This window comes from Pseudophryne corroboree, chromosome 2, assembly GCF_028390025.1.
Source record: "Pseudophryne corroboree isolate aPseCor3 chromosome 2, aPseCor3.hap2, whole genome shotgun sequence".
NCBI lineage: Eukaryota > Metazoa > Chordata > Amphibia > Anura > Myobatrachidae > Pseudophryne > Pseudophryne corroboree.
The window spans coordinates 967,825,073-967,969,251 of NC_086445.1; the positions used below are offsets into that span (position 1 = coordinate 967,825,073).

Below are 144,179 nucleotides of genomic sequence, written 5' to 3' on the forward strand. Positions count from 1 at the left end.
AAAAATCTAAAATAAAATTGTCGGAGGAGAAGCGTAAACTTGCCAATATGCCATTTACCACACGGAGTGGCAAGGAACGGCTGAGGCCCTGGCCTATGTTCATGGCTAGTGGTTCAGCTTCACATGAGGATGGAAGCACTCAGCCTCTCGCTAGAAAAATGAAAAGACTCAAGCTGGCAAAAGCACAGCAAAGAACTGTGCGTTCTTCGAAATCCCAAATCCACAAGGAGAGTCCAATTGTGTCGGTTGCGATGCCTGACCTTCCCAACACTGGACGTGAAGAGCATGCGCCTTCCACCATGTGCACGCCCCCTGCAAGTGCTGGAAGGAGCACCCGCAGTCCAGTTCCTGATAGTCATATTGAAGATGTCAGTGTTGAAGTACACCAGGATGAGGAGGATATGGGTGTTGCTGGCGCTGGGGAGGAAATTGACAAGGAGGATTCTGATGGTGAGGTGGTTTGTTTAAGTCAGGCACCCGGGGAGACACCTGTTGTCCGTGGGAGGAATATGGCCATTGACATGCCTGGTGAAAATACCAAAAAAATCAGCTCTTCGGTGTGGAAGTATTTCAACAGAAATGCGGACAACATTTGTCAAGTCGTGTGTTGCCTTTGTCAAGCTGTAATAAGTAGGGGTAAGGACGTTAACCACCTCGGAACATCCTCCCTTATACGTCACCTGCAGCGCATTCATAATAAGTCAGTGACAAGTTCAAAAACTTTGGGCGACAGCGGAAGCAGTCCACTGACCAGTAAATCCCTTCCTCTTGTAACCAAGCTCACGCAAACCACCCCACCAACTCCCTCAGTGTCAATTTCCTCCTTCCCCAGGAATGCCAATAGTCCTGCAGGCCATGTCACTGTCAATTCTGACGAGTCCTCTCCTGCCTGGGATTCCTCCGATGCATCCTTGCGTGTAACGCCTACTGCTGCTGGCGCTGCTGTTGTTGCTGCTGGGAGTCGATGGTCATCCCAGAGGGGAAGTCGGAAGACCACTTGTACTACTTCCAGTAAGCAATTGACTGTCCAACAGTCCTTTGCGAGGAAGATGAAATATCACAGCAGTCATCCTGTTGCAAAGCGGATAACTGAGGCCTTGACAACTATGTTGGTGTTAGACGTGCGTCCGGTATCCGCCGTTAGTTCACAGGGAACTAGACAATTTCTTGAGGTAGTGTGCCCCCGTTACCAAATACCATCTAGGTTCCACTTCTCTAGGCAGGCGATACCGAGAATGTACACGGACGTCAGAAAAAGACTCACCAGTGTCCTAAAAAATGCAGTTGTACCCAATGTCCACTTAACCACGGACATGTGGACAAGTGGAGCAGGGCAGGGTCAGGACTATATGACTGTGACAGCCCACTGGGTAGATGTATGGACTCCCGCCGCAAGAACAGCAGCGGCGGCACCAGTAGCAGCATCTCGCAAACGCCAACTCTTTCCTAGGCAGGCTACGCTTTGTATCACCGGTTTCCAGAATACGCACACAGCTGAAAACCTCTTACGGCAACTGAGGAAGATCATCGCGGAATGGCTTACCCCAATTGGACTCTCCTGTGGATTTGTGGCATCGGACAACGCCAGCAATATTGTGTGTGCATTAAATATGGGCAAATTCCAGCACGTCCCATGTTTTGCACATACCTTGAATTTGGTGGTGCAGAATTATTTAAAAAACAAGAGGGGCGTGCAAGAGATGCTGTCGGTGGCCAGAAGAATTGCGGGACACTTTCGGCGTACAGGCACCACGTACAGAAGACTGGAGCACCACCAAAAACGCCTGAACCTGCCCTGCCATCATCTGAAGCAAGAAGTGGTAACGAGGTGGAATTCAACCCTATATATGCTTCAGAGGTTGGAGGAGCAGCAAAAGGCCATTCAAGCCTATACAATTGAGCACGATATAGGAGGTGGAATGCACCTGTCTCAAGCGCAGTGGAGAATGATTTCAACGTTGTGCAAGGTTCTGCTGCCCTTTGAACTTGCCACACGTGAAGTCAGTTCAGACACTGCCAGCCTGAGTCAGGTCATTCCCCTCATCAGGCTTTTGCAGAAGAAGCTGGAGACATTGAAGGAGGAGCTAACACGGAGCGATTCCGCTAGGCATGTGGGACTTGTGGATGGAGCCCTTAATTCGTTTAACAAGGATTCACGGGTGGTCAATCTGTTGAAATCAGAGCACTACATTTTGGCCACCGTGCTCGATCCTAGATTTAAAACCTACCTTGGATCTCTCTTTCCGGCACACACAAGTCTGCTGGGGTTCAAAGACCTGCTGGTGAGAAAATTGTCAAGTCAAGCGGAACGCGACCTGTCAACATCTCCTCCTTCACATTCTCCCGCAACTGGGGGTGCGAGGAAAAGGCTCAGAATTCCGAGCCCACCCGCTGGCGGTGATGCAGGGCAGTCTGGAGCGACTGCTGATGCTGACATCTGGTCCGGACTGAAGGACCTGCCAACGATTACGGATACGGACATGTCGTCTACTGGCACTGCATATGATTCTCTCCCCATTGAAAGAATGGTGGAGGATTATATGAGTAACCGCATCCAAGTAGGCACGTCAGACAGTCCGTACTTATACTGGCAGGAAAAAGAGGCAATTTGGAGGCCCTTGCACAAACTGGCTTTATTCTACCTAAGTTGCCCTCCCACAAGTGTGTACTCCGAAAGAGTGTTTAGTGCCGCCGCTCACCTTGTCAGCAATCGGCGTACGAGGTTACTTCCAGAAAATGTGGAGAAGATGATGTTCATTAAAATGAATTATAATCAATTCCTCCGTGGAGACATTGACCAGCAGCAATTGCCTCCACAAAGTACACAGGGAGCTGAGATGGTGGATTCCAGTGGGGACGAATTGATAATCTGTGAGGAGGGGGATGTACACGGTGATATATCGGAGGATGATGATGAGGTGGACATCTTGCCTCTGTAGAGCCAGTTTGTGCAAGGAGAGATTAATTGCTGCTTTTTTGGTGGGGGTCCAAACCAACCCGTCATTTCAGTCACAGTCGTGTGGCAGACCCTGTAACTGAAATGATGGGTTGGTTAAAGTGTGCATGTCCTGTTTATACAACATAAGGGTCGGTGGGAGGGCCCAAGGACAATTCCATCTTGCACCTCTTTTTTCTTTAATTTTTATTTGCGTCATGTGCTGTTTGGGGAGTATTTTTTTGAAGGGCCATCCTGCGTGACACTGCAGTGCCACTCCTAGATGGGCCAGGTGTTTGTGTCGGCCACTATGGTCGCTTATCTTACTCACACAGCTACCTCATTGCGCCTCTTTTTTTCTTTGCGTCATGTGCTGTTTGGGGAGTGTTTTTTGGAAGGGCCATCCTGCGTGACACTGTAGTGCCACTCCTAGATGGACCAGGTGTTTGTGTCGGCCACTAGGGTCGCTTACCTTACTCACACAGCTACCTCATTGCGCCTCTTTTTTTCTTTGCGTCATGTGCTGTTTGGGGAGTGTTTTTTGGAAGGGCCATCCTGCGTGACACTGCAGTGCCACTCCTAGATGGGCCTGGTGTTTGTGTCGGCCACTAGGGTCGCTTACCTTACTCACACAGCTACCTCATTGCGCCTCTTTTTTTCTTTGCGTCATGTGCTGTTTGGGGAGTGTTTTTTGGAAGGGCCATCCTGCGTGACACTGCAGTGCCACTCCTAGATGGGCCAGGTGTTTGTGTCGGCCACTAGGGTCGCTTATCTTACTCACACAGCTACCTCATTGCGCCTCTTTTTTTCTTTGCGTCATGTGCTGTTTGGGGAGTGTTTTTTGGAAGGGCCATCCTGCGTGACACTGCAGTGCCACTCCTAGATGGGCCAGGTGTTTGTGTCGGCCACTAGGATCGCTTAGCTTAGTCATCCAGCGACCTCGGTGCAAATTTTAGGACTAAAAATAATATTGTGAGGTGTGAGGTGTTCAGAATAGACTGAAAATGAGTGGAAATTATGGTTTTTGAGGTTAATAATACTTTGGGATCAAAATGACCCCCAAATTCTATGATTTAAGCTGTTTTTTAGTGTTTTTTGAAAAAAACACCCGAATCCAAAACACACCCGAATCCGACAAAAAAAATTCGGTGAGGTTTTGCCAAAACGCGGTCGAACCCAAAACACGGCCGCGGAACCGAACCCAAAACCAAAACACAAAACCCGAAAAATTTCAAGTGCACATCTCTAGTTAAGACGTGATGGGTCTCTCGTATAAAGGTATCTTTGATATTTCATTCCTTTCTTTCCTCCTACTTCTCCGAATGAGGCACTCGCTTGGTTCTTATCCTCGAGGGTGGAGAAAAGGGACAGGAAAACGACTGATAGTGTAGTAAGTTCGAAATAGCGGGTAACTACTTCTAAAAAGCGTCACCCCTATATCCTTATTCCTTTAGTGAGGGGGTGCGTACCATACTCACATCCGTGCAAAAGAGAGAAAACACATAAAGGTATCTTTTACTTCTACTGGTGATTCATAAGCCTTAATCCTAGAGTCACCCACACATAGGTGAGACAAATGGTAAGGATGATGGGCGTACCCAACTCACACTCAGCAGTGCGAAGACCTGTGCATAAAGGTATCTTTGGAGTGGTCCTAATAATTCTCAGTCTCAGATTCCACTCCTCTCACGGATGATGGTGTGCGTGTAGGAAAAAACCGAGTTTCAAGAAATGAGGGGATGGAGTAGTATCACACAACAAAAATGTATTAATAAACCATATAAAAACAACATAAAAAAGCTGGCAAAGGACCCGTGGTCATGACAATTGAGGGTATATAAAGATGAGTGTGAGATGTTAAAAATCCGGATTTTCCTCACCTTTATTAATACCATCCCAGTCAATCCCTAGTGGTCCTGGCCCTCACACCAAGGCGTTTCGACAAAGAAGTCTTTTTCAAGGTGTGCAGTGAGGGCACTAGTACAGATATTTATACCACACAACAGGAAGTCATGTGATGGGGGTGTGGTTGTAGATTACAAAATCAAATAAGCTGTTAAAATATATAGTGCCTTATATATGGCCGATTTAGGTCAAAACAGGCATAAGCTACAAACTAGGGCCCTCATTCCGAGTTGTTCGCTCGGTAAAAATCTTCGCATCGCAGCGATTTCCCGCTTAGTGCGCATGCGCAATGTCCGCACTGCGACTGCGCCAAGTAAATTTGCTATGAAGTTAGGATTTTTACTCACGGCTTTTTCTTCGCTCAGGCGATCGTAGTGTGATTGACAGGAAATGGGTGTTTCTGGGCGGAAACAGGCCGTTTTATGGGCGTGTTGGAAAAAACGCTACCGTTTCCGGAAAAAACGCAGGAGTGGCCGGAGAAATGGAGGAGTGGCCGGAGAAACGGAGGAGTGTCTGGGCGAACGCTGGGTGTGTTTGTGACGTCAAACCAGGAACGACAAGCACTGAACTGATCGCAGATGCCGAGTAAGTCTGGAGCTACTCAGAAACTGCTACGAGGTGTGTAATCGCAATATTGCGAATACATCGTTCGCAATTTTAAGATGCTAAGATTCACTCCCAGTAGGCGGCGGCTTAGCGTGAGCAACTCTGCTAAAATCGCCTTGCGAGCGAACAACTCGGAATGAGGGCCTATAAGTCATTTAAAAATACATATATAGTTTAAAAAGGCTTAAAAAGCGCTATTTGTATCACTTCCTGTAAGTGGAGCGCACGGGGTCCCGGAAGTGACGCGCGTGCGTTCCACACGGGCAGGAGACGCCGCACGCTCCACTTCTTGTATGGTAGAACGCATGTACCCGGAAGTGACGGGCATGCGTTTCACAGTAAAGGGAGTTAATACATATCCGGTCTATGGAGCGCACAGTCCGGAAATAGCGGCTGTGCGCTCCAATGGTGAACGGTGGCCTGCGTGGTGCAAGGAGGAGTGGAAAAATGACATCCTCTAATATACCACTTGACAGAAAAACTAATAAAGTGAACATTCAAAATAAATAAATAATAAATGATGGTTGGTACATAAGAAGTGGAAATCTGAAATCTATATTGACCCACTGGTTATATTAATGCATTAGGTGTATGCATGCATATATATATATATACACAGATACTACGGCAGTATGTGTGATAAATAGCCAAAAAACATGCACACTATATTGTGTGCATGTAAAATACATATGGGCACAAAAAAGACCAAAAACATGCATATAAGTAACTAGATCCATAAGCAATGAAGTGTAGATGTACAACATCTATCATTTGTCATAAAAAATGCTGAGGTAATGGAACAATGGTAAAGGGGAAAAAGGATACACAGGAGGCAGTGTTTTCAACAAAGGGTGGATTGGAAAGAGGTCATAATAATAATCTAGAACTATCAGAGGAACCATTTAGTTTAAAATTCTAGGTTGAGACCCTTAGGTTTCAAAGTGCCTAAATTAAAGATGCTCCTCATTTCAGTTCGGGCGAGTCTTTCTTTCACGTCACCTTTCCTCCAATTCCCCGACACAACTTGAATGCCGTAAAAGGAAACTAGCTCCGTAGGTTTGCAGTCATGTTTATCTTTAAAATGAGCAGAAATTCCATGTGTCAAGAGTCCCTTCTTAATATTTCTGAGATGTTCACTCATTCTCTCCTTTAGTTTTCTGGTTGTTCTACCAACATATTGTTTGTTACATTTACATTGTACGAGGTAAACTACATTCTTACTGTTGCACGTTATGAATTCTTTGATGTCGTACTTCTTCTGGTTACTGGTAGATGTGTAACTGGTTATGACCGATGTGCTGCTTTTACAATTACGGCACATTTGACACCTGTAAAAGCCCTTGCTCCTGATTGTCATAATTTTCTTAGGGACCTCCAATGCTCTTTTTACTAAGTGGTTCCGTAGATTATCTGCCTTTCGATATATAAACCGTGGCTTGTCTGGTATGTATTGTTTCAGCACAGGATCCTGAAGAAGTAGTCCCCAATTCTTTCTTACAATATATTCAAATCCTTTATACTGGCTGTTGTACTTGGTGATAAAAGTCACCATGTTCTCCTTACCTCCCTTTCTTCCATTCTCGGTGGGTTCTGTGGGTCTTATCATCAATTCTCTATCAGCTTGTTGGTATTTTTTGTAGGGTTCATCCAGTATTTTAGTTCGATATCTCTTCTTCCAGAATTGATCTTTCATTAAAGTACCCTGTTCATGGTAGTCTCGTAATTGGGAACAATTCTTCCGTATTCTGTGAAACTGGCTGCCAGGTACTGAAGACAACCAGTTTGGATGGTGGTTACTACTTGAAGGAATAAATGAGTTACAGTCTGTGGTTTTGGTGTAGATTTTAGTCTGTGTAACATCATCTTCTATAAATATGGATAAATCTAGAAAATTGACAATTTCTGTACTCTTCTGATATGAAAGTTTGATGTGCCGGTCATTCATATTAAGTAGATCACAGAAGGCATCCAATGAGGTTGTATCCCCCTTCCAGATGAAGAGAATGTCATCTATGTAGCGCTTCCATAGCACCAGGTTCACCCTGAAATCATGGTCGCTGTAGACAGATGTTTCCTCCCAATGAGCCATGCATAAATTAGCATAGCTTGTAGCGAACCTGGTGCCCATGGCTGTCCCATGTAGTTGTAAATAGAAGGAATTGTCAAACCAGAAAAAGTTGTTGGTTAGAATGAACTCAATACTTTCCAGGACAAAAGATATTGTGTCTCGTGCGATAAGTCCTTTTTCCAAAAAATAAGAAGTAGCTTCCAAGCAATGTTGATGACTAATGGCTGTGTATAATGATGTGACATCCGCTGTCACAAGGATGTACTCTGGTGACCAACTGATGAGCTGAAGTTCCTGTAGGACTGCTGTAGACTCTTTGAGATAAGATTTAGTCATCTGTGCTAGTGGTTGAAGGATATGGTCGACATACTGCAATAAATTAGATGTAATTGATTCCGCGCCGGCTACTATTGGTCGACCTGGCGGGTGTAAGTTGTCTTTGTGAATTTTCGGATGAGTATAGATGACTGGTATGGACGGGTATGTGATGGTCATATATTCCTGTTCTTTATCTGTGATGTCCTTCTTACGTTCATATTTAACAAGGAGATCCGTCATCCTTTTAGATGTTCCTTCAGATGGATTTCCTCTGAGTTTCTGTTAGGGTCTCCTGCCCTGTGCTGCCACGTCGTCATGGCAACCGGGAGACAAGTGCTAGTGGAGTAACCTGAGCGCAGCTGATACTCCGGTTCGGGTCTTTTGCTGTGCAGTGGTTATAGGCTCTGTGCACGGCAGGGGATCCGGTGCTGGTTTTTGTGCTCACAGTCTGTGAGGTCTGAGTGGGGCGTGGACAGCACCTGCTTTATAAGGCCTCTTTTCAGGGTAAGCAGATGCTGCTGAATCTCTGTTGGTTAGTCAGTTCATGAAAGTTAGCCAGTACTGTGTAGCTTTGTATTTGTTTGTTGCTTACTGCAAATAGGCCTGGGGATTTGGTATTACACTCTGCCAATCCAGACCTAGCAGTAAGACTGGAGTCAGTCGTTTAGCTTGCTGGGGTTCTGTTATTACTCTGTGAATTTAGCAAGTTTGCGGCTGTATTCTAACACTTGCCTGTCTAATCCTGTCTCACTGTGCTAGGTGTCAGGGGTCAGTTTAGTGGCAGTAAGCTTAAACCTGTGCACTGCAAGTGAGAATCAGGATTGTGGAGGCTCTCCTTGTGTCTATCATTCCATCTCTGACCAAGGAGTTTACTGCCACACCCGTTGGTAACCCTTTAGGGTTTTGCTGTTGCCCTTAGCAACAGCATTTCGGGTTCTCTACGTATTAAAACACAACATCTTGCTTTTTACATCTGAGCAGTTCTAATACAAGGGAGATACCCAGTTCCTTAGCCTCTGGGCTTCTCTGTTCACTGTGTGTGTATTTTGTTACCCTATCACCTTCTGTGTACGTTATGTCATATTCCCCAGTTTGTCTGTGAGTCCATTTGTTTTGCATAACAGTTCAAACACCAGTACATTCCTGCAGACACTGGAGTGCATAACAGTTCTGACACTAGTACTTTCCTGCAGGCACTGGTGTGCATAACATATTCAGCAGCCTAATACTCCTGTTGAAATTTTGTGGGAATATGGAGCATACCCCTCAAAATACGTTGCAACAGGTGGTCGATCAGGTGCAGGTCCTGACTCGACAATTTAATGATTTGTCCATTAAAATGCACACCTCCCAGGCTGCTGGCGGAGCTCCCGCAGCAGCAGCACCTGCAGGGGTTAAGGAGCCGAAAGTAAATCTCCCGGATCGTTTTTCTGGAGATCGCTCGCAGTTCTTTTGTTTCAAGGAGAGCTGCAAGCTATACTTCCGGCTTAGGCCTCAGTCTTCTGGGTCGGAGATTCAGCGGGTGGGCATAGTGATTTCCTTGCTACAAGGAGACCCACAGGTCTGGGCATATGGGTTGCAGCCTGACTGTCCGTCGCTTAAAAGTATTGATGCTTTTTTTACGGCACTGGGCATGTTGTATGATGACCCTGACAAGACGGCCTCAGCCGAGGCTCAGATTTCGATCCTTAAGCAAGGGCGAAGGCCAGTTGAGGTTTACTGTACGGAGTTTCGGAGGTTGGCCCATGATACCCAGTGGAATGACCCAGCCCTGAGACACCAGTACCGAAGAGGTCTTTCTAACCAGATAAAGGACCAACTGGTACAATATCCCTTGCCTGATAGCTTGGATCAGCTCATGCAGTTATCCATCCGGGTGGATAGACGGCTGAGAGAGCGTAGGCTTGAAAGGGAGACTGAGATTTCCTTCCTTCCCAAGGGAACCTCAGACTCTGAGGAATTTTCTGAGGAGCCTATGCAGATTGGGGCTACCCGCTTCTCCTCGCGTGAGAAGACGCGGAGGAGACAGCAGGGGTTGTGTTTGTACTGTGGGAATAAAGGTCATGTGGTAGTATCATGCCCAGAAAAGCCGGAAAACTTCAGGGCCTGAGGGTGATGGGAAATATCCTGTCAGGCCAGAAGTCAGAATTTCCCAAGAAGACTTTTATCATTCCGGTGACCTTGAAGATCCTCGGTCAAACTGTCAAGACTGAGGCCTTTGTGGACAGTGGGGCCGACGGGGTTTTTATGGACCGCCAATTCGCCCTAAAACACTCTGTTCCCTTAGTACCCTTGGCATCGGAAATTGAGATTTGTGGGTTAAACGGGGAACCATTATCCCAAGGTAAAATTACCTCTTGCACTAGCCAGATTTCTTTGTTTATTGGAGCCACACACTCTGAAAAATTGTCCTTTTATGTGACTGTCTGTACTTTTGCCCCATTGGTGTTGGGGTTACCCTGGTTAAGGGCCCACAATCCTCAATTTGACTGGGTCTCTGGGGAGATTCTTAGTTGGGGTACTGATTGTTTCAGGAGTTGCTTGAGCCTTCCAGTCAGGCTCTCGCAGCTAAGTTTGCCAGGATTGCCAGGGTGTTATGCAGATTTTGCGGATGTGTTCTCCAAAAAAGTTGCAGAGGTACTACCTCCCCATCGCCCCTATGACTGTGCCATTGATTTGTTGCCAAATGCTAAGCTTCCCAAGAGCAGGTTGTACTCCCTGTCACGTCCTGAGACTCAGGCTATGGCAGAGTACATTCAGGAGAACTTGGCTAAGGGATTTATCAGACCTTCACAGTCTCCAGTTGGGTCGGGGTTCTTCTTCGTGGGTAAAAAGGACGGTTCGTTGCGACCCTGCATCGACTTCAGGGAATTGAACCGTATCACGATTAAAAACTCATACCCACTGCCTCTCATTTCGGTCTTGTTTGACCAGCTTCGTACTGCCACCATTTTTTCTAAGATTGACCTACGCGGTGCGTACAATCTAATCCGAATAAGAGAGGGGGATGAATGGAAGACTGCCTTTAATACCCACTCAGGGCATTATGAATATTTGGTGATGCCTTTTGGGCTCTGTAATGCCCCGGCAGTCTTCCAGGATTTCATGAATGATGTGCTCAGGGAATATTTGGATAGATTCTTAGTTGTATACTTAGATGACATCCTAATCTTCTCCCATTCCCTGGAGGAACATCGGAAGCATGTACGCTTAGTCCTCCAGAAACTCAGAGACCACCGGCTTGGGGCGAAGCTGGAGAAGTGCGAATTTGAAGTTCAGCAAATCGCATTTCTAGGATATATTATCTCCCCAGAAGGTTTCCAAATGGAGGGTTCCAAGGTACAGGCAGTCCTGGATTGGGTGCAGCCCACTAGTTTGAAGGCGCTTCAGCGTTTCCTGGGCTTTGCGAATTTTTATAGACGATTTATCGCTGGATTTTCGTCTATAGTGGCGCCCTTGGTGGCACTCACTAAGAAAGGGGCGGATGTTGCTCACTGGTCTTGTGAGGCTAAAGCGGCTTTTGCCCGTCTCAAAAGGGCATTTGTTTCGGCCAAGGTGCTGCGACACCCAGATCCAGAGCGTCCTTTTGTGGTGGAGGTGGATGCCTCTGAGATGGGTATTGGGGCAGTGCTTTCTCAGATGGGAGTGTCTGATAATCGCCTTCATCCCTGTGCTTACTTTTCCCGTAAATTTTCGCCTGCCGGGATGAATTATGACGTGGGTAACCGGGAATTGTTGGCTATTAAGGATGCACTCGAGGAGTGGAGACACTGGCTTGAGGGGGCTAAGTTTGTGGTCTCAATTCTCACTGACCATAAGAATCTGGCATATTTAGAGTCAGCGAAGCGTCTCAATGCCAGGCAGGCACGATGGGCTTTGTTTTTTGCTCGCTTTAATTTTTTGATAACATATCGCCCTGGGTCAAAAAACATCAAGGCTGATGCGCTCTCGCGGAGTTTTGCTCCAATCCAGGAGACCACCGAGGAGCCGTTGCCCATTGTTTCCCCATCATGTATTAAAGTGGGCATTACCCAGGACCTCTTATCATTAGTCCTTAGAGCACAGGAGCAGGCTCCTCCAGACCTTCCGGTAGGTCTTTTGTTTGTGCCTCCTAGGTTAAGACAGCGAGTGTTCCTGGAATTCCATGCCAAGAAGTCGGCAGGTCACCCGGGTATTGCCAGAACTCGGGAGTTGCTATCTAGGGCGGTGTGGTGGCCCTCGGTGGCTAAGGATGTGGATCAGTGGGTTCGGGCATGTGACATCTGTGCCCGAAATAAGACTCCTAGAGGGGTTCCTGTTGGCCCATTACATCCACTCTCTGTCCCATCTAAGCCATGGACCCACATTTCAATGGATTTTGTGGTGGACTTGCCCAAATCCTCGGGGATGACAGCCATCTGGGTTGTCGTTGACAGGTTTTCGAAGATGGCGCACTTCGTTCCACTGGTTGGGCTGCCATCAGCCAGACGCCTGTCTGAATTATTTATGCTGCATGTTGTGCGTCTCCACGGGTTGCCACTTGATGTGGTCTCTGACCGCGGATCCCAGTTTGTGGCCAAATTCTGGAGGGCATTTTGTTCCGATCTCCAGATTTCTGTCAGCTTGTCGTCAGGCTACCATCCGCAGTCTAATGGGCAGACTGAAAGGGTGAACCAGTCCTTGGAGCAGTTCCTCAGGTGTTATGTCTCCAAGTGTCAGACTGACTGGGTTGCTCATCTGTCCATGGCGGAGTTTGCCTATAACAACGCGGCTCACTCTGCTACAGGGATCTCTCCTTTCCTTTGTGTGTATGGGCATCATCCTAAGGCCAATTCTTTTGACCCCCTGGACTCCACGCCTGGTGGTTCCTCTGTGGTTTCGATCCTTAGAGGTATTTGGCGGAAAGTGAAGAAAGCCCTTGTGTCTGTGTCATTAGTGACCAAAAGGGTTTTTGATAAGCGGAAAAGACCCTGCAGCTTCAAATTAGGAGACTTCGTCTGGTTGTCTACCAAGAATTTGAAGTTGAGACAGCCATCTCATAAGTTAGGGCCCCGGTTCATCGGCCCTTATAAGATCACCAGGGTTATCAATCCGGTGGCATTTCAGTTAGATCTGCCCCGTTCTTTGGGTATCAATAAAACATTTCATTGTTCCCTTTTAAAACGGGCGATTAGTAATCCTTCTTCCAGTGGAAGACCTTCCCCTCTTCTGATACGTGGCCAGAGGGAGTTTGTTGTTGAAAGGATTCTTGACTCCAAGGTGGTTCGGGGTCGGCTGTCATTTTTGGTGCACTGGAAGGGGTATGGCCCGGAGGAGCGGTCGTGGGTGCGCAGTTGTGATCTTCATGCCCCCAGACTGATACGCTCTTTCTTCTCGCAGTTCCCCGATAAACCCGGTGGTAGGGGTTCTTTGACCCCTCGTCAGAGGGGGGGTACTGTTAGGGTCTCCTGCCCTGTGCTGCCACGTCGTCATGGCAACCGGGAGACAAGTGCTAGTGGAGTAACCTGAGCGCAGCTGATACTCCGGTTCGGGTCTTTTGCTGTGCAGTGGTTATAGGCTCTGTGCACGACAGGGGATCCGGTGCTGGTTTTTGTGCTCACAGTCTGTGAGGTCTGAGTTGGGCGTGGACAGCACCTGCTTTATAAGGCCTCTTTTCAGGGTAAGCAGATGCTGCTGAATCTCTGTTGGTTAGTCAGTTCATGAAAGTTAGCCAGTACTGTGTAGCTTTGTATTTGTTTGTTGCTTACTGCAAATAGGCCTGGGGATTTGGTATTACACTCTGCCAATCCAGACCTAGCAGTAAGACTGGAGTCAGTCGTTTAGCTTGCTGGGGTTCTGTTATTACTCTGTGAACTTAGCAAGTTTGCGGCTGTATTCTAACACTTGCCTGTCTAATCCTGTCTCACTGTGCTAGGTGTCAGGGGTCAGTTTAGTGGCAGTAAGCTTAAACCTGTGCACTGCAAGTGAGAATCAGGATTGTGGAGGCTCTCCTTGTGTCTATCATTCCATCTCTGACCAAGGAGTTTACTGCCACACCCGTTGGTAACCCTTTAGGGTTTTGCTGTTGCCCTTAGCAACAGCATTTCGGGTTCTCTACGTATTAAAACACAACATCTTGCTTTTTACATCTGAGCAGTTCTAATACAAGGGAGATACCCAGTTCCTTAGCCTCTGGGCTTCTCTGTTCACTGTGTGTGTATTTTGTTACCCTATCACCTTCTGTGTACGTTATGTCATATTCCCCAGTTTGTCTGTGAGTCCATTTGTTTTGCATAACAGTTCAAACACCAGTACATTCCTGCAGACACTGGAGTGCATAACAGTTCTGACACTAGTACTTTCCTGCAGGCACTGGTGTGCATAACAGTTTCTTATATGTCTTCTCATCATTGAGTTATCTCTCGATTTCTATCTTGTAATCTTCTACGTTCTGGACAACCACTGCACCCCCTTTGTCCGCCGGCTTAATGAAAATGGTGGTGTTATCTTGGAGACCCTTTAGGGCTTCTCTCTCTGCCTTGGTCATATTAGGTTTAATTCCATTTTTAAAGGTGATGTTCTCGAGTTCGTCTTTAACGATTCTCTCAAAACTCTAGATGAAACATCCTTTCTTAAAAGTAGGAAAGAAAGTCGACTTGGGTTTAAAGGTGGAGGAGGTCCCTTCATTCGGAGTCGTATTGGTGTTCTGGTCATGGAAACCATTTTTTAGAGTCAGTTTCCTTATAAATCTTTGTAAATCGTTTTAGGCCTCAAACTTATCGAGTTTACTAGAAGGTGCATATTTTAATCCCTTTTTAAGGACATTTTCTTCATCCTTAGTAAGAACGTGGTTACTGAGATTGTAGATCCTAGTGAATGTGATCTCATCATTAGGGTTCTCTACCCCCCCAATGTTGGTTGGACTACCAGAGATGGCTGGTATTTTGGTTTTTTTTTCCTGTTAAGGCGATACGATAATTGATGTTTTTTGGATGAAGCCAAAAAAAACTTCGTCCTAAAAAAACTTCATCAGTGTCCTCATGTCCCCTAAGTGGGTGAAATCTTTCGGATGTTCTCAGTGTGAAATCAGGAGTAATACGTCCTCAGGTATATCCTGAATCTCTTCTATTCTCTCTTTTTTCTCTATCCTCAAAGGTCCGTTTATAGGGCCATCTGGAATTATATCCATCCCTTGTATAGGATTCTTCTCGTACATTTCTAGATTGTGTCATTCTTTGGCTGACTGGAGTTCTTCTATACTGGGTATTCCTCCAGTTTTGTCTCCACTCCGGAGTTTCCCATTCTTTATTTCTAACAAATCTTACTCTATTGTCCCTATAACGAGCTTTCTTATTTTTACAGAAGTTTTTTTCTTTCTTAGTTTGCTGGTGTTGCACCCCTTCCTTGAAATCATTCATATCTCGGATGTATTTCTTCTTCTTTTTTTCCATCAATTCCTTCTCATTTTCAGCAATTTTCTCAACGATTTCCTGTTCCATGTCCTTGAAATCTTGCAAGCCGACCAATGGTTCTACGGTAACCCTAAGTGTTTCAATTTCCGTTTCCAGTTCCTTCAATTCTTTACTCCTTTCTCGAACTATAAGTCTCATTAAAGACATGGAACATGAGTCGATGATACGTATCCACTCTTCTTCGAAAGCTGGTGATTTATTGGTGAAGGTTGGCAGTTTATCAATTCTGAGTCCTCTGGGTATAATTTCCTCAGCCAAATACCTCTCCAGGGCTATAACCTCCCACCAAATCTTTCCTTCCTTTATCAGGGCCCGTTCCAATTTGGACATGATACTTTCCACATCTTCATCGGCTAATTCTACAGAATCATGTTTATCGCTAAATATGTTATCAAACTTGTCCTTCCTCACATTTCTATGGGAGAACTTTATCAAGGAATGAGGCAGCAGTGGTCCTACTAAATGAGTGAAAGACTGAATCTGAAATAATACTAATAGAGGGCTGCTGCGCCTCGGAGAGCTGCAGTAGAGATGTCTACAGGAGGTCACTCAACCCCCTAGGGCATGAAACACAAAAGAAATGAGAAATCACTTCTGCGCTCGTCAGACAACAAAACAATGGTGAAGTATAACAGGAATAAGTTAGTAATCAACAGTCTTTGGAAAGAAAGTCTGTTCCCTTTCTTAGTTCTTTTTCATGGAAGTGGTACAAGGTGCAAGATGACTTGATGCGTACCGTACTCACATTAACACGTAATATGTCCCTCGTATAAAGGTATATTTGATACTCTGTTCGGTTCTCACCTCCTGTTTCTCCAAATGAGACACTCAATTGATTCTTATCCTCGAGGTTGGGGAAAAAAAAGGAACAGGAAAACGACTGATAGTGTAGTAAGTTCGTAATACTGAGAAACACATAAAGGTATCTTTACTTCTACTGATGGTTCATAAATCTGATATTATCACTCGGAGTCACCCACAAGTGAGACAGATGATAAGGATAGTGGGCGTACCCAACTCACACTTAGCAGTGCGTAGACCTGTACATAAAGGTATCTTTGGAGTGGTCCTACTAATTGGCAATCTGGAATTCTACTCGTCTCCACGAGTGGCAGTAGAAAAATGAGAGTGATAAAGGTGCGGGATGACTTGATGCGTACCGTACTCACGTTAAGATTAGAGATGAGCGCCGGAAATTTTTCGGGTTTTGTGTTTTGGTTTTGGGTTCGGTTCCGCGGCCGTGTTTTGGGTTCGACCGCGTTTTGGCAAAACCTCACCGAATTTTTTTTGTCGGATTCGGGTGTGTTTTGGATTCGGGTGTTTTTTTCAAAAAACCCTAAAAAACAGCTTAAATCATAGAATTTGGGGGTAATTTTGATCCCAAAGTATTATTAACCTCAAAAAACATAATTTACACTCATTTTCAGCCTATTCTGAACACATCACACCTCACAATATTATTTTTAGTCCTAAAATTTGCACCGAGGTCGCTGTGTGAGTAAGATAAGCGACCCTAGTGGCCGACACAAACACCGGGCCCATCTAGGAGTGGCACTGCAGTGTCACGCAGGATGGCCCTTCCAAAAAACCCTCCCCAAACAGCACATGACGCAAAGAAAAAAAGAGGCGCAATGAGGTAGCTGACTGTGTGAGTAAGATTAGCGACCCTAGTGGCCGACACAAACACCGGGCACATCTAGGAGTGGCACTGCAGTGTCACGCAGGATGTCCCTTCCAAAAAACCCTCCCCAAACAGCACATGACGCAAAGAAAAAAAGAGGCGCAATGAGGTAGCTGACTGTGTGAGTAAGATTAGCGACCCTAGTGGCCGACACAAACACCGGGCCCATCTAGGAGTGGCACTGCAGTGTCACGCAGGATGTCCCTTCCAAAAAACCCTCCCCAAACAGCACATGACGCAAAGAAAAAAAGAGGCGCAATGAGGTAGCTGACTGTGTGAGTAAGATTAGCGACCCTAGTGGCCGACACAAACACCGGGCCCATCTAGGAGTGGCACTGCAGTGTCACGCAGGATGTCCCTTCCAAAAAACCCTCCCCAATCAGCACATGATGCAAAGAAAAAGAAAAGAAAAAAGAGGTGCAAGATGGAATTATCCTTGGGCCCTCCCACCCACCCTTATGTTGTATAAACAAAACAGGACATGCACACTTTAACCAACCCATCATTTCAGTGACAGGGTCTGCCACACGACTGTGACTGATATGACGGGTTGGTTTGGACCCCCCCCAAAAAAGAAGCAATTAATCTCTCCTTGCACAAACTGGCTCTACAGAGGCAAGATGTCCACCTCATCTTCACCCTCCGATATATCACCGTGTACATCCCCCTCCTCACAGATTATCAATTCGTCCCCACTGGAATCCACCATCTCAGCTCCCTGTGTACTTTGTGGAGGCAATTGCTGCTGGTCAATGTCTCCGCGGAGGAATTGATTATAATTCATTTTAATGAACATCATCTTCTCCACATTTTCTGGATGTAACCTCGTACGCCGATTGCTGACAAGGTGAGCGGCGGCACTAAACACTCTTTCGGAGTACACACTTGTGGGAGGGCAACTTAGGTAGAATAAAGCCAGTTTGTGCAAGGGCCTCCAAATTGCCTCTTTTTCCTGCCAGTATAAGTACGGACTGTGTGACGTGCCTACTTGGATGCGGTCACTCATATAATCCTCCACCATTCTATCAATGTTGAGAGAATCATATGCAGTGACAGTAGACGACATGTCCGTAATCGTTGTCAGGTCCTTCAGTCCGGACCAGATGTCAGCATCAGCAGTCGCTCCAGACTGCCCTGCATCACCGCCAGCGGGTGGGCTCGGAATTCTGAGCCTTTTCCTCGCACCCCCAGTTGCGGGAGAATGTGAAGGAGGAGATGTTGACAGGTCGCGTTCCGCTTGACTTGACAATTTTGTCACCAGCAGGTCTTTCAACCCCAGCAGACCTGTGTCTGCCGGAAAGAGAGATCCAAGGTAGGCTTTAAATCTAGGATCGAGCACGGTGGCCAAAATGTAGTGCTCTGATTTCAACAGATTGACCACCCGTGAATCCTTGTTAAGCGAATTAAGGGCTGCATCCACAAGTCCCACATGCCTAGCGGAATCGCTCCGTGTTAGCTCCTTCTTCAATGCCTCCAGCTTCTTCTGCAAAAGCCTGATGAGGGGAATGACCTGACTCAGGCTGGCAGTGTCTGAACTGACTTCACGTGTGGCAAGTTCAAAGGGCATCAGAACCTTGCACAACGTTGAAATCATTCTCCACTGCACTTGAGACAGGTGCATTCCATCTCCTATATCGTGCTCAATTGTATAGGCTTGAATGGCCTTTTGCTGCTCCTCCAACCTCTGAAGCATATAGAGGGTTGAATTCCACCTCGTTACCACTTCTTGCTTCAGATGATGGCAGGGCAGGTTCAGTAGTTTTTGGTGGTGCTCCAGTCTTCTGTACGTGGTGCCTGTACGCCGAAAGTGTCCCGCAATTTTTCTGGCCACCGACAGCATCTCTTGCACGCCCCTGTCGTTTTTTAAAAAATTCTGCACCACCAAATTCAAGGTATGTGCAAAACATGGGACGTGCTGGAATTTGCCCATATTTAATGCACACACAATATTGCTGGCGTTGTCCGATGCCACAAATCCACAGGAGAGTCCAATTGGGGTAAGCCATTCCGCGATGATCTTCCTCAGTTGCCGTAAGAGGTTTTCAGCTGTGTGCGTATTCTGGAAAGCGGTGATACAAAGCGTAGCCTGCCTAGGAAAGAGTTGGCGTTTGCGAGATGCTGCTACTGGTGCCGCCGCTGCTGTTCTTGCGGCGGGAGTCCATACATCTACCCAGTGGGCTGTCACAGTCATATAGTCCTGACCCTGCCCTGCTCCACTTGTCCACATGTCCGTGGTTAAGTGGACATTGGGTACAACTGCATTTTTTAGGACACTGGTGAGTCTTTTTCTGACGTCCGTGTACATTCTCGGTATCGCCTGCCTAGAGAAGTGGAACCTAGATGGTATTTGGTAACGGGGGCACACTGCCTCAATAAATTGTCTAGTTCCCTGTGAACTAACGGCGGATACCGGACGCACGTCTAACACCAACATAGTTGTCAAGGACTCAGTTATCCGCTTTGCAGGAGGATGACTGCTGTGATATTTCATCTTCCTCGCAAAGGACTGTTGAACAGTCAATTGCTTACTGGAAGTAGTACAAGTGGGCTTACGACTTCCCCTCTGGGATGACCATCGACTCCCAGCGGCAACAACAGCAGCGCCAGCAGCAGTAGGCGTTACACGCAAGGATGCATCGGAGGAATCCCAGGCAGGAAAGGACTCGTCAGACTTGCCAGTGACATGGCCTGCAGGACTATTGGCATTCCTGGGGAAGGAGGAAATTGACACTGAGGGAGTTGGTGGGGTGGTTTGCGTGAGCTTGGTTACAAGAGGAAGGGATTTACTGGTCAGTGGACTGCTTCCGCTGTCACCCAAAGTTTTTGAACTTGTCACTGACTTATTATGAATGCGCTGCAGGTGACGTATAAGGGAGGATGTTCCGAGGTGGTTAACGTCCTTACCCCTACTTATTACAGCTTGACAAAGGGAACACACGGCTTGACACCTGTTGTCCGCATTTCTGGTGAAATACCTCCACACCGAAGAGCTGATTTTTTTGGTATTTTCACCTGGCATGTCAACGGCCATATTCCTCCCACGGACAACAGGTGTCTCCCCGGGTGCCTGACTTAAACAAACCACCTCACCATCAGAATCCTCCTGGTCAATTTCCTCCCCAGCGCCAGCAACACCCATATCCTCCTCATCCTGGTGTACTTCAACACTGACATCTTCAATCTGACTATCAGGAACTGGACTGCGGGTGCTCCTTCCAGCACTTGCAGGGGGCATGCAAATAGTGGAAGGCGCATGCTCTTCACGTCCAGTGTTGGGAAGGTCAGGCATCGCAAACGACACAATTGGACTCTCCTTGTGGATTTGGGATTTCAAAGAACGCACAGTTCTTTGCGGTGCTTTTGCCAGCTTGAGTCTTTTCAGTTTTCTAGCGAGAGGCTGAGTGCTTCCATCCTCATGTGAAGCTGAACCACTAGCCATGAACATAGGCCAGGGCCTCAGCCGTTCCTTGCCACTCCGTGTGGTAAATGGCATATTGGCAAGTTTACGCTTCTCCTCCGACAATTTTATTTTAGGTTTTGGAGTCCTTTTTTTTCTGATATTTGGTGTTTTGGATTTGACATGCTCTGTACTATGACATTGGGCATCGGCCTTGGCAGACGACGTTGCTGGCATTTCATCGTCTCGGCCATGACTAGTGGCAGCAGCTTCAGCACGAGGTGGAAGTGGATCTTGATCTTTCCCTAATTTTGGAACCTCAACTTTTTTGTTCTCCATATTTTATAGGCAGAACTAAAAGGCACCTCAGGTAAACAATGGAGATGGATGGATTGGATACTAGTATACAATTATGGACGGACTGCCACGGTTAGGTGGTATAAAAAAACCACGGTTAGGTGGTATATATTATAATAATAATACAATTATGGATGGACGGACTGCCTGCCGACTGCCGACACAGAGGTAGCCACAGCCGTGAACTACCGCACTGTACACTGGTTGATAAAGAGATAGTAGTATACTCGTAACAACTAGTATGACACTATGACGATGGTATAAAGAATGAAAAAAAAACCACGGTTAGGTGGTATATATTATAATAATAATACAATTATGGATGGACGGACTGCCTGCCGACTGCCGACACAGAGGTAGCCACAGCCGTGAACTACCGCACTGTACACTGGTTGATAAAGAGATAGTAGTATACTCGTAACAATTAGGATGACACTATGACGGTATAAAGAATGAAAAAAAAAACCACGGTTAGGTGGTAGGTATATAATAATAAATAATACAATTCTGGTCGGACGGACTGCCTGCCGTGTGCCGACACAGAGGTAGCCACAGCCGTGAACTACCGCACTGTACACTGGTTGATAAAGAGATAGTAGTATACTCGTAACAATTAGGATGACACTATGACGGTATAAAGAATGAAAAAAAAAACCACGGTTAGGTGGTAGGTATATAATAATAAATAATACAATTCTGGTCGGACGGACTGCCTGCCGTGTGCCGACACAGAGGTAGCCACAGCCGTGAACTACCGCACTGTACACTGGTTGATAAAGAGATAGTAGTATACTCGTAACAATTAGGATGACACTATGACGGTATAAAGAATGAAAAAAAAAACCACGGTTAGGTGGTAGGTATATAATAATAAATAATACAATTCTGGTCGGACGGACTGCCTGCCGTGTGCCGACACAGAGGTAGCCACAGCCGTGAACTACCGCACTGTACACTGGTTGATAAAGAGATAGTAGTATACTCGTAACAATTAGGATGACACTATGACGGTATAAAGAATGAAAAAAAAAACCACGGTTAGGTGGTAGGTATATAATAATAAATAATACAATTCTGGTCGGACGGACTGCCTGCCGTGTGCCGACACAGAGGTAGCCACAGCCGTGAACTACCGCACTGTACACTGGTTGATAAAGAGATAGTAGTATACTCGTAACAATTAGGATGACACTATGACGGTATAAAGAATGAAAAAAAAAACCACGGTTAGGTGGTAGGTATATAATAATAAATAATACAATTCTGGTCGGACGGACTGCCTGCCGTGTGCCGACACAGAGGTAGCCACAGCCGTGAACTACCGCACTGTACACTGGTTGATAAAGAGATAGTAGTATACTCGTAACAATTAGGATGACACTATGACGGTATAAAGAATGAAAAAAAAACCACGGTTAGGTGGTAGGTATATAATAATAAATAATACAATTCTGGTCGGACGGACTGCCTGCCGTGTGCCGACACAGAGGTAGCCACAGCCGTGAACTACCGCACTGTACACTGGTTGATAAAGAGATAGTAGTATACTCGTAACAATTAGGATGACACTATGACGGTATAAAGAATGAAAAAAAAAACCACGGTTAGGTGGTAGGTATATAATAATAAATAATACAATTCTGGTCGGACGGACTGCCTGCCGTGTGCCGACACAGAGGTAGCCACAGCCGTGAACTACCGCACTGTACACTGGTTGATAAAGAGATAGTAGTATACTCGTAACAATTAGGATGACACTATGACGGTATAAAGAATGAAAAAAAAAACCATGGTTAGGTGGTAGGTATATAATAATAAATAATACAATTCTGGTCGGACGGACTGCCTGCCGTGTGCCGACACAGAGGTAGCCACAGCCGTGAACTACCGCACTGTACACTGGTTGATAAAGAGATAGTAGTATACTCGTAACAATTAGGATGACACTATGACGGTATAAAGAATGAAAAAAAAACCACGGTTAGGTGGTAGGTATATAATAATAAATAATACAATTCTGGTCGGACGGACTGCCTGCCGTGTGCCGACACAGAGGTAGCCACAGCCGTGAACTACCGCACTGTACTGTGTCTGCTGCTAATATAGACTGGTTGATATTTAAAGAGATATTAGTAGTATACAACAATACTATACTGGTGGTCAGGCACTGGTCACCACTCCTGCAGCAAAAGTGTGCACTGTTAATTAATATAATTGTACTCCTGGCTCCTGCTAACAACCTGCAGTGCTCCCCAGTCTCCCCCACAATTAATTATAAGCTTTTAATTTATACATTGATGACTGTGCAGCACACTGGGCTGAGCTGAGTGCACACAGACTGAGTCACACTGTGTGACTGACTGTGCTGTGTATCGTTTTTTTTTTCAGGCAGAGAACGGATATAGCAGAGAGAAGTGAACGGATATATTATATTAAATAAAAGTTAACTAGCAACTGCACTGGTCACTGACTGTGGTAAACTAACTCTGTCTGCGACTCTGCACAATCTCTCTCTCTCTATCTAATCTATCTCTATTCTAATGGAGAGGACGCCAGACACGTCCTCTCCCTATCAATCTCAATGCACGAGTGAAAATGGCGGCGACGCGCGGCTCCTTATATAGAATCCGAGTCTCGCGATAGAATCCGAGCCTCGCGAGAATCCGACAGCGTCATGATGACGTTCGGGCGCGCTCGGGTTAACCGAGCAAGGCGGGAAGATCCGAGTCGCTCGGACCCGTGAAAAAAAACATGAAGTTCGGGCGGGTTCGGATTCCGAGGAACCGAACCCGCTCATCTCTAGTTAAGATGTGATGGGTCTCTCGTATAAAGGTATCTTTGATATTTCATTCCGATCTTTCCTTCTAATTCTCCGAATGATGCACTCGATTGGTTCTTATCCTCGAGGGTGGAGAAAAGGGACAGGAAAACGACTGATAGTGTAGTAAGTTCGAAATAGTGGGTAACTACTTCTAAAAAGCGTCACCCCTATATCCTTATTCCTTTAGTGAGGGGGTGTGTACTAGAGATGAGCGCCTGAAATTTTTCGGGTTTTGTGTTTTGGTTTTGGGTTCGGTTCCGCGGCCGTGTTTTGGGTTCGAACGCGTTTTGGCAAAACCTCACCGAATTTTTTTTGTCGGATTCGGGTGTGTTTTGGATTCGGGTGTTTTTTTCAAAAAACACTAAAAAACAGCTTAAATCATAGAATTTGGGGGTCATTTTGATCCCAAAGTATTATTAACCTCAAAAACCATAATTTACACTCATTTTCAGTCTATTCTGAATACCTCACACCTCACAATATTATTTTTAGTCCTAAAATTTGCACCGAGGTCGCTGTGTGAGTAAGATAAGCGACCCTAGTGGCCGACACAAACACCGGGCCCATCTAGGAGTGGCACTGCAGTGTCACGCAGGATGTCCCTTCCAAAAAACCCTCCCCAAACAGCACATGACGCAAAGAAAAAAAGAGGCGCAATGAGGTAGCTGTGTGAGTAAGATTAGCGACCCTAGTGGCCGACACAAACACCGGGCCCATCTAGGAGTGGCACTGCAGTGTCACGCAGGATGGCCCTTCCAAAAAACCCTCCCCAAACAGCACATGACGCAAAGAAAAAAAGAGGCGCAATGAGGTAGCTGTGTGAGTAAGATTAGCGACCCTAGTGGCCGACACAAACACCGGGCCCATCTAGGAGTGGCACTGCAGTGTCACGCAGGATGTCCCTTCCAAAAAACCCTCCCCAAACAGCACATGACGCAAAGAAAAAAAGAGGCGCAATGAGGTAGCTGTGTGAGTAAGATTAGCGACCCTAGTGGCCGACACAAACACCGGGCCCATCTAGGAGTGGCACTGCAGTGTCACGCAGGATGGCCCTTCCAAAAAACCCTCCCCAAACAGCACATGACGCAAAGAAAAAAAGAGGCGCAATGAGGTAGCTGTGTGAGTAAGATTAGCGACCCTAGTGGCCGACACAAACACCGGGCCCATCTAGGAGTGGCACTGCAGTGTCACGCAGGATGTCCCTTCCAAAAAACCCTCCCCAAACAGCACATGACGCAAAGAAAAAAAGAGGCGCAATGAGGTAGCTGTGTGAGTAAGATTAGCGACCCTAGTGGCCGACACAAACACCGGGCCCATCTAGGAGTGGCACTGCAGTGTCACGCAGGATGGCCCTTCCAAAAAACCCTCCCCAAACAGCACATGACGCAAAGAAAAAAAGAGGCGCAATGAGGTAGCTGTGTGAGTAAGATTAGCGACCCTAGTGGCCGACACAAACACCGGGCCCATCTAGGAGTGGCACTGCAGTGTCACGCAGGATGTCCCTTCCAAAAAACCCTCCCCAAACAGCACATGACGCAAAGAAAAAAAGAGGCGCAATGAGGTAGCTGTGTGAGTAAGATTAGCGACCCTAGTGGCCGACACAAACACCGGGCCCATCTAGGAGTGGCACTGCAGTGTCACGCAGGATGTCCCTTCCAAAAAACCCTCCCCAAACAGCACATGACGCAAAGAAAAAAAGAGGCGCAATGAGGTAGCTGACTGTGTGAGTAAGATTAGCGACCCTAGTGGCCGACACAAACACCGGGCCCATCTAGGAGTGGCACTGCAGTGTCACGCAGGATGTCCCTTCCAAAAAACCCTCCCCAAACAGCACATGACGCAAAGAAAAAAAGAGGCGCAATGAGGTAGCTGTGTGAGTAAGATTAGCGACCCTAGTGGCCGACACAAACACCGGGCCCATCTAGGAGTGGCACTGCAGTGTCACGCAGGATGTCCCTTCCAAAAAACCCTCCCCAAACAGCACATGACGCAAAGAAAAAAAGAGGCGCAATGAGGTAGCTGACTGTGTGAGTAAGATTAGCGACCCTAGTGGCCGACACAAACACCGGGCCCATCTAGGAGTGGCACTGCAGTGTCACGCAGGATGTCCCTTCCAAAAAACCCTCCCCAATCAGCACATGATGCAAAGAAAAAGAAAAGAAAAAAGAGGTGCAAGATGGAATTGTCCTTGGGCCCTCCCACCCACCCTTATGTTGTATAAACAAAACAGGACATGCACACTTTAACCAACCCATCATTTCAGTGACAGGGTCTGCCACACGACTGTGACTGATATGACGGGTTGGTTTGGACCCCCCCCAAAAAAGAAGCAATTAATCTCTCCTTGCACAAACTGGCTCTACAGAGGCAAGATGTCCACCTCATCTTCACCCTCCGATATATCACCGTGTACATCCCCCTCCTCACAGATTATCAATTCGTCCCCACTGGAATCCACCATCTCAGCTCCCTGTGTACTTTGTGGAGGCAATTGCTGCTGGTCAATGTCTCCGCGGAGGAATTGATTATAATTCATTTTAATGAACATCATCTTCTCCACATTTTCTGGATGTAACCTCGTACGCCGATTGCTGACAAGGTGAGCGGCGGCACTAAACACTCTTTCGGAGTACACACTTGTGGGAGGGCAACTTAGGTAGAATAAAGCCAGTTTGTGCAAGGGCCTCCAAATTGCCTCTTTTTCCTGCCAGTATAAGTACGGACTGTGTGACGTGCCTACTTGGATGCGGTCACTCATATAATCCTCCACCATTCTATCAATGTTGAGAGAATCATATGCAGTGACAGTAGACGACATGTCCGTAATCGTTGTCAGGTCCTTCAGTCCGGACCAGATGTCAGCATCAGCAGTCGCTCCAGACTGCCCTGCATCACCGCCAGCGGGTGGGCTCGGAATTCTGAGCCTTTTCCTCGCACCCCCAGTTGCGGGAGAATGTGAAGGAGGAGATGTTGACAGGTCGCGTTCCGCTTGACTTGACAATTTTGTCACCAGCAGGTCTTTCAACCCCAGCAGACCTGTGTCTGCCGGAAAGAGAGATCCAAGGTAGGCTTTAAATCTAGGATCGAGCACGGTGGCCAAAATGTAGTGCTCTGATTTCAACAGATTGACCACCCGTGAATCCTTGTTAAGCGAATTAAGGGCTGCATCCACAAGTCCCACATGCCTAGCGGAATCGCTCCCTTTTAGCTCCTTCTTCAATGCCTCCAGCTTCTTCTGCAAAAGCCTGATGAGGGGAATGACCTGACTCAGGCTGGCAGTGTCTGAACTGACTTCACGTGTGGCAAGTTCAAAGGGCATCAGAACCTTGCACAACGTTGAAATCATTCTCCACTGCACTTGAGACAGGTGCATTCCACCTCCTATATCGTGCTCAATTGTATAGGCTTGAATGGCCTTTTGCTGCTCCTCCAACCTCTGAAGCATATAGAGGGTTGAATTCCACCTCGTTACCACTTCTTGCTTCAGATGATGGCAGGGCAGGTTCAGTAGTTTTTGGTGGTGCTCCAGTCTTCTGTACGTGGTGCCTGTACGCCGAAAGTGTCCCGCAATTTTTCTGGCCACCGACAGCATCTCTTGCACGCCCCTGTCGTTTTTTAAAAAATTCTGCACCACCAAATTCAAGGTATGTGCAAAACATGGGACGTGCTGGAATTTGCCCATATTTAATGCACACACAATATTGCTGGCGTTGTCCGATGCCACAAATCCACAGGAGAGTCCAATTGGGGTAAGCCATTCCGCGATGATCTTCCTCAGTTGCCGTAAGAGGTTTTCAGCTGTGTGCGTATTCTGGAAAGCGGTGATACAAAGCGTAGCCTGCCTAGGAAAGAGTTGGCGTTTGCGAGATGCTGCTACTGGTGCCGCCGCTGCTGTTCTTGCGGCGGGAGTCCATACATCTACCCAGTGGGCTGTCACAGTCATATAGTCCTGACCCTGCCCTGCTCCACTTGTCCACATGTCCGTGGTTAAGTGGACATTGGGTACAACTGCATTTTTTAGGACACTGGTGAGTCTTTTTCTGACGTCCGTGTACATTCTCGGTATCGCCTGCCTAGAGAAGTGGAACCTAGATGGTATTTGGTAACGGGGGCACACTGCCTCAATAAATTGTCTAGTTCCCTGTGAACTAACGGCGGATACCGGACGCACGTCTAACACCAACATAGTTGTCAAGGCCTCAGTTATCCGCTTTGCAGTAGGATGACTGCTGTGATATTTCATCTTCCTCGCAAAGGACTGTTGAACAGTCAATTGCTTACTGGAAGTAGTACAAGTGGGCTTACGACTTCCCCTCTGGGATGACCATCGACTCCCAGCGGCAACAACAGCAGCGCCAGCAGCAGTAGGCGTTACACGCAAGGATGCATCAGAGGAATCCCAGGCAGGAGAGGACTCGTCAGAATTGCCAGTGACATGGCCTGCAGGACTATTGGCATTCCTGGGGAAGGAGGAAATTGACACTGAGGGAGTTGGTGGGGTGGTTTGCGTGAGCTTGGTTACAAGAGGAAGGGATTTACTGGTCAGTGGACTGCTTCCGCTGTCACCCAAAGTTTTTGAACTTGTCACTGACTTATTATGAATGCGCTGCAGGTGACGTATAAGGGAGGATGTTCCGAGGTGGTTAACGTCCTTACCCCTACTTATTACAGCTTGACAAAGGGAACACACGGCTTGACACCTGTTGTCCGCATTTCTGGTGAAATACCTCCACACCGAAGAGCTGATTTTTTTGGTATTTTCACCTGGCATGTCAACGGCCATATTCCTCCCACGGACAACAGGTGTCTCCCCGGGTGCCTGACTTAAACAAACCACCTCACCATCAGAATCCTCCTGGTCAATTTCCTCCCCAGCGCCAGCAACACCCATATCCTCCTCATCTTGGTGTACTTCAACACTGACATCTTCAATCTGACTATCAGGAACTGGACTGCGGGTGCTCCTTCCAGCACTTGCAGGGGGCGTGCAAATGGTGGAAGGCGCATGCTCTTCACGTCCAGTGTTGGGAAGGTCAGGCATCGCAACCGACACAATTGGACTCTCCTTGTGGATTTGGGATTTCGAAGAATGCACAGTTCTTTGCTGTGCTGCTTTTGCCAGCTTGAGTCTTTTCATTTTTCTAGCGAGAGGCTGAGTGCTTCCATCCTCATGTGAAGCTGAACCACTAGCCATGAACATAGGCCAGGGCCTCAGCCGTTCCTTGCCACTCCGTGTGGTAAATGGCATATTGGCAAGTTTACGCTTCTCCTCCGACAATTTTATTTTAGGTTTTGGAGTCCTTTTTTTTCTGATATTTGGTGTTTTGGATTTGACATGCTCTGTACTATGACATTGGGCATCGGCCTTGGCAGACGACGTTGCTGGCATTTCATCGTCTCGGCCATGACTAGTGGCAGCAGCTTCAGCACGAGGTGGAAGTGGATCTTGATCTTTCCCTAATTTTGGAACCTCAACATTTTTGTTCTCCATATTTTAATAGGCACAACTAAAAGGCACCTCAGGTAAACAATGGAGATGTATACTAGTATACAATTATGGACTGCCTGCCGACTGCAGACACAGAGGTAGCCACAGCCGTGAACTACCGTACTGTACTGTGTCTGCAGCTAATATAGACTGGTTGATAAAGAGAAGATGTCTATGTAACTATGTATGTATAAAGAAGACTGAAAAAAATCCACGGTTAGGTGGTATACAATTATGGACGGACTGCCTGCCGAGTGCAGACACAGAGGTAGCCACAGCCGTGAACTACCGTACTGTACTGTGTCTGCAGCTAATATAGACTGGTTGATAAAGAGAAGATGTCTATGTAACTATGTATGTATAAAGAAGAATGAAAAAAATCCACGGTTAGGTGGTATTACAATTATGGACGGACTGCCTGCCGAGTGCAGAGACACAGAGGTAGCCACAGCCGTGAACTACCGTACTGTGTCTGCTGCGACTGGATGATAAATGATATAAAAAATATATATATATCACTACTGCAGCCGGACAGGTATATATTATATATTATATAATGACGGACCTGCTGGACACTGTCTGTCAGCAGAATGAGTTTTATTTTTATAGAATAAAAAAAAAAAAAAACACACAAGTGAAGTCACACGACGAGTGTTTAACTTTTTCAGGCAATCACAATATAAGTATACTACTAACTATACTGGTGGTCAGTGTGGTCAGGTCACTGGTCAGTCACACTGGCAGTGGCACTCCTGCAGCAAAAGTGTGCACTGTTTAATTTTAATATAATATGTACTCCTGGCTCCTGCTATAACCTATAACTGGCACTGCAGTAGTGCTCCCCAGTCTCCCCCACAATTATAAGCTGTGTGAGCTGAGCAGTCAGACAGATATATAATATATATAGATGATGCAGCACACTGGCCTGAGCCTGAGCAGTGCACACAGATATGGTATGTGACTGACTGAGTCACTGTGTGTATCGCTTTTTTCAGGCAGAGAACGGATATATTAAATAAACTGCACTGTGTGTCTGGTGGTCACTCACTATATAATATATTATGTACTCCTGGCTCCTGCTATAACCTATAACTGGCACTGCAGTAGTGCTCCCCAGTCTCCCCCACAATTATAAGCTGTGTGAGCTGAGCAGTCAGACAGATATATATAATATTATATATAGATAATAGATGATGCAGCACACTGGCCTGAGCCTGAGCAGTGCACACAGATATGGTATGTGACTGACTGAGTCACTGTGTGTATCGCTTTTTTCAGGCAGAGAACGGATATATTAAATAAACTGCACTGTGTGTCTGGTGGTCACTCACTATATAATATATTATGTACTCCTGGCTCCTGCTATAACCTATAACTGGCACTGCAGTAGTGCTCCCCAGTCTCCCCCACAATTATAAGCTGTGTGAGCTGAGCAGTCAGACAGATATATATAATATTATATATAGATAATAGATGATGCAGCACACTGGCCTGAGCCTGAGCAGTGCACACAGATATGGTATGTGACTGACTGAGTCACTGTGTGTATCGCTTTTTTCAGGCAGAGAACGGATATATTAAATAAACTGCACTGTGTGTCTGGTGGTCACTCACTATATAATATATTATGTACTCCTGGCTCCTGCTATAACCTATAACTGGCACTGCAGTAGTGCTCCCCAGTCTCCCCCACAATTATAAGCTGTGTGAGCTGAGCAGTCAGACAGATATATATAATATTATATATAGATAATAGATGATGCAGCACACTGGCCTGAGCCTGAGCAGTGCACACAGATATGGTATGTGACTGAGTCACTGTGTGCTGTGTATCGCTTTTTTCAGGCAGAGAACGGATTATAAAGTAAACTGCACTGTCCTCACTAGTAAACTCTCTCCACTCAGTCTCTACACTTCTACAGTAACAGTACTCCTCCTAGTCAGCTCCAGTAAATCTCTCTCAGTCTCTTATAATCTAAATGGAGAGGACGCCAGCCACGTCCTCTCCCTATCAATCTCAATGCACGTGTGAAAATGGCGGCGACGCGCGGCTCCTTATATAGAATCCGAGTCTCGCGATAGAATCCGAGCCTCGCGAGAATCCGACAGCGTCATGATGACGTTCGGGCGCGCTCGGGTTAACCGAGCAAGGCGGGAAGATCCGAGTCGCTCGGACCCGTGAAAAAAAACATGAAGTTCTGGCGGGTTCGGATTCAGAGAAACCGAACCCGCTCATCTCTAGTGTGTACCATACTCACATCCGTGCAAAAGAGAGAAAACACATAAAGGTATCTTTTACTTCTACTGGTGATTCATAAACCTTAATCCTAGAGTCACCCACACATAGGTGAGACAGATGGTAAGGATGATGGGCGTACCCAACTCACACTCAGCAGTGCGAAGACCTGTGCATAAAGGTATCTTTGGAGTGGTCCTAATAATTCTCAGTCTCAGATTTCACTCCTCTCACGGATGATGGTGTGCGTGTAGGAAAAAAACGAGTTTCAAGAAATGAGGGGATGGAGTAGTATCACACAACAAAAATGTATTAATAAACCATATAAAAACAACATAAAAAAGCTGGTAGAGGACCCGTGGTCATGACAATTGAGGGTATATAAAGATGAGTGTGAGATGTTAAAAATCCGGATTTTCCTCACCTTTATTAATACCGTCCCAGTCAATCCCTAGTGGTCCTAGCTCTCACACCAACGCGTTTCGACAAAGAAGTCTTTTTCAAGGTGTGCAGTGAGGGCACTAGTACAGATATTTATACCACACAACAGGAAGTCATGTGATGGGGGGTGTGGTTGTAGATTACAATATCAAATAAGCTGTTAAAATATATTTAGGTCAAAACAGACATAAGCTACAAACTATAAGTCATTTTAAAATACATGCTGTATATAGTTTAAAAACGCTTAAAAAGCGCTATTTGTATCACTTCCTGTAAGTGGAACGCACGGGGTCCCGGAAGTGACACGCGTTCATTCCATACGGGCATGAGACGCCGCACGCTCCACTTCTTGTATGGTGGAACGCATGTACCCGGAAGTGATACTCAACCTGTACAAACATATACAGGTTGAGTATCCGTTATCCAAAATTCAAAATCCCACATTTTTGGGTCCCCTACTGAGATAATGACATATACATTATATATTATGTGCATATATAGATATGTTATATAGATACATTTTATATATATATATATATATATATATATATGTCTGTGTCATTATCTCAGTAGGGGACCCAAAAATGTGGGATTTTGAATTTTGGATAAGGGATGCTCAACCTGTATATGTATCTAAAAAACTTGAGATATTCCATTTCCTTAGGATCAGCATAATGGTTTTAACAGTAGATTGCGTCATCACTCACGGCACCAGAGCCTAAGGCTCAACAACGGTGTCACGCATGCGCTGCACCCAATCCACAAATATCAATGGGGGTAATTCAGAGTTGATCGCAGCAGCAAATTTTTAGCAGTTGGGCAAAACCATGGGGGTCATTCCAAGTTGATCGCTCGCTGGCGATTTTTGCAGCGCAGCGATCAGGTTACTACTGCGCATGCGTATGCACCACAATGCGCATGCGCGTCGTACGGGTACAAACAGCATCGTTGCTGTGCAATGCTTCTAGCGACGAATCTATTCGCACAACCGATTGTAAGGAGATTGACAGGAAGAGGGCGTTTATGGGTGTCAACTGACAGTAAGTCCAGAGCTACTCAGAAACTGCAAAAAACGTTGTCATCCCGATCGGCTGCACAAGCGTTCACACACTTGCAAAGCGAAAATACACTCCCCTAGAGGCGGCGACTATCTGATCGCTGCTCTGCAAAAAATAGCTAGCGAGCGATCAACTCGGAATGAGGGCCCATGTGCACTGCAGGGGTGGCAGATATAACGTGCATAGAGACTTAGATTTGGGTGGGGTGTGTTCAAACAGAAATCTAAATTTCAGTGTAAAGATAAAGCAGCCAGTATTTACCCTGCACAGAAACAATATAACCCACCCAAATCTAACTCTCTCTGCACATGTTATATCTGCCCCCCCTGCAGTGCACGTGGTTTTGCCCAACTGCTAATAAATTTCCTGCTGCGATCAACTCTGAATAACCCCCAATGTAAGAAAGGTGTTATTTCATATGTTTCATTTAAGTCAAACGGCAACTAAGTATTTAGCCTATGAATCCCGAATGTTTCGTTTTACTCAATTGTTTTAAAACATCTCCACCTCTCTCATTTAATACTACATGTTCAAGGGCTCCAGTGGCGGATTCGGGGGGGGCACCCAGGCACATGGCCCCCCTGTCGTTTAGGATAATTTTTTAATCCTTTATTGTCATTACATTCCGGCCGCATAGCAACAGGGCTGGCCGGAGCGGCGCGGCGGTGCGCAGGGGGGTGGGTGGGTCGTGATTTAGGGGCACTCCTTCTAGTTCCCTTCAGCCCGGACTGATGCTGCCGCCGCCGGGTCCCGCCGCTGCCCGTACTCGGCACAGTGACAGGGTGAAGGAGCTCTCGTCTCCAGCGCTCCCTGTCACGCAGGCTGGGTGCTGGGCAGCTCAGACTCCCCGAACTCCTCCCATGCTCTGGTGCTCTCTCGCCCTTCTGGAGACCACGGTTGACCAGGGAGCCAGAGCCGGCATCTTCACCAACGGCTCCCCTCGCTGACCACTGTAAGTAAGATTGGTATCTCTGGCAAGGGGGCAGAGGTTGCGGGAAATACTGACAAAATACAGAGGGATTATGCTTCATTTTTTAGTGTTTATATTTTTAGTGTTTTACAGAAAATAAACTCTGCACTCTTTCCCCAAAAAGTTCCTTGTTCAGATTTTCATACAGCGATTCTGTCAGAGAGCTCAGGGGCAGATTTATTAAGCATGATGAAATGATAAAGTGGAAGGTGATAAAGCACCAGCCACTCAGCTCCTAACTGTCATTTTTTAAACCCAGCCTGTGACATAGAAGTTAAGTTAGGAGCTGACTGGCTGGTACTTTATCACCTTCCACTTTATCACTTCACTGAGCTTAATAAATCTTTATTAGGCATCGTCTTAAACTGTCATTCAGCCATCTGCTCAGTGGCGGAACTACCAGCGCGGCATGTAATGAGTCAAACTGACTCATTACATGACGCTGTCTGCCGTAATATGTAAAAAAGAGCACTCTGTCTGCCGTAATGTGTAAAAAAGGGGACGCTGTCTGCCGTAATGTGTAAAAAAGGGGACTCTGTCTGCTGTAATGTGTAAAAAGGGGGACGCTGTCTGCCATTATGTGTAAAAAGGGGACACTGTCTGCCATTAGGTGTAAAAAGTGGACGCTGTCTGCCGTTATGTGTAAAAAGGGACGCTGTCTGCCGTTATGTGTAAAAAGTGGACGCTATCTGCCGTTATGTGTAAAAAAGGGGACGCTGTCTGCCGTAATGTGTAAAAAGGAATGCTGTCTGCCGTAATGTGTAAAAAAATGGAGACGCTGTCTGCCGTAATGTGTAAAAAAAAGGGAGACGCTGTCTGCCGTAATGTGTAAAAAAAGGGAGACGCTGTCTGCCGTAATGTGTAAAAAAGGGGGACGCTGTCTGCCGTAATGTGTAAAAAAAGGGAGACGCTGTCTGCCGTAATGTGTAAAAAGGGGACGCTGTCTGCCGTAATGTGTAAAAAGAGGGACGCTGTCTGCCGTAATGTGTAAAAGGGGCTCTGCCTGGTGTAGTGGTGCTACTGTGCGGCGTAATTTGAATAATGGAGACTATTGTGAATTGGTATTATTTTGTGTCCATGCCCCTATATTTTTTGCGCGCGCCTACGGCGCGCACTGTCCCTGTTTTACATAAAAGGGGGGGGGGCTCCGATGCTGTTTCTTGCACACAGCGCAAAAATGTCTAGTTACGGCACTGTTGCTAGGTATCCATTTCCCTGGCCCCGAGCAGGTCCCCCTCACCAGATCCTCTCCAGGGGTGAGGGGGTGAACTTGGATGGGATGGGGGAGGGGCCCAAAGCATTTTGTCGCACCTGGGCCCACCGCTCGCTAGTTCCGCCACTGCATCTGCTCATGGATGTCTCAAAGGCATTTAAAGTTAAATATAGAAAAACACGGACTTTATTCCTCCTATCACTGTCCAAACCACTGCATAATGCCTTTTCCACAGTCAGTGACCCTGCTATCCTATCTGACTGCAAACCTCTGTGCCACCTCCCGCTCCCCACTCTGTATCACTCATTGTATCCCACATCCTGCATTATTTGCATACACAAATCCAAACACATGCTTCCTTACCCTGATTGCACCATACAGTGGCAACTAGCAGTGCAGAGTGGCTCGTCGGCATGCCATTCCCTGTGAGGCCACAACCCATGTTATGAGCCACACCCAGGAACATGAGCAAAAGAAACACCCCTCCACCCCCGACTTCCACTATCATGGTGCCCCCCCTGTCATTTTGTTCTGGATCCGCCCCTGAAGGGCTCTGAATGTACAATTATCCATTCTAGAATTACAGCAGCTAGCGAAGTGTCTGGGTACATTATAGGTTGTTATTTTATTTATAATATTTCTTGTGTGCTCTAGTAGTCTAATTTTTAGTTGTTGTTTAGTCTTTCTTACATACCTAGCTCCGCACCCACATTCCAATAGATACATTACACAATTTATTACTCCATTAATATCCCATGATTTTGTTTTATCTTTATCAGGGGAGTAGCGAGGGTGGTTCCGGTGGAGCACGAGCTCTGGGCACCAATAAAGTTAGAGGGCGTGCTGCCCTATCCTTCCTGCGGGCCACTGGAAGCCACAGAGCAGGAGGAGGAGAAGCAGAGGGGGCGCATACTCAGTCGACTCTGAGACTAGGTAGGGAACAGGGCAGGCCAGAGGGGAAAGCAGGAGACACTGACAGCCGGCACATGCCGGAGCTCTGCGGCCCTCTTTATTTGGGTCATTCCGAGTTGATCGCTCGCTAGCTAGTTTTAGCAGCCGTGCAAAGGCTATGCCGCCGCCCACCGGGGAGTGTATTTTAGCTTAGCAGAAGTGCAAACGCATGTGCAGCCGAGCTCTGCAAAAACAGTTTGTGCAGTTTCTTAGTAGCTCTGAACCGACTCAGCGCTTGCAATCACTTCAGCCTATTCGTGTCCGGATTTGACGTCGTACACCCACCGAGAGAACGCCCAGCCACACCTGCATTTTTTCAGACACGCCTGTGTTTTTACAAACACTCCCTGAAAACGGTCAGTTGACACCCAGAAACGCCCCCTTCCTGTCAATCTTCTTGCGGCCGTCAGTGCGACTGAAAACTTTGCTAGAACCTGTGCACAACCACAACGGGCTTTGTACCCGTACGTCGCGCATGCGCATTGCAGAGCATACGCAGAAATGCCAATTTTTAGCCTGATTGCTGTGCTGCGTAAAACGGCAGCTAGCGATAACTTGGAATGACCCCTATACGTCTCACTGTCTGCTTGTAGCTGTGCAGCAGGTTTACTTCTGTCCTGCAGCAGCTCTCGCTGCCCCCGCTGCTGCAGCACCTCTCTCTTTTCTGGAAGCTGTAGCACTTCTCTACTTCAGATGTTGCAGCTTCTCTCTCTACCCTAGCTGCTGCAGCACCTCTTTCTGTCTCGACTTCTGCAGAACCTCTTTCTGCCCAGCTGCTGCAGCACTTCTTTCTAATGTAATGTGAATTGGTACTATTTTGTGGCCACGCACCTGCCCAATGAAGCCATTATTTATTTATTATTACCAGTTGTTTCTATAGCGCACACATAATCTGCAGCGCTTTAGAGAGAATATTTCGCCATTCACATTAGTCCCTGCCCCATGGGAGCTTACAATCTATGGTGGTCATTCCAAGTTGATCGCTAGCTGCATTTGTTCGCTGTGCAGTGATGAGGCGAAAAAAACGGCACTTCTGCGCATGCGTATGTGGCGCAAGGCGCACTCGCGAAGTAATATTACAAAAAACGATGTAGTTTCACACAAGGTCTAGCGAAGCTTTTCAGTCGCACTGCTGGCCGCAGAGTGATTGACATGAAGTGGGCGTTTCTGGGTGTCAACTGGCCATTTTCAGGGAGTGTTAAAAAAAACGCAGGCGTGCCTTGAAAAACGCAGGCGTGGCTGGACAAACGCAGGGCGTGTTTGTGATGTCAAAACAGGAACTGAACAGTCTGAAGTTATCACAAGGGCTGAGTAGGTATTGATCTACTCTAAAACTGCACAAAAAAATGATGCCGCCGCTCTGCGATCCTTTCATTCGCACTTCTGCTAAACTAAAATGCACTCCCAGTGGGAGGCGGCATAGCGTTTGCATAGCTGTTAAAAACTGCTAGCGAGCGATCAAAGCGGAATGACCAACCATATTCCTTACCACACACACACACACACACATGCACGCACACACACACACACACACACACACACACACACACACACACGCACACACTATATTTTTTGTTGAGAGCCAATTGATCTAGCAGTATATTTTTGCATTGTGGGAGGAAACTGGAGTGCCCGGAGTAAACCCACACAAGCACGGGGAGAATATACAAACTCCACACATGGTGGAACTCGAACCGATGACCTCAGTGCTGTGAGGCAGTAATGTTAACCATTCATATTGCCATGCCCTTATATTATTGTTGCGAGCATTCGGCATACACTGACCCTATCTTAAACATTGGGGGCACCCAAAGGAAACTTTCATCCTGAGCTCCACAAGGTCTAGTTGGCTAGGCCCCCAATTCAGTACAGGGGAGGGGGGCGCCAAAACATAACCTTGCTCCAGGCACCATGGCACCTAGCTACACCTCTGATCTTTATTCCAAATCTTTTTTCTCTCCTTGCTAGCATACTTACAGACTTTACATCTATTACATGTAAAAAAGCCATAACTATTCCCTAACCACGATTTTTCACTACTTGCTGGTAGATTACTTGGTGCTAGCCTATTTTTTAGGGTTGTAGCTCTTCTAAACACTACTAGTGGAGCAGGGCCGATACAAGGATTTTCGTCACCCGAGGCAAGACAGTAATTTTGCGCCGCTCCAAAATAAAACAAACAAACAAATAAACAAACAAACAAACAAACAAACCCTGTCAGACTAAAATAATCAGATTATCAAACATTTTTATAAAAAAAGGGTATTCTATTGGACAATATTCCCCTTTGTGCCTCAAATGCCCTAAACGTCACATGCCCCCCTGTGTGTCCGCGTACATTGCACTAGGGGACTAATTCAGACATGTTCGGTCGCTAGGGTTTTTTTTTGCAGTCCTGCGTTCGCATAGTTGCCGCCCATAGGGGAGAGTATTTTTGCATTGCAAGTGTGCAAACGCATTTGTGTAACAGAGCTGTACAAACAGATCTTGTGCAGTTTCTGAGTAGCCCAGGACTTACTCAGCCGCTGCGAACACTTCAGCCTGTCCGGGACCGGAATTGACATCAGGAACCCTCCCTGAAAACGCCTGCGTTTTTCCAAACACTCCCAGAAAACGGTCAGTTGACACCCACAAATGCCTTCTCCCTGTCAATCTCCTTGCGAACGACCGTGCGAACAGATCCGTCACACAAAGCCATCGCTGAGCGGTGATCCACTTTGTACCCGTGCAACGTACCTGCACATTGCGGTGCATACGCATTCGCAGTTTAGACCTGATCGCTCGCTGTACGAAAATGCAGCCTAGCAATCAGGTCTGAATTAGGCCCCATATTACTGCACTATATCATAACACTTCATCACTGCACTACATTTCCCTATCTACTGCACTTCATCACTATACTACATCCCCTACACACTGAACTACATCACTGTACTACATTCCCTATATGGTACACTACATCACTACACTACTATTTAAAAAATACCAGAACAAAAGAAATATCCACAGCGCAGTATCTAAAAGATTCCCTCTAGATTTCAGGGTAACTTAGTTCTTATAGGTCCGTTATAGAAATCCCATTCATAAATATATTCTAAGGTCTCAAATACACTGCACAACGGAACCGTATAAGAATCCACACAGTTAAAAACCGGTGTAAGTTTTAAATCCACACAGTATGAGATATGTGTACACAGTCTCAAAAATCCACATGTACACTAGATAAAATCCAAAAAAGAAATAAAACGTATTATTGTCAAAGGTTAAAAATTCCTCCCTCTCTCACAGGGAGCAGCACATTGAAGGCAGAATACAGCGGCATACAATCCTTGCTGTTAGATGTTAATACACAGGGGCGCTCACCGGCATATACTCCTGGCTTAGATGTAACAACACACACTGGAGCTCACCGGACCCTCAGGACGCCGTTGTTTCGTGGTGACCTTCCTCCAATGGGAATATCTTTACCCGCAGTTTCACTCCGTCCTCTGCTAGCTGTCCACTGGCTATGAGCTTCCCTGGCACTGCACTGCAGCAGGGATTCCCCGCTCACCGACACCTCCAATTACCACTTCTCTGCTCTACACAGCACACAGTGACCAAGTCCACCTCCGCCAACGCGTTTCTACTAGTGATGAGCGGGTTCGGTTCCTCGGAAACCGAACCCCCCCGAACTTCACCCATTTTACACGGGTCCGAGGCATACTCGGATTCTCCCGTATGGCTCTGTTAATCCGAGCGCGCCCGAACGTCATCATCCCGCTGTCGGATTCTCGCGAGATTCGGATTCTATATAAGCAGCCGCGCGTCGCCACCATTTTCACTCGTGCATTGGAAATGTTAGGGAGAGGACGTGGCTGGCGTCCTCTCCGTTTATTAATAATATTTGTGCTACTGCTTATTGCTTAATTGTGGGGACTGGGGAGCAGCAGTATTATATAGGAGGAGTACAGTGCAGAGTTTTGCTGACCAGTGACCACCAGTATACGTTGTCTGCCTGAAAAACACTCCATATCTGTGCTCAGTGTGCTGCATATATCTGTGCTCACACTGCTTAATTGTGGGGACTGGGGAGCAGCTGTATTATATAGGAGGAGTACAGTGCAGAGTTTTGCTGACCAGTGACCACCAGCAGGGGCGGATTGGGAACAAAAAGCGGCCCTGAAAAAATGTGTACTAGTGGCCCCACATGGGCAGCACCAGAGGTGTAAGGTCTAGCCATGGGCCATGGCAGCAGCACCCTCCTCCCAAGACTTTCCAGATAGTGGGCATGTCCAGCATCAGGGGGAAGTTATAAAGAAATAAAATTAAATATTATGAGCACATTATATGATACACCTTCAGAATTTAGGAAACTATATCATTCTTTAGAAAGATAGATTTTCTTGCTTATTACACCAACCGTATCCCAATCACTATTCACTCAATCTTATATGTCAGCCAAGCAGGCAGACAGAGCATACACTAGATCATCTGCAATCACAGGCTAAGTGGCAAAGTAATTTTCATATATGCAAATTATTTTGCATCTTATTCATTATGTCTATAAAAAGGACCTCATGTCCTCAAACAAAACTGGCCCACGGGTGCGTTGGCCAACCAGGAATCTTCCCTGTAAACCCTATGCCCGATCCGCCTCTGACCACCAGTATACGTTGTCTGCCTGAAACACACTCCATATCTGTGCTCAGTGTGCTGCATATATCTGTGCTCACACTGCTTAATTGTGGGGACTGGGGAGCAGCTGTATTATATAGGAGGAGTACAGTGCAGAGTTTTGCTGACCAGTGACCACCAGTATACGTTGTCTGCCTGAAAAACACTCCATATCTGTGCTCAGTGTGCTGCATATATCTGTGCTCACACTGCTTAATTGTGGGGACTGGGGAGCAGCTGTATTATATAGGAGGAGTACAGTGCAGAGTTTTGCTGACCAGTGACCACCAGTATACGTTGTCTGCCTGAAAAACACTCCATATCTGTGCTCAGTGGGCTGCATATATCTGTGCTCACACTGCTTAATTGTGGGGACTGGGGAGCAGCTGTATTATATAGGAGGAGTACAGTGCAGAGTTTTGCTGACCAGTGACCACCAGTATACGTTGTCTGCCTGAAAAACACTCCATATCTGTGCTCAGTGTGCTGCATATATCTGTGCTCACACTGCTTAATTGTGGGGACTGGGGAGCAGCTGTATTATATAGGAGGAGTACAGTGCAGAGTTTTGCTGACCAGTGACCTCCAGTATTATACATTCTCTGCCTGAAAAACGCTCCATATCTATGCTCAGTGTGATGCATATATCTGTGCTCACACTGCTTTATTGTGGGGACTGGGGACCACCAGTACATTATATAGGAGGAGTACAGTGCAGAGTTTTGCTGACAGTGACCACCAGTATATATAGCAGTACGGTACGGAAGGCCACTGCTCTACCTACCTCTGTGTCGTCAAGTATACTATCCATCCATACCTGTGGTGCATTTCAGTTGTGCGCAGTATATATAGTAGTAGGCCATTGCTATTGATACTGGCATATAATTCCACACATTAAAAAATGGAGAACAAAAATGTGGAGGTTAAATAGGGAAAGATCAAGATCCACTTCCACCTCGTGCTGAAGCTGCTGCCACTAGTCATGGCCGAGACGATGAAATGCCATCAACGTCGTCTGCCAAGGCCGATGCCCAATGTCATAGTAGAGAGCATGTAAAATCCAAAAAACAAAAGTTCAGTAAAATGACCCAAAAATCAAAATTGAAAGCGTCTGATGAGAAGCGTAAACTTGCCAATATGCCATTTACAACACGGAGTGGCAAGGAATGGCTGAGGCCCTGGCCTATGTTCATGGCTAGTGGTTCAGCTTCACATGAGGATGGAAGCACTCATCCTCTCGCTAGAAAAATGAAAAGACTTAAGCTGGCAAAAGCACAGCAAAGAACTGTGCGTTCTTCTAAATCACAAATCTCCAAGGAGAGTCCAATTGTGTCGGTTGCGATGCCTGACCTTCCCAACACTGGACGGGAAGAGCTTGCGCCTTCCACCATTTGCACGCCCCCTGCAAGTGCTGGAAGGAGCACCCGCAGTCCAGTTCCTGATAGTCAAATTGAAGATGTCACTGTTGAAGTACACCAGGATGAGGATATGGGTGTTGCTGGCGCTGGGGAGGAAATTGACAAGGAGGATTCTGATGGTGAGGTGGTTTGTTTAAGTCAGGCACCCGGGGAGACACCTGTTGTCCATGGGACGAATATGGCCATTGACATGCCTGGTCAAAATACAAAAAAAAATCACCTCTTCGGTGTGGAATTATTTCAAAACAAATGCGGACAACAGGTGTAAAGCCGTGTGTTGCCTTTGTCAAGCTGTAATAAGTAGGGGTAAGGACGTTAACCACCTCGGAACATCCACCCTTATACGTCACCTGCAGCGCATTCATCATAAGTCAGTGACAAGCTCAAAAACTTTGGATGACAGCGGAAGCAGTCCACTGACCACTAAATCCCTTCCTCTTGTAACCAAGCTCCTGCAAACCACACCACCAACTCCCTCAGTGTCAATTTCCACCTTACACATGAAAGCCAATAGTCCTACAGGCCATGTCACTGGCAAGTCTGACGAGTCCTCTCCTGCCTGGGATTCCTCCGATGCATCCTTGAGTGTAACGCCTACTGCTGCTGGCGCTGCTGTTGTTGCTGCTGGGAGTCGATCGGCATCCCAGAGGGGAAGTCGGAAGACCACTTGTACTACTTCCAGTAAGCAATTGACTGTCCAACAGTCCTTTGCGAGGAAGATGAAATATCACAGCAGTCATCCTGCTGCAAAGCGGATAACTCAGGTCTTGTCAGCCTGGGTGGTGAGAAACGTGGTTCCGGTATCCACTGTTAATTCAGAGGCAACTAGAGACTTGATTGAGGTACTGTGTCCCCGGTACCAAATACCATCTAGGTTCCATTTCTCTAGGCAGGCGATGCCGAAAATGTACACAGACCTCAGAAAAAGAGTCACCAGTGTCCTAAAAAATGCAGTTGTACCCAATGTCCACTTAACCACGGACATGTGGACAAATGAGCAGGGCAGACTCAGGACTATATGACTGTGACAGCCCACTGGGTAGATGTATTGCCTCCCGCAGCAAGAACAGCAGCGGCGGCACCAGTAGCAGCATCTCGCAAACGCCAACTCGTTCCTAGGCAGGCTACGCTTTGTATCACCGCTTTCCATAAGAGGCACACAGCTGACAACCTCTTACGGAAACTGAGGAACATCATCGCAGAATGGCTTACCCCAAATGGACTCTCCTGGGGATTTGTGACATCGGACAACGCCAGCAATATTGTGCGTGCATTACATCTGGGCAAATTCCAGCACGTCCCATGTTTTGCACATACATTGAATTTGGTGGTGCAGAATTATTTAAAAAACGACAGGGGCGTGCAAGAGATGCTGTGGGTGGCCCGAAGAATTGCGGGCCACTTTCGGCATTCAGCCACCGCGTGCCGAAGACTGGAGCACCACCAAACACTCCTGAACCTTCCCTGCCATCATCTGAAGCAACGAGGTGGAATTCAACCCTCTATATGCTTCAGAGGATGGAGGAGCAGCAAAAGGCCATTCAAGCCTATACATCTGCCCACGATATAGGCAAAGGAGTGGGAATGCACCTGACTCAAGCGCAGTGGAGAATGATTTCAACGTTGTGCAAGGTTCTGCAACCCTTTGAACTTGCCACACGTGAAGTCAGTTCAGACACTGCCAGCCTGAGTCAGGTCATTCCCCTCATCAGGCTTTTGCAGAAGAAGCTGGAGACATTGAAGGAGGAGCTAAAACAGAGCGATTCCGCTAGGCATGTGGGACTTGTGGATGGAGCCCTTAATTCGCTTAACCAGGATTCACGGGTGGTCAATCTGTTGAAATCAGAGCACTACATTTTGGCCACCGTGCTCGATCCTAGATTTAAAACCTACGTTGGATCTCTCTTTCCGGCAGACACAAGTCTGCAGAGGTTCAAAGACCTGCTGGTGAGAAAATTGTCAAGTCAAGCGGAACGTGACCCGTCAACAGCTCCTCCTTCACATTCTCCCGCAACTAGGGGTGCGAGGAAAAGGCTAAGAATTCCGAGCCCACCCGCTGGCGGTGATGCAGGGCAGTCTGGAGCGAGTGCTGACATCTGGTCCGGACTGAAGGACCTGCCAACGATTACTGACATGTCGTCTACTGTCACTGCATATGATTCTGTCACCATTGAAAGAATGGTGGAGGATTATATGAGTGACCGCATCCAAGTAGGCACGTCAGACAGTCCGTACGTATACTGGCAGGAAAAAGAGGGAATTTGGAGGCCCTTGCAGAAACTGGCTTTATTTTACCTAAGTTGCCCCCCCTCCAGTGTGTACTCCGAAAGGGTGTTTAGTGCAGCCGCTCACCTTGTCAGCAATCGGCGTACAAGGTCACTTCCAGAAAATGTGGAGAAGATGATGTTCATCAAAATGAATTATAATCAATTCCTCCGTGGAGATATTCATCCAGCAATTGCCTCCAGAAAGTACACAGGGACCTGAGATGGTGGATTCCAGTGGGGACGAATTAATAATCTGTGAGGAGGGGGATGTACACAGTGAAAGGGGTGAGGAATCGGAGGATGATGATGAGGTGGACATCTTGCCTCTGTAGAGCCAGTTTGTGCAAGGAGAGGTTGATTGCTTCTTTTTTGGTGGGGGCCCAAACCAACCAGTCATTTCAGTCACAGTCATGTGGCAGACCCTGTCGCTGAAATGATGGGTTCGTTAAAGTGTGCATGTCCTGTTTATACAACATAAGGGTGGTTGGGAGGGCCCAAGGACAATTCCATCTTGCACCTCTTTTTTCTTTCATTTTTCTTTGCATCATGTGCTGTTTGGGGACTATTTTTTTGAAGTGCCATCCTGCCTGACACAGCAGTGCCACTCCTAGATGGGCCAGGTGTTTGTGTCGGCCACTTGTGTCGCTTAGCTTAGTCACACAGCGACCTTGGTGCGCCTCTTTTTTTCTTTGCATCATGTGCTGTTTGGGGACTATTTTTTTGAAGTGCCATCCTGCCTGACACTGCAGTGCCACTCCTAGATGGGCCAGGTGTTTGTGTCGGCCACTTGTGTCGCTTAGCTTAGTCACACAGCCACCTTGGTGCGCCTCTTTTTTTCTTTGCATCATGTGCTGTTTGGGGACAATTTTTTTGAAGTGCCATCCTGCCTGACACTGCAGTGCCACTCCTAGATGGGCCAGGTGTTTGTGTCGGCCACTTGTGTCGCTTAGCTTAGTCACACAGCGACCTTGGTGCGCCTCTTTTTTTCTTTGCATCATGTGCTGTTTGGGGACAATTTTTCTGAAGTACCATCCTGCCTGACACTGCAGTGCCACTCCTAGATGGGCCAGGTGTTTGTGTCGGCCACTTGTGTCGCTTAGCTTAGTCACACAGCGACCTTGGTGCGCCTCTTTTTTTCTTTGCATCATGTGCTGTTTCGGGACTATTTTTTTGAAGTGCCATCCTGTCTGACACTGCAGTGCCACTCCTAGATGGGCCAGGTGTTTGTGTCGACCACTTGTGTCGCTTAGCTTAGTCACACAGCGACCTTGGTCTCCTCTTTTTTTCTTTGCATCATGTGCTGTTTCGGGACTATTTTTTTGAAGTGCCATCCTGTCTGACACTGCAGTGCCACTCCTAGATGGGCCAGGTGTTTGTGTCGACCACTTGTGTCGCTTAGCTTAGTCACACAGCTACCTTGGTCTCCTCTTTTATTCTTTGCATCATGTGCTGTTTGGGGACAATTTTTTTGAAGTGCCATCCTGTCTGACACTGCAGTGCCACTCCTAGATGGGCCAGGTGTTTGTGTCGGCCACTTGTGTCGCTTAGCTTAGTCACACAGCTACCTTATTGCGCCTCTTTTTTTCTTTGCATCATGTGCTGTTTGGGGAGTATTTTTTTGAAGTGCCATCCTGCCTGACACTGCAGTGCCACTCCTAGATGGGCCAGGTGTTTGTGTCGGCCACTTGTGTCGCTTAGCTTAGCCATCCAGCGACCTTGGTGCAAATTTTAGGACTAAAAATAATATTGTGAGGTGTGAGGTGTTCAGAATAGACTGAAAATGAGTGTAAATTATGGTTATTGAGGTTAATAATACTATGGGATCTAAATGACCCCCAAATTCTATGATTTAAGCTGTTTTTGAGGTTTTTTTTTTAAAAAAAAACACCCGTATCCAAAACACACCCGAATCCGACAAAAAAATTTCAGGGAGGTTTTGCCAAAATGCGTCCGAATCCAAAACACGGCCGCGGAACAGAAACCAAAACACAAAACCCGAAAAATTTCCAGTGCACATCACTAGTTTCTACCCTAATTGGGTCTTTGTCAAGGCACAGGTGGGCCTGGTCTGGTCATCGATTTATACTGCTTCCTAAGAGTCCGGTATGCTCACTCCCATGAACATATATACATAGTCTTGGGTAATCTTAAAGATATACATTCTTTTCTTTCATTAAACGCACTGAGTTTCTTATATACTGTATAGATACAATATATATGCAAATTGGCAGAACTCTGGGAGGCAACGGAGTCATCTGCCGCCAGGCTCCTGCTCTGAAGGGGGGCACCACTCCTCTCATTCTGTGACACCATTGAATGAAGTTAATTGATAGCTGTTGCTATCTTTTCTGTGGCCGACTTCCTCGCTGGTCCCTGCACTTTACAAATCACACCCTCTTTATTATACTGAATATACTCATTTTACAAGTGTCAAACCCAGGATTAGAAACCACAACCTATTACACTGGAAGCAGACACCTTACTGATGACGCTGTTTGCTCCTGTATAGGAAATATGAGAATTTTAACTATATGAAGATACTTCTCTGACAATTACACGTAACTTCATATAGTTAGAATTCTCATGCTTCTTCTAAAGGAGCAAATAACTCCATCAGTAAAGTGTCTGCTGTTAGTGTAACAGGTCATGGGTTCTAATCCTGGATATGACTGCTAAGAAATGTGTGATTTAAAATAAAAGACAATTAAATGTATAAATACAGTATATCATTTTTCTCAGAACACTTCATACACACACACACACACACACACACACACACACACACACACACACACACACACACACACATACATATGTTATATTATATATATTACTATATTATATAATATAGGAAATACGGGGGCACCAATATTTATCTTGCCTCCGGGCGACTGACGAACTTACGCCACTGTGCAAATATACATATCCATTCCACAATGATATTCTGATACACAGCCAGGCCCGGCGCTACCCGCTCAGCGAAGGGATGCAGTGCAGGGAGGCGCTGGGACGGATAGGCGCTTCCCCTGCTCTGCATTCCTTCCCTGCTGCGCCGTCCTGTCCCCCCTGCTGCTGCTGCCACTGCTGTGTCTGTCACTGTATGACAGGCACTGGCAGCGGGCACCTGCAGCATGAAATGCCTCCTCCCTCCCCTCACCTCATCTCATCTGTGTGAGAGCGCCGAGTACGGGACAGCAGGAGGCGGAGCTACACGGGACGGTAGGGGGCGTGGCTAAACTGCCCATAAGGGGGCGGAGCTACACGGACCTGGGTGCTGTACAGAGGGAGACTGGATTAGGTAAGTGGAGGGTGAGAGAGAAGTGTGTGTATGGTGGGTGTGTATGTGTGTGTATATATTTGTGAATTGTGTGTGTGTGTGTGTGTGTGTGTGTGTGAGGTATGTCTGTGCGCGCGCTCTATGGACGCCACTACTGGGGGGGCATTACGTATAAGGACGCTATTACTACAGGGGGGCATTACGTGTAACAACGCTACTACTGGGGGGGCCATTACGTGTAAGGACGCTACTACTACTGGGGCTGGGGGCATTACGTATAAGGACGATACTACTACTGGGGTGCACTACGTATAAGAACGCTACTACTACTGGGGGTGCACTACGTATAAGGACGATACTACTACTGGGGGTGCACTACGTATAAGGACGCTACTACTACTGGGGGGGCATTATGTATAAGCACGCTACTATTACCGGGAGGGCATTACGTATAACAATGCTACTACTACTGGGTGGAGGGCATTACGTATAAGGATGCTACTACTGCGGGGGGCATTATGTATAAGGACGGTGCTACTACTGGGGGCGCATTACGTATAAGAACGATACTACTACTGGGATGGCATTACGTATAAGGACGCTTCTACTACTGGCGGTGCACTACGTATAAGGACGCTACTACTACTGGGGGGTATTACGTATAAGGACGCGTCTACTACTGGGGGTGCACTACGTATAAGGACGCTACTACTACTGTGGGTGCATTATGTATAAGAATGCTGCTACTACTCGGGGGGCATTATGTATAAGGATGCTACTACTACTGGGTGGGCATTATGTATAAGGATGCTACTACTACTGGGGTGCAGTACATATAAGGACGCTACTACTACGGGTGGGGCATTACGTATAAGGACGCTACTACTACGGGTGGGGCATTACGTATAAGATTAATAAGATTGTGCTACATTGTGGCGTAATTTTAAATGGGGGTACTACTGTGTGGCCATGCCCCTTACTTGTGAGACCACACCCCTTTTCCCGGAGCGCGCCAAAGGAATATGGAAGGGCGCAAATTTATAGTTTGCAGGGGGGCGCCGAACACCCTAACACCGGCCCTGTACACAGCAATAACTCTCTGTTCAACAATCCCATTATATATTGACAGTGTTCTCTAATACAAAAAATATAATCAATAAAGAACTTTCAAACTATTTTATCATTAAGGTCTAAAACCTTCCTAGATGTATTTCATGACCCCACTGTCTCAATGCATGTTTTACTACAAGAAGTTGAACCACTTTATTTCAAAACTCCCATTTAACCCCTTTGGTTGTAAAGTTTTTAGCTCACATATCCAACGGCTCTCCCTCCTGGCCAGTGTTGCAGCAACATCGTTTTTTCTCCAATTTCCTTCTACCTGATCTACGATCTAAAATTAATGATGCTATTTACAGAACATTTGTGTACTTCTTTACAATGTGCAGATAGGCAATGGTTCTCTACCCCTTTTTTAATGTTCATTTAAAAAAAATAAAAAAATCTGATTTTAAAAGGCCTGCTAGTCCTCCCGACATACTGTTTCATACATTGGCACTGTATCAAATAAATCACATTACTGCTACTACATGTCAAAAAATGGTCTATCCCAGTGGTTTCCAAACTTTTCGGAATCACGGCGCCCTAGAATATCAGAATTTTTTTCACGGCACCCCTAAGCCAAAAATTTCTTATTGAGAAATTTAGAAAGAAATATTACATTAAGTAGATCACGTTTGTATGTCATCCTTAGGGTCAGTTTTGTGGCGAGGGACAAGATTTGCTTCTGTTTGGCCACATATTTTATGACTGGCAGCCACCAGCACTGGTTTTGCCTATTATATTGACCATGAATAATTTGAATTGGTCCTGGACCAGCAACCCAGGGCACCCCTGCAAGTGTCCCAAGGCACCCCTGGGAGCCACGGCACACAGTTTGGGAACCTCTGGTCTATCCTATTTTCTTTCTTTGCAGTATTTGATACAAAAGTGTTGATTTTACTACCTTCAGTATGACCCATGGCCCTAACTGTGCGGAGTTTGTATATTCTCCCTGTACTTGCGTGGGTTTCCTCTGGGTACTCCAGTTTCCTCCCACAATCCAAAATATACTGGTAGGTTAATTGGCTTCCAACCAGGGCCGTTTCTAGACAATTTGGCTCCCAGTGCGAGATTTCAAAATGCGCCCCCCCCATTGCTATAAAAAAAAATTGCGTGCCCCCCCATATAGCTATAAAAAGAAAAAGCATGCGCGCGCCGAAGGCGTGCGCGCTCCCGACAAGGGTGTGTGGCCTGATTAAAATGGGCGTGGCCTCATTAAAGTGGGCGTGGTCTCGTCTGATATCATCACGCCCACCACAGGGGAAGAAAAATAAAAATAAAAAAAGTCCACATTTTACACATTACAGCAGGCAAGTGTCCCCATTTTACACAGCGCGGCAGGCAGGTGTCCCCATTTTACACAGCGCGGCAGGCAGGTGTCCCCATTTTACAAAGTGCAGCAGGCAGGTATCCCCATTTTACACAGTGCGGCAGGCAGGTATCCCCATTTTACACAGTACGGTAGGCAGATATCCCCATTTTACACAGTACGCAGGCAGGTGCCCCCATTTTACAAAGTGCGGCAGGCAGGTATTCCCATTTTACACAGTACGGCAGGCAGATATCCCGATTTTACACAGCGCGGCAGGCACGTGCCCCCATTTTACACAGTACGGCAGGCAGGTGTCCCCATTTTACACAGTGCGGCAGGCAGATATCCCCGTTTTACACAGTGCGGCAGGCAGGTGTCCCCATTTTACACAGCGCGGCAGGCACGTGCCCCCATTTTACACAGTACGGCAGGCAGGTGTCCCCATTTTACACAGAGCGGCAGGCAGATATCCCCATTTTACACAGTACGCAGGCAGGTGTCCCCATTTTACACAGTGCGGCAGGCAGATATCCCCATTTTACACAGTGCGGCAGGCAGGTATCCCCATTTTACACAGTTCGCAGGCAGGTGCCCCCATTTTACACAGCACGGCAGGCACGTGCCCCCATTTTACAGAGCGCGGCAGGCACGTGCCCCCATTTTACACAGTGCGGCAGGCAGATATCCCCATTTTACACAGTACGCAGGCAGGTGCCCCCATTTTGCACAGTGCGGCAGGCAGATATCCCCATTTTACACAGTGTGGCAGGCAGGTATCCCCATTTTACACAGTACGGCAGGCAGATATCCCCATTTTACACAGTACGCAGGCAGGTGCCCCCATTTTACACAGTGCGGCAGGCAGATATCCCGATTTTACACAGTACGCAGGCAGGAGCCCCCATTTTGCACAGTGCGGCAGGCAGATATCCCCATTTTACACAGTGCGGAAGGCAGGTATCCCCATTTTACACAGTACTGTAGGCAGATATCCCCATTTTACACAGTACGCAGGCAGGTGCCCCCATTTTACAAAGTGCGGCAGGCAGGTATTCCCAGTTTACACAGTACGGCAGGCAGATATCCCCATTTTACACAGCGCGGCAGGCACGTGCCCCCATTTTACACAGTGCGACAGGCAGGTGTCCCCATTTTACACAGTGCGGCAGGCAGATATCCCCATTTTACACAGTGCGGCAGGCAGGTGTCCCCATTTTACACAGCGCGGCAGGCACGTGCCCCCATTTTACACAGTGCGGCAGGCAGATATCCCCATTTTACACAGTACGCAGGCAGGTGTCCCCATTTTACACAGTGCGGAAGGCAGATATCCCCATTTTACACAGTGCGGCAGGCAGGTATCCCCATTTTACACAGTACGCAGGCAGGTTCCCCCATTTTACACAGTACGCAGGCAGGTGCCCCCATTTTACACAGCACGGCAGGCACGTGCCCCCATTTTACACAGCGCGACAGGCACGTGCCCCCATTTTACACAGTGCGGCAGGCAGATATCCCCATTTTACACAGTACGCAGGCAGGTGCCCCCATTTTGCACAGTGCGACAGGCAGATATCCCCATTTTACACAGTGCGGCAGGCAGGTATCCCCATTTTACACAGTACGGCAGGCAGATATCCACATTTTACACAGTACGCAGGCAGGTGCCCCCATTTTACACAGTGCGGCAGGCAGATATCCCCATTTTACACAGTACGCAGGCAGGTGCCCCCATTTTGCACAGTGCGGCAGGCAGATATCCCCATTTTACACAGTGCGGCAGGAAGGTATCCCCATTTTACACAGTGCGGCAGGAAGGTATCCCCATTTTACACAGTGCAGCAGGCAGGTGTCAAGTGGGGGGGGGGAGGAAGGAAGGGGGAGAGAGAGAGATAGAGATAATACTTACATCTTCCCGCTCATCGGGGCCGGCCGCCTCACGTCCCTCGCGCCGGCCGCCTCCTCCTTCCAGGTTTATATCCTCTCCTCCCTCTTCCCGAGCGCTCCTGCTCGGGGGGCGGGGCTTCGTGGAATGGCGCGTTTGCATCGTGACGTCACAACGCAAACGCGTCATTCCGCGAAACTCCGCCCCCCCCCAAGCAGGAGCGCTCGGGAAGAGGGAGGAGAGGAGATAAGGACACACAAAGTGCTGCGGCGGGCGCCCCGTGCGGTTGCACGGCTAGCCCGCCGCTAGAAACGGCACTGCTTCCAACAATATTAACCCTAGCGTGAATGTGTGTGTACATGTGATAGGGAATATAGATTGTAAGCTCCACTGGGTCAGGGACTAATGTGAATGGGCAAATATTCTCTGTAAAGCACTGCAGAATATGGGGGTCATTCCGAGTTGATCGCTAGCTGCCGTTGTTCGCAGCGCAGTGATCAGGCAAAAAAAATCGGCATTTCTGAGCATGCGTATGGTGCGCAGTGCGCACGCGAGTCGTACTTTCACAGAAGCCGACATAGTATCACACAAGGTCTAGCGACGCTTTTCAGTCCCACTGCTGATCGTTGAGTGATTGACAGGAAGTGGGTGTTTCTGGGGGGTGTTTTCAGGGAGTGTGCTGAAAAACGCAGGCGTGCCAGATAAAAACGCTGGAGTGGCTGGAGAAACAGGGGAGTGGTTGGCCGAACGCAGGGCGTGTTTGTGACGTCAAAACAGGAACTAAACAGTCTGAAGTGATCGCTAGCTAGGAGTAAGTCTCGAGCTACTCAGAAACTGCACAATCTTTTTTTGTAGCAGCGCTGCGATCCTTTCGTTCGCACTCCTGCTAAGCTAAGATACACTGGTAATGGGAAAAAGAGAAACAAGAAAAAGTGACCCTTGTTGGAAGCACTCACTCTTGGAAACGTAAATGTGTATGAGCAATGATGTAAAAATGAATTAATTAAAACGTAACCTTTAATAATATTTTGATAAGATATAAGTACACAAAAAAAAAGAGATTTTTAGTATCTAGAATGTGGCTATAATAAGTATAAACCACCAACTAAGCTAAGACTGTGAATATATTGATGAATAAGTAAGGCATTAATTACAGGCCCACCAGGCATTAGTCCGTAATGCTGCAAGGTTAGTGTAATAACCAATATAGTGCCGTCAAAAACCTACAACACCTGGTATTCCTTAGTGGTCATCCACCCAAGTACTGACCAGGCCCAACACCGTATTGCTTCCAAGATCGGACGAGATTGGGCATGCGCAGTGTGGTATGGTAGTAGGTTATGTTTGATATGGCTGAAAACTGCAGCTGTTGTGCAGCCAATAGGTAAACACTAAAGCCTGATTGCTATAGTGAAAAAATAATCTCTTAATAGAGATATATATATTTGACCATCATTGCACCAATTTGTAACCCAATCTTATAGGTATGTGGAGGTTTAAATCATATGGTCAGTAAAGCTTGCCAGCAGACTGCCTGTATATTTCTTTGTGTGCTTTGCAGCACCATTGAAAACGGGTTTTTCTTTATGGGTAAGGCAGATATGAAAACCCCTGTTGTACTGAGGACATGCCAAAATATCTTTATGAGATCCAAGAGAAACCTGTCTCTGTTAATTACTGGATCTCCCTGTTAAGCATGGGGTAAAAAAATGGTTATTATGGTTATCATGATGGTTAACCTCAAAACACAAATCTGTGTAATGCATACTTGCCTACCTGACCCTCTCCATGAGGGAGAAAATGCTCTGTTCCTGGACTTTCCTGGTAATGTATGATTGCTATCACCTGTGGTGAGCTAGTTAATTGATTAGAAAGGTGTTTCACCACAGGTGATGGCAATCATACATTACCAGGAAAGTCCAGGAACAGAGCATTTTCTCCCTCATGGGGAGGGTCAGGTAGGCAAGTATGGTGTAATGCTATATTAGATAGTTAGGAAGAAAAAAAGCTGAGACTGAAATGATCTAAACTCTTCCACTTTTCTCCTTTAATGCCGCCAAAATCTTTTCCTTGCAAGCATATAATGGTTCAACAATGTTGCTATAAAGACAGTACTTGTTACTTCAGGCACAATTGTGTTAGTTAGCCTATTTGTGGATAATAGAGATTTTGTCTCCAGAGATATTTTTATCTGTCATATCCACTCTTTAGTCTGTCTTTTCCTCTCTTTTTTTCAAGCTGAAAAATTTGCATTTGGTCCTCTTTCATTCCCTGCCCTATACCGATTATGGCAGCATTAAGGGAGAAAAGTGGAAGAGTTTAGATCAGAGGTTCTCAAACTCGGTCCTCGGGGGCACACACAGTGCATGTTTTGCAGGTCTCCTCACAGAATCGCAAGTGAAATAATTAGCTCCACCTGTGGACCTTTTAAAATGTGTCAGTGAGTAATTAATACACCTGTGCACTTGCTGGGTTACCTGCAAAACATGCACTGTGTGTGCCCCCGAGGACCGAGTTTGAGAACCTCTAGTTTAGATAATTTCAGTCTCAGCTTTTTCTCTTCCTAACTATCTAATATAGCCTTACACAGATTTGTGTTTTGAGGTTAACCAATTCATGATAACCATAATAACCATTTTTTTACCCCATACTTAACAGGGAGATCCAGTAATTAACAGAGACAGGTTTCTCTTGGATCTCATAAAGATATTTTGGCATGTCCTCAGTACAACAGGGGTTTTCATATCTGCCTTACCCATAAAGAAAAACCCGTTTTCAATGGTGCTGCAAAGCACACAAAGAAATATACAGGCAGTCTGCTGGCAAGCTTTACTGACCATATGATTTAAACCTCCGCATACCTATAAGATTGGGTTACAAATTGGTGCAATGATGGTCAAATATATATATCTCTATTAAGAGATTATTTTTTCACTATAGCAATCAGGCTTAGTGTTTACCTATTGGCTGCACAACAGCTGCAGTTTTCTGCCATATCAAACATAACCTACTACCATACCACACTGCGCATGCCCAATCTCGTCCGATCTTGGAAGCAATACGGTGTTGGGCCTGGTCAGTACTTAGGTGGATGACCACTAAGAAATACCAGGTGTTGTAGGTTTTTGACGGCACTATATTGGTTATTACACTAATCTTGCAGCATTACGGACTAATGCCTGGTGGGCCTGTAATTAATGCCTTACTTATTCATCAATATATTCACAGTCTTAGCTTAGTTGGTGGTTTATACTTATTATAGCCACATTCTAGATACTAAAAATCTCTTTTTTTGTGTACTTATATCTTATCAAAATATTATTAAAGGTTACGTTTTAATTAATTCATTTTTACATCATTGCTCATACACATTTACGTTTATAACGGTTTCCAAGAGTGAGTGCTTCCAACAAGGGTCACTTTTTCTTGTTTCTCTTTTTCCCATTACCTATGTATATGGACCTATGGGAGCACCATCGACAATCACTGTTTCATCTACTTATAGAAGTTTCTCTTGAATGGTAGATGGTGATAAATTCCAGACTTCTGTCTGGTTGGTCGGTTTTCTTGGAAACCTCATTAAAATAGTTATTTATTTAACATCACATTAGTCCTGTGTGGCATCCTTAACCCAATTCTCTCACAAGCTAAGATACACTCCCAGAGGGCGGCGGCTTAGCATTTGCACTGCTGCTAAAAAGAGCTAGCGAGCGAACAACTCGGAATGAGGGCCTATGTGTGCGCTATATAAATAACTGGTAATAAATAAAGAAATAAATACATTTTGGAAAAACTAATATCAGATAAACCATACGGTCATATATAAACGAGCCCCAAACTTGAGAATGTGTTTGGTGAAGAGTGCAGTGGCTCCCAAGCCTACTATGTTAACTAGAGTAAAATCAAAAGGCTTCTTTAGGTGTGGCCTGTGTGTGGGATGTAGACACATTAAAAGCACTGAAGGCAGTAAAATCGACACTTTTGTATCAAATAAAAAAGAGGATCCTATCCATTTCTTGTGTATCACTACACTACATCCCCCTATAAGCTACACCAGAGGTTCCCAAACTGTGTGCTGTGGCTCCCTGGGGTGCCTCGGGACACTTGCAGGTGTGCCCTGGGTTGGTGGTCCAGGACCAATTCAAATTATTCATGGTCAATATAATAGGCAAAACCAGTGCTGGTGGCTGCCAGTCATAAAATATGTGGTCAAACAGAAGCAAATCTTGTCCCTCACCACACAACTGACCCTAAGGATGACATATAAAAGCGATCTACTTAATGTAATATTTCTTTCTAAATTTCTCAGTAAGAAATTTTTGGCCTAGGGGTGCCGTGAAAAAAATTCTGATATTCTAGGGCGCCGTGATTCAAAAAAGTTTGGAAACCACTGAGCTACACCAAACCCCCCCATCTGGGAGGCAAAGTGGAGGTTGATAATGTTAACTGGGAGCATAGTGCCGGTAATAAAGTCTGTCTTTAAACTCATCACAAAGCTGCTGTACTGGTACTCAGTGAGAGTTGGGAGATTGTCCAAGCTCTGTCAAGTGGATAGCTAGCAAAGTGAGCCTTTGATTTCTGTAACATCGGTGACTGCACCTGTTAACAAGCAAAAGCCTGAGGCAGCGTGTCCTCTCAATGGTGTATAGCTGGCAGCTTGTTATCGGTTGGTACTGGGATCATAGCCTGCTGAAAACACAGCACCAACAGCTCGCTTCTATAGCTTGCACATTGCACCGCACGCTAGTCACAGTACTGCATGGCAAAGAAGACAGTTTAATTCAGTATCCGGTATAGGAGAGGTCCCAGGTACTGGAGCTCACCCGCACAGTGACGGAGCCAGCTGCGAGCAGACAGGTGGTCAGAGACACTGCCCCGGGAGCCGCCTGCTGTCTCTCGGCGCAGCAGAGTACTGCCGGTAAAAAACCCCATGTTCCTCTGAAAATCCTCAGCGCCCACTCAAATCCTGCACCCAGGGTGCGTACTCCCTTAGTCCCCCGTAGTTGTGGTCCTGTGTGCAGCTTCATGAAGGATTCTACTCAGTATTGGATTAAGTCTTAGCACATCCCAGTGTTTACACATAGGGCCTAATTCAGACCTGATCGTAGATGTGCTAAATTTAGCACATCTACGATCAGCTTCCCTGACGTGCGGGGGGACGCCCAGCTCAGGGCTAGTATGCCCTGCATGTCAGGCCCTGCCCCGTCGCACAAGTGCAAAAGCATCGCACAGCGGCAATGCTTTTGTACTTGAAGAGTAGCTCCCTGCCAGTGCAGCTCCTGTGCACTGGCAGGGAGCTACCCGTTGCTGTGAGGGTCGCAGCGGCTGCGTGTGAAGTCATACAGCCAATGTGGCATGCCCCCCCAATGGTCCAGGCAGACCTGCGTTGCCCGGAACACGCCCCCTAAACAGTGGGCAAACGACGCAGGCCGGCCCCCTACTGCTCAGCGACCACCTCTGCCTGTCAATCAGGCAGAGGCGATCGCAGGACTCAGACAGCCGACGGCTGTCCGGCATGCGTCAGCACACTGCGGCGCCGGCGCATAACACAGTTCAGACCTGATTGCTGCTGTGCGAAAACGCACAGCAGTGATAAGGTCTGAATAATCCCCATAATGTCTCTGATTTCTTTATTTTTGGAGTTGTAACCGGTAATAAAGGGGGTAATTCCAAGTTGATCGCAGCAGGAAATTTTTTAGCAGTTGGGCAAAACCATGTGCACTGCAGGGGGGGCAGATATAACATGTGCAGAGAGAGTTAGATTTGGGTGTGGTGAGTTCAATCTGCTATCTAAATTGCAGTGTAAAAATAAAGCAGCCAGTATTTACCCTGCACAGAAACAAAATAACCCACCCAAATCTAACTCTCTCTGCACATGTTATATCTGCCCACCCTGCAGTGCACATGGTTTTGGCCAACTGCTAAAAAATTTCCTGCTGCGATCAACTTGGAATTACCCCCAAAGGGCACTAAGCTAGTATCTTTCTCCTTTCTTTCCTTATAGGGGGTAATTCCAAGTTGATCACAGCAGGAATTTTGTTAGCAGTTGGGCAAAACCATGTGCACTGCAGGGTAGGAAGATATAACATGTGCAGAGAGAGTTAGATTTGGGTGTGGTGTGTTCAATCTGCAATCTAATTTGCAGTGTAAAAATAAAGCAGCTAGTATTTATTTACCCTGCACAGAAACAAAATAACCCACCCAAATCTAACTCTCTCTACACATGTTATATCTGCCTCCCCTGCAGTGCACATGGTTTTGCCCAACTGCTAACAAAATTCCTGCTGCGATCAACTTGGAATTACCCGCATACACCAGTAAATTTGCTCTCTCCATTCTTCTCACTTTTTCTCTACATTCAGTAACCAGTTTCTCAGGGTATTTTTATATAATATATTATGCCTTTTTCCCGCGTGGCATGTGCCTTCAGTCCCTGTGGGAAACATGGGGGGTGGAGGTTGCCAATTCTCTTTCTGGCACAGGGCACCACAAAGTCTAGTTACGGCTCTGAATTTTATGTTTGCGCCGTATTTCCCTTTGGACCACTCCCACACTGGTTGTTACTATTGGGCTGGCCTACTAGGATACTGGAGAGCTGCGCTGCATCTTTTACATGCTTATATAAAGACCGTTTAAGAAATCTGAAATAGTAGAGAAATAACATCACTGGGGTCTATTCATGAAGCAGTGAAAAGTGTGGAGATGTGAGCAAGTGGAGAAGTTGCCCATGGCAACCAATCAGCATTGAAGTAACATTTATAATTTGCATACTATAAAATTATACAGAGCAGCTGATTGGTTGCCAAGGGCAACTTCTCCACTGGCACACGTCTCTACTCTTTTCACTGTTGTATGAATAGACACCAATGTATTGGTTAACATTTGAAGGGCAAATATAAGCCAATAAGTTGTCAAGGGATACTGAACACTAATCTACAATACAACTATATTGGACAACACTATACTAAAAACTAGATGCACAGTGATGCGTCTGTACAGTGAAACATTCTGAAGCATTTATGGTGCCCCCATCACACAATTTGAAATTTTTTTATATTCAGCATCATTTTCTCTGCACCAGCTCTCTGCGGTACAACCTGCCAGTCTATACAGAGACCCTGACCTCACCACACTCAGACAATGAAAGGTGAAAAGGGGTTGGATTAAAGTAGTCGTGTAGAAAAAAGGCATATTCAGCAATTTAGGATCTGCATTGCTGTTGTAGGAGAATACGTCTTTGTGGTCTTTTTACTAAGCCCAAACGTAAGAATAGGAAAGACAATGGTACCACCTGCGATCCTTGCTAATGAACTGGCTGCTGGAACTTTTAAGTGACTACACCAATCACAAAAGAACAATCAGAAAAAAGGGGGGAAAAAGTTCCTGCGCACTGGAAAGGGTATAGGACACACCTTATTTCGGTGTGTTTAAAACCTTAAATTAATTTTTATGATTTATATGCAAATAAATTTTTTTCTATCAAACAAATCTCTCCACGCTGATTTGTACAAATACAGATATTTCTCCTAAATTCTGGAGAAAATGTGTAGACCACCTTAGTTGGGGTTTTTAAATTTCAACATTCGTCTTATTTCTCGCAAATGAAACACAAGAAAAAGTCTTGTAATAATATCTTGGAGTATATAAAGTCCAATCAAAGTCCAGTAGTCCGAATCAAATAAAAAAGCAATCAGTCTTTTATCTGGTATCCTCCTCAATGTTTGTAGTAAGTCGTCCCCACCATATATGATTCCTTGTCTAGCTCCTCAGTTTAGGTACATGCAAAACAAATAATAGGGAATCATGGTGCAGACTTCTACAAATTTATTCAAAAAACAATATTTTACACTTAAAATGCGTACCACAAAAGACCTTCCAGGAAGGCACAGTAAATAGCGTATAAGGGTATTTTTGAAGCTCCCCCTATAGAGCTGTACCTTCACCAGGTCCTGGGCAGCCAAGAGCACCAACGCGTTTCAACCAATCAGGTCTTTGTCAAGGTGTCACCTTGACAAAGACCTGATTGGTTGAAACGCGTTGGTGCTCTTGGCTGCCCAGGACCTGGTGAAGGTACAGCTCTATAGGGGGAGCTTCAAAAATACCCTTATACGCTATTTACTGTGCCTTCCTGGAAGGTCTTTTGTGGTACGCATTTTAAGTGTAAAATATTGTTTTTTGAATAAATTTGTAGAAGTCTGCACCATGATTCCCTATTATTTGTTTTGCATGTACCTAAACTGAGGAGCTAGACAAGGAATCATATATGGTGGGGACGACTTACTACAAACATTGAGGAGGATACCAGATAAAAGACTGATTGCTTTTTTATTTGATTCGGACTACTGGACTTTGATTGGACTTTATATACTCCAAGATATTATTACAAGACTTTTTCTTGTGTTTCATTTGCGAGAAATAAGACGAATGTTGAAATTTAAAAACCCCAACTAAGGTGGTCTACACATTTTCTCCAGAATTTAGGAGAAATATCTGTATTTGTACAAATCAGCGTGGAGAGATTTGTTTGATAGAAAATTTTTTATTTGCATATAAATCATAAAAAATTATTTAAGGTTTTAAACACACCGAAATAAGGTGTGTCCTATACCCTTTCCAGTGCGCAGGAACTTTTTCCCCCCTTTTTTCCAAACGTAAGAATGCTGCAGAGTCTTAGGTTCCAGTAGTTGAGGGCAGGGGCAAACGCAGGATTTACTGTGGGGGGGTTTCTATCTAAATATATATATATATATATATATATATACACACACATTTATTTACATTAGAGATGAGCGGGTTTTGTTCTCAGAGAACCGAACCCCCCCAACTTCACTACCCGAGCCCGAATCCGAGTCAAACTCGGGTTTTCCCGCCTGACTCGGAAACCAGAATGAGGCAAAACGTCATCATCCCGCTGTCGGATTCTGGCGGGGTTTGGATTCCATATAAGGAGCCGCGCATCCCCGCTATTTTCACTCCGGCATTGGAGAGTGTAGAGAGAGGACGTGTCTCCGTCCTCAGTGTCCTCAGTGGTAGTGTCTTGTGCTGCATCTGTCCAGTCACAGTGGTGGTGTCCTCTGCTGCCATATGTCCAGTGCTGCTGTATAAATCCAGTCCAGTGGTGCTGTGTTGTGCTGCATCAGTCCAGTGGTGATGTCTTGTGCTGCATCAGTCCAGTCACAGTGGTGGTGTCCTCTGCTGCCATATGTCCAGTGCTGCTGTATAAGTCCAGTCCAGTGGTGCTGTGTTGTGCTGCATCAGTTCAATGGTGGTGTATTGTGCTGCATCAGTCCAGTCACAGTGGTGGTGTCCTCTGCTGCCATATGTCCAGTGCTGCTGTATAAGTCCAGTCCAGTGGTGCTGTGTTGTGCTGCATCAGTCCAGTGGTGTATTGTGCTGCATCAGTCCAGTCACAGTGGTGGTGTCCTCTGCTGCCATATGTCCAGTGCTGCTGTATAAGTCCAGTCCATTGCAGTGGTGCCGTGTTGTCCTGCATCAGTCCAGTGGTGGTGTCACTGTGCTGCTGTATATGTCCAGTGATACTGCGTATATGTCCATTGATACTGCCGTATATGTCCAGCGGTACTACCGTATAAATCCAGTGATCCTGACGTATAATTCCAGTGGTACTGGCGTATAAGTCCAGTGATCCTGCCGTATAATTCCAGTGGTACTGGCGTATAAGTCCAGTCCAGTGATACTGCCGTATATGTCCATTGATACTGTTGTATATGTCCATCGGTACTGCCGTATAAATCCAGTGATTCTGCCGTATAATTCCAGTGATCCTGCCGTATAATTCCAGTGGTACTGGTGTATATGTCCAGTGATACTACCGTATCTGTCCAGTGATACTGACGGATATGTCCATTGATACTGTTGTATATATCCATCAGTACTGCTGTATAAATCCATTGATCCTGCCGTATAATTCCAGTGATCCTACCGTACAATTCCAGTGATACTGGCTTATAAATCCAGTGATCCTGCCGTATAATTCCAGTGGTACTGGCATATAAATCCAGTCCAGTGATACTGCCATATATATGTCCAGTGGTACTGCCATATAATTCCAGTGATCCTGCCGTATAATTCCAGTGGTACTGTCTTATAAATCCAGTGATCCTGCCATATAATTCCAGTGGTACTGGCGTATAAATCCAGTCCAGTGATACTGCCGTATATGTCCAGTGGTACTGCCGTATATGTCCAGTGGTCAGGGCCGGTTCTTAGTCTTGTGGCGCCCCGGGCAAAATATGGGGGCGTGGCTTCAAATGGGGGCGTGGTCACGACGCTGAAAGAAAAAAAGAAAAAAAAGTATACTTACCATCCCCGTTCCTGATCCAGACCGCTGCAGACCCCCATCCGCCGGCAGCGCCGCTCTTCTCCTCTCTTCGATCTATGGGAGAGACGTTATTAGTTACGTCTCTCCCATAGAACAGCATAGACACTAGAGGTCAATTATAACCCCTAGTGTCTGTGCCACTATGCTGTGCGGTGCGCGATGACGTCATCGCGCATCGCACAGCAAAGGTCCTCTACATGAAGGGAAACTAGACCGAAGCGTCTGGTTTCCCTTCATGGAGAGGACCTTTGCTGTGCGGTGCGCGATGACGTCATCGCGCACCGCACAACTAAGGTCCTCTCAATGAAGGGAAACTAGACGCTACGCGACTGGTTCCCTTCAAAGCGGGGGGGCACAGCAGGGCACTGCGGGGGGGGGGGGGGGCACAGTGGCGGATCTTGCCCTGGTGCGGCGCCCTCCGGATGGCGCCGGCGCCCTCCGGAAGGCGGCGCCCCGGGCAAGAGTACCGCTTGCCCGTGGCAAGAACCGCCACTGCCAGTGGTACTACCGTATATGTCCAGTGATACTGCCGTATATGTCCATTGATACTGCCGTATATGTCCAGCGGCACTGCTGTATAAATCCAGTGATCCTGCCATATAATTCCAGTGATCCTGCCATATAATTCCAGTGGTACTGGTGTATAAATCCAGTGATCCTGCCATATAATTCCAGTGATCCTGCCGTATAACTCCAGTGATCCTGCCGTATAATTCCAGTGGTACTGGCGTATAAGTCTAGTGATCCTGCCATATAATTCCAGTGACCCTGCCGTATAATTCCAGTGGTACTGGCGTATAAATCCAGTCCAGTGGTGCTGCCATGTAAGTTCAGTGGTGCTGTCCTGTGCTGTATATTATTTACTCTAAATAAAGGGGTTATTAATATTTAATACAAATAATTTTCAGAGGGTTTGCCCTCTGTGGTGTAGGGGTATGCTCGCCTGTGCTGCATATTATTATAATAGCTCCAAATATAAGGATTATTATTATCCAAAATTTTTTTATAGGCTTTGCCGTGTGTGTGTTTGGTTTAGGGATATGCTCTCCTGTGCCACCAATATTGTGCGTGTATTACATCTGGGCAAACTCCAGCACATCCCATGTTTGTGCCGCACACTTTTGTCGCTTAGCTTAGTCATACAGCTGCCTCATTGCTCCTCTTTTTCTTCTTTGCATGATGTGCTGTTTGGGGCCTAGTTTTTTCAAGTGCCATCCTGTCTGCCACTACAGTGTCACTCATAGATGGGCCAGGTGTTTGTGCCGCACACTTGTGTCGCTTAGCCTAGTCATACAGCTACCTCATTGCACCTCTTTTTCTTCTTTGCATGATGTGCTGTTGGGGGCCTATTTTATAAATCTGCCATCCTGTTTGCCACTGCAGTGCCACTCCTAGATGGGCCAGGTGTTTGTGCAGCACACTTGTGTCGCTCAGCTTAGTCATATAGCCACCTCGGTGCAACTTTTTGGCCTAAAAACAATATTCTGAGGTGTGAGGTGTTCAGAATAGACTGGAAATGAGTGGAAATGAATGTTAATAATACCGTATGATCAAAATGACCCCCAAATTCTGTGATTTTAGCTGTTTTTATGTTTTTTTCCCCAAAAATCATCCAGATTCAAAACCAAAACACGAAAGGGTATATATATTTATTTATTTTATATATATATATATATATATATATATATCTCTATCTATCTATCTATCTATCTATCTATCTATCTATCTATCTATCTATCTATCTATCTATCTATCTATCTATCTATCTATGAAAATATTCACAGACACAGCCTGCACACAGAAACATACATAATACAATACACTGTAACTTTAAACAAATAAATACACACATACCTGGGGCTGCAGGGGACACGCTGCCAGCCACAGCAAAGTGTGGAGGACATATGGAGCTGCTGTCCACTCGCTGACACAGCCGTCTCCGTCTCTAAAAAAACAAATTCAGTCCATCGGGGGGGGGGGGGGGGGGGTTGTTCTGTGCAACCAGAACCCCCCCTGCATGCACTACTTGGGAAGGGTTAGGTTTATGCTGTGGGTAGGGGGGGTTAGGGTTATCCACTCCCAGGGGAGGGTAAGGGTTAGGCTGCGGGGTTGGGAGGGGCAGGTTTAGGCACTGCTAGGGAGGGTTTGGCTGTGGGAGGAGGGGAAGGTTAGGGTTAGTCTAAGGAAAGGGAGGGTTAGGGTTAGGGGTGGTTGGGGGTAAAAATACTTACCCGACTCAGGATAATGAGGAATGCTGGTGTCAGACATATGACTGCCAACATCCCAAACACCGGTATACAGTATCACACCCCATGTACAAGCAACGACAGATTAAGGGTCACTTGCACCTGAGGCTAAAACAGACCAAGGGCCTGCTAAGAGAAGCAAAGAGGTATGGCCAGTGTTGTGTGCGTGTGTGTGGCCTGTGCCATGTGGGCGTGTACCAGTGATGTGCGGTGAGGTCAGTAACTGGGGAGGCACTGGCTTATAACAGAACTGGATTTACACCAGCATACAGTGCATGAACTAGTGATGTGCACCAGAAATTTTTCGGGTTTTGTGTTTTGGTTTTGGATTCGGTTCCGCGGCCGTGTTTTGGATTCGGACGCGTTTTGCCAAAACCTCCCTGAAATTTTTTTGTCGGATTCGGGTGTGTTTTGGATTCGGGTGTTTTTTTTACAAAAAACCCTCAAAAACAGCTTAAATCATAGAATTTGGGGGTCATTTTGATCCCATAGTATTATTAACCTCAATAACCATAATTTACACTCATTTTCAGTCTATTCTGAACACCTCACACCTCACAATATTATTTTTAGTCCTAAAATTTGCACCGAGGTCGCTGGATGACTAAGCTAAGCGACACAAGTGGCCAACACAAACACCTGACCCATCTAGGAGTGGCACTGCAGTGTCAGACAGGATGGCACTTCAAAAAAATAGTCCCCAAACAGCACATGATGCAAAGAAAAAAAGAGGCGCACAAAGGTCGCTGTGTGACTAAGCTAAGCTACACAAGTGGCCGACACAAACACCTGGCCCATCTAGGAGTGGCACTGCAGTGTCAGACAGGATGGCACTTAAAAAAATAGTCCCCAAACAGCACATGATGCAAAGAAAAATGAAAGAAAAAAGAGGTGCAAGATGGAATTGTCCTTGGGCCCTCCCACCCACCCTTATGTTGTATAAACAGGACATGCACACTTTAACGAACCCATCATTTCAGCGACAGGGTCTGCCACACGACTGTGACTGAAATGACTGGTTGGTTTGGGCCCCCACCAAAAAAGAAGCAATCAATCTCTCCTTGCACAAACTGGCTCTACAGAGGCAAGATGTCCACCTCATCATCATCCTCCGATTCCTCACCCCTTTCACTGTGTACATCCCCCTCCTCACAGATTATTAATTCGTCCCCACTGGAATCCACCATCTCAGATCCCTGTGTACTTTCTGGAGGCAATTGCTGATGATTGTCTCCACGGAGGAATTGATTATAATTGGGCAGTACGGATGGTGTAATGGTTAGCATTACTGCCTCACAGCACTGAGGTCATGGGTTTGATTCCCACCATGGCCCTAACTGTGTGGAGTTTGTATATTCTCCCCGTACTTGCGTGGGTTTCCTCCGGGTACTCCGGTTTCCTCCCACAATCCAAAAATATACTGGTAGGTTAATTGGCTCCCAACAAAATTAACACTAGTATGAATGTGTCTGTGTGTACATGTGGTAGGGAATATAGATTGTAAGCTCCACTGGGGCAGGGACTGATATGAATGGGCAAATATTCTCTGTACAGCGCTGCGGAATATGTGTGCGCTATATAAATAACTGATAATAAATAAAATAAATAAATAATTAATAATTCATTTTGATGAACATCATCTTCTCCACATTTTCTGGAAGTAACCTCGTACACCGATTGCTGACAAGGTGAGCGGCTGCACTAAACACTCTTTCAGAGTACACACTGGAGGGAGGGCAACTTAGGTAGAATAAAGCCAGTTTGTGCAAGGGCCTCCAAATTGCCTCTTTTTCCTGCCAGTATACGTATGGACTGTCTGACGTGCCTACTTGGATGCGGTCACTCATATAATCCTCCACCATTCTTTCAATGGTGACAGAATCATATGCAGTGACAGTAGACAACATGTAGACAACATGTCAGTAATCGTTGGCAGGTCCAACTCGCTCCAGACTGCTCTGCATCACCGCCAGCGGGTGGGCTCGGAATTCTTAGCCTTTTCCTCGCACCCCCAGTTGCGGGAGAATGTGAAGGAGGAACTGTTGACGGGTCACGTTCCGCTTGACTTGACAATTTTCTCACCAGCAGGTCTTTGAACCTCTGCAGACTTGTGTCTGCTGGAAAGAGAGATACAACGTAGGTTTTAAATCTAGGATCGAGCACGGTGGCCAAAATGTAGTGCTCTGATTTCAACAGATTGACCACCCGTGAATCCTGGTTAAGCGAATTAAGGGCTCCATCCACAAGTCCCACATGCCTAGCGGAATTGCTCTGTTGTAGCTCCTTCTTCAATGTCTCCAGCTTCTTCTGCAAAAGCCTGATGAGGGGAATGACCTGACTCAGGCTGGCAGTGTCTGAACTGACTTCACGTGTGGCAAGTTCAAAGGGTTGCAGAACCTTGCACAACGTTGAAATCATTCTCCACTGCGCTTGAGTCAGGTGCATTCCCCCTCCTTTGCCTATATCGTGGGCAGATGTATAGGCTTGAATGGCCTTTTGCTGCTCCTCCATCCTCTGAAGCATATAGAGGGTTGAATTCCACCTCGTTACCACCTCTTGCTTCAGATGATGGCAGGGCAGGTTCAGGACTGTTTGCTGGTGCTCCAGTCTTCGGCACGCGGTGGCTGAATGCCGAAAGTGGCCCGCAATTCTTCGGGCCACCGACAGCATCTCTTGCACGCCCCTGTCGTTTTTTAAATAATTCTGCACCACCAAATTCAATGTATGTGCAAAACATGGGACGTGCTGGAATTTGCCCAGATGTAATGCATGCACAATATTGGTGGCGTTGTCCGATGTCAAAAATCCCCAGGAGAGTCCAATTGGGGTTAGCCATTCTGCGATGATGTTCCTCAGTTTCCGTAAGAGGTTGTCAGCTGTGTGCCTCTTATGGAAAGCGGTGATACAAAGCGTAGCCTGCCTAGGAACGAGTTGGCGTTTGCGAGATGCTGCTACTGGTGCCGCCGCTGCAGTCTGCCCTGCTCCACTTGTCCACATGTCCGTGGTTAAGTGGACATTGGGTACAACTGCATTTTTTAGGACACTGGTGACTCTTTTTCTGACGTCTGTGTACATTTTCGGTATCGCCTGCCTAGAGAAATGGAACCTAGATGGTATTTGGTAACGGGGACACAGTACCTCAATCAAGTCTCAAATTGCCTGTGAATTAACTGTGGATACCGGACACACGTTTCTCACCACCCAGGCTGACAAGACCTGAGTTATCCGCTTTACGGCAGGATGACTGCTGTGATATTTCATCTTCCTCGCAAAGGACTGTTGGACAGTCAATTGCTTACTGGAAGTAGTACAAGTGGTCTTCCGACTTCCCCTCTGGGATGCCGATCGACTCCCAGCAGCAACAACAGCAGCGCCAGCAGCAGTAGCCGTTACACTCAAGGATGCATCGGAGGAATCCCAGGCAGGAGAGGACTCGTCAGACTTGCAAGTGACATGGCCTGCAGGACTATTGGCTTTCCTGTGTAAGGTGAAAATTGACACTGAGGGAGTTGGTGGTGTGGTTTGCAGGAGATTGGTTACAAGAGGAAAGGATTTAGTGGTCAGTGGACTGCTTCCGCTGTCATCCAAAGTTTTTGAAGTTGTCACTGACTTCTGATGAATATGGTCCAGGTGACGTATAAGGGAGGATGTTCCTAGGTGGTTAACGTCCTTACCCCTACTTATTACAGCTTGACAAAGGCAACACACGGCTTGACACCTGTTGTCCGCATTTGTGTTTAAATAATTCCACACCGAAGAGGTGATTTTTTTGGTATTTTGACCAGGCATGTCAATGGTCATATTCGTCCCACGGACAACAGGTGTCTCCCTGGGTGCCTGACTTAAACAAACCACCTCACCATCAGAATCCTCCTTGTCAATTTCCTCCCCAGCGCCAGCAACACCCATATCCTCATCCTGGTGTACTTCAACAGTGACATCTTCAATTTGACTATCAGGAACTGGACTGCGGGTGCTCCTTCCAGCACTTGCAAGGGGCGTGCAAATGGTGGAAGGCGCAAGCTCTTCCCGTCCAGTGTTGGGAAGGTCAGGCAACCGTCACAATTGGACTCTCCTTGGGGATTTGTGATTTAGAAGAACGCACAGTTCTTTGCTGTGCTTTTGCCAGCTTAAGTCTTTTCATTTTTCTAGCGAGAGGATGAGTGCTTCCATCCTCATGTGAATCTGAACCACTAGCCATGAACATAGGCCAGGGCCTCAGCCGTTCCTTGCCACTCCGTGTCGTAAATGGCATATTGGCAAGTTTACGCTTCTCATCAGACGCTTTCAATTTTAATTTTTGGGTCATTTTACTGAACTTTTGTTTTTTGGATTTTACATGCTCTCTACTATGACATTGGGCATCGGCCTTGGCAGACGACGTTGATGGCATTTCATCATCTCGGACATGACTAGTGGCAGCAGCTTCAGCACGAGGTGGAAGTGGATCTTGATCTTTCCCTATTTTAACCTCCACATTTTTGTTCTCCATTTTTTAATGTGTGGAATTATATGCCAGTATCAATAGCAATGGCCTACTACTATATATACTGCGCACAGCTGAAATGCACCACAGGTATGGATGGATAGTATACTTGATGACACAGAGGTAGGTAGAGCAGTGGCTTCCGTACCGTACTGCTATATATACTGGTGGTCACTGTCAGCAAACTGCAAAACTAAAATGCACCACAGGTATAGAATCTAGATGGATAGTATGCTTAACGACACAGAGGTAGGTAGAGCAGTGGCCTTCCGTACCGTACTGCTATATATACTAGTGGTCACTGTCAGCAAATTGCAAAACTAAAATGCACCACAGGTATAGAATCTAGATGGATAGTATACTTGACGACACAGAGGTAGGTAGAGCAGTGGCCTTCCGTACCGTACTGCTATATATACTGGTGGTCACTGTCAACAAACTGCAAAACTAAAATGCACCACAGGTATAGAATCTAGATGGATAGTATACTTGACGACACAGAGGTAGGTAGAGCAGTGGTCTTCCGTACCGTACTGCTATATATACTGGTGGTCACTGTCAGCAAACTGCAAAACTAAAATGCACCACAGGTATAGAATCTAGATGGATAGTATACTTGATAACACAGAGGTAGGTAGAGCACTGGCCTTCCGTACCGTACTGCTATATATACTGGTGGTCACTGTCAGAAAACTGCAAAACTAAAATGCACCACAGGTATAGAATCTAGATGGATAGTATACTTGACGACACAGAAGTAGGTAGAGCAGTGGCCTTCCGTACCGTACTGCTATATATACTGGTGGTCACTGTCAGCAAACTGCAAAACTAAAATGCACCACAGGTATAGAATCTAGATGGATAGTATACTTGACGACACAGAGGTAGGTAGAGCAGTGGCCTTCCATACCGTACTGCTATATATACTGGTGGTCACTGTCAGCAAACTGCAAAACTAAAATGCACCACAGGTATAGAATCTAGATGGAAATATTTTTTCTCACAATGGCGCATATCACTTAAATGTTTGAAGAAAAGTCCTTACTCCAATTGACTGTAAGAATTGAAATGGTCCACAATCCCTTTTGTCATGAAGTGGAATAATTCTTATCCATATGTAGTATAATTTCACAGCAGGTTCTCAATCTCAAAGAGAAGAACAAAAGGATCTAGTGCAACATTGTCTGAACAAATGAGCAGAATTAATTTGATTACATTAGACTCACAATAAAAACATGAAAAACAAGCATATCACCACAAATTGTGGGTGGGGATCATCACAGCTGACAAATTCCACTCTATTACCCGTCCCAGATCAAATGGGGTTCAAAGGCCGAAAGCCGGGATTCTTTCACCTCATATGGTAAATTGTGGATCCAGTGATGTTATCCCTCAGATTGATCTCACCAGCAACCTAAAGCTTTTCGGACAACACGTCCTTCCTCAGAGGCATGGTGAGAAAACAATGGGCTCCTATACTTATACCACTTCTAATTAGATACATGAAGATTAGTTTTCCCGCCGGTACGCCCTAAATGACGTCACCGGAGGTGTCCCCAGTCCATTAAAGACGTAACTTCCTGTCCTCGGAAAGTCCTCCTACACGTTTGCCGCTGTCCGTGGCTAAACGCGCTACGATCCGTTTCCGGCGGAAGTGACGTCTCCTTTCAGCGCTAACCTCCGTCGGAGATGATCCCGGAAGTTAATCATGCGTTCCAACGGACTTCTCCTTTCTCAGTCGGATGCAGTATCTTAAATACTCCGGCGGAAAGGAAGTTAAATCAGGATGTTAACACTGCGTTCCACCCACTTTCCGGAGATATTTAAAGTGCAGTACATTCCATAAGATACAATGTCCAAAAGAGTCCATAAATAATCCATAGATCCATAAAAAAGAAAAGATAAAATACTATTAACAATAAAATCATAAAAAACATTTTATTTCAAACTCCCCATTTAAACCATTTGGAACCAAAGTTTTTAATTTAAAAATCCATCGCATTTCTGTTTTGGCGAGCCTAGACTCAAGGTCCCTATCTTTCCAGTTTGTTTGAATTGTTTGTATGCCAAAAAACGATCTAATTTCATTGGGGTTGCAATTATGTTTTAATTTAAAGTGCATAGAAAAAGTATGGGTCTCTAACCCTTTCTTCACATTATAAATGTGTTCGGCAAGACGTGTTTTTAAATTCCTTGTAGTCTTGCCGACATAAAACATTCCACATTTGCACTCCATCGCATACACTACATTTTTCGTGTTGCATGTAATGAAATCCCGTATCGGGTATTTTATTCCATTGATCTCAAATTCCTTAATTTTGCTAACCCCTTTCACATTACGGCACATAACACATATCCCACATCTATGGAATCCCTGAGTCCTAGTGCTTGTTCTCTTATTCACTTCTATTGCACTATGTACCAATGAATCTTTTAACGTTTTGGCTCGTCTATAAATAAAAGAAGGTTTTTCCGGTAATTGATTACTTAAAACAGGATCTTCTTTTAAAATATACCAGTGTTTCCTAAAAACCGACTCAATTTCTTTATGCTGATTATTAAAATTACATAAAAACGCCCACTGTTGGGTGTTTCGTGGCTCTCTTATTTGTTTATTATCTAATAATTGACTTCTCTCCACCATTTCAGCTTTTTCACGTGCTGTTTTAAATTTCTTTGTATCATACCCTTTATCTTCAAACCGAGATTCTATTTCATTAAATTGTTGGGAACAGACTTCACTATCCGTGTAGTTCCTCTTAATACGTAGGAACTGTCTGTAAGGAACCCCATCAAGCCAATTATCATGATGCATAATGGTCCTGTCTATATATGCATTAGAATCCGTACTTTTTCTAAAAGTTCTTGTTTTTAGTGTACCATTCTGATTATAAATTGATAGATCTAAAAAATTGATCTAATTTTGACTGATGGCAAAAGTTAATCTGATGTTAGCATCATTACTATTTAGGGATTTACAGAAATTAATAAGACTATCTTCCGTATCATTCCATACGAACAGAACATCGTCTATATATCTGCACCATGTCACCAGGCCCGCCCCCAGCTGGTCATCCTTCCAGATGACAGAATCTTCCCAATATGCCATAAATAAATTGGTATAGCTGGGGGCGTACCTGGTGCCCATGGCTGTACCCACATTCTGGACATAATAAGTTCCATTGAAATAAAAATAATTATTTTTAAGAATGAATTTGATACCCCTTAAGATAAATTCCTTAATCTCCTTAGACAAGTAGGATTTCTGCAAAAAATATGTCACAGCACGTAGACCAATATCAATATCAATAATTGTATACAAAGTAGACACATCTCCGCTGATCAAAAAATAATTTTCCCTCCAATCCACTTTTTCTACAATATTAAGAGCATCTCTGGTGTCTTTCAGAAATGCTTTTGTTTGTCTCACTAGTGGTTGGAGGTAGAAGTCAATTACCGCAGATAAATTAGACGTTAAACTATTTACACCGGCTATGATAGGTCTTCCGGGAGGGTGGAGGGGGTCCTTGTGGATTTTCGGGAGGACATATATAGTCGGTGTCGATGGAGATTTAATATTCATAAACTCAAATTCAGACTTTGTAATCGCTCCACTTTGCAATGACTCACTAAGGAATTCCTGTAGTTCCTTCATAATTCTAAGAGTGGGGTCACTTTTAAGTTTCTTATAGGTGTCCCCACTTTCTAATTGTTTTATAATCTCCATCATATATGCCTCCTTGTCCATTAGGACCACCCCTCCACCCTTATCTGACGGCTTGATGATAAGATCTTTGTCATCTCTAAGTGAACTAAGTGCTAGAAATTCCTTTTGAGTAAGGTTACAGTTTCTTTTGCTTTTCTTCTGTAGAAGTTCCTCTACCTCCTTATTGACTACTTTACTAAAACATTCGATGAAACTACCTCTTTGGTGTATGGGAAAGAATGTTGATTTGGGTTTAAATGTTGAGCAAGAGGGAACCCCTAAATCACTTGCAGTATCTTCTTTATTGGCAAAAAATCTTTTTATTGTGAGTTTTCGCTCAAATTTATTTAAATCAATATAAAAATCAAATGGATCCAGCTGACTGGTTGGAGAAAATGTAAGTCCCTTTTTCAGAACCATTAGTTCACTTTCTGTAAGTTCTCTTTTACTTAATTAAATATCCTAGTAGCTTCCTTTTCTCTTACAGTGATAGCTACTGGATTCTCCTTTGTTTTTTGTTTCTTTTGACCTCCCCTTTTCCCCCTCTTTCTTTTTTTATTTTTATTATTAGTGGTTAAGGGTCTTTTATTTTTGGTCAAAATCTCCTCCTTGTCCTGTGTCCTACATCTAAAAAAGGTGAATGTGTTTCATCCTCACGATATAGGCTTTCGAATCTATTTCTTATAGTGGGTATTGTTAGGAATGTCTGTTTGTTTTGCCATGCATTCTCATTCCTGCCTCTAGAGGTCTCACTTGCTGCCTCAGGTCCGAATGGCAGTTGCACACTGCCTCTGCAGGGTAATTACCTGATTGTGTGCACCTGGAGCCCAACACCTGGTGCTGCTATTTAACTCCAGCTCACCAGCATCTAGGTGCAGATCATTGTGGTTCCGTCTGGAGTGCGACTGGGCTCTCTCCAGTAATCCTGTCCAGATTCTGCCTTATATACTTCTTGGAGACTTCCCTGCAGTTTGCTAGTTCATGTGCCTAGCTTCTGGACTTCTTACCCTGCCGGTTCAGCATCTGCATTCCTGGACTATTATTTGCAGTTTGTTTGATCACTCCGTTTTGGTATGTTATTTTTCCCCTGCTTGATTTAAACCCAGATATCTTCATGTTGATTTCGCATCTATGTTTTATCTGAAATATACCAATATTCAAGCATAACCTTCCTCCTTGTTTATTTTACCTGCCATTTCTATTATTGGGAAATACTGTGTTTTGTTCCATGTAATCAAGGATCCAGTTTATATATATATATATTTTTACTACCACTTTTTCCACAATAAACATTACTTAATTTTCACCTGGCTTCAGCTGACATCTTTTCAAGTACGCACACACAGAGAACCCTAGAAATCGTTACAGAATGATCTGCCCAAATAAACGTGTGCAGGAGTTTTGTTGTACAGCTGAATCTCATAAAATGGCTTTACTTCAGAAAGATTCCCTGCCTCTCAAGTTTTTGCCCTTTTTGAGTTCTACTTTGCTGGTGGATTTCAGAGAGAAACTGGAGGGTATTCAAATCCTGTCTTCAGAGATACTGTCTGCTCTGCCTGAAGGTTCAGTAAGATTACCTGTTCCCTTTAAGGAGACGCAGGGAAAAAGGGGAAAAGATCAGTCTGGTGCTCTCAATTCTGGCTGCTGTCTTTCTAGCATAAGCAAAGGCAAGTTTTGGAGCTTTCCACGACCCAGCCTCTCTGAGGAAGAAAGGAGACATAGAAGGGATAAGAAGCTCTGTTTTTATTGCGGCAGGTCGGGACATTTTATTCAGTTATGTCCTGTTCGCAAACATAAAAAGAGCTTTCCTCATTTTGCCATAGTGCCAAATTCTGTTCAGTTATGCCACTGTGGTGCTCAAATTTCGAAAGGAGGGGTGTCCGGCCCTGCGACCCCAGGAGGGGTGTCCGGCCCTGCGACCCCAGGAGGGGTGTCCGGCCCTGCGACCCCAGGAGGGGTGTCCGGCCCTGCGACCCCAGGAGGGGTGTCCGGCCCAGCGACCCCAGGAGGGGTGTCCGTCCCTGCTGCCCTTGGCTTCGGGCATGAGGTCCCTGCTGCCCTTGCCTTCGAGCATGAGGTCCCTGCTGCCCTTGCCTTCGGGCATGAGGTCCCTGCTGCCCTTGCCTTCGGGCATGAGGTCCCTGCTGCCCTTGCCTCACGGCATGAGGTCCCTGCTGCCCTTGCCTCACGGCATGAGGTCCCTGCTGCCCTTGCCTCACGGCATGAGGTCCCTGCTGCCCTTGCCTCACGGCATGAGGTCCCTGCTGCCCTTGCCTCACGGCATGAGGTCCCTGCTGCCCTTGCCTCACGGCATGAGGTCCCTGCTGCCCTTGCCTCACGGCATGAGGTCCCTGCTGCCCTTGCCTCACGGCATGAGGTCCCTGTTGCCCTTGCCTCACGGCATGAGGTCCCTGTTGCCCTTGCCTCACGGCATGAGGTCCCTGTTGCCCTTGCCTCATGGCATGAGGTCCCTGTTGCCCTTGCCTCACGGCATGAGGTCCCTGTTGCCCTTGCCTCACGGCATGAGGTCCCTGTTGCCCTTGCCTCACGGCATGAGGTCCCTGTTGCCCTTGCCTCATGGGTCACTCAGTCATCCAAGTCCGCTTCGCCAGAGGTCCGAGAGGTGTCCGCTTCGCCAGAGGTCCGAGAGGTGTCCGCTTCGCCAGAGGTCCGAGAGGTGTCCGCTTCGCCAGAGGTCCGAGAGGTGTCCGCTTCGCCAGAGGTCCGAGAGGTGTCCGCTTCGCCAGAGGTCCGAGAGGTGTCCGCCTTGCCAGAGGTCCACGCCTTGCCAGAGGTCCGAGAGGTGCCCGCCTTGCCAGAGGTGCCCGCCTTGCCAGAGGTCCGAGAGGTGCCCGCCTTGCCAGAGGTCCGAGAGGTGCCCGCCTTGCCAGAGGTCCGAGAGGTGCCCGCCTTGCCAGAGGTCCGAGAGGTGCCCGCCTTGCCAGAGGTCCGAGAGGTGCCCGCCTTGCCAGAGGTCCGGCCAAAGCCTGCCCAGCCCCAGGAGGGGGTTCTGCCTGCCCAGCCCCAGGAGGGGGTTCTGCCTGCCCAGCCCCAGGAGGGGGTTCTGCCTGCCCAGCCCCAGGAGGGGGTTCCGCCTGTCCAGCACCAGATAGAGGTGCCTGCCATGCCCAAGATCCAAGATTTGCCCGAGGTATCTGCCCAGCCGAGGCCATCTGAGACTTCTCTGTCTAAGGTGCAAGAAGAGTCCGTCTTGTCTGAGAGGCCACAGTTGTCTATCCTCCCTGAGGTAAAATCTAATTTGGAAACCCAAGTCGTTGAGGAACTGCCTTACTTTTATGGAAATATCTCTCACTGTTTTGCTCTCTTCAGATATTATCTGAGTTTTGATGACTTGTCCCCTATAGATATCATCGCTAACTTATGTATGAGATTCAGAGGGAGGGCCTTGAAGTGGGTAAATGGTCTTATAGATAAGAGAGATCCAGTGTTACAAGATTTGCCCGCTTTCCTCAAGGCTGTGACCGAAAGATTCAGTCCACCAACTGTCCTCACTCTCCTAGATGAGTCTACTAAGGTGTGCCCCTCTGAGAACCTGCCTTTGCAGTCTGGGGAGCACCCTCAGTTTTTCAGATGTGGGCAGGTATCTCTAGGTGTTCACGCAGATTGCTCGGCAAGTTTAACATCTACAAGTTTACCATCCGCTCTTGATTCCATCCAGGAAAATAAGAGGTCAGTTCTACCGCTGGGTGGTGGCTCCGACTCTGAGAGCGAGCTTCTGGATGATCCGAGACTCGTTATTGATGGACCTGTATTGCCTAATAGTGTCTTTGTGACACCTTCAAATAGGGTTAGGCAACCCATAAAGAAAAAAGGAAAAAAGAAGAGAAGGTGAACTTTGAGGCGTCTGGAATCCGCCTGTTTAAGGGGGGGATAATGTTAGGAATGTCTGTTTGTTTTGCCATGCATTCTCATTCCTGCCTCTAGAGGTCTCACTTGCTGCCTCAGGTCCGAATGGCAGTTGCACACTGCCTCTGCAGGGTAATTACCTGATTGTGTGCACCTGGAGCCCAACACCTGGTGCTGCTATTTAACTCCAGCTCACCAGCATCTAGGTGCAGATCATTGTGGTTCCGTCTGGAGTGCGACTGGGCTCTCTCCAGTAATCCTGTCCAGATTCTGCCTTATATACTTCTTGGAGACTTCCCTGCAGTTTGCTAGTTCATGTGCCTAGCTTCTGGACTTCTTACCCTGCCGGTTCAGCATCTGCATTCCTGGACTATTATTTGCAGTTTGTTTGATCACTCCGTTTTGGTATGTTATTTTTCCCCTGCTTGATTTAAACCCAGATATCTTCATGTTGATTTCGCATCTATGTTTTATCTGAAATATACCAATATTCAAGCATAACCTTCCTCCTTGTTTATTTTACCTGCCATTTCTATTATTGGGAAATACTGTGTTTTGTTCCATGTAATCAAGGATCCAGTTTATATATATATATATATTTTTACTACCACTTTTTCCACAATAAACATTACTTAATTTTCACCTGGCTTCAGCTGACATCTTTTCAAGTACGCACACACAGAGAACCCTAGAAATCGTTACAGGTATAGATTCATTCATTGGCCCATATTCCCTTTGTGTGTCATTTACTCTCTCCCTCCAATTCTCATGTCTTTTATAGTTTCTTAAATGACATGAGAATTGGAGGGAGAGAGTAAATCTAGATGGATAGTATACTTGATGACACAGAGGTAGGTAGAGCAGTGGCCTTCCGTACCGTACTGCTATATATACTGGTGGTCACTGTCAGCAAACTACAAAACTAAAATGCACCACAGGTATAGAATCTAGATGGATAGTATACTTGATGACACAGAGGTAGGTAGAGCAGTGGCCTTCCGTACCGTACTGCTATATATACTGGTGGTCACTGTCAGCAAACTGCAAAACTAAAATGCACCACAGGTATAGAATCTAGATGGATAGTATACTTGACGACACAGAGGTAGGTAGAGCAGTGGCCTTCCGTACCGTACTGCTATATATACTGGTGGTCACTGTCAGCAAACTGCAAAACTAAAATGCACCACAGGTATAGAATCTAGATGGATAGTATACTTGACGACACAGAGGTAGGTAGAGCAGTGGCCTTCCGTACCGTACTGCTATATATACTGGTGGTCACTGTCAGCAAAACTCTGCACTGTACTTCTCCTATATAATACTGCTGGTCCCCAGTCCCCACAATAAAGCAGTGTGAGCACAGATATATGCAGCACACTGAGCACCGATATAGAGTGTTTTTCAGGCAGACAACGTATACTGGTGGTCACTGGTCAGCAAAACTCTGCTCTGTACTCCTCCTATATAATACTGCTGGTCCCCAGTCCCCACAATAAAGCAGTGTGAGCACAGATATATGCAGCACACTGAGCACAGATATGGAGCGTTTTTCAGGCAGAGAACGGATAAAACTGGTGGTCACTGATCAGCAAAACTCTGCACTGTACTCCTCCTATATAATACAGCTGCTCCCCAGTCCCCACAATTAAGCAATAAGCACAAATATTTGCAGCAACATTAATAAACGGAGAGGACGCCAGCCACGTCCTCTCCCTAACATTTCCAATGCACGAGTGAAAATGGCGGCGACGCGCGGCTCCTTATATAGAATCCGAATCTCGCGAGAATCCGACAGCGGGATGATGACGTTCGGGTGCGCTCGGGTTAACCGAGCCATACGGGAGAATCCGAGTATGCCTCGGACCCGTGTAAAATGGGCGAAGTTCGGGGGGGGTTCGGTTTCCGAGGAACCGAACCCGCTCATCACTAGTATGAACCAAGTGGTTCTGTGGGCATTATACAAAAGGTGCAACAGTATCTACTATTGTATCCAAAAGTTGTCCCAGTCTCACTTTAAAGATGTTATACAAGCAGTAAAGTATTAAGATACATACAGGGCTGGCCCGAAGCATATTATTAGTAAGCGATTATATACTTTGGCGCTCATGTGAAAAGAGCAGTTGTAGTGGCCCTTACACATTATGCTCATTACGGCCGGGATTGTATAAAATGATAACTTTGTTCTAGGAGAGTAAATAGTTACTTTCTCCACTGTGCACAGGAGTTGGAATGGGGACATGTGTTACTGTCACACCACATACATGATCTATATACAGTGTACGGCAACATGGGTAAGTGATGTAATGCAGCTCGCCACAACGCAGGTGAACGCTGCAGTGTACAGGGTAAGGCAGCGGGGGCTGGGATCATACCTTGTAGTGGAACACAGCTTTGTGAACTTCAGCGGATCCAGCAGTGGCGTCCATGTCCGCGGGCGTTGGGGGTTAACTCACAGCACGGACACTGATGCAGCCAACCCAGGGCAGAGCTATACTGTGTATGATGTGCTGGGTGCTATGAGGTGTGCGACCAGGCAGCAGCAGCAGCTGACCAGATGTGTACTCTGGGTGCCTCCAGTGCTCCTCTCCCGCCTCCCTGTCCCTGTCATCTGCAATCCCTTCTGTGGCATGCTGGGGGCCGCCCATCACAGGGCAAGGCCACCCAGTATGTTAATTTGCGATTGCATCGCTCACGCAGAAATTAGGGATGCGTATGCAGGAGGACCGGTGACATTTTTTACATTAGAGCGGCTGCGTGTGATGTCATGTAGTCACCCTGAAAACGCAGCTGACCCACCTCTGTTTTCCCCACACTGCCCCCACAATGGTCCGTCACCACCCCCCGCCTGCCCCGTGAACGCCTATGCCTGTCAATCGGGCAGAAGCATTCACACCCATTGCGAACCGATCACCTTTGGTGGGTGCGCATGTACAGGACAGATCCTGCGCGTGCACATTGGCACCATGGAGGGTGAATTGCATACTACAGAGGGATCACAGCAGACATCTCCAATATCTGCAGCACATCCCTCCAACCGGTTTCTATGGGTGCTGCTGGATTTGCGACTAATTCACAAAGTTTTCTGGAGAGGGAGCCGCCTGATCCCTCTCCATTGCCCCTCAGTGATACATATGTATTGGCTACCAGAAAGCAGTGGGATTGTAATATGCTGTCACACCGCTTCCAGCGCTTTACCAGGATGAGCTCTTATCGAAGCCTGTCTCCTGGTAAATGCTTTTTTTTTTTAAATTTCATTAAAATATAAATTTCCACATTGTGGGGGAAATTTACTAAGCTCCCGATTTTGACCGAGATGCCGTTTTTTCATCAAAGTGTCATCTTGGTAATTTACTAAGCACTAATCACGGCAGTGATGAGGGCATTCGTAATTTTTTGCAAGTTCAGGTAAAAAATTACGAATGAATACACCATCGGTCAAAACGCGGCTGTTTAAGTATGAATCTCGGTCATTTACTAAGAAGTGCAAAGCAAAAAACAAACAAACACTGCCGTGAAAAATTACAACTCGTAAAAAAGTGCTAAAAAAAAACAGACCTACTTTTTTTTTCCGTGATTGGATAGGCATGCAGGGATCCATGAGATCCATGCATGTATATCAGTGGGAAGGGGTGGGAAAGTTGTTATTTTATTAAAAAAAATTGCGTGGGGTTCCCCCTCCTAAGCATAACCAGCCTCGGGCTCTTTGAGCCGATCCTGGTTGCAGAAATATGGGGAAAAAATTGACAGGGGTTCCCCCATATTTAAGCAACCAGCATCGGGCTCTGCGCCTGGTCCTGGTTCCAAAAATACGGGGGACAAAAAGAGTAGGGGTCCCCCGTATTTTTAAAACCAGCACCGGGCTCCACTAGCTGGACAGATAATGCCACAGCCGGGGGTCACTTTGATATAGTGCCCTGCGGCCGTGGCATCAAAAATCCAACTAGTCACCCCTGGCCGGGGTACCCTGGGGGAGTGGGGACCCCTTCAATCAAGGGGTCCCCCCCCCCAGCCACCCAAGGGCCAGGGGTGAAGCCCGAGGCTGTCCCCCCCCATCCAATGGGCTGCGGATGGGGAGGCTGATAGCCTTTGTTGTAAAAGAAAAGATATTGTTTTTAGTAGCAGTACTACAAGGCCCAGCAAGCCTCCCCCGCATGCTGGTACTTGGAGAACCACAAGTACCAACATGCGACGGAAAAACGTGGTAATCCACGTACTTGACAAAAAAAACCTAAGGTGACGTCACCGCTGAGCAGAAAGTTCCCATCATTGGTTACAATGTAGCGCATAGGCGCTACATTGTAACACTGCTGTGTGCTGCCTGTCAGTGAGGACAGGACCACACAGCTGATCAGGAGAGTGCTACAACGTGGCGCTCCCTGATTGGCTGAAGAAACCCACTTAGACAGAAGTCAAAGTGGGTTTCTGGCATTCGTGGAAAGGTGACCCATGTGCAAACATGGGTCCCCTTTCAGTTCGTGGTCGGGACACCGTTTTGTTTTTTTTGTCAAGTACGTGGATTACCCCTGGATTTCCCGAGGAGCCTGGACCCCTGGATCTCGTGAGTATAATTTCTTCAACAGGTACCCCTTGGATTCTACTGGAGAAGAGGACCGACCTGCGTGGGAACTTAAGGTAAGTATGTATGTATGTGTGTATGTATGTAATAAAATTATACTTTCACGGTGTGTGTGTCTTGTCTTTTTTTGGGTATTTTTTTAGTAGTAGTACTACAGGTACCAGCGGGCCCGTTTTTCCGTCGCATGTTGGTACTTGTGGTTCTCCAAGTACCAGCATGCGGGGGAGGCTTGCTGGGCCTTGTAGTACTGCTACTAAAAACAATATCTTTTCTTTTACAACAAAGGCTATCAGCCTCCCCATCCGCAGCCCATTGGATGGGGGGGGACAGCCTCGGGCTTCACCCCTGGCCCTTGGGTGGCTGGGGGGGGGGACCCCTTGATTGAAGGGGTCCCCACTCCCCCAGGGTACCCCGGCCAGGAGTGACTAGTTGGATTTTTGATGCCACGGCCGCAGGGCACTATATAAAAGTGACCCCCGGCTGTGGCATTATCTGTCCAGCTAGTGGAGCCCGGTGCTGGTTTTAAAAATACGGGGGACCCCTACTCTTTTTGTCCCCCGTATTTTTTGGACCAGGACCAGGCGCAGAGCCCGATGCTGGTTGCTTAAATATGGGGGAACCCCTGTCATTTTTCCCCCAATATTTTTGCAACCAGGATCGGCTCAAAGAGCCCGAGGCTGGTTATGCTTAGGAGGGGGGACCCCACGCATTTTTTTTTATTATTTTACAGTGTTTAATTAAAAAAAAAAAAAAAAAAAACCCCAGCACGGATCACACAGATCCGGCCGAGATTGATTGTAAAAAAAGTCGGCAGTGTTTTGCTAATCACTGCCGTAAAAATAGGTAAAAAACCACGAATGACATCGACATCGGAACAAAAGAAAAACCCGAATACGACAGCTTAGTAAATCCATCGTAATCAATTCAAAAAGTTGCAATTTTACACTGTCGATGTCATTCGTGATTGAACTTGGACATGAATTTGGAAAATACGAATCTTAGTAAATGTACCCCTGTGAATTTATGCAAAATATATTTATCACATTTGCATTAAAAATGCAGATTTTGGACCTAATCCTTCTTACGATCGCAAGCTGGGGCTGAGTAAGCAGGCGCAGCGTGGCCATTCGTTTCCCCGCATCGGCCGCGTGTAACGTCACGCGGCTGTCCCTAAAACGGTCCGGACATGTCTGCGTTGTCCGGACCACTCCTTCATAATGCCCCTTCTCCTCCCCCTCCCTACCCCGATGCCCGCAGCTTGATGCGAGCGCAATGTAAAAGTCTGCTGCGGAATTTGCACATGCGCAGATGGATGAAAAGCCGCCATCTGCGATTTTTGTCATTTAGCGATTGAAGCTAAATTAGGTCCTTTGACAATTATGATCCATAAAACTGGATGACATGCTAAGTGGTTTATAGGATTTGTAATCTGTATATATTAATTAATAAGATTTACAATATAGTTTTTTTTTTTATGCAATAGAACTTTATACAAGCAATTTCATTAGTTTGGGTTTGAAATAAAAACTATCCATAGTGAAGCAAGTTGGGCTAGAGCAACAATATGATCCCAATGAAAATGAAAATGATGTCATTTGTACAATCTGCTACTTTTTGCAGTAGCTATGGAAACGAACACAATTCTGATGTTTACTTCATTGTAATTGAAAATCATTACCCTGCAGTACATATCAAGTAATCCCCTGTAAATAATAAGGCCTCTTGTTTTCTGATTTTGTGATCGTTGTCCTTAACTGTACACATAACTAATGATTAATCTTGCAGACACAAAAGAAACGAAAAATGTAATTAAGACTGGCAGTTGAACTGAGATTGGCCATTATTCTGTAACAAATTGACCAGGTCATACTGTTTTCATGAATGTGGTGTGTTTAGTGGGTTTCCTTTCACATTAGCAGAGCTTGAGAGATTTCAGTGGAAATAATGTGAGCATTAAATTCACAAAACCATTCCCCAGAGCGCCAGCGTATGAGCCTGCTGTGCCAACGCCAAGTCCTGTGCACTTCACTGCTACCTCATTAGTGCGAGCGCACGCCAGCCGATTACTTAGTATGTGCCCTGACCTTTCATGAAACAAGTACCAGTCAGTGGAGAAACGGTTTCATGCATCCAAACCGACAGCACTTTAGTTGTTCACGCAGCAAGTGGTATTTGCAAAACTGGATCTCCAGAGGAAGCCATATTTAATAATTCGGCTACATAGACTGGTGTTAAAATTTACTGTTTATGTGCATGTAAAAGGCTGTGAGAATAAAAATAATTTTTACCAGCAAGGCTATATATATATATATATATATATATATATATGTCTATATATGTATATATATATTATTTTGAGGCTACGGGACAAATGTGAAGGCAGTCGGGCTATGCTTCATGGGGTCAGCATCCAACATACTGGACTTTCCCTAATAACTTCCCTCCCTAAGGGGTCTATTCATGAAGCAATGAAAACTGTGGAGAAGTGAGCCAGTGGAGAAGAACCAATCAGCATTGAAGTAACATTTATAATTTGCATTCTATAAAATTATACAGAGCAGCTGATTGGTTGCCATGGGCTGACTCACTTCTCCACACTTTTCACTTGAATAGACCCCCTAAATGCACACTCTGAATGCCGAGACACGGAAAGTCACTCAGATGGGGTTGGAGTGGCTATCGCTGCTGCTTCCAACGGCCAGTCTGCGTAAGCTTCAGCTTATGCAGATCTTCGTATGCTGCATTTAGATCGCAGATGCTGGCAGGAGGCCTCTTTTTCCTATAGGTGCCTGCTGCTTCAGTACAATATTAGGGAAGTGTCTGTGCAAAACATACAGTACTGTAATCATGCCCTATGTGTTTGGAGGAAAAGCTTATTAGGTAATATAAGAATAAAGAGGATAGGATTTGATCCCCAATGCGTTTGGTTGCAAACTGCACGTTGACGCTACTCTGCGCCATTTCAGCCCCTTTGGGCAATACTGCTAGAATTTCTGCTTCCTGATAAAGAAACAAATGTATAAACACAAACTACTGTGCGTTTCAGTCTTTGATAATAAAGCAACCAATTGTATTCTTTGTATACGCAAAGAGGGAAAATTGCCGACTTATAATTATCCCCCTCGGGAGTGGTAAGCCAGGTAGGTGAGACACAGGGAGTGGCATAGTGGTGCGCGGCTGGCTTGATGGCAGGATCACATCATCGTGGCCCCGCCCCCACTGTACAATGCCACAATTACTGACACTGCACAGTGCAAATCACATCGTATGCCATCTGGACTGGTCACATCAGTGTTGGAGTGGGCTGCACTGGGCCCGCCACCGCAGGAAGCCTTTAGGTGACTTGGCTATGCTTTTGGGCATCACCCAAGATTCAGGAGTCTCCCGCAAGTACGACAAACGGTCTGATTCCGAGTCTCACCCAAGTACTGTCACATGTAGTGAATTTTTAGCATATTTTGCATGCATTATGGCCTGCACGCACATCTTATGGGCATTACTAGGCTGCAACTGGGCAGCAGCCATCGCGTGTATAAAAAAAAGTCCCATGGGTGGGTCTCAGGCATGTATCCAGAGCTGATTCCTATTCTGTGTCGTGTGCACACCAATCTTCTATACCTAGTCATGGTAGCTGTAAGTGCCATTGACAGTGCTGGGGCTATTGTGATCGCAAAGATGCGTATGACGCACAATAAGAACGTATAGTCACAAAGGACTTGCGATCGCAGTAATGGTGCCCAACTGCCCATACACTTGTGAGATAATCGGTGCTAAGCTTCGATTTCGACCGGATCTGTGAGAGAAATCGAAGGGTTGTATGCACATTTTAGGTACCTTTCGACGCGATGCGTAGGCACGCCAGTCGAATCTCGCGTCTCAAGATAGTATGTGCTGCACTTAATATTTATCGAATCGCAGTGTGATCGCATGTGTTTTTAAAAACACATGCGATATATCGCACTGCGATGCGCGATGGGCACTCACCGGGAGCGGACGGAGGCCGCTCCCACTCGGCGGTGACGTGCCCATCACGTGATTACCATGCAATCTATTGCATGATCGCATGGTAATCACTTTGGCAGTTCAGGTGCGATGAACTGCCGGTGCGATGCCCCGCGATGTCGCGACGCGGGGCATTGCACAAGTGTATGGGCTCCATAAGGGTCCAGAAATGCAACTGCATTATGGGCCCTATGCAGTAAGGATCGCATCTGAGGTGCGATCGCATACTGTTGATTTTTGGGCCAGTGTGCACATGCAGCACTCGTTCTGCGCGTGTGCAGCCCGGGAGATGCATTTGCAACTCAGTGATACAAACATCTGTCTGATTGACAGGCAGAGGTGTTTGCAGGGCGGTTGGGGGCAGCACAGACAGGGGATTATCCCTTAATTTGTGGGAACAGAGATGCGATCACAGTGAAATTGCGATCGCATCGCTGGCGGCCATTTGCAAAACTGCAACGGATGCTGCATAAGGTCCTATGTGCGACTTATAATCAGGCCCATAGCCGTCTGAAGATATACAGTAATTTGAATGTTCACAGCACAGATAATGCATTAATAGTGACATTGGAGCTAATTCAGAACTGATCGCTAGGCTGCATTTTCATACAGCGGGCGATCAGGTCTAAACTGCGCATGCGTATGCACCGCAATGCACAGGCGCGTTGCACGGGTACACAGCGGATCGCCGCTCAGCGATGGGTTTGTGTGAAGGATCCATTCGCACGGGCGTTCGCAAGGAGATTGACAGGAAGAAGGCGCGTGTTGGTGGCAACTGCCCGTTTTCTGGGAGTGGTTGGAAAAACACAGGCGTGTCCATGCGTTTGCAGGGAGGGTTCCTGACGTCAATTCCGGCCCCAGACAGGCTGAAGTGTTCGCAGCGGCTGAGTAAGTCCTGGGCTACTCAGAGACTGCACAAGATCTGTTTATACAGCTCTGCTACACATGCGTTTGCACACTTGCACAGCTAAAATACTCTCCCCTATGGGCGGTAACTATGCGAACGTAGGACTGCAAAAAAACCCTAACAGGTCTGAATTAGCCCCATTGTTATGTGGTCAGCCCAAAATGTGCCATAATCCAGTCCATACCGACGTGAAAAGTCTTGCCAATGAAAGAGGTTAATAAATACTAATCTATCTAATGCTTAGTTCTAGTGCACCTATATATAATACTGTGGCAGCTCATTGTGCTGCATTCAGTCAAGTAATTAATTTTGCTAAATATTTTATTTAACTCTATCACGTTAGTTTCCATATTTATAGTGTTTAGGCTAAACTAACCTTTTTTTTTTTTGAGAGAGAGAGAGATTAAGACAGGGTAGGCTACAAGCTTTATTTCCTAAACTCTCTTCTAATAAAACACCTCAATATTTATAGCACTGGAGGGAAACTCATTTTCTTCCTGAAAGATAAAACCTGTGTAGGTCGTGACCTTGTGATATTTATGCAAATGTCATTGCTGCTAACGGGAACAAAGAAATTTATGCCCCAAGTTCGTCGCTCCTGTTTCTACCAGCTCTGTATCAGCAACACATTGATCGCTTTAGTCAGACATGTAAAGATACCAATAAATAAATTCAAGCACAAACAATAGCATTAGGTAAATGCAAGATACATTGTTTTGGAATATATTTGTTTTCTTGCGGCTGGAATATGGAATAGATTATTTGTGCCAAAAACAATGACAAGGTTTGATAACGATTATCTAAATACTTTATGGCCCAACATTTCTAAAGCGGCCTCTCTGAGAAGCTTTTGAAACATAAAAACACCTAATAACACAATATAAACCGCATCTTATAAAGCATGGAGGGGACCAAGGTGGAGATTATTTATGAGCTTTACCAAATGTAGCACCTTGTCACACTTAATTATCCGTAAATTAGCTTAATTGGCTTGCATGGCCACAGTACTTTTGGGAACCACTACCCCCCCCCCCCATTCCCCCTGTAAATATTCTCTGATGGAAAGAGGTAAATGTCCTTTCTGCCTCCTCATTCGTTTTAATGGAAACTTTTATTCAAAAAATGCTGCTCGTTCTGACCTTGTTTGTCTTAAATTACTCATAAATCTGTCAACTGAGCAATTAGATAACTGTCCAGTTTGGCTACACATTAATTTTCTATTCTAGACAGTGGCGGACGTTCCGCTCCAGCACCCTGAGGCAAAAATCCTTCCCTCTCACCCCTGATCAAAGACCCACCTCCTGCACTGAATATGAGCCAGCCAGTGGCAGAACTCTTATACAAGTGGTGTGTCCAGATGCAAAAATATGCTTTGGGCTGAGTTCATAACATACCACGTGGTAGTGCACCATGTGACTGCCAAACAATACAGATAGCTTTCCAGTGTCTAATAATGCTCTGTACCCCCTTTAATCAAATAATAATCTCAGCAGTGTCTGTTGTCAATAGCACTACTCGGAGGCTCTACAGATGACAGAGGGTGACAGGGAGAGACAGAGGGTGACAAGGAGAGGCCGATCGTGACAGGCAGACGATGATCTGAAGAAGGTGACAGGCAGAGACAGAGGGTGATGGGGAGAGGCAGAGAGTAATAGGGAGAGGTGGGGGGTTAGAGGATGGCGAGGAAAGACGGAGGGTGACGGGGCAGAAGTTGATGGGCAGATAGTGTTCTGCAGTGGCTGACAGGCAGAGGATGACGGGAAGATGCAGGGAGTGACAGGGAGAGGCAGAGGCTGATGGGTAGAGGGTAACAGAGAAAGGAAGAGGGTGTCAGGTAGAGAGTGATGGGGAGAGGCAGAGGGTAATGAAAAGAGGCAGAGGGTGATGGGCTGAGGGTGACAGGGAAAGGCAGAGGATTATGGGTAGAGGGTGACGGGGAGAGGCAGAGGGTGATGGGTAGAGGGTAACAGAGAAAGGAAGAGGGTGTCAGGTAGAGAGTGATGGGGAGCGGCAGAGGGTAATGAAAATAGGGCAGAGGGTGATGGGCTCAGGGTGACAGGGAAAGGCAGAGGATGATGGGTAGAGGGTGACGGGGAGAGGCAGAGGGTGATGGGTAGAGGGTGACAGAGAGGCAGAGAGTAACCTGCTGTCTGCTCAGTGACAGATTGGTTAGACCACTCAAAGAGGCCCTCTCCTTCCGCCTGTGATACTCGCAGGATAACCTCCCCAAGTTCTTATCAGCCAGCACATGAACCCAGCCCTTCTGGGATTTTGGACAGTCTGCACTGTCCAAGGCAATCTTGGACATGTGGCAGCAGCTGACAACCATCAGTCTGATGGCTAGCAGCTGTGTGGATCATCGGTGATGATGACACGATCAGTGATGGGGGACTGGAGGACACCTTACTCCACAGGGGCCGCCCAAGCAGTTGTTCTGCTCCATGGAGCCAGCTGAGGAAATATTAATTGTGCTGCCTGTCTGCCTTCATCGATGCTATAGAGTAAAACTATGCCCCCTGAGAATTACTTCATTGGTAGAGAAAGTGCCAATAGATACAGTGAATTGGGCAGCAGTGGCAAAAGTTTAGCCCTGGTGTATACTGCCTGCCTCAGTCCTCTCCATCTGCCTCGCTCACACGAACATTATTCTTGGCTCCAGGAGGCCATCATGCAGTGTATAAATAGCCGTCATTTGCTAATCTGTGCTGGTATTCCTTTCCACTTCTCTGAGCTGTCGCCCCCTGCAGTTACACCAGTTAATGCAGTTGGAAGATGTTTTATCTAGTAATGATCTAATAGGTTCCCATTCATTATACAGTTGCACAGATAACAATAATGTCCCAGTTGGCTAATACTGGATGTGGTGCTTTGCTGCTATCAGGGGCGGATTGGGAACGAAAAGCGGCCCTGGAATAATTTGTACTAGTGGCCCCACATGGGCAGCACCAGAGGTGTAAGGTCTAGCCATGGGCCATGGCAGCAGCACCCTCCCCCCAAGACTTTCCAGATAGTGGGCATGTCCAGCATCAATGGGGAAATTAAAAAGAAAAAACATTAAATATTATGAGCACATTATATGATACACCCTCAGAATTTAGGAAACTATATCATTCTTTAGAAAGATATAGTTTCTTGCTTATTACATCATCTGCAATCACAGGCTAAGTGGCAAAGTAATTTTCATATATGCAAATTATTTTGCATCTTATTCATTATGTCTATAAAAAGGACCACATGTCCTCAAACAAAACAGGCCCCACGGGTGCGTCGGCCCACCGGGCATCTTCCCTGTAGGTCCTATGACCAATCCGAAAAGGTATTGGTACTCAGGAAAAAGGTAGCAGTACTCACATACATTTTCAAGTTGCTACAAGATTTATAGTAGCTTCCAAACTCTGTATTAGTCTTCAGATGCTTACTTTATTCATTTCAGAAACAATTTCACTGATTTTTGTCCTGTTTTCCAAATCTAATTATGAGAATGAAAAATTATACCAAAAGAGGTGGCAGTTTTGTGGACTGTTTGGTACAATAAGTAAAAAAAATAAAAGAAGAAGACAGATTATCTGTGATATCACCATGTCTTTGGGCATTTAAAAGCCTGTGTATAAATGGATAGTGCTGGCAACATTTGGCCTTGAGAAGAAGCACAAGCAAGTAGTTTGAGGTATGGCAAAATCACTCCCCTTTTGTAAATAAATGGGCTATTACAAGAGGATACGTAAACTTTGAACCCTGCAGGATAATTATGGCTGATCTATTAGGGTAATTGTTGTCTGTTGGTTTGAGTCTGTGGTAAACAGCTGAGCCACCTCATGTTTTTATCACAGGGACATAACAAGGTGTGTGTGGAGTGTGCTCCGCACATAGCACTGCAGTGTAGGGGGAGCTGTTGGCAGCATTTGAAAATTATCTAATTACATTCACTTGTAGTTTACCCCCTTTTTGAAGCCCAGCATTTCCTGACCATCCCTGTCTCCTAGCCTCCTGCTTTTGTCGCTAATACCTATACAACATTCATGGACTATAAATATCTATTTAATGTATGAAGCCTTAGAGTGTGATAAAGTTCCAGCAAATCAGCTTCTAACTGTCATTTTTGAAACACAACCTGTAACATGGCAGTAAGGAGCTGATTTGCTAGTACCTTATCTCCTTTCCCTTTATCACTTTCCAAGGCTTAGTATATTTCCCCATAGTCAAATAAGTGTTTAAAGAGGTTGGTGTAAGAGGGTTCTGAAGAGATTTAAATGATTTTAAGGGGAGATGTATCAAGTTTTCAAGAGCGATACACTGGAGAAGTTGCCACAGCTTATAACTGTAATTTTATAGACCGTGCTAGATAAATGAGAACCAGCAGCTGATTGGTTTCTTTGGTGAATTCCTCTACTTCTCAAAGGTTTGATACATCTCTCCTTTAGATATATAATTGGCTTTAGATCCTGGGCAGAGATGACTGATTGAAGTTTATTTATTTATCTACCATTATTGAGGATTTCGGTAGTAGAGTCAGGGGTATGGGACTCAGGGTCAACAGTGTCTAGGTCGACACCCATTAGGTCAACACCTATTGGTCGACAGTGGATAGGTCAACACGGCCCTAAGGTCAACATGAAAAAAGGTTGACATGAGTTTTTCATGTTTTTTTGGTGTCGTTTTCTTCATAAAGTGACGGGGAACCCCAATTAGTGCACCGTGTCCCCTCGCATGGCAAGCGAACTTCGGGCAAGGTTACCGTTCCCAATCATAGTCCACGTGGATCGCAAAGTATGAAAAAGTTCAAAAAAAGAAAAAAAATTTGAGAATCTCATGTCGACCTTTTTGCATGTTGACCTTGTTCATGTCGACCTAATGGTCATGTCGACCTATTTCTAGTGTCAACCTACTCACTGTCGATCAAAGGGTGTTGACCTAAGTGGTGTCGACCCAGAGTCCGGATACCGAGAGTCAGACAGCAATACTGGCTCTAAAGCGTTACATTTTTCTTTGCCGTGTTATGGATGAGATAGTTGATGATGCAGAGAAGAAAAAGTAGCTGGAGTCACTTGAGAGTGAGTGTTGCTTGGGCGAGATTTGCTGAGTATGTGTGTACTGGTATTGGCAATGGTATAACCAGAGTAATATCAGATCCAATGTCACCAACACAGTCCAGGGACTAGTAGTGATAAGTTTATACAGCTGTACTCATTGTCACATATAGTCAGCATACAGATGGAGCGGAACCATACAGAGCACCAGCTGTTGTGTATGTAATTAGCAGTGCATACACAAGCAGTGATAGCAGGTATTCCCCTGTACACCGCAGGGCCCACTGGAGCTAAGTGGAACATGTCTGTGTTCCACTGTGGCACTCTAAAGGCCCATACACACTTGTCGATAAAATGAGCGACGTTGCTCATTTCCCCCCGCCCTGAGCGACATCGCTCATTTTATCGGCAAGTGTGTATGCCACCAGCGACGACCGATGCGCGGCCCCGCGGGTCGACAATGATCGTCGCTGTCGCCAGTGCATGTATGCAGGATCTAGACTGTCGTCCACGACCTGCATGCAGGGCTGGCGGAGGCATGACGTCACTGAGCGATATGAGCGGTCATATCACTCGGTGTGTACAGTCGGCCGCCGACCGGCCGGCCCAGGAGGGGAAACATTAGATGACGTCGCTCACAGACTAGACAACACAATAACTAGATGGAACTGTGCATGAGCAGAAGATCAACCAATGGTCATCTTTGGTTATGGATTGAAGCCTCCCTGAAGTAGCAACATGGAGACTGAGTAGTGCAGTCCGTATTTCATCAGGATTAAGGGATCTATTTACTAAGCCTTGGATGGAGATAAAGTGGAAGGAGATAACGTACCAGCCAATCAGCTCCTAACTGTCATTTTTTCAAACCCAACCTGTGACATAGCAGTTAGACGTTGCTTGGCTGGTACTCTATCTCCGTCCAATGTTTAGTAAATAGACCCCATAGACTACCAGATCAGGACATCACCACTCGGCAGAGTACATATTTTATTAATGTGCTTAAAGTTGCAACAATTTAGTGTTATCATGAGCCATTTGGTATTTAACAGTTCATACTAAGCAAATAATCCTCTTTGGATTTATTTATTTAAATTACTTAATTGTACCCACTCCATTAAAATAAATGCAAAATACCACCTGACAATCTTTTCTAAAATATGACGGATCATTACTAAAGACATAAATTAATCCATCCAAAAAAATTAGGTCATTGCTATGGAGTTGTCAACTGAGATTTGATTTCTTTAAGGATAATGGAGTGCAACTGTCTAAGGTTTTATGGAAGATTGTTTGCATAACCTTTAATTAAGCAAAATAAGTTTTAAACAGAAGCTTGACTCAAATCATGTATTCTAATGTAAAAGAGTGTTACAGACCTGACAAGTAAGAAGCATTGCAGTTATGTTAGGTGAAGTATGAGTCTGCATACATATTGTTTTCTAACGAATATTCGATCACTGGCCAAACCAATGCTCCCAGTATTATATCTATATTTCTATACACAGGGAGGAGGTTTTCCCCCCACTACGATTCCCCATGATTAGAGATGGAGGGGGAGATGTATCAAGCCCTGGAGAGAAATAAAATGGAGAAGTTACACAGTTATGAAATGACAGTTAAAAGCTCTCCAAGGCTTGATACATCTCCCTCTCCAGCAGTATTCAATCAGGATCTGGTGGTGTCAATATACAGTATATGTATTTGTCCGTTTATTTGACTCATACTGCCTCAGCAAGCAAACTCAAAGGTGTAACTTCGTCTAAGTGTAGCCTGAATTTGCAAGTAGCATTGGTTCATATTGGTTCCAATATGGGGCCTAATTCAGACCTGATCGCTAGCAGGCGATTTTTGCACTGCTGCAAACAGATAGTCGCCGCCTACAGGTGGAATGTGTCCCATACTATGTAATTGGAACAGAGTGGTAGATATGCCATGAGTCCCATGCTATGAAATTGGAAGAGTGGTAGATGTGCCATGATAAAATACATTTATTTACTGTGTTATTTTGTAGGCAGAGTCGGCCCTAGGGATAGGCAAACTATGCAAATGCCTAGGGCATTTTGAATGCCTAGGGACACAAGCAGCTTCTCTTGATTAAAATGATATGCGGCTGTATTTGCATAAGAAATGCTACATTACAGTGCTTTCCTGGAAATCACTGTAACGTTGCATTTCGTATGCAGATACAGACACAGTTGCACACAGAATATTGGCATGCCGCATATATTTTTAATCAGCAGAAGCTGCTTGTGCATTCTAGTCACATAGCAATGCAAATAAGATGCATTTTCATCAAAAAAGGCGCCCAACCTTATCAGAGCTGCCAGCTGACTCACGCCAGGCATCTCCTGCTGCATGGTGTATTGAGGTGGAGATATATGAGGACACATCTGTATCTAAGCAGAGGCAGAGGTCACAGTGTTAGTGGCTGTGTGAGTGCTGTGTGTGAGTGGGTTGGTTGTGCAATAGTGTTCGGCATATGTGTAAGGGGCATTATGTGTGTCGTGTATAAATGCATTAATAATGTGCAGCAAATGTGTAAGGGACATTATGTGTATAAGGGCATTAAAAAAGGTTGGCATAATGTGTAAAGCACATTATGTTTATAAGGACATTAATAATGTGTGCCATATGTGTAAGGGGCATTACTGTGTGGTATTATGTGTATTAATGCATTACTAATGTGTGTCATTATGTGTATATGGTGCTCTACTGTGTGGTCTGATGTAAATAAAGAGCAATATGGTGTGGTATAATGTGAATAAGGAGCAATTCAGTGTGATGTAATGTGAATAAGGGGCACTACTGTGAGGAGTAACGTTTATAAGGTAAAGTGGTATTACTGTGTGATGTAATGTGAATAAGGGACACTATCGCATGATAAAATTTGAATAAAGTTGCAGTACTGTGTGGCGTCATTTAAATTGAGGGTACTATTGTGTGGTCATGCCCCTTCCCAGCAATAACTCGCCCCTTTCTGGGCTGTGCGCTGAATGTGTGCACTGTTCCTATTTAAAATACAGTTGATAGGAACACCAAAAATGGGACTGCTATCGGTGAGGGGTGATAGTGCTGGGAAAGGGGTGCAGGGTCAGAGGCGAAACTAGCGGTGGTGCTAGGGGGCACCAGCCAAAATCTTGCTTAGGGCATCATATTGGTTAGGGCCGGCTCTGTTTGTAGGCTAGTTAGTATTCCATAATAGCAATATTCCAAATAGGATTTAATACTTTAAATAGTGAGAGGAGGATTCATTTTTTTTACTGATGACATGCAATAAAACATTTTAATGCATACCAGATGTTTATTATACGTTTTATCTATATGTTTCCTACTAGGAAATAGGAGAAAATTTGGAAGAGACTGTTCCATTATTAATCCAGTAATATTAGAGATTAATCACCAGTCATTTGGGTCACACTTTATTTGAACTGTGCAACACAAACCATTAGCTCAATGATTCCCTATCTGTGACCCACTCTATACCTTGCAATCTTCCCTGGCATGATTCTAGCTTTCTGGTGTGAGATGCTGAATAATAAATGCTTACATTGATGGATTATTCCCAGATTAGGTCTGCATTGTCCTGTATACAGGTCTCTGTTTTCAAGATTGTGCCACTGATTTACACGTCCAATGTGACAGTGATGTACAATGCAAGTACAAAAGTGGTTGGGTGGGTTTTCCACTTCCTCGATGGGGGACCAAATGTCTAAACTTTGTGATATTGGTCAACTGAATCTTTGGGAGCTCTGCTCCTGTGCCCATATCAGCTGTACTGCTCAGTTGTAGCTCCACCATCGATGGAGGTGCACTCATTAATTTGGATGTGTTGAATTAATAACAGTGTGTCAAGTTCCCAGGTAATGTTGGGAGCTCAGTTTTTTTTGAAGGGTTAATTTGTACCGTAGCCTTGACTATAATTTTTTATTAAGAGTGGGATATACTAAAAACAAAATGTAATCAGACCTCCAGAAGTTTCCGCAATCCCCAAATGTATCATACTTTCCAGAACGTAGAACTGATAGGGAACACCATCTCTAGATGCCAATGACTATAGAGGCCTATGGCCTTTTTTATGCAGATTTCCCGGGGAAAGCGCAATAGGACTCCTGGGTTCATTCACCCCAAAGTCCTCGCAACACAAAGAACAGCTCTTATCGGACAGCTCCTCCAAGGGTGTGACACTAAAGTACCAGCATCTCCTCGGTGATCAGGAGTTCAAGGTGACATTATTGCGCAGTGTCCGTCTTCTGTCACTGAAAGGGACCTGGTAGTGCAGGAACAGTCTCTGGGGCAGCCTTGCATCTCCAGGAATGCTGGGCACACAACTGGAATGATTAAAATAGGGACATACCATGAGGCCACGCCCCCTTCCCTGAAGGCATACCCCATTTTGGTCAGAGACCAGGGTGTCACCAACCCCAGTGATGCCACTAGAAAGATATGAAATGTGTAGAGAGATTTAGATGTGAGAAGAGTGTGTTAAATGTCAAATCTAAATTGCAGTGTAAAAAATCAAGCTGTGCAGTATTTGTGGACTACGGGGCTAATTCAAGTTGGATCGTAACCGTAATTTTTGTGTTCGCCCCGCGGGCACATGCGCAAAAAAAACTTGTATTTGCCCCCTTGCAATGCAACACCAGATACAAAGTTACTTGTTTTATTTGGGTTTTTTTTGCTCCCAAATCAGAATCTGCCCCAAAGTGAATTAGACTTTACTGTTTAATATTTAGATGTTCTCATTATAGTCTCACTGAATGTTGGCATTAGTAGTATTTGAGCTTTGAGCACTTTTGTTAGCAGTTTTCTGTGCAATTTTAATGTGCCTCGGAAGAAAACATTTCCCTATTCCTATACATGCTGATGATGAATTAACAAATTTCCCTGGAAATAAATCACATCACTGAAATTTGAGCTAATGGTGTGTTTTGCAGAGTGCGAGCAAAATGTGACCCAAATGACTGGTGATTAAATTCATATGAGGTGCAGATACATCAGGAACAGTCATTTGTGAAATGGTTTTCAAAATGTATTTAATAACCTGCCTCTGTATTTTCTAAAAAAAGATGCCAAATGTTTATGTACTCCTAGGAGTCCCGGAAATTGTCCGTGGATTTTGTAGAATTGTACATTCATTTCAAGAAATGGAACGAGTATTTTATATCACCATATGTTAGGTTATGAAAAGAAATCAGAGTGATGTTCATTGTCAAAGCTGTGTTTATTTTGCAAAGAGGCGCTCATTATTTACTGGAAACGTCAAGTTTATTTTAGTCAAACCATTGGTATGCACATAGGGGGTTATTGTGTAACTCCCAGGGCTATATTTGTGGCGGAACAGACCGGAACGCCATTCCTGAAGCTCTTTTAAAAAAATGGCATCATCCGGAACCTCCCGCAATATATATATATTTTTTGGCGGTCGCGTGCGGGGGTTAGGGAGAAACACAGTGTGTTGCTAGCCCCCGCATCCCCCACAGTGTCTTGGGAACACTGGGGGCATCGCCTGAAGCCTGTGTAAAAAGACCCTCCAAAAATGGCTGCCGTGTAGCAGGAGACAGATACTAGAGGTCATACTTGATTTCTAGCATCTGTCAGTGAAAAATGCAAAAGCGGAGGAAACACTGGCGCTGCCGGGAGAAGATGCAGAAATACATCTTCTCCCATAAAACCCCTAACAACATGCATGACTGCCCCAGACTGCACAACCTGCGAGTAATGAAGGTGCTACCAGCTGAGACCTGTAGTGCTACACACGGAGAGAGAACGAGTGCCGGTGCACTATACAAATATTACATAATAATAATAATAATAATAATAATAATAATAATAATAATAATATAATTTGCAATACGCATCTTTTTGCATAACAATAACCTGTGGAGTTTTAGTTCATGTATTGATCAATACATTTAAGCCTGCAGCCCCCGTCACGGTACCCCACTATACTGCAGGTCCCTAACAATCTTGGCATTCAAGTCTAGGGCGCCCCAAAAAAACTTCCAGCCAGAGCTACCCCAAGGCATCACACTAGTGTGAGTGAGCAAAGGATAAGTAAGAGCAGATATTGCATGTATTCGTGTTATAGGGGTGAAAAATAAATGTGTTGAAATTGTTACATATATAAAAAATGAACATCTACCATCAAAATCTTAGGCATGCGGGGGGACGCCCAGCACAGGGCTAGTCCGCCCCGCATGCCAGGCGCCCTGCCCCCCCCCCTGCAGACATGCGAAAGCATCACACAGCGGCAATGCTTACGCACCTGCTGAGTAGCTGTGAAGGCAGGCGGCTACCCACCATGTTTTTGACCACAGCAGCTGCATGTGACATCACGCAACCGCCGCGGCCCACCCGGCAAAGGGTCGTGGACACCCATAAAGGCAGAAAAGCCTGTGGCGCCGGATTCCGGCTTCGGCATTTTACCACATGTCAGGATTCTGGTGTCGGCATTGTGACTGATGGGATCCCGACAGGTGGTCTCGTGATTGCTTCCCCATTATTGCACAGGTAGCTGCAGCCCAGAAATGGAAAAAGACGCCCACTGCAGATTTACAATGCATACCCAAACTGTGTATGCATCGCAATCCACAAGCAAAATCAGGAACATCAAAGGGGTAAAATCCATCGGCGCCAAGCCAGAGCAATCACAAATCTGCACCTGCTATTGCATACAAGTGATCGCAGATAACGTCATAGACCTGCCCGCCGAACAGCCATGACATGCCTGTGTTTTTGCCACCACTCCAACAAAACGCCATGTTTCCACCCCTAAACGCTCACTTCCTATCAATCACTGCACAATCACATCGCTATAAAATTGCTACCGCAATGCGTGGCCCATTGATAATCGGCAGATTTGTGTTTTTGCAATTTAGCGATCCTTGCTGAATCAGGCCCATTTTACTGTATTGTCCATTAATTATACTGTATTTTCAGTTTAGGGCTAAATGAAGCAATTAATAACCCCCTTATTTAGAGTAATTGACAAGAAAGAGGATTATTAGAGAACACAGTAATTGATGCATGACTTGGGCAAGTATGTTAAATACAATTCAAACCTTGTATAACTTGTGAGCACACAGGTTATTTTTAGATATGTGCGGCGGGCACTTTGCGTGTTTTGGTTTTGGATCTGGATCCTCACTCGTGTTTTGGATCTGGATTGGTTTTGGGTTTTGGTTTTGGATCTGGATGATTTTTGAAACCCCCCCACAAAACCAGCTAAAATCACAGAGTTTGGGGGTAATTTTGATCCTATGGTATTATTAACCTCAATAACATTCATTTCCAGTCTATTCTGAACACCTCACACCTCGCAAAATTGTTTTTAGGCCAAAAGGTTGCACCGAGGTAGCTGGATGACTTTGCTAAGCGGCACTAGTGTGCGGCACAAACACCTGGCCCATCTAGGAGTGGCACTGCACTGTCAGACAGGATAGCACTTTTACAAACTAGGCCCCAAACAGCACATCATGCAAAGAAGAAAAAGAGGTGCAATGAGGTAGCTGGATGGCTAAGCTAAGCGACACAAGTGTGTGACACAAACACCAGGCCCATCTAGGAGTGGCACTGCAGTGGCAGACAGGATGGTAGCATTGGCGTATCTATAATGGGTGCAGTGTGTGCGAGGTCCTGGGGGGCCCACCCCGCACACACTGCACCCATTTGTTTAATACTTACCTCTCTGGAGTCCCCCGTGGGAGCCATCCCTTCTCAGCAGCGTAATAGAGTTTGAACACTAGGGGGAACAAACTCTATTGCGCTTGCTGAAAACTCCGGAAAGATGGCACAGCGGCCATTTTTCCGGAGTTTTGCGCATGCGCATTAGCAAAATCTTTGGGAAAATGGCCGCCGCGCCGTGTTCCCGGAGGTTTGCGCATGCGCAATAGAGTCTGTTCTCAGACTCTGTTGCGCTACGGAGAGGGACGGCACCGCCGGGGGACCCAGGAGAGGTAAGTATTAAAATACCTGTTCATCAGTCAGAGAGGAGGGGGCCCCTGAAGCAGAAGGCTGCACACGGGCCTCCTCCTCTCTTAAAACGCCCCTGGATGGTAGATTTAAAAACTAGGCCCCAAACAACACATCATGCAAAGAAGATAAAAAGGAGCAATGAGGTAGCTGTATGACCAAGCTAAGCGACACAAGCGTGCGGCACAAACACCTGGCCCATCTAGTGTTGGCACTGCAGTCCCACTGCACTAATGGTGGATACCGGACGCACGTCTAACACCAGCATAGTTGTTATGGCCTCAGTAATCCGCTTTGCAACAGGGTTACTGCTGGATTTATACGCCAGTACTTTGGGGTTTTTATGGCAGTATCAGTGGACTTATATGGCAGTATCACTGGACATATACGGCAGTATCACTATACTTATACGGCAGTACCACTGGACTGGATTTATACGGCAATATCACTGGACTGGATTTATATGGCAGTACCACTGGACTTATACGGCAGTATCACTGGACATATACGGCAGTATTACTAGTCTGGATTTATACGCCAGTACTACTGGATTCATACGGCAGTACCACTGGACATATACGACAGTATCACTGGAATTATATAGCAGTACCACTGGACATATACGGCAGTATCACTAGACTGGATTTATATGACAGTACCACTGGATTTATACGTCAGTATCACCGGACATATACAGCAGTACCTCTGGACTTAAACAGCAGTACCTCTGGACTTATACCGCAGTACCACTAGACTTAAGCGGCAGTACCACTGGACTTAAACGGCAGGACCACTGGAATTATATGCCAGTACCACTGGATTTATATGGCAGTACCACTGGACTTATACGGCAGTACCACTGGACTGGATTTATACGGCAGTAATATATGAATAATACAGCAGTATCACTGGAATTATACGGCAGTACCACTGGATTTATATGGCAGTACCACTGGATTTATATGGCAGTACCACTGGACTGGATTTCTACGGCAGTATCACTGGAATTATACGGCAGTATCACTGGAATTATACAGCAGTACCACTGGACTGGATTTATACGGCAGTATCACTGGACTTATACACCAGTGCTATTGGAATTATACGGCAGTATAACTAAAATTATACAACATTACCACTGAACATATATGGCAGTACCACTGGACATATACGACAGTATCACTGGAAATATAAGGCAGTATCACTGGACTGGATTTATACGCCAGTACCACTGGATTTACACGGCAGTACCACTGGACATATACGGCAGTATCATTGGAATTATATGGCAGTACCACTGGACATATATGGCAGTATCACTGGATTTATACGGCAGTATCACTGGCCATATACGACAGTATCACTGGACTTATATGGCAGTACCACTGGACTGGATTTATACGTCAGTATCACTGGACTTATACCCCAATACCACTGGAATTATACGGCAGTATCACTGGACTTATACGGCAGCCACTGGACATATACGGCAGTATCACTGGACTGGATTTATACGCCAGTACCACTGGATTTATACGCCAGTACCACTGGACATATACGGCAGTATCACTGGACTGAATTTATACGCCAGTACCACTGGATTTATACGCCAGTACCACTGGACATATACGGCAGTTCTCAGGAAACCGAACCCACTCATCTCTAAACAAAATCTGTATTTATTCCGAAATATTTTAATATTCCTGCTCTGATGTGTGCGCTGTTATCTGTTCTTTGCATACAGTCTCTCTAAATGTCATATATAGAATATCCTGTAGCAGAGGGTTTTGACAGATGCACCTGGGTTCCTCAGGACACTGCGGACCAACTGATCTGTCTTCCGGTGACCGTGGCATATACAGCATCATCTGTCATTCACAGATGTTTCCCTTATTCCCTGATCTCTGGATCATTGTTATAACGCTATTACAAGTCCATTCATGAGGACAGTTTACCATGAGAAACCATCTGAGAAATATAAATAAATATGCTACGCAACTAAAAATTAACTGTGTACTGTCTGCATCTAGGCCCTCATTCCGAGTTGATCGCTCACTAGCTACTTTTAGCAGCTGCGCAAACGTATAGTCAGGGCCGTCTTAACAGCAGTGTAGGCCCCTGGGCACAGCAACGCACTGGGCCCCCTACCCATCCTCCAGTGGTAGGGGTGGAGGTGCTATCAGCAGCAGCATTGATGTACCATGGGCGGTAGGGGGTGTTGTATATGCCACTCAGTATGTAGGACCTGGAGCAGTACTTTCTGCTAATTACTCCTTTACTGCACAGATGGTGGGAGAACACTAAACTGTAGAAGGGGCATTGGGATGAATGAAGGGGCCCTGGTACATGACTTCCAGGATGGTAGGGGGTGTGTAATACGCAGGGGAGGGATGGATAGTGGAGTGGACTTAATATTCATCATTTTCCAGTAAGAGTTGACTGCAGATATCTCCAGTTCCTGGAAATAGATTTCTTAGCTTTGAATGCGATAAAAAATTAGAGAGTCCCACCTTTCAAGAGGTTCTGGGGACTTGGGGATCAGAGTTCAGGAGCCAGAGCAATCCACTGGCAAAATATAAAACTGCAAACCAGATGTGTGGAGCTGGAGCATGGACCAGCTGCTTGAAGGCTTATATCTCCGGTTCTGGGCATAATAGAGACAAGCTGCCAGTGTCCACTGAAAGGGGAGAGTCCCATCTTTTGGAGAATATCCTCAAAAAAACTCTAAGTCAGACAGAACCCGACATATCTGGCGGGGAAGAGCAATGAACAGTCTTGGATGGGGACCACTGCTTCAAAGTCAGATATCTCTGGTTCCCCAGGGCCGATTTTCAAAAATCTGGTACCCCCGGAAAGAGGGGACCCTCAGCTATCAGCCTAGGGCATTTAGACTCCTGGGGCCCTTGGGCAAGAGCCCATTGAGCCCATACGAAAAGACGGCCCTGCGTATAGTCGCCGCCCACGGGGGAGTGTATTTTCGCTTTGCAAATGTGCAAATGCCTTTGCAGCCCTGCTAAGCAAAAACATTTTGTGCAAAATAAGACTAGCCCTGCAGTTACTTATTCTGTGCGATGAATCCAGAGACGAAGGTCCCAGAATTGACGTCAGACACTCGCCCCGCAAACGCCTGGACATGCCTGCGTTTTCCCTACCACTCCCAGAAAACGGTCAGTTGACACCCATAAACGCCCTCTTCCTGTCAATCTCCTTGCGATTGGCTGTGCGAATGGATTCTTCACTAGAACCATTACACAGCAACGATGCTCTCTGTACCCGTACGACGCGCATGCGCATTGCGGTGCATACGCATGCGCAGTTTTGCCATTTTTTTAATGTGATCGCTGCGCAGCGAACCACGCCAGCTAGCGATCAACTCGGATTGACCCCCCTAGTACATAGAAACTGCACTTCCTGTGCTTGTATGTGAGTCATGTGCAATAAGAAAACAGGCAGGTGATACTGTGTATATATATATATATATATATATATATATATATATATATGGAGTACATACGTATCACCAGAAGGCGGATGCCAGCTGTCAATATCCCGCCCGTGGCATATCCCGCCCGCCAGAATGCCAGCAGCAGGGCATACTTTCGGTGCTTCCATTGCGCCTTTGTCAAGGAATAACATAATGGGCATACATCAACCATATATATACCTGCAGTGATTACCTCATGCATCTCACCTGTAACATGCTCCCTCCCTCGGACACGACATCCGGAACCGGAAGTGGGAAATGTAAACAAACAACTAGCCGATAACAACCATGACCAAAAAGAAAGTTTTCTAAGTACCAGCCAAGCGATGTTCCTACAACAGGAACCAACCTAACTATAACTTGCATTAATATCCCCAGAGACGCACACCTGGCACCTCAGTTGCGATACCTGGCTCTCCCGCAGTCACTCCCATGACCGGAAGTGGTGCGACGGGCCGGTCGTCATAGCAACCCGTATACAAAACAATGTAACAGATCACGTGGCCGCGCTTCCGTAACCGGAAGTGTCGCGACGGGCCAGTTACCCTAGCAACCCACAAGCAAAAGCCGGTATTATTAATAGAAGGGAAGCATGTTAATTTACAAAAAATAACTATTGTCCATACTTGATGCCCCATTAACAATAGGTGCACAGTAAATCAGGCAGATATATAGATGGCCGATGTAATACAAATATAATAAAAACAATAACCGTGGACATGGATAAATATAAAACCAACACCAAAGATATATTAACTACTAGAATCAGAGACAAGGAACTAATCCCTATAGAAAACAGCTTAAACGCAGTTCCTCATTTAATCCAGCCGGTGCAACTATATTAAGGCAATTTATCCAATAACACTCTTTTTGTAATAGCAGCTTGTTCCGATCACCGCCACGTCTAAGAGGAGGAATGCAGTCTATGGGCATGCATTGAAAGTCTCTCATAGAATGTATGCAGAGTGCATAGTGTCTTGCAACTGGAGGAGTACTCTTTCCAACTTTCACGAGAGCCTTTTTAATAGAAGATCGATGCAGGGCTATCCTTTCCCTCAGTGTCCTAATTGTTTTGTCAACATAAAAAAGCGAGCATGGACATTTGATCAAATATATGACGTAACGGCTGTCACAAGTCAAATGATGGCGTATATTATATCTGATCTTTGTCTTGGGGTCAGTAAAAAATTCCCCTAAGAGGAGGTACTGGCAATTGACACACCCATGGCATCTGTATACTCCGTGTTTTGGTTGCAACCAACTTTTTGTGCGAATAGGGCCTATGTCAGATTTGGCCACTATGTCCTTGACATTGTTGCTTCTCTTATAACAGAATAATGGTTTTTCTTTGCATAAATGTCCAATAGTGTCATCTGCCTGCAATATGTGCCAATGGCGTAATACCATATTCCGTATATGTTGTGAAGCCACCGAGTATGTAGAAGCAAAAATAATTTTATTATCTTCAGTACTCTCTTTCTTTGCACAGAGTAATTCCTCACGTTTATGTTGTAAACAACTTGAAATTGCTTCATCAATTTTGCATCTCTTGTAGTCTCTGCAAACAAATCTATTGCCCATCTCTTCTAATGATTCTTGTAACTCAGCTGGATCAGACGTTATTCGTGCAACCCTCAATAATTGCGACAGTGGCAAGCCCCTTTTAAGTGGATCGGGATGGAAACTATCTGCTAATAATAGAGTGTTCTTATCCGTTTCTTTTCTATATATTCTAGTCGATAAACAGTCGCCATTGTTCAGAACGGATACATCAAGATAATTGATTATAGTTTCACTATAAGCAAGTGTAAATCTGATGTTGGTGTCAAGAGAATTGAGAGCATCAATGAACATAGTCAGGGATTCGATACCTCCAGTCCACACCATAAAGAGGTTGTCAATATACCGAACGTAAAAATGGATAAATTCAGAAAAAACAGGATGGGCCATAATATGCTGATTTTCATACATATGCATATATAAATTAGCGTATGTAGGGGCCATATTTGACCCCATCGCGGTCCCTCTTAACTGCAAAAAAAATGAATTTTCAAAAAGAAAATAGTTTTTCTTTAATACAATTTCCATAAGAAGTAACAAAATCTCGACGTTCGGACCCTTATAGTGTGGACTGTTGGAAATCAAACTCCTGACTGACTCTATACCATCAATATGATCTATATTAGTATAAAGGCTAGTGATATCCAGTGTCACCAGCAAACTTGAATCAGGTAAACTACCCATTGCCTCAATTTTTAAAAAAAAATCTGTAGTATCACGTAAATAGAATTTTGTATTCTGTGCCACAGGCTGTAGCCATAAATCAATAAACTTAGACATTGGTTGATACAAGGACCCACACGAGGAGATTATCGGCCTACATGGGGGCTTAATCAGTGTTTTGTGCACCTTTGGTAGCACATAAATAATAGGTGTCCTAGGATGTGTCTGCGTAAGAAACTGAGCAGTAGGTTCATCAATCCAGTTATTTTTAAGGCCCATGTCAATCACAGCATCAATTTCTCTCTTATACTTAAAGGTTGGATCATAGGTAAGTATTTTATAACATTCAACGTCTGATAACTGTCTAGAAATCTCTTGCATATAATCTTGTTTATTGAGTAAAACAATTCCTCCCCCTATATCAGAGGGACATATGACAATTTCAGAATTGTTCCTCAAAGTAATGAGAGCAGCATTCTCCTCTCTACTCAAATTGTGATAAGAGATTCTCTGATTGCCAATAAAGGACATAGTGTCCCTTTTGACAAGTTTAATTAATGTTTCTATGGATGCATTTTGACCCGATGGTTCAAATGTACTTTTAGGTTTAAATTTACTATATGTGACACCCTCAGTCAGAGTAGATGTTTGATTCTGTTTAGCAAAAAAAATCTTTAAGCTTGAGGGAACGATGAAATCGATACAATTCAACCTCAAAGTTAAAGGGTTGTTGTTTAAATGTTTTTACGAAAGAAAGGCCTTTGGACAGGACCGACATTTCTGGGGGAGTAGGTTAATAATCTGATAAATTGAATATCACTATTTCCGCTTGTTCTTTATTGTCTTTTTTACATCTGTTCCTGCGTTTGACCCCACCCCTTCTGCCTAATCTTTTCTGTTTGTATCTTTGAATTTGCTCCTGGTTACAGAACCTTTCTGAAAATGTGTCTGTGTCTGTGAATGATCAGAGTCACTGGCTGAGGTATGAGTCTCTATGTCGGAAAATGCATAATTTGTACGATTTCTCCTATATCTATTACCTCCTCTCCAACCGATATTAGATTCTCCTCCCTGCAACCAGTTGTAAACTCGTAAGTCCTTGTAATCTTCTTTAACCCTTTTGTACTTATTCTTCTTAAAGTGTCCAGAAATTGAACCCGCACTCTACGCTGGTAGTGGTGTAAATAAATAAATGGGTGCCTTCAGTAAATAAATGATACAATAGAACACAGGAAACTGCGGCACTCCAATGAATAAAGGTGTATTGGTATTAAAATGTCATGGCAGCAAATATGTTGGCGGCAACGTTTCGGTACTAGCAGGTACTGTTTTCAAGCCGCATGCTGACAAGCTGTAACAATAAACAGAATGAGCAAAAAGCACTTACCTAAATGCGAAAAAAAAACCCCGCCGAAGGAAGCCGGGTCCGGACAGCCTCCCGCGTGGTGTCCATCCACAGCGGTCGCTTCTGGTGACGTCAGCCCGCTGGCATCGGCGGAGTCCTGGATATGCGTCAAACGTTGCCTGGCAACCAGCCGCCAGCCGCTGCATAGCCTCCCCGGCCTCCTCCGGCAGCTGAAGGAACAAAAAACTACATTATAGGCACTTAATTACATTTACAGAGTCAAGAACACATAGATATACAGGGCAATTAACAGAAAGCAGATGCCTCATGATGCTAAAAGCTAGCTAAATGCTGAATAAACAAGACTGTAGCATGCATGGAGAAATTACATCACTGTAAATAAATATGCGATACTATCTAGTACAGAAAAAGGGAAGTTGTAATGGTAACAAATCAAAGAAAAATGTTCCAGTTGTGACGTTCGTTCAATCCTGCTGGAGATACTGTGTTAAGATAATGAATCCATTTCATTTCACATCTTAAGAGCTTTCCATTCCGATCTCCCCCTCTAATAGAGGCTGGAACATGATCAATAACCATGTGTTTAAGGGACGAGAGAGGGTGGGCTAACTGTTGGAAATGATGGGCCACTGGTTGGTCAGAGTTCCCACTAGCAATGGCTTTAACAATAGAAGACCATTCGTATTTAGGTAAGTGCTTTTTGCTCATTCTGTTTATTCTTACAGCTTGTCAGCATGCGGCTTGACCATATTTCAAGATCTAGTCAAAGATTTGTGTGAACAAGACCTTCCACCTATCAAGCTGAACAACCTGAAGAACCATGAAAAGCAAGCCCTTAAAAATCTGAAGACCAATTCTGAAATCGTGATTAAGCAGGCTGACAAGAGAGGAGGAGTCGTCATTCTAGACAGGTCAGCATATGAAAAAGAAGCTACCCGCCTCCTAAGTGACACCAATTCCTACAAAAAACTGCAACAAGATCCTACACAACAATATACTGATGCCCTGAGAACCTTGCTGGTACATTATCTACACTGCTATGTCCTGGCGAAAGATGAATATCAATTTCTCATGACCACATACCCAATCATTCCAATATTTTACTTTTTAGCAAAGATACACAAAAATATGACCCCCCCCCCCCAGGTAGACCAATCATTGCGGGCATTGACTCCCTAACATCACATCTATCTGAGTATATTGATCTTTTTTTGAGAAAATATGTGACAAAACTACCATCCTACCTGAAGGACACAAACAGTGTATTAGAAATTGTGAAAAACAAAGCCTGGAAAGACGGAATCATCATTCCTCAATTTTTTTCAAAGCATCTCTTTAAATCAATTTAATCTGAAATTCACCCAGAAGCACGACAAAGATAGGATCGAATTTTTGGACTTAGTACTCTCATCAAAAGATTAAAAAATCACCACTTGCAATTTTGCTAAAAAGGTTGACACAAATAGCTACCTGCATTATAGAAGCTGTCACCAAAAGAATTGGAAGCAAAATATTCCATATTCACAATTCCATCGGATACAAAGAAATTGCAGCCTAAAAGAGGATCAGAACAATCAACTACAGATGTATGCCAACAGATTTAAGGAAAGGGATTATCCGGAAGAAACCATTTCTAAAGCCCTGGAAAAAATCAAGGAGAATCCACAACAGAATAAACAAGTTAACAATTACCAGGCTCCTTCACGTTTTTCTATTCCCTTCGTCACAACCTATAGTTGCCATGAAACCATCATTAAACAATCATTAAATGAACACTGGAACATTCTCATGATGGACCCTATCCTTAAGGACATTCTCCCCCCTCGACCACAAATTGTGTATAGAAAAAGCAGCAATCTAAAAGAAATCTTAGCACCGAGTCTAGTGAAGTCCAAAACATCGATCTCAACATTGAAATGTCAGGGGAGTTACAAATGTGGTAATTGCATCATCTGCAAACTGGTCCATAGGAACCGGAAAACATTCTCCAACAATGACAATTCACGAGAATATATCATTAAAACCTTCATTAATTGCAACTCTACCATGGTGATTTATCATTTGGAATGTACCTGTGGCCTAAAATACGTCGGAAAGACTAAGAGATGCCTAAAAATACATATCCAAGAACACGTAAGAAATATAAAAAATAAAATCTCAACGCACGCAATATACAGACATTTTCATGAAACACACAACTCCAACCCTGAGAATCTCACTTTTAAAGGTATAGAAAATGTGAGCCTTGGAGAAAGGGGCGGAGATATCCTGAATAAATTATCGCAAAGAGAAATGTTCTGGATATTTGAACTGAGAACTATGGCACCCTTAGGATTCAATGAGGGATTCGAGATTGCCCCCTTTTTATGAGTCCCCACTACTTCTGATATGTCTTAATTATTATATCTTTCAATAAAAAAACTTTTTTTGCTGGACACTTAAATATTTTGAATATTATCACTAGTCACCACACTCTTTCTTATAAACGTATATTCGAATCCTGTTTTTGACTGTCAATATTATATTTTATTAATCTATGAGGTATATAAATATAAATTAAATTCCCAAATATTTTCACTAATCACTCTAATGCCAATATTTTACTTTATTCCTTAGCACCTTATTATTTGTCACTCTAGGACACCATTTTTTGCAATTATATATCTCACATAATCTCTATACTAATTGTCTATGGAAATATGACTGTGCGTTCCAACATCCACAGAAAAACTTAATGGGCAAAGATGGCCGTGCGTTCCAACAACAGGACATGACGTCGGACAACGCGGGCGGAAGTAGACTGTGCGGTTCCCCCTCCAGTACTGTCTAAGCCGGAAATGACGTCGCGCCACAGCAGCGCCTGTGTGATATACTGTGACCACAACATTACGGACATTTGCGCCGCAATGAGCGCCTCATCTGCCCCACAATAAACTGGTCGTCGTCCCCTCAGATACTATTTTTGAATCGTTTACCGCCGTCGGTAGTGACGCAATGCGTTCCACCGCTGTAAGAGGAAGTGACGCATTTGCGTTCCACCACCGCTCCCGAACACCCGTTTTCTCTTCTGATTCTTCTTTTTATTTTTTCCTATCTCTTCCTTTTTAGTCATTTGCATAAGTAGGTTGTATATGTAAACTTTATAGATTTAATGTTGTGATTATACACATACTAGCCACATCCAGAAGGATGCACAGGAAGTGATGTCACTTCCTTATACCCACATGTGACTACCCACTATAGTATAAAAATCCTGTATTGCTCACAATGATTATCCCCTTGAAGAAGTCCTCATACCAGGACGAAACGCGTTGGGACAGGGACTGGATGCTCACCCCTCTGACTTCTCTTTCGTGGACAGATAAGCCATGTTTTAACATTTAATCTTGTACGTTTGATACCTGCATTTACGGATAAATTCTTTCCTGAAGTCTCTATATACGGACAGATAAGCTGGCTATACTCTATAATCTTGTACGGTTAATACCTACACTTACAAACAGACGAGCTGCTATTTATGTTCTTATGCCTTCTTTTATTTTTTAAATTGTTTCTATATGTGACCTGCATGTGTGGCAGAATTGTGTTTATTAAATTGTTACTGTTTAATTGATGTTGTCTTCTTACCAAAAATTGGAACTAGCATAGTTCCTAAATTTTTAAGCATCTGTGATCATTCAAAAACAGTACACACTATGTCGCATTTATCTCTCTTTTACATGTCCGGTTCCTAAGAGTCATCTACCTGAAACTGTTTGCAGCTAAGTTGTTAAATTTTGTTCTTTTTTATCACTACACTCAAATTCACAAAGAGTGTTTCACTGACACTATTAGGCGCTTTTCTTACTTCATTTTTTTAAATATATATATATATATATATATATATATATATATATGGAGTACATACGTATTACCGGAGGATGGATGCCGGCTGTCAATATTCCAACAGCGGCATCCCGCCCGCCAGAATGCCAGCGCAGGGCAAGCGCTAAGAGCCCCCTTGCGGACTCACTGTGCTCGCCATAGGATCTATTCCCACTCTATGGGTGTTGTGGGAATAGCCCTAGTGCACTGGGATTTAGGCTGGTGGCATTGTCGGCTGTCAGGATTTCGGCACTGGTATCGTGAACGTTGGGATCCCGACAGCCGGCATTTTAACTGCATCCCATATATATATATATATATATATATACATACACATATATACTGGACCCAGCAGTGCATACGGGGGCAAGGGGGGTTCTGAGTAACCAACCCCCCTCCCCCTTCACAATCAAATCCTGCATTTTCCCCTGGAACAGTAGGGATAAGTTGCCCATAGTAGCATACACACTGCATTGTAACTGTCATAAGTAGAGCGCTTCCTTCCCTATGTTCCATGACTGCACCTTCTCCATCAGGCTCTGTTTTCATATACCAACTGTCCAGCCCTGTTGTGTTTTGAGGCACCTTATGATTAAACAGTGTCGATAATAATACCGCCCTCAGTCTGTATATAGGCCCTCATTCCGAGTTGATCGCTCGCTAGCTGCTTTTAGCAGCATTGCAAACGCTAGGCCGCCGCCCTCTGGGAGTGTATCTTAGCTTAGCAGAATAGCGAACGAAAGATTAGCAGAACTGCTACTAAAAAAAATCATGCAGTTTCTGAGTAGCTCCAGACCTACTCCTAGACTGCGATCACCTCAGTCCATTTAGTTCCTGGTGTGACGTCACAAACACGCCCTGCGTTCAGCCAGCCACTCCCCCGTTTCCCCAGCCACTCCTGCGTTTTTGCCTGGCACGCCTGCGTTTTTTTAGCACACTCCCTGAAAACGGTCAGTTACCACCCAGAAACACCCACTTCCTGTCAATCACTCACCGATCAGCAATGCGATTGAAAAGTTGTTCGCACTGCGTACCATGCGCATTTTCCACCCAATCGCTGCGTTGCGAAACACGGCAACGAGCAAACAACTTAGAATGACCCCCATAGTTCCTTTGTATAACCATGTTCTGTACTGAATTGGTTTGTATTGTAGGTCTAATTCAGCATGAGGCACATGCCGAAGCCCCTGTGCAGTGTGCGCACATGCCGGAGCTGCCCTTCACGCCTCTGCCTGATTGACAGGCAGGGGCGTTCGCGGGGTGGACAGGGGTGTCGATGCGGCATTTTGAAAGCGTCAACATGGTATTGGCTGAAGCATGGTCTGGACAATGGAGGTGTGTCTGGACCATTTTCAAGGCGGGCTGCAGCGGCTGCAAGATCTCACACGCAGCCACTGCGACCCAAAACATGGCGGCCCAGCGACTGTCTTTGAGATGTAGTTTTGCAAATGTTTTTTGATAATGTGGTGGAACAAATCTGCGATTTGCGATAGGTGGTGGAACAAAAGAGTAGACTCTGGTGCTTTGCTAAAGTTTACCGCACATGCACAGGTCTTCAGGAAAATGGTGTGGCAGACATTATTACAGTTGATTTTTCGGGGTTGATAAAGGAAAGTATTAAAGAACATGGGTGCAAGGTGTACTGTGTGGCCCCCTGGACTCAGTGACAACTTGCACCCGTTTATAGATACGTTACTGAACACGAGGGGTTAAAATACTATTTCTTCAAACTACAAAAAATAATAAGTAATAACTATTTGATATTAGATGTTTCTAGAAGACATCTCAGACTTAATAACCATTGCTAAATAGTTTTAGCTCCAAATAATTGTTAGACTATCTCCTGTTACTACAAACCTTGCAATAAGTGTTGCATACCGGTGTCATAATAATCTGTTACCACTTACTGCCCTCTAGTGGTGTGTATTTCAAGTGCCATTGTGTTTTTTTTTTACAACAGCTTTTTAAAAAAGAAAAAAACCTAAAAGAATAATCAACACGTTGTGAAATGTTAGGATTATAAACACTTATTTAAAAAAAAGAAAACAAAATATGTTTCTTTAAAGTGATAATCCTGCTTAAGTACTAGTTACAGGCACAGTGGGTTGAGCTAATAATACCCTATCCATTCGCTGAGAATGAGTCACTCAGGCCTGGAACACTTTGGGGTAAATTTACTAAGGTGGGAGTTTTTTTTAGAATTGGTGATGTTGCCCATAGCAACCAATCAGATTTTATTTATTATCTTCTAGAAGCAGCTAGATAAATGTTAAGTGGAAACTGATTGGTTGTTATGAGCAACATCACCAGTTCTAAAAAACTACCACCTTTTACCCCTTTGTCTCAGGTGTATTGGCAATTTCTATTTTCATACCTCCCAACATTGGGAGCAAAGAAGGGACATGCTGGCCGCCAAAAAGGGGCGTGGTCTATAGGAAATGGGGTGTGGCTTCATGGGAGTACTGCAATCGTGTGCCACGCCCCCATATTTCATCACTGTGGGGGCATGGCCAGCGCTCTGAGAGATGCTGGCCGTGTCCCCTCTCCCTCCTCTCCCTCCCCCCAACTGCCCCCCACCACCACCACTGCGGGACACTGGGACAAAAAAACTGGACTGTCCTGTGAAAATCGGGACAGCTGGGAGGTATGAATTTTGTAGAACATAAATGCACTTAGGAAGGGTGTCCAGATGGGTGTGGTTCATTAGGTCGACATGAGTTAAGTCACCATACATTGGGTCGACCACGTTTGGTCAACATGCATTAGGTCGACATGATCACTAGGTCAACATGGGGAAACGGTCGACATGAGGTTTTTTTTCTACTTTTTTTGGTGTCGTTTTCTTGGTAAAGTGATGGGGAACCCCAATTACTGCACCATGACGCCTCGCATGGCTCGTTTCGCTCACCATACCTCGGGCACGGTGCCTCGCTCTGTTACCGCTGCGCTCGGCACAGGTTACTGTTCCCAATTCCATGTGGATTGTTAAGTATGAAAAAGGTAAAAAAAATAAAAAAAAATTGTGAAAAACTCATTTCGACCGCACACACTGCACCCATTTTTAATACTTACTTTTCCGGAGTCTATCGTAGGGCGCTGCAGTCGCAGTGAAAATCACCACCAAAATGGCCACAGTGCATGCGGGTAGTGATTTTGGTCTCCAGAACATGGCGGTTGCCATGTTACCGGACACCTGCGCATGCTCAGTAGACTCTTGCTCAATGCTGGAGTCTACTGTGATGTACAGAGGAGGGGGCCCACCTGGATGTGCACACTGCCCCCTTCTCTGTTAAAACGCTCCTGTATACAGCTATACTGATCATCTGATACAATGCATTCTCTAAACGTGTGAGCATTCTGTGGTTCTTAAGGGGGTACACACACGGGGAGATGTGTGCTGAGTGATCTATCACAGAACACTCAGCACACATCTCTCACCCCGCTGAGCACCCAGCACGAGGTGTGCTGAACAAGGGGGCGGGGCGGGGGGGGGGGGGGGGACACTCACTCCACCCAGCAGTGAAGTGAGCGATCTGACTAGATTGTGCCTGCATGCAAATGAAGCATAAATCACTATGTGTGACTGTGTACCCCCTTTTCTTAGCACTGCAGCCTCCTGTGACAAGACAGAAGGACCGGCTGTTCTGCAATACCCTGAGACTGGTAAGGGGTGAGAGATAGAACGGGAATCCCTCTCAACATAACCCAGCTATGGTGTTCTAGTTCTCCGTAATTGTTGGTTTCCTTTTATGAAGCTGAATACTGTCAGCATGCACACAGCTGGACTCCAAACATCAATTGTATCATAAGAAAAGTAAACAAATAAATAAATAAATAAATAAATACTGTCAGTTATTTTTCCTTTCCCTTGCATGCAGAGCAATCATATGCACCCCCCCCCCCACACTAGCCATTTACAAAAAGTGATATATGGCTTATATTTACTAAAGTGCTGTTTTTTTTAGAAGTTGTCCATAGCAATCAATCAGATTCTAGCTATTATCTTCTAGAACAGTGATTTTCAACCTTTTTTTACCCGCGGCACACCAAACAATATTTTAAAATTGCCAAGGCACACCATCAGTTCCCACACAGAAAAAAACAAAAAACACTCATTGGCCGTCACAGTAAAAAAAAAAAAAAAACACACATACATTGGCCTACACAGAAAAAACAATTACATTGCTCCCCACATAAATCATGTTGCTCCCCACATGAATTATTCACATTGTTTCCCCCATAAATCCAAAAATCCTTATTCTCCCCACATAAATCCTATTGTTCCCCACGGGAAAAATAAAATAACAAATATTAACCCCTACCGGTCAGCTGTCCTCCTCCCTGTACCTCAGTGGCTGGCGTTGTTCATAGTGGAGTGCTGCGAATACTGAGCAGCGGGCGGTTGGGCAGGTGTGGATGTGGGTGGGCAAGGAAAGCAGTTTATGCATGTGGGAATTTGAAGATGTCTATGCAGGTGGGTGGGCTGGCTAGGTGGTGAGACACGATGGCCGTGACCTATGATATCACACCGCCGTGTCTTCAAGGCATAGGTCACGGCCAGAGCACGACTGATCCTCTAAGAGCCCGGGCCAACAGTCACTCTGAAGGTGCAGGAAGCTGCTCTGGCTCCGCGGCACACCTTGCAACTGGTCGCGGCACAATAGTGTGCCACGGCACACTGGTTGAAAAAGCCTGTTCTAGAAGGTGTTATATAAATGATACGTAGAGTCTGGTTGCTATGGGCAACATCTTCACTTTTAAAAACCTGCATTTTAGTGAATATACCCCTTAGGGATCTATGTACTAATTAAGCCTTGGAGAAAGATAAAGTGGAGAGAGATAAAGTACCAGCCAATCAGCTCCTAACTGTCATGTTACAGACTGTGGGGCAGATGTGTTAACCTGGAGAAGGCATAAGTAAGTGATAAACTAGTGATAAATGCAAGGTGTTAAAAATAACAGCCAATCAGCTCCCATATGTAAATTAACAGTTAGGAGCTGATTGGCTGGTGCATTATCACCTTGCACTTAACACTGCTTTATCACTGGTTTATCACTTCCTTATAACAAAGAAAAAGGTACGATCTCACTCTTTGCGGTCCAAAATGTCCCTTCACTTGAGTTGTCCTCACACCGATATCGGGGTTTACATGAAACAAAAAATTAAACATAACATAGTGTAATACTGCATATGCAAGAAAGTTCTTTCCACTGTGTAGGGGAAGAAATAGAGTGATGGAAATGTCCCAGAAGAGTTCAAACGTCCACCTTCTTATGGGGTCACCAAAGTGATGTAACAAAGACTTGGCAACGGATTCTTACATGTATGCTTACTTTTATAAATGTGGTAGAAAACACATCAAGGTTTCTTTATCGAAGATATAGAGATTTTTCTTCTTAGACCATATGGTACAGATGAATATTGCTCATGTGAACATATGTGGAATTAAAAAAGGGAAGCCAATTAGGGCAAAACAAACCCCTTTTATTTAAAATAATACGAACAGACGACCAGTCATACCAAATTTGGGAAACAGAGATGGACTTCAGCTGACAAAGTAAATTCCGGATATAACAATGTCACATGCTCCCCTCAATTGATATGCTGGTTAAAACATCAATGTTACACTGTATCAACGCGTTTCGACACTCGGCGGCGTCTTTATCAAGATTAGACAGTGTGTTTAACTATAATAAAAAAGACATCAATAAGAAATTTACCCATATACATAAAATTCCTATAAAATTTTTTATTTGAAAAACACCAATTCAAACATACCACTGGCGTGCAGCCTCTCACATAAGGTCAGCTGAATGAAACAGTTCCTAAACTGACCTTCCTTAAATAGCAGGGAACTGGTGTGTTTCTAACCAATTAACCAATGAATGGGAACATAGCTTAACAGACATTTGTATGTACCAATACAAAGCAATCCGTTTAAAGGTTAATTAACATAATAGGCGCCAACTTGGTGTTTAAACCAATCACTATGGTAACACTTCCGAATTAGCGATGACACAGAGTCACATGTCATCCGCGCTACCCGGCGGCATATCGCGCCGTCATGGTAACCATGACGGCGCGATATACCGCCGGGTAGCGTGGATGACATGTGACTTTGTGTCATCACTAATCCGGTTTCCATGGTGATGGAGTGTGACGCACGCTAGATCGGAGGAAGTGGCGTGTGTCACATGACCAGGACTCTGGGAGTCCCTGCTGGTTACCATGACGGCGCGATATGCCGCCGGGCTGCGGGCGGATGACATGTGACTCTGTGTCATCGCTAATTCGGAAGTGTTACCATAGTGATTGGTTTAAACACCAAGTTGGCGCCTATTATGTTAATTAACCTTTAAACGGATTGCTTTTTATTGGTACATACAAATGTCTGTTAAGCTATGTACCCATTCATTGGTTAATTGGTTAGAAAAACACACCAGTTCCCTGCTATTTAAGGAAGGTCAGTTTAGGAACTGTTTCATTCAGCTGACCTTATGTGAGAGGCTGCACGCCAGTGGTATGTTTGAATTGATGTTTTTCATATAAATTTTTTTATAGGAATTTTATGTATATGGGTAAATATCTTATTGATGTCTTTTTTATTATAGTTAAACACACTGTCTAATCTTGATAAAGACGCCGCCGAGCGTCGAAACGCGTTGATACAGTGTAACATTGATGTTTTAACCAGCATATCAATTGAGGGGAGCATGTGACATTGTTATATCCGGAATTTACTTTGTCAGCTGAAGTCCATCTCTGTTTCCCAAATTTGGTATGACTGGTCGTCTGTTCGTATTATTTTAAATAAAAGGGGTTTGTTTTGCCCTAATTGGCTTCCCTTTTTTAATTCCACCTATGTTCACATGAGCAATATTCATCTGTACCATATGGTCTAAGAAGAAAAATCTCTATATCTTCACTAAAGAAACCTTGATGTGTTTTCTACCACATTTATAAAAGTAAGCATTCATGTAAGAATCCGTTGCCAAGTCTTCGTTACATCACTTTGGTGACCCCATAAGAAGGTGGACGTTTGAACTCTTCTGGGACATTTCCATCACTCTATTTCTTCCCCTACACAGTGGAAAGAACTTTCTTGCATATGCAGTATTATACTATGTTATGTTTAATTTTTTGTTTCATGTAAACCCCGATATCGGTGTGAGGACAACTCAAGTGAAGGAACATTTTGGAGCGCAAAGAGTGAGATCGTACCTTTTTCTTTGTTATATTTTCCTATAGGTTGGTGACCTATTTGGTATTGTCTATTTGCTGCCCGTTTGCAGCGCCTTAGGAGGGTCTCTTTTTATTCTATCACTTCCTAATGCCTTCTCCAGGTTAATACATCTACCCTTGTGTTTGGAAAATGACAGGAGTTGATTGCCTGGTACTTTATCTCTGTCAACTTTATCTCTCTCCAAGTCTTAGTACAAACATACGTGCAGAGCACAGGGAGGCAGCTGTGTCTGTAATGTGGCAGAGCTGCCGCTGGCTGAATGTAGGGGGAGCTGCAGTACACAGCTGCACTCAGGCATTTCCACTTCCCATTGGGCTTTGAGATGGAGCTGGGCTGGCTGTGTGAGGCTGACTCTACAGGGGTGTGTCTTGCATGTCAAGGGCTGCTGGCGGCGTGTGTGTATGTCCGGTGTGTGTTTGTACTGTAAGTATGCTTTGTGTATGTATGCTATGTATGTATGTATGTGTGTATATGTATGCAGCATGTGTGTATATGCTATGTATGTGTATGTATGATATATGTGTGTATGCATGCTGTGTGTGTATTTGTAAGTACACTGTGTGTATGTATGTTATGTATGTGTGTGTTTATGCAGTGTTTTATATTCAAGTTTTCTACACGTTATTCTGTTTTTATTAATTTTATATTTCACTTTACATGACCCCCATAAAATAGGGGGACATATAATACGCCATATGTGACAATAATAAAAGTAATACACATCACATATGGGTATTGGAACTTCGTCATGATTTTAAAGATTATCAATAAAATATGTAAAATATTATTTCTACGAAAAAAGAATTAACTTTCTTGTGGAAGGGAAAGAGTGCTGCTGTTATAAAGTTGATTCCCCTTTTTTTCTCCTTGAAGTCTCTATATGTTATGCAGTGTGTATGTATGCTATGTATGTGTGTGTATATGTATGCAGTTTGTGTATGCTATGTATATGTGTGTCTGTGTGTACTGTATATGTATGCAGTGTGTGTATATGCTATGTGTGTGTATGTATGCTATGTGTATATGTATGTATGCTGTGTGTGTGCTTGTAAGTATGCTGTGTGTATGTGTGTGTTTTATGCAGTGTGTATGTATGCTATGTATGTGTGTGTTTATGCAGTGTGTATGCATGCTATGTATGTGTGTGTATATGTATGCAGTGTGTGCATGTGTATGCTATGTATGTGTGTGCATGTATGCTATGTGTATGCATGCTGTGTGTGTTTGTAAGTATGCTGTGTGTATGTATGCTATGTGTGTGTGTTTATGCAGTGTGTATGTATGCTATGTATGGGCTTTGTTCAATGTGCAGCAAAACATTTTACTGCCAGCCCAGGGTTGCCTAGGCTCAATACCAGGTGCACTATCCTTCTCCTCCCCTCCACTCTCTGACTCCACCATCACAAGAGCTGAGTGTGAGCAGTACATACGATCAGCAACGGTGGCCGCACGATGTCTGCATTAGGTTCAACATATGCGTGTGAACCAAAGGGATCAATATGATTCTTAGAAATTCCCAATCACATTATTGACAATGTATTGCTGATCAGAGTACAGTATGTCGGCATGGTGCTTATGTTAGATGGCAAAACATGTTACAGTGCAAACTCAATTACAGTGCTGTCCCTAATGTAAGTACAGTGTCGACATACTCTGATCGACACTATACTGGCAATAATGTGATTGCCGACATTCAGAACCACCTTCCGCCCCAACTGTGACAAATATATACAGACAGGGCCGTCTTAACGGCAGTGTAGGCCCCTGGGCACAGCAATGCATTGGGCCCCCTACCCATCCTCCAGCAGTAGGGGTGGGGTGTGCTATCAGCGGCAGCTTTGATGTCCCGCGGGCGGTAGGGGGTGTTCTATCTTCCGCTCAGCATGTAGGACCTGGAGGAGTAATTTCTGATAATTACTCCTTTACTGCACAGATGGTGGGAGATGGGGCGTGAGGGAGTACACTAAACTGTAGAAGGGGGCATTGGGCTGAATGAAGGTGCCCTGGTACATGACTTCCGGGGTGGTAGGGGGTGTTTAATACGCAGGGGGTGGCTAATGGAGTGGGCTTAATATTCATAATTTTCTGGTGGGAGGGCAGCTTGCTTGACTGCAGATATCTCAACTTCCTGAAAATATATTTCTTAGCTTTAAATGGGATAAAAAACTAGAGAGTCCCACCTTTCAGAAGGTTCTGGGGACTTGGGGATCAGAGGTCAGGAGCCAGAGCAATCCTCCAATGAATATATAAAACTGTATACCAGGCGTATGGAGCTGGAGCAGGGACCAGCTGCTGGAAGGCTGATATCTCTGGTTCTGGGCACAGTAGTGACAAGCTGACAGTGTCCAGCAAAAGGGGAGAGTCTCAGCTTTTGGATTATACCCTCAAAAACTCTATGTGAGACAGAACCTGAGATATCTGGCTGGGAAGAGCAATTAACAGGCTCGGATGGGGACTACTGCTTTCACGTTGGATATCTCCGGTTCCCCAAGGCCGATTTTCAAAAATCTGGTACCCCTGGAAAGAGGGGACCCTCAGCTATAAGCCTAGGGCCCTTATACTCCTGGGGCCCTTGGGCAAGAGCCCATTGAGCCCATACGAAAAGACGGCCCTGTATACAGAAATATGAGTATCGCCCCCTATCAGTCATCATGCAGTATGAACATTTGGACTGGCAATATGAATAAAGTGTATATCCGCAATACAAAGAGAAAAAATAATGAAGCACATAAACAGTCAGGGGTGGATTGGTAAGCCGGGACGCCAGTCCGGATTCTGTTTGGCCGGTCCGGTCGTCCCCTCATTGGATGCCCGTCACCCCCCCATGCAGGCTGCCGGCAGCCGCAGCTGCGCTCGCGGCAGCGTTGCCGTTAACTGAAGCTTCTGCTCCAACGGTGGCCATTTTTAAAATGCTTCACTGAGCTTCTGCGCATGCGCAGAAGCTTCAGTTACCGCTGCTGCGATTGCAGCTGTGGCTGGCAGTGGCCGGCATACTATAGGGGTGTGATGGCCAGCCAATAAGGGGCAACAAGCAGCATTACTGACGGCTCTACAGGAGATTGCTGCTGCTACAGCATATGGGTTGATAGGGAGGGTGGGGGAGGCAGTGACAGGGCACTACTGTGTGCACAGTGGCAGTGCTTCTAAATGTGCATGGGATGTTACTACTTTCTGTGCAATACACTGTATTTAAAAGGCATTATTACTATTGTCTGTGCAATTTAGTCTAGTCTCTTACCCTAACAGTCCCCACCCACAGCTTAACCCTCCCCCCGCAGTCTAACCCTAACCTCCTCCCTCAGCCTAACCCTAATGTCCTCCTGCAGCCCCCTAACCTCACCCCCTCAGCCTAACCCTAACCTCCCCTCTCGCAGGCAAACACTAACCTCCCCCTCCCACAGCCTAACCCTAACTTCCTCCCTGCAGTCTAACCCTAACCTCCCCCCTCAGCCTAACCCTAACCTCCCCCCGCAGCCTAACCCTGACCCTTCCCGGAGCCTAACCCTGACCCTGCCTCAGGCGCGCACTTTTCATCCCTACATTTAATCAGGCCTTATGAGCAGTAATCCCGCCCACTTTACAGACTCCACCACCTCAACAGCCCCCCCTATTAGGGATGCTACCATAAATTTTCCCGGACGGTTTTCAATCCCAATCCGCCCCGGAGACAGTATACAGCCATATCAAGGCTCAGGTGGTCATAAACTCAGACAGCCATATCCAACATATAATAAATGACAAAAATAAAACTGACCATTTACACAGAGATATACAGGAACACATCACATGCTAATACTGACCATTTACGGCATTACATATTAAACCCAGCATTGTATATAGAACATTTGTTGAGGAGTATAAGGAAGAAATAATTACAATTAAAATCTACAAAACCTTGAAATATGAAGTTCAAGAGGAACTTGCACTTGACATCATGGCAATATAGTGGTAAGATCTATGGGACGTATACTCTTTCACCTCTCAGCATTTGCCACCACTGAGTGCCCCTCCTCTGTGAACCCTCCACTCCTCTGATATACAGGACAACTCTATCCTGTCTAACCTTCTTCTTATCCAACTACTCTTTCTCAGTATCTTCTATACCATCATCCATCTTCTCTTCACTTCCACTTTGCATTGAGGTCACCCAAGGTTCATCCTTGTCCACTTTCTCTCCTTCCTCTGCACGTCTTCCTAGATTAGCTTTTCTATTCCTTTGGACTCTGCTATCACCTATATGCTGATGAGGCCTTCATGGTACCTCTCTTTACTAGACCTCTCTTCCTCTGTCCTCTCCTGTGTCACCTCCTGTGTGTCAGCAATCTCATCCTGGGTGGCATAACACTTTCTGAAACTCAATATTTCAAAGGTGGTTTCATTGATTTTTCCCCCAGATAAGGCTCGCTTTACTCCCACCTTCTCCAACTTTGTCCATTCCTTCTCTCCCTCACATTCTGCCCCTTTAATAATCCTGCTGGTTATATCTTTGCAATATTTCCGGAGTGGGTTCTTTCATCACCCTAAAACTCTCATTCATGCTGTCATCATTTTATGCTTTTATTACTGTAACCTGCTCTTTTCTGGCCATTCCATCTCCTGCCCTTCTCTAGTCAATCCTCAACTCTCTTGCCCACCTCATTTCCCTATCCCAGTCTCTGCACAGCTCAGGACTTACTCACCCGCTGCGATCATCCAGGACAGAGCTGACGTCAGGATCCCTCCCTCGAAACGGCTGGGCATGCCTGCGTTCACACGAACACTCCCTGAAAATGGTCTAAATTTAGCACAGCTACGATCAACTCGGAATGACCCCCAAAGTTCCCACATTCAATGGAGGACCAAAAGAATGACCACAGTGCAGCAGGAGAGATTAGGGATGGGGTTAGGGTTTAGACCTTTATATCCTGGAGCGTAATCTTCACTGCGTGGGGAGATTTATCAAAGCTTGGAGACTGATAAAATGGAGAGATATAAAGTACCAAATTACCAACCAATCAGCTCTTAACTGTTATTTTTCAAACACAGCCTATAACATGGCAGTGAGCTGATTGGTTGGCACTTTATCTGTCTTCACTTTATCTCTCTCGAAGCTTTGATAAACTTTGTTGACTTTCTGCTGCCATGTTTCTGCATGTGCTATAATCTCGCAGCGTTCCGTATGGTACTCGCTTGCTGGTGAAGTTCCACTAGACGAGGCTAATCACTGTGCTGCAAGGCGTCCTAATTTCGCATGAGTCGAACAGAGTCCCAGTAGCAGTATCTGTCCTGCTGTGCTTCCCTATTCCATTTGCTTCATTACATGATTGACAGATAAATCAGGTGCCCCACTTATCTAATTAGGCAAGCTTCCCCTCTGGCATCTGACAGAACTTCCAATATCCCAGGCACTTGCTACACTTATTAGAGACCAGCTAAGTGGGCTCACTGCTGGAACTGAATAGCCTTCTCCAATCACTCAGACAATATAAGGTGACCTTATTCTGCAAAATCTTCCCTCTATCAGCCCTGCTTAGGCATTCCGCACATGGTGGACGAGCGCTGAACAAAGCACCAGGGACCGTCCTCTCTACAACTCATCTTAATTGAGAAACCCAACATAATCCGTAAAAACAAAACTATATTTTGTTGCTGTTTGGTAGACTTTGTATTAATTTATAACAATATATGTTATAGCTGCATAATAAACCTTTCACTATCTATTACTGCAGATGGCAGTGCGCACTCTCACCCTGAAAGAAATAGCCCTGTGCTTGAGCAGAAAATCACAAAGACTCAGGCAAAGTATCTGGGCCTTCTGCACATTCCACTGTCTACGGTATTATGGTGTCTGCACCATATTTCCAGTGGTAACTTCAGATATATGGCACCGGAGTAATACATTCAAAGAAATTGGCAAATTAGTGGTACAGACGACAGACAGGGTGGGCAGGTAAGTAACTGCAATGGCTTCTGTCCGGACCTCCTCCACTCTAGGTGGCACAAGCTCCGGTGTTGTGCAAGAGTCTACTGCCCAAGCACAGGTCACTGAGAAAATGGCATGGTGGCCATTTTCCTGGTGATTTTTCTACTGCCCTGACCAATGCGGGAGACTATGGAGAGGTAAGTATTAAAGAACATGGGTGCAGTATGTACTGGCTGGGCTTCTCTGTCCCCAGTGGTCCGTGTGCAGCACAGACCCTGCACCTGTTACAGACTGATGAAAGTCACATATCTGCATTCACATGCCCTCCAACACAGCTGTGCCAAAAATCGGTGCAAATTAGGAAAAGGCAAAGGGGGCATGGCCCTGAGGCGATCCCATAGGAATCAATAGGATTGGGAGACCCCGAAACCCAGTAAAAAGCCCATTATGGCAGGTACAGACCAAAAAAAAAAAATTGGTACTTTACCAGCCAAAAAGAGGGTGTGCATTCAGAGCTGTGCTGACCACTTGGTAAGATGGGTTCCTGGCCTCAGGCTGCATTCTATGAAAGACACATGTTACACGTTACACATGTATGTCTTGCTCGCTGCTTCTGTCAGCCACTTTTGCATGCAAAGCATCATGTGTTGCTAAGTGAAGCTTGGACACTGCTGAGAGATGCTGTGCAGGAAGAGTCTGAGATGCAGCAGAAATGTGTCTGGTATTACATGAACTGCTTTTTGTTTTGTTGCTGCATGATTACAGACATAGGAACTATTTATTTCCTGCATCTTTTCTCCTCTCTCTGCTGCCAGCAAACTCTTAGGGTTTGTACACACGGTGAGATCTTTTCTTCCGATTCTGACTATATAGTCAGAATCGGAAGAAAAGATAGTGCAGATCGCAAGGTGACAGTCACCTTGCGATCCCGATTCGATGCTGATGCGCGGCCCCGCGCAGTCGGCATCGGCAGAAAAAATAGACTGTGCAGGCAAGTCAATCCTGACTATCTCTATAGAAGAGATAGTCAAGATTGACACTTAGCCAAAATCGCACAGAACCAGGATCGCAAGCACACTCATTATGTGCTTGCGATACTGGCTAAGTGCCGACCCGGCCCCTGTCGCACAGTGAGAATCGGTTAAGTCCAAATCTCACCATGTGTACACACCCTTATTTTGTTGGCTCCTTTTCTCCACTTCTGTCCTCACTTCTATTGAAAATTGGGACAAGCAGCTGTATAGAAGCACATGAAGCTAAAAGCCAATACAAATCTTTCAGGGTTTGAGTTTAATGTATGCAAGACCGTAACTTGCTTGGTGTGTGCGGAATGTGCTCTGCACATAGCGCTGATAGGTAGCTATTGGCAGCACTTGCCAATTATGAATTCATATAGTTAGAAATCTCAGTTTTTTTTGCGGGATCAAGTGGCTGGTGAGTGGGGTGTTTGGCTGGAATGCAGCAGGTTGTGGGTTTGAGTCCTGCATGTGGCAGTATATTGAAATGTGTTATTTAATGAGGGGTAGTGTGGCTGAATGGCGCCGGCGCATGTGCAGTTCTGACCCGATCGCTGCACTGCAAGAAACTGCAGCGAGCGATCGGGTCAGAATGACCCCCATTAGCCAACAGTGTGCAAACATTAGCAGACTGGTTGATGCTGTTAAACTATGTCTTCCTATTATTTTCTATGGGTATTGATCATCTACTTAGCTTTAGTTTGCACATATATGTTACATATTTACTCTCGTGAGATGTTCTGTCCCGATCTGGATCTTTCCAGGGTCGTCCCGATCTGGATCTTTCCAGGGTCCCGGGAAAGACATCTGTTCTCCCCAAAAAAAAGCATGTATCTGCACGTTGGGTGGGGGCATGATGTGATGACTCAAATTGCATCTTCAAATCTCACAAACTTTATTGAACACTGACCGAGCACAGGTGTCATGACGAATTTAGCATCATCATACACCTTGCTCCACCCCTATGATGATGTCAGTAATCTCATCAAGTCATGTATACCATTTATATTTATACCTCATTTCCACATTACCGAGTATAAATATAGACACATACAGATGGAGCCTTGTTCATCTAGCCTTCTCTGTTGCGCCTAGGTGCACCAAGGTTTATTAGCATACGCCTTTCATCTATTGTTCTCAGCTGCAATACAATACAGAGAGAACAATACATCAGGGGATTAAGGGGGTAATTCTGAGTTGATCGCCGCAGGATTTTTGTTAGCAGTTGGGCAAAACCATGTGCACTGCAGGGGAGGCAGATGTAACATGTGCAGAGAGAGATAGATTTGGGTGTGGTGAGTTCAATCTGCAATCTAAATTGCAGTGTAAAAATAAAGCAGCCAGTATTTACCCTGCACAGAAATAAAATAATCCACCCAAATCTAACTCTCTCTGCAAATGTTATATCTGCCCCCCTTGCAGTGCACATGGTTTTGCCCAACTGCTAAAAAAATTTCCTGCTGCGATCAACTTGGAATTACCCCCTAAAGTCATTACAGCAGGGGATTAAGGGGGTAATTCCAAGTTGATCGCAGCAGGAATTTTGTTAGCAATTGGGCAAAACCATGTGCACTGCAGGGGAGGCAGATATAACATGTGCAGAGAGAGTTAGATTTGGGTGGGGTGTGTTCAATCTGCAATCTAATTTGCAGTGTAAAAATAAAGCAGCCAGTATTTACCCTGCACAGAAATAAAATAACCCACCTAAATCTAACTCTTTCTGCTGCGATCAACTTGGAATTACCCCCTAAATCCGACAGCACTGGCTCAGTTAACCCTATTAAAGGGATAGATGAGCAGGTCTCCATCTGTATGACATATAGAAGTAGAAATTTGCATGTATATAATATATATATATATATATATATATACAGTATATATATATGTGTATATATATATATATATATATATATATATAAAACAGAACTGCTGTGGAGTCAGCATTCATAGCTAAATGTTCCTTGTTGATTGGGTGCAAGAAATGGCATCAGCACCCCCGTCTTAACCTAAACCGGCGGCAGTGCGCACGGTAGGCGCGCGCAAAAATATAGGGGCGTAGCTTCACGGGAAAGGGTTGTGGCCACAAAATAATACCAATCCATATAATGGTGCATAGTAGTCTCCATTATTCAAATTACGCCGCACAGTAGCACCACTATACCAGGTAGAGCCCCTTTTTCACATTACGGCAGACAGCGTCCCCTTTTTACACATTACGGCAGACAGCGTCCCCTTTTTACACATAACGGCAGACAGCGTCCCCTTTTTACACATAACGGCAGACAGCGTCCCCTTTTTACACATAACGGCAGACAGCGTCCCCTTTTTACACATTACGGCAGACAGCGTCCCCTTTTTACACATTACGGCAGACAGCGTCCCCTTATTATACATTACGGCAGACAGCGTCCCCTTTTTACACATTACGGCAGACAGCGTCCCTCTTTTTACACATTACGGCAGACAGCGTCCCCTTTTTACACATTAAGGCAGACAGCGTCCCCTTTTTACACATTACGGCAGACAGCGTCCACCTTTTTACATATTACGGTAGACAGCGTCCCCGGATTCACCTGTGCTCAAGCACTGAAATCCTGAAAACCTGACCTGTCAGAGCCCTTTTAGTATACACTCTTGTAGCTCTGCTGTAACCTCACATACAGTATACATGCATGGTGTCCCTATCTCCGCACAGAGACACTGACTTGCCTGGTCTTGCATCTCTGGGAGAGGCCTTCAAGCCCGCCATCCCCTCCAGCTGGACCATGTCAGCCGACACGGCAGCGCCTGGCATTTGGTCACCAGGCAACGCAGTACACGTGGCCACAGAAGACATGTGAGGGAGCGCCGATAGCGCCAGGCAACTGGTGGATCGGCTGCTCAGCTCTCCGTCGCCGGGCAACACAGGACGCATTGTCATGGTATGTCCGGATCTAGTTGTCTGACGTCACCGGAAGTGGATGCCGCGCACGAAGGTCGCGCGGGCCGCTGACCGGAACCGGCTCTCCCCATGGGCGGTGGTCCTCTCCTATTTAGGTAAGCTTTTTCTTTATTGTATTTTGTTCTGCTGACTACTAGGCTTTGAGGACGGTGCCTGTGTAGCACCGAAACGTCAGCCCAGCATGTAGTTCTGTTGCAGCTTTCCATTTATATGTTTCATCACTAAACATCTTTTTCATCACTTGGAGTGCTGCAGTCCCTGTTTCTCTCTCTCTCTCTATATCTATCTATCTATCTATCTATCTATCTATCTATCTATCTATCTATATTTTTATATGCACAGAAGGTCCCGGCACGCCTCTATAGAGCTGTAGACGCTGCGGTGCCCTCCCAGAGGTATTACCTCATATGCATGTAGAAAGAATAGAGGCGGTACTCACGCAGACTTTTGCAGGTGTAGAAAGGTCAGTTTAATATACCGACATGTTTCGGGAACTTGCCCCATCCTCAGGGCCTTTGCCCTGAGGACGGGGCAAGTCCCCGAAACATGTCGGTATATTAAACTGACCTTTCTACACCTGTAAAAGTCTGCGTGAGTGCCGCCTCTATTCTTTCTACATATATATATATATATACTAGGTGCTTCATCGCGCCCTACGGGCGCTCTTCACACCGTCGCAAGGGGCTACGCCCCCTTAACCCTTGCATGCCTTTCTGGGGTTCAATATTTGTATTATATGGAGTATTACCTGCATTCCTTTGTTAATGGTTAAATATTGCACAATGAAAGGGCGTGCAATGGTGAAGGAGGCGCAGCCCCTTGCGACGGCGTGAACAGCACCTGCAGGGCACGATGTACAGAATGTAGCGGGTGTGGGGGGGACTGCGGATGGGGGAGGGTGTCTGTAGATGCTGCGGGTGGAGGGGGGCGGAAGCGGGTGGGGCCCGGATGGGGTAGGGATAGGAGGTGCTGCGGGTGGGGGAGGGGCAGAGGAGTGGGGGCTGCAGATGGGGGAGGGGTCCGGAGGCACTGCAGTTGGGGGAGGGGCAGGGGTGCCACGGGTGGTAGAGGGGCAGGTGCAGGGATGTTGCAGATGGGTGAAGGGTTTCGAAGGTGCTGGGGGATTGGAAGGGGTGGGGGTGCCGGGGGTGGGGTAGGGGGTCCGGAGGCGCCGTGGGTAGGGGAGGGGCAGGTACGGGTGGTGCGGTGGATGGGGAATGAGGTCCGGAGGTGCAGGTGCGGGGGTGCCATGGGTGGGGGAGGGGTGGGTAAGGGGGGGACCGCGGATGGAGGACGGTGTCTGCAGATGCTGCTGGTGGAGGGGGGCAGGTGTGGGGGGAGACATATATGGGGGGTGGATGGTGGAGGCGGTCTGGAGGTGCTGTGGGTGGTGTAGTGGCGGAGGAGTGGGAGCCGCGGGTGGTGTAGGGGGTCTGGAGGCACAGCGTGTGGGGGAGGGGTGGAGTGCCGCATGTGGTGAAGGGGAAGGTGCAGAGGTGTGGTGCATTGGGGAGGGGTCTGGAGGCACTGCGGGTACTGTACCTGTCAAAAAGGTAGTTGGAGGGTATGCAGTAAAAGGGCCAGGACAGGGGTGACAGGGTCAGAACAGGGGTGACGGGGCCAGGACAGGGGTGACAAGGTCAGAACAGGGATGACGGGGCCAGGACAGGGGCGACGGGGCCAGGACAGGGGCGACGGGGCCAGGACAGAAATGACAGGGACAGGATAGGGGTGACAGGGCCAGGGTAGGGGCGGCAGGACCAGGACAGGGCCAGTATAGGGTTGACAGGGCAAGCACAGGGGTGACAGGGCCAGGATAGGGGTAACAGGGCCAGCGTAAGGGTGACAGGCCAGGATAAGGGTTAAAGGGCCAGGATAAGGGTGAAAGGGCCAGGATAAGGGTGACAGGGCAAGGCCAGGGGTGACAGGGACATGACAGAACACAGAGCACGGGAGAGATTGGTATTAGGAACAAAACAGTGGTGACAGACAGATGTGTCTTACCGGAGTCACTGCTGCTGTTCCTCTCCAACCTGTTGGGATCTGCTGCTGGTGGAGATTTGGCATGGCTGACTCTCTTAGGTTGGAGGCCTGCTTCCTCTGCCCGTCCGCATCCCTCCCCCCCTCCTCAGTCACACACCGCAGACCTCGCGCAGCTGCCGGGCACTGTGGTAAGGGGAGACTGGGAGTGACTGGTTAGCTCCCAGGAGACGCTGCAGCTGGAGGGAGGAGGGGGTCGGAGCCTGCAAGCAGCTCGGACTTCTGCAGCGCTACCCGCCGGCTAAAGTGTGTGAAGGAGCTGGGCGCACCTCACTGCGGGTGGCAGCGCTGCAGCTAGCGGTGGGGTTGCCGGGGCTGGAGATAACAGAGGCAGTACGAAACCTGCACAGCGGCAGGTGCCCCACAAAACTGCAACTAAGAAGCGTGGAGTGTGCCAGAAAGTGACGCTCCTCCGCGCCAGAGAGACCCTGCTGAGTTTACCGATGTGGGGGGTCAAGCACACAGTGAGCCATTGCCCATCTGTCTGTACGGCATACCCCCTCACACACCCCCATACCTCCCAACTGTCCCGATTTTCACGGGACAGTCCCATTTTTTTGGGTCTGTCCCGCTGTCCCACCCGCGGGTCGCAGTGTCCCGCGGTGGGGGCAGTTGGAAAGCTCCTGGAGCAGCGGTGAATACTGGAGATAGAGGGAGAGGGTGCATCAGGGGGTACGGATTAAGGGGGGGTTCCAGCAGCAGAGCCGGATTAAGGGGGGGCAGGGGGTACGTACCGTTGGCCCCACAGTTTTAGGGGGCCCCCCAGCTCAAGTAGCTCTGTCCCAGCTCAGAAGCTCCCCGTCCTGCCAGCAACAGCGGTAGCATTGTGCTACAGTCAGCACACGCTGCTGCGTATTGGCAGTGGTGTTGCAGGGAGGCAGCAGTCTCCCTGCTTTCTTCTGCCTGTGCGGGTGTCTAGGGGGGGGCGACCACCTCCTCTGGATTTAGCCCTAGCTGAGGGGCCAAAATTCCATTAAAAAAAAAAAAATGCCTGAATTTGCATAAGGGGGCGTGGCCTCGTGGGACGCAATTAGACCACGCCCCTAACCCACAGCAGGCACAGCAATGAGATAGGGCCCCCCGGACTCATAATCAGCCCCTGGGGGCATGCCAGCAGCTCACAGAGCGCTGGGCATGCCCCCTCACTGACGAAAACGGGGGCCCTCCCGTGAAGCCACGCCCTCTTTTCGTTGGTCACGCCCCATTTTCGCAGCATGTGTGTCCCTCCTTCTGCCTGAAGAAAGCTCCTGAAGAAAGCTGGGAGGTATGCACCCCTGCCTGTGCCATGCCCATACTATCTGCTTCTGCTCCTTGTCTCCTATAGATTTGGCCAGAACTGTGACTCATTTGACTAACTCCGCCCAGTGTTGTGACTCCGCCCAGCGTTAGCAAATGAGTCACAAAGTCACAGATCTGGGCTATTATATAGGATATATATATATATATATATATAACATAAATAGATCCAATTAAACAATTATTCAGGGGCAAATGCAGGATTTCCGGAGGGGGATTTTAGAGTGATTGTCGCCAGCCCATTAATGATGTATAATTAGCATGTAATTAGCTACAGTCTGCCCAAAACAAAGTGCAGTTTATGTAATACAGTACTTCAGACATATACAGGCCCAATGATCATGGTAAGCTACTTACCAGGCTATGAGGATGGAGGGTTTCAACTGGAATCTTCCCCTGCGTCTGCCCATGGCATTGTATGATGGGAATTTAATGCTATGCAAGCTGCTCTCAGACAATAGTCAAAGCTGTTCCCAGGCAATAGTCAGGGGCTTGTTGCAGAAAGATCTAGTTATAGGAATAGAAATTTTGCTAAAAATGTTTGCACTTATTCTTGAAATTACATTTTGTTATATTGGAGAGAGAATCAAAACAATTTGCAGTGAAGGAAAATAACTAGAATACATTTTGAATTCCAGAAATATATTTGTGAATAACTAAACCTCATATGAAAAGCATTGTATGCTTTTTTGTCTGCATTCTATATTAAATACTTCCAAATAATTAATTTCAAATTGAGGTGAGCCCTACCTATAAACACACCAATACAGGCTGTTGATTAGTGACTGTAGTATTTATAGTTACCCACTAGAGGGCAGCAATGCATTACAATTCCATATCATTGCTACAGATTGACACAAATGAAAGATTGGCAGACTGTCTAGATACAATGCTATTAAAGGCTCCTATTGTTTCAGCCCGTTGTTTAGTTACAAAGAAGAGTAACAAATAAATAAAAGAGAGTGAACAGTAACTAGGTTGTTTTCGATCTGCGTTTTATTGGTTGTACATGTTAGTTCTCAATGGAGAGGACTTCCTTACTGGCAGGGAGTGGATTTGCAGACGTCTTTATTGCAATGGCACAGTTAAATCCATCATGTCAGTGGGGAGAGAAGCAACATCACAAAAGGGAATGGATAAATCTTCTGTCAAATCATATCACTGATTCATCTCGCATTTTTCTCGACGTCTGTTTTGAAAGCTCCGTGGGAGAATGAGACAATCAAAACCTCAATGTAGCGAAGCAAATGTCTCCGAAATTCCATATCCACTGAGCAGGAAATGCAATGAAACAATAAAAATAAAATATGCTTTTACAGATCAATTTTATTTAAATTCAGATGAAATGCGCGTCCTGTCACAGAAAACGACGACTCCGCGCTTTTCTCTTAATGCATCTTTTTTTTTTAGTTCTTTGTGAGGATTTTGATCTGCGTTTAGGTGAATCTGAAGTGCATATGCAGAATCTGTGGCATTAGTTTCCTGCCTGTCGATAGGAGATGACTTATGTGAACATGAGAAAGCGAAAGACAAGAGAAAATGATGTTCATTGGAAAAACACTGCTATTTTAGGCATAATTTATTTATACTGTACATTATAGTCCTTGGATGATTCAGAAAGTATTGATGGTTTAGCTTAACAGCCTTAGAGGTACATTTACTACGCAGTGATAAGAACGGAGAAGTGAGCCAGTGGAGATATTTCCTCATCAACCAATCAGCAGCTCTGTATCATTTTATAGTATGCAAATTATAGATGTTACTTCAGTGCTGATTGGTTGCCATGGCTCACTTCTCCGCTCTTATCACTGCTTAGTAAATGTACCCCTAACCCTGTGTTTTATGTTTTACCTAACTATTACACCCAGTAACTCTATGGCTGTTACGCTATAGACAGGTGCACAGACGACCTTATAATAAGGCCCTTCTGTTAAACCAGTGACATAACAGGGCAGCAGTGTGCCCTGTAACGGCCCCGCCCCTGAGTGCATGATGTCATGACTTGGCACAGAGGGGGTGAGGCTGACAGGAATGCTGGCTGCTGCTAGCCTGAACCAATGGCCGTGGGGCAGTGATGGTGCCACTCCCAGATCCAGGGACAGACTTGGGCTCTTAAACAGTCCTGGCAGTATACTTTGCACACTTGTCAAGAGGGAAGTGGTCACATCTCAAGAGAGGTGTGCCACTAGTCACAGGGGCTCGGTCTTGCGGCATGTCCTGTCTCTCTATATGCCATGCAGCCGAGCAGAGCTGAGTGAAACAGTCTCCTCTGGTTTGAAGGAGGAGTGAGCGATAGCACTGACCACGCCCCCTCCCTGGATCTGACCCTGGCTTGGGGGCACAATTTGCCTCCCCCGTAGGTCGGTGCCACTTTGTGCCGTATAAAGAGTATTTTCTAAACATATATTGTTTAAAAGAGTAGATGTTACATATGTGTTGAAACTTAAGCAGTTGCGCCGAAAAGTCATGCATGTTTTTAGGCCATACCATCTTTTAATCGAGTCTACAATCCAATGAAATCAGTAAGATGTCTCAAACCTTCTACAGAGATCAAGATGAGAAGGTGTTCATAGCAACCATTAAGCTTGGAGCTATCCTTTATCAAGTACATTGTATAATATCAGCTGATTGGTTGCTATGGGCAACATCTCAACCTGTCTTCTTTGACACATCTGCCACCTAGTGTGCATTCCTCTGGGAAATTGTCTCATTTCCTGGTGACTTCTTTTGAGGTAGTTGTGTTACTGAGGCCTCATGTAGAGCGGGATGATAGGTGGGATTTTACAATGTAGGCTCTGATGCATTTTATACCTATAACTCCTGCTGGGAAGCAGCAGTGTTTCAACGTAGGCCATGTATAGCATGGTTATTTCAACATGCCCTCCAACATTACCCATTCCATAAGATATAAAATGCTCTGCTCCTGGTCTTACTTGCCAGTGGCAGTTGCAGAGTTGGGGTTGCAGCACAGTCCAGATTTCAAATAGGGGAGTTCCTCCAACTGGCAGCCTTGAGGGCCGAACAGGAACATGATCTGTTGTTGGTTGGTACGAGCTATGCCTGTGGCTTGTTGCTAGGCAGCTGGCACAAGAAGATGTAGTTGATTGCTAAGCAGCCAGGATGTAATTTGGCCAGGGTTTCGGCCTAGCCACCTCCAGCCCAGTGGGACTAGAATAGAAGGAAAATGGCTGCAAAAAACATTTGGCACTGCTTTGTCTGCTACTATAACAACTTTACAACTGCATATAAGTTGCAATGTGTAGAGTTTTCTGTCTTTATCTTTTAAATACTTATGCCACATATCATAGCGCAGTACTGTTGCGCTCTAACAGTGTTGAGATCTCACATAATAATGTGCCAGGGGAACTGAAAAGTTCTAAAACAGCATTCCGAAAGTATACTAACAACCCCCGAGGCTAAATAATCAACTCCAAATCTGTCATGGATGCTGTACCAGGGAGTCAGAAAAAACAGCTGTGATTGAACTGCAAGCAATGGGGAAATGTGATAGATTATATACCTAAAGTGTTCCACCATCTGTTCCTGCGTATTGAATCTAAAATAATTCTGTTACAAGACAGTAACCTGAGATCGAAAGCCTAAAGTGCTACATTTGTAAAGTAAAAAATAACATCCTTTAGGACGGTTTGTTTTTTAGATTTCTTTTTTCAAAATTGGCATGACTTTCTTACTATTAATATTGTGGTAGCGTCATAAGAGGGCAAATTCCCATTGCACAGAGCTTTAACCAGACTTCAAGATGTTTATGGTTTTTCAGACACATACATATCAGTGGCGTGCGGTGGGGTGAGGCAGAGCCTTTCCTGTCATACTAACGTATACGCAAGTGTTTAAAGTATATGAAAAAACAAATAATAAAGTATAAATATCTTCTTTGTATTATTCTAATCATTTTTGTACTCTGGAGTAAAAAGTCTATGGCAGGTGAAGCAGTGCACCCCCCCCCCCCCCCCCCCCCTCTCCCATGCCTATATTTTCCACACATCTGTAATCAAAACTCACCAAATTTCCGGCAATATATACTGCTGCCCCTGGGTCGGGCAAGAGACCCTCAGCGCGTGCGTATGAAAAGGGGTGTAGCTTTGCGTAAAGGTGGCATGGCTCTGTGGGAGCCCCACTGACTCACTCTGGGTATGTGCGCGCTTCCCCAGGAGATTCTTCCAGCACTGCCAGCTCCTTCTCAGTGACAGGTTAATGTCACACTGCAGCACCTAGCTCCTGTTTCTGCAAAGGAGGCAGCATTTTGGTGCCACCCCCTGGAAGGGTGACACCGGGTAGCTTCCCACCCCCTCATACTCACCTTGTGACACCACTGCACATAGGAGGCCATAGTTAGATGGGTAAACAGTACCAATAATATCATAGGGCTTGTGCAGGTTTTAGGATGCGCCTAAAGATGCACCAGATGGTAATGCAGTGTCTATTCCCAACATGTTTGCTTCTTGTTGGCAATATAAGTGTACAGGCTTGATGATGTAACAGAGTTTCTGTTCCTACCAGCAGATGCATTACAACTACAAACAGCCCAGTTACATAACCAGTGGAGTGGTTTTATCGAAGATAAAGCAGGTACAGCCGTACTCACTGTTATACACACTGGTAGATGGGTGTCATACAGCTCACCAGCCGGTGAGTGTATGCAGGTAGCGGTGCAGGAACCCTGGAAAACGTTGTAGACTAGGAATAAATGCAGGTCTCTCCAGAGCTAAGTGGAAGCCTAATGTCTCCCAATATGGCCCTCTGAAGATGGTTCCGCACATGGAATGAAGCTTCCCATGTGCAGTAGCGAACTCCACTTTTAAAACTTCTCACTCTGAATGAGGCCCAAATATTGAACAATGGGGGTCATTCCGAGTTGTTCGCTCGGTAAAAATCTTCGCATCGCAGCAATTTTCCGCTTAATGCGCATGCGCAATGTCCGCACTGCAACTGCGCCAAGTAAATTTGCTATGCACTTAGGAATTTTACACACGGCATTTTCATCGTTCTGGCGATCGTAATGTGATTGACAGGAAATGGGTGTTACTGGGCGGAAACAGGCCGTTTTATGGGCGTGTGGGAAAAAACGCTACCGTTTCCGGAAAAAGCGCAGGAGTGGCTGGAGAAACGGGGGACTGTCTGGGCGAACGCTGGGTGTGTTTGTGACGTCAAACCAGGAACGACAAGCAGTGAAATGATCGCAGATGCCGAGTAAGTCTGAAGCTACTCAGAAACTGCTACGAGGTGTGTAATCGCAATATTGCGAATACATTGTTCGCAATTTTAAGATGCTAAGATTCACTCCCAGTAGGCGGCGGCTTAGCATGAGCAAATCTGCTAAAATTCACTTGCGAGCGAACAACTCGGAATGACCCCCAATATTTTATTACATCGGCATATGTTTTACAGCAAATAGAATAGCTTTGTTTATGGCCACAATCCACATTCACCTGATAAACACAATTGAGGCTGATTGGTTTTCGAGACTGGTTTTAAAAGCCTCTTTTTCACAGCATTTACTTGATTAATAATTGTGTACAGAGAATACACTTAGATGGGCATTTAGATAAAACAGCCTTGCTGGAATATCATGTTGTTGTAGGTGTGAGATGCTTGAAAGATTTTCTCCTGTTACATCCAGTCGCTTAAAACAAAAAAAAAAAAATTACAGACAAAAGCTCCAAATATGCATCATTAACTTAGAAACCTCAAGTGGGCAATAAAAGAGGACGCAGAGAAAACACTGTGTGTAATTTATGTATACTTCTAGAATTACAATGTGCTTATTATTGCTGTATTTTTTTGTCAGCCGTTGCATCATAGCAGGAGAAATAATTATGTTAAGCAACTTATATTTGGCTTAGAACGACCATTGTTTTCCGGTTATCTCTAAGGTATTTTTTTCCCCTATTGTTGGCAATTAATTTACTGTAGGGGTCAGAGTGCCTGATGTGTATGATAATGGTTGGTTAGATGAGAGCACAAAGGTGAACTTTCAGCCCGGAACTCCGTTCAGCACGACATGATTCAGTATTAGAGTGTACTTACCGCATGTGTATTTTTTATTTACATAATACAATAAATTCAAAGGACAAACATCAATATAAACTAGAGATGAGCGGAAAGGATTACCTGAAATACGGGCAACGAGTGTCGGACTGGGTCATGAAGGGCCACCGGGGAATGCAGTGTTTAGGGGTGTGGTCATTCTCCAGAGGGGGTGTGGCCAGCCACTACATTGGATTGCATAACCATTAGTGAGTGCATTGGCTGGGCCCCTTGACAAATATATAAATACTGCTAGTGCGTGCATGATAATGTACCAGATAAGAATTGGCAATGCACTGTAGAGAATACATCATAGTCTTGTGCAGTATAAGGTAACATATGTATAATATATAATTCAAGAACACAGTCTGGAACCTGATCACTAGAGCAGGAGGAGGGGCCACCAGGCAGTGGGGCCCACCGGTGGTTTCCACTGCACCTCTGTGGGCCATTCCGACACTGCGGGCCCCCCACCAAACGTTGCAGATGCGAGTATATCTGAGTTGTGCCTCTGGTTTTCTGGACAGGTTCAGATTCCAAATTGAGGCAAAACGTCATCCTCCCAGCGTCGGATTCTCATGGGTTTTGGCATTTGTGACTCTGTGCCATTTCACTCCAGCCATGCTGCTGTTTGCTGCACTGTGCTCTGCTGTGTGTATCCACAAGCCTGTGTACATCCACATGTACTTTGTCCATCCACAAGTGCTGTGTCCATGTATAGGTTAAAAAAGTTAAAGTTAAAAAAGTGATTTAAGTTTGTGCAACCTGTGTGCGCTGTACCCAAGTGTGCTTTGTTCACATACATATATAAGCCCTGTGATTCCACACAGTGGGGGTAATTAGAAGTTGATCGCAGCAGGAATTTTGTTAGCAGTTGGGCAAAACCATGTGCACTGCAGGGGAGGCAGATATAACATGTGCAGAGAGAGTTAGATTTGGGTGTGGTGTGTTCAATCTGCAATCTAATTTGCAGTGTAAAAATAAAGCAGCCAGTATTTACCCTGCACAGAATCAAAATAACCCACCCAAACCTAACTCTTTCTGCACATGTTATATCTGCCTTCCCTGCAGTGCACATGGTTTTGCCCAACTGCTAACGAAATTCCTGCTGCGATCAACTTGGAATTACCCCCAGTGTGAGCTGAGCTGCGAGTTAAAAAAAAATTATATTGTTTATACTGTTTGGTGCACTGTACCCTAGTGCACTTTGTTCACATGCATATGTAAGCCCTGTGACTCCACGCAGTGTGAGCTGAGCTGCGAGTTAAAAACAATATATTGTTCTATTGTTTGTACAGTTCTGGCTCATTGTACCCCGGTGCATTTATTATTCACATACATATAAAAGCCCTTTGAATTGCCATAGTGTGAGTTGAGCTGTGAAGTGAAAAATAATATATGGTTCTATTGTTTGTACTGTTCTGGTGCACTGTACCCCTGTGCATTTATTATTCATGTGCATATAAAAGCCTTTGATTTTCTGCAGTGTGAGTTGAGCTGCAAAGTGAAAAATAAATATATTGCTCTATTGTTTGTACTGGTCTGGCGCACTGTACAATTGTGCATTTATTATTCATGTGCATATAAAAGCTCTTTGAACTGCTGCAGTGTGAGTTGAGCTGCAAAGTTATAAATACATATATTGTTCTATTGTTTGTACTGTTCTGGTGCATTGTTCCCTGTGCGTTGGTTCATGTATACCGAGTATAAAAGTCCCTTTGACTACTGGAAGGAAAAAAATAAGAATTTACTTACCGATAATTCTATTTCTCGTAGTCCGTAGTGGATGCTGGGAACTCCGTAAGGACCATGGGGAATAGCGGCTCCGCAGGAGACTGGGCACAAAAGTAAAGCTTTAGGACTACCTGGTGTGCACTGGCTCCTCCCCCTATGACCCTCCTCCAAGCCTCAGTTAGGATACTGTGCCCGGACGAGCGTACACAATAAGGAAGGATTTTGAATCCTGTGTAAGACTCATACCAGCCACACCAATCACACCGTACAACCTGTGATCTGAACCCAGTTAACAGCATGATAACAGAGGAGCCTCTGAAAAGATGGCTCACAACAATAATAACCCGATTTTTGTAACAATAACTATGTACAAGTATTGCAGACAATCCGCACTTGGAATGGGCGCCCAGCATCCACTACGGACTACGAGAAATAGAATTATCGGTAAGTAAATTCTTATTTTCTCTGACGTCCTAGTGGATGCTGGGAACTCCGTAAGGACCATGGGGATTATACCAAAGCTCCCAAACGGGCGGGAGAGTACGGATGACTCTGCAGCACCGAATGAGAGAACTCCATGTCCTCCTCAGCCAGGGTATCAAATTTGTAGAATTTAGCAAACGTGTTTGCCCCTGACCAAGTAGCTGCTCGGCAAAGTTGTAAAGCCGAGACCCCTCGGGCAGCCGCCCAAGATGAGCCCACCTTCCTTGTGGAATGGGCTTTTACAGATTTTGGCTGTGGCAGGCCTGCCACAGAATGTGCAAGCTGAATTGTACTACAAATCCAACGAGCAATAGTCTGCTTAGAAGCAGGAGCACCCAGCTTGTTGGGTGCATACAGGATAAACAGCGAGTCAGATTTTCTGACTCCAGCCGTCCTGGAAACATATATTTTCAGGGCCCTGACTACGTCCAGCAACTTGGAGTCCTCCAAGTCCCTAGTAGCCGCAGGTACCACAATAGGCTGGTTCAAGTGAAACGCTGAAACCACCTTAGGGAGAAATTGAGGACGAGTCCTCAATTCTGCCCTGTCCGTATGAAAAATTAGGTAAGGGCTTTTATAGGATAAAGCCGCCAATTCTGAGACGCGCCTGGCTGAAGCCAGGGCCAACAGCATTACCACTTTCCATGTGAGATATTTTAAGTCCACAGTGGTGAGTGGTTCAAACCAATGTGATTTTAGGAACCCCAAAACTACATTGAGATCCCAAGGTGCCACTGGAGGCACAAAAGGAGGCTGTATATGCAGTACCCCCTTGACAAACGTCTGAACTTCAGGAACTGAAGCCAGTTCTTTCTGGAAAAAAATCGACAGGGCCGAAATTTGAACCTTAATGGACCCTAATTTTAGGCCCATAGACAGTCCTGTTTGCAGGAAATGCAGGAAACGACCCAGTTGAAATTCCTCTGTAGGGGCCTTCCTGGCCTCGCACCACGCAACATATTTACGCCAAATACGGTGATAATGCTGTACGGTTACATCCTTCCTGGCTTTGATCAGGGTAGGGATGACTTCATCCGGAATGCCTTTTTCCTTCAGGATCCGGCGTTCAACCGCCATGCCGTCAAATGCAGCCGCGGTAAGTCTTGGAACAGACAGGGTCCCTGCTGGAGCAGGTCCCTTCTTAGAGGTAGAGGCCACAGGTCCTCTGTGAGCATCTCTTGAAGTTCCGGGTACCAAGTCCTTCTTGGCCAATCCGGAGCCACGAGTATAGTCCTTTCTCCTCTCCTTCTTATGATTCTCAGTACCTTGGGTATGAGAGGCAGAGGAGGGAACACATACACTGACTGGTACACCCACGGTGTTACCAGAGCGTCCACAGCTATTGCCTGAGGGTCCCTTGACCTGGCGCAATACCTGTCTAGTTTTTTGTTGAGGCGGGACGCCATCATGTCCACCTTTGGTTTTTCCCAACGGTTCACAATCATGTGGAAGACTTCTGGGTGGAGTCCCCACTCTCCCGGGTGGAGGTCGTGTCTGCTGAGGAAGTCTGCTTCCCAGTTGTCCACTCCCGGAATGAACACTGCTGACAGTGCTATCACATGATTTTCCGCCCAGCGAAGAATCCTTGCAGCTTCTGCCATTGCCCTCCTGCTTCTTGTGCCGCCCTGTCTGTTTACGTGGGCGACTGCCGTGATGTTGTCTGACTGGATCAGCACCGGCTGACCTTGAAGCAGAGGTCTTGCTAGGCTTAGAGCATTGTAGATGGCCCTTAGCTCCAGGATATTTATGTGAAGTGATGTCTCCAGGCTTGACCACAAGCCCTGGAAATTTCTTCCCTGTGTGACTGCTCCCCAGCCTCTCAGGCTGGCATCCGTGGTCACCAGGACCCAGTCCTGAATGCCGAATCTGCGGCCCTCTAGAAGATGAGCACTCTGCAACCACCACAGGAGAGACACCCTTGTCCTTGGTGACAAGATTATCCGCTGATGCATCTGAAGATGCGACCCGGACCATTTGTCTAGCAGATCCCACTGGAAGGTTCTTGCGTGGAATCTGCCGAATGGGATTGCTTCGTAAGAAGCCACCATCTTTCCCAGGACACTTGGCCTGGTTTTAGGAGATTTCTGACTAGTTCGGATAACTCCCTGGCTTTCTCCTCCGGGAGGAACACCTTTTTCTGGACTGTGTCCAGGATCATCCCTAGGAATAGAAGTCGTGTCGTCGGGATCAGCTGCGATTTTGGAATATTGAGAATCCAACCGTGCTGGCGCAGCACTATCTGAGATATTGCTACCCCGACTTCCAACTGTTCCCTGGATCTTGCCCTTATCAGGAGATCGTCCAAGTGTGGGATAACTAAAACTCCCTTTCTTCGAAGGAGTATCATCATTTCGGCCATTACCTTGGTAAAGACCCGGGGTGCCGTGGAGAATCCAAACGGCAGCGTCTTAAACTGATAGTGACAGTTCTGTACCACAAACCTGAGGTACCCTTGGTGAGAAGGGTAGATTGGGACATGTAGGTAAGCATCTTTGATGTCCAGAGACACCATATAGTCCCCTTCTTCCAGGTTTGCAATCACTGCTCTGAGTGACTCCATCTTGAATTTGAACCTTTGTATGTAAGTGTTCAAGGATTTTAGATTTAAAATTGGTCTCACCGAGCCGTCCGGCTTCGGTACCACAAATAGTGTGGAATAGTACCCCTTTCCCTGTTGTAGGAGGGGTACCTTGATTATCACCTGCTGGGAATACAGCTTGTGAATGGCTTCCAATACTGCCTCCCTGTCTGAGGGAGACGTCGGTAAAGCAGACTTTAGAAAACGGCGAGGGGGAGACGTCTCAAATTCCAATTTGTACCCCTGAGATACCACCTGAAGGATCCAGGGGTCCACTTGCGAGTGGGCCCACTGCGCACTGAACTTCTTGAGACGGGCCCCCACCGTGCCTGAGTCCGCTTGTAAAGCCCCAGCGTCATGCTGAGGACTTTGCGGAGGCGGGAGAGGGCTTTTGTTCCTGGGAACTGGCTGTTTGCTGCTGCCTTTTTCCTCTCCCTCTGCCACGGGGCAGAAATGAGGCGCCTTTTGCCCGCTTGCCCTTATGGGGCCGAAAGGACTGCGCCTGATAATACGGCGTCTTCTTAGGTTGAGAAGCTACCTGGGGTAAAAATGTGGATTTTCCAGCAGTTGCCGTGGCTACCAGGTCTGATAGACCTACCCCAAATAACTCCTCCCCCTTATAAGGCAATACTTCCATGTGCCTTTTAGAATCCGCATCACCTGACCACTGCCGCGTCCATAAACCTCTTCTTGCAGAAATGGACAGCGCGCTAACTCTTGATGCCAGTCGGCAAATATCCCTCTGTGCATCACGCATATATAGAAATGCATCCTTCAAATGCTCTATAGTCAGTAATATACTGTCCCTATCTAGGGTATCAATATTTTCAGTCAGGGAATCCGACCACGCCACGCCCGCACTGCACATCCAGGCTGAGGCGATTGCTGGTCGCAGTATAACACCCGTGTGAGTGTATATACATTTTAGGATATTCTCCAGCTTTCTATCGGCAGGTTCCTTTAGGGCGGCCGTATCAGGAGAGGGTAGTGCTACCTGTTTAGACAAGCGTGTGAGCGCTTTATCCACCCTGGGGGGTGTTTCCCAACGTGCCCTATCCTCTGGCGGGAAAGGGTACGATGCCAATAACCTTTTAGGAATTATCAGTTTTTTATCGGGGGAAACCCACGCCTCATCACACACTTCATTTAATTCCTCGGATACAGGAAAAACTACAGGCAGTTTTTTCTCACCAAACATAATACCCTTTTTAGTGGTACTTGTATTATCAGAGATATGCAATACATTTTTCATTGCTTCAATCATGTAACGTGTGGCCCTACTGGAAGTCACGTTTGTCTCCTCATCATCGACACTGGAGTCAGTATCCGTGTCTGTGTCTGCCATTTGAGGTAACGGGCGTTTTAAAGCCCCTGATGGCGTTTGAGACCCCTGGACAGGCACAAGCTGAGTAGCCGGCTGTCTCATGTCGTCAACTGTCTTTCGTAAAGAGCTGACACTGTCACGCAATTCCTTCCATAAGCTCATCCACTCAGGTGTCGACTCCCTAGGGGGTGACAACTCTATAATAGGCAATTGCTCCGCCTCCATCTCATTTTCCTCCTCAAACATGTCGACACAATCGTACCGACACACCGCACACACACAGGGAATGCTCTGATAGAGGACAGGACCCCACAAGCCCTTTGGGGAGACAGAGGGAGAGTATGCCAGCACACACCAGAGCGCTATATATAGACAGGAATACCACTATAAAAATTTGCTTTTCCCTTTATAGCTGCTGTTAATATTAAAACTGCGCCAAATTAGTGCCCCCCTCTCTTTTTTACCCTTTTCTGTAGTGCAGGACTGGGGAGAGTCAGGGAGACGTCCTTCCAGCGGAGCTGTGATGGAAAATGGCGCCCGTGTGCTGAGGAGATAGGCTCCGCCCCCTTCTCGGCGGCCTTTTCTCCCGCTTTTTGGTGAGTTCTGGCAGGGGTTAAAATACATCCATATAGCCCTGGGGGTTATATGTGGTGTATTTTTGCCAGCCAAGGTGTTTACATTGCTGCTCACGGCGCCCCCCCCTAGCGCCCTGCACCCTCAGTGACCGAAGTGTGAAGTGTGCCTGAGTAACAATGGCGCACAGCTGCAGTGCTGTGCGCTACCTTGTTGAAGACTGATGTCTTCTGCCGCCGATTTTTCCGGACCTCTTCTTGCTTCTGGCTCTGTAAGGGGGCCGGCGGCGCGGCTCTGGGACCGAGCTCCGAGGCTGGGCCTGTGTTCGGTCCCTCTGGAGCTAATGGTGTCCAGTAGCCTAAGAAGCCCAAGCTGGCTGCAAGCAGGCAGGTTCGCTTCTTCTCCCCTTAGTCCCTCGATGCAGTGAGCCTGTTGCCAGCAGGTCTCACTGAAAATAAAAAACCTAAAACTAAACTTTCACTAAGAAGCTCAGGAGAGCCCCTAGTGTGCACCCTTCTCGGCCGGGCACAAAAATCTAACTGAGGCTTGGAGGAGGGTCATAGGGGGAGGAGCCAGTGCACACCAGGTAGTCCTAAAGCTTTACTTTTGTGCCCAGTCTCCTGCGGAGCCGCTATTCCCCATGGTCCTTACGGAGTTCCCAGCATCCACTAGGACGTCAGAGAAAAGGCATATTGTAAGCCCTTGTACAAACTGTCTTTACATTACTTAAGCTCACCCTCCAGTGTGTACTCAGAAACAGTTTTCAGCACAGCAAAGAACCTTGTCAGTGATCGGCCATGAAGGCTACTTCCTCAAAATGTGGAAAAGATCAGAATAAACTACAAATTCCATAAGGAACCCCTTTACCAGCAATTACACCAACGTACAGAGACTTCTATAATGGTCGATTCCAGCAGTCATGAATTGATATTATGTGAGGATGATGTTCACACTGAGGGTGAGGGCAGTAGTGATAACATCTTGCCACTGCAGAGCTATAAGCTTAGCTGCCTTAAACCCATTGGTAGCTGTTTTATGGGGGCCCAAACAAACAAATCACTTCAGACACAAAAGTGTCAGTCCCTGTAGCTGAAGTGCTTGGTTTGTTAAACTGTGCACGTCCTTTTTAATATCCAACA

At 45.7% G+C, this 144,179-nt stretch overlaps 2 pseudogenes; one reads left to right on the plus strand and one right to left on the minus strand.

The window, feature by feature from the left end:
• Window positions 1-53,011: 53,011 nt before the first annotated feature.
• Window positions 53,012-53,130, minus strand: LOC135051408 (5S ribosomal RNA; annotated as a pseudogene).
• A 1,666-nt stretch (window positions 53,131-54,796) lies between these two features.
• LOC135051998 (5S ribosomal RNA) lies at window positions 54,797-54,915 on the plus strand (annotated as a pseudogene).
• The last annotated feature ends 89,264 nt before the right edge of the window (window positions 54,916-144,179 follow it).